This window comes from Dendrobates tinctorius, unplaced genomic scaffold (genome assembly GCF_039654945.1).
Source record: "Dendrobates tinctorius isolate UK_male_01 unplaced genomic scaffold, ASM3965494v1 ptg000192l, whole genome shotgun sequence".
Classification (NCBI taxonomy): Eukaryota; Metazoa; Chordata; class Amphibia; order Anura; family Dendrobatidae; genus Dendrobates; species Dendrobates tinctorius.
The window spans coordinates 8221262-8361835 of NW_027361859.1; the positions used below are offsets into that span (position 1 = coordinate 8221262).

Consider the following 140574-nt stretch of genomic DNA (forward strand, 5'->3'; position numbering starts at 1 on the left):
GGTATCGCCGCATTCAGAATCAATCAAGTTATAAAATTAGTTAATTTGATCGGTAAACGGCGTAGCGAAAAAAAAAGTCAAAACACCAGAACTACTTTTCTTTGGGTCATCACAACATTGCGTTAAAATGCAATAACGGGAGATCAAAAGATTGTATCTACATCAAAAAGGTATCATTAAAAACGTCAGCTTTGCACACAAAAAATAAGCCCTCACCCAACCCGAGATTACGAAAAATGGAGACACTACGGGTCTCGGAAAGTGACGCAATTTTTATAATTTTTTTCTTTTTTATCAAACTTTGTTTTTGTATTTACATGGTGAAAACAAAATCCAATCTATACATGTTTGGTATCTACAAACTCGTAATGAACCGGAGAATCATAATGGCAGTTCAGTTTTAGCATTTTGTGAACATGGTTAAAAAAATCCAAAAAAATGTTTTGCTATTGCACTTTTTTTTGCAATTTCACCACTCTTGAAATTTTTTTCCCGTTTCTAGTACACAACATGGTAATACCAATGGTGTCGTTAAATAGTATAACTCGTCCCGCAAAAAATAAGCCTTCACCTGGCCATATTGATGGAAAAATATCTCTTCCTGCAGCCGACACTGGCATGTGTACTAACATTACCTGCGGTGATATCACAATCATGTGATCATCACATGGTTCTGGTTAAATACCTGGACATGTGAGACAGTCTGTGTGGTGTCTTGGGAGAGGAAGTACTCCCACATAGCTCCAAGGAGGAGCAGAGGACATTGCCAGGTGCCTGCAGGTTGAGATATGGTGAGCACACTCCCTCCCACTCTATGAGTGCTCACATAAAACCAGCCCATGTATGCAGCTAACTTTAACTCTCCAAAGGGTATGTGCACACGCTGCGGATTCTGCTGCGTTTCCGGCTCTGCAGAAACGCAGCAGATTTTGCTGCGTTGTACAGTACCTTTATTTCCTATGGAAATTAAAAAAAGCTGTGCACATGCTGCGTTTTTTTCCGCGCGGTTTTGCTGCGGTTTACAATCCGCAGCATGTCAATTGTTTGGTGCAGAAACGCTGCGGTTTTACACCTCATCCATTATGAGGTGTAAAACCGCAGGGCAAAACCGCAGAAAAAACGCAGATAATCCGCAGATAAACCGCAGAAAAACCGCAGCACTTTGTCCTGCGGATTTCCTGCGGTTTTCTCTACAAAATCCGCAGAGACTAAAAACTACGTGTGCACATACCCAAACACTTAGTGTGCTGGAGGAAAAATATCCTGGTTTCATACCACTGACACCAACATGTGTAGTGACCCATATCTCCCCTCATATACTGTGCCAGTGACCCTGTCACAACAATCCGGAGTTAGTTCATGGCTACCAGTTATAGCTTTGCTTCTAACCTTGCTACTGGTTCTGCTTATTATTATTATTTATTATTATAGCACCATTTATTCCATGACGCTTTACATGTGAAGAGGGGTATACATAAAGTAATCTTAAACAATATAAGTCATGATGGGTACAAGAGGAGAGAGGACCCTGCCCACGAAGGCTCACAATCTACAAGGAATGGGTGAGGGTAGAGCTGGTCGTGCAGTGGCTTGGTCGATCAGTGGTTATTGCAGGTTGTAGGCTTGTCGGAAGAGGTAGGTCTTCGGGTTCCATTTGAAGGTTTCCATGGTAGACGAGAGTCTAATATATTATGGTAGAGAGTTCCAGCATAGGGGTGATGCGCGGGAGAAATTGTGTATGCGATTGTGGGAAGAGGAGATAAGAGGGGAGTAGCGAAGGAGAGCTTATGAGGATCGGAAGTTGCGTGCTGGTAAGTACCAGGAGACGAGGTCACAGATGTATGGAGGACACAGGTTGTGGATGGCTTTGTAAGCCATGGTTAGGGTTTTGAACTTGAGTCTTTGGGGAGCCAGTGCAGAGATTGACAGATGGGAGAGGCAGGGGAATAGCAGGGGGACGGGTGAATTAGTCGGGCAGCAGAGTTTAGAATAGATTGGAGGGGTGCGAGAGTGTTAGAGGGGAGGTCACAGTGCAGGAGGTTGCAGTAGTCAAGGCGGGAGATGACTAGGGTTTTTTCAGATTCTTGGTTGAGAAATGTAAGGATCCGTGAAATATTTTTTGAGTTGAAGTCATCAGGAAGTGGAAAGGGCTTGGATATGTGGTTTGAAGGAGGTATTCTGCTGTATTAGTGAATCTCCTGTTATTGACGCCTGATTGATTTCTAACTACCCTCTTGCCTAATGATTTTGCCTACGATTCTGGATCTCTGCACTACATCTCATGACACAGAGTATCAGAAACCTCCCAAAAAGCACCCTTCTACAAACTACACCCCACAAGGAATTGTTCTAGGGGCATTGTGAGATGGTAGTTTTATTTGGAGTTTAATGGGTAGTAGAGTAGAATTAGGCTACAATTAGGTGGCAGGCTAATCAGAGGAAATGGAAAAATATAATTAATAATCTCTGGAAGTATTGTATTTTTTACGCAATCCTTTACAAACATGCAAAGCTTCTCGGGGCAGGTGTCATATTGATACGTGTTCTTTTGTATTTCCCTTTTGGAACATAACTTTTTGGGGACCTTCCTCTTTTTTCTGTTTGGTGAACTTCACTGGGGAAATGTTACCCTGGTACAATATGGCTACCTTCACTTTCATAAGTACTGGCACACCTCCCTATTTCCAAAAATTGGCGACTGGATTACTGCCTCCTGAAACTGAAAGAGTATGCCAGTGTGACTTATTGATTGTGAAAGCATGTACAGTTATGTGCAAAATAATAGCAGTCTAACATCAGTAATGTATTTAACTACTGTTTTTGGCAGAATATATCATACACCGTGGGAAAAAATTAATGACCAGGTGTAGGTGAGTAATGGGCTAATTGGATATAATTTACTCATTTAATTAATAGCATCATGTAGTTCAATTAGTGAGGTCATTCATTCTGTGAAGAAACAGGTGTCAATTTTAGCCCCCTATTTAAAGAAGGAGGGTTGCAAATGTACCTGCTGGTTTTAGCCCTTGCTCAGTGAGTAAAATGAACCATAGTACTGAAGTAGAAAGAACTTTAATCAACAAGTTGATTGGAAAGAGGAAAACATAAAGCAGTGCAGACAATAATTAGCTGCTAAGCTGAAAAGATTTCCAGTACTTTAAAGGGAATCTGTCACCTATTTTTTCGACTATAAGATGCGGCCACCGCCATCAGGGGCTTATCTACAGCATTCTGTAATGCTGTAGATAAGCCCCCAATGTAACCTGAAAGAGAAGAAAAATTAGTTACATTATACTCACCCAGGGGCGGTCTGAGTCTGGTCCGGGTCCGATGGGTGTCGCGGTCCGGTCCAGCGCCTCCCATCTTCTAGTGATGATGTCCTCTTCTTTGTTTCCCGTCGCGGCTCCGGCACAGGCGCACTGCTCTGCCCTGTTGAGGGTAGAGCAGAGTACTGCAGTGGACAGGCGCCGGACCTCTCTGACCTTTCCCGGCGCCTGCGCACTGCAGTACTCTGCCCTGCCCTCAACAGGGCAGAGCAGTGCGCCTGCGCCGGAGCCGCGACGGGAAGCAAAGAAGAGGACATCATCGCTAGAAGATGGGAGGCGCCGGACAACGACACCCTCCGGACCCGGACCGCCCCTGGGTGAGTATAATATAACTCATTTTTCTTCTCTTTCAGGTTACATCAGCAACTTATCTACAGCATTACAGAATGCGGTAGATAAGCCCCTGATGGCGGTGGCCGTAGCTTATAGTCGAAAAAATAGGTGACAGATTCCCTGTTAAACTGACAAACAAAATCCGAAACACATGGTAGGAAAAGAAACGTTCCTCCATCCACATAGATCATAGAATCAGAAGAATGGCAAAGAAACATCCAATGAGCAGCCCTAGGGAGAAGGGAGATCAAAGAACATCTTCAGTCATCAGTGAGTCCTACAACCATCAGAAGCCTACATGAAGCTAAACTATTTGTAAAAACCGTCATAAAGAACCATTGCTGAAAAAAAAGACATATTGAAAAGGTTACAGTTTACCAAAGAATTCATTGACCGGCCTAAAGATAAGTGGTGTAACATTTTGTGGACAGATAACAGCAAGATGGTTCTTATTGGGTCAAAGGCCACAGACAGTTTGTGAGACGGACGACCCATAAACAGTGAGTTCAAGCCACAAAACACTGTGAAGACTGTAAAACATGAAGGTGCAAGCAGAATGGTTTGGGGATGTTTCTCATACTATGGAGTTGGCACCATGGATCACTTTGAATATATCACAATACTAGAAGATGTCATGTTGCCTTAGGCTGGGTTTGCATCGCGTTAGGTACCATCCGTTTAACGGATCCGTTACAAAGCGGCACTAACGCAATGTAACGGATCCGTTAACGCACCCATTGCCAGCCATCCTAAGTCGCATGTCAAAATCGGCATGCGTTAGCGATAATGCGTTACTTTGTGACGCACCCTCGAACGCGGTCTACCGCGTTTTTGGGTACGTTAGGTCTAATGCACAGCGAACGGACGTGTTCGCTATGCATAGACCTCTATTACAAATGCTACTATGCATTAGCGAATGTGTACAAAAAATCGTACAAAAAAATAGATTTTGGACATCAGCATTAGCACATCTGTTTAACGGATCCGTTAAACGGATGGCACTATCGCGATGTGAACCTAGCCTTATGCTGAAGAAGAAATGCCCTGTATGTAAATGGTCTATACTATATGTATCCATCTATATACAGTGCACTGTCCAGTATGTATGTATTCTATACTATGTGTATATTAATACACAGTGCATTGTTCTGTACATATAGTCATGGCCAAAAGTGTTGGCGCCCTTGAAATTGTTCCAGAAAATGAAATATTTCTCCCAGAAAATTATTGCAATTTCACTTTTTTTTTTTATTATACCCATGTTTATTTCTTTTGTGTGTATTGGAACAACACAAAAAATAACGGATGGAAATAATGAATGGATGCTCCATTTCTGGGACGGTTGCGGGCTGCTACTTTTAGACTAGGGATGGCCAATATCCATGGTCCCCTCCCAGTCTGAGAATACCAGCCCCCAGCTGTCCCCTTTAGCTTGGCTGGTTATCAAAACTGAGGAAGACCCCACGTCATTTTTTAGAATTATTTAAATAATTTAAAAAAAAAAATCGCATGGGAACCCCTCTATTTTTGATAATCAGCCAATATAAAGTTGACAGCCGGGGGCTGCAGCCTGCAGCTGTCAGCTTTGCCTGTGTTACTTATCAAAAATAGACAAAACCCCCATGTGTCTTTTTCTTTTTTAAACAGAGTGCGCCGGCAAGTCACAGCCATGCCAGTACTTGACATGGCTGTGACTGAGTCGATAGTGCCCAAACAGGAAAGCTTGGTGATTTACTGCACTGCTGCCTTTCAACAAGCTTTGTTCTGGCTTCCAAACTCGGACAGTAACACAGACTTGCAGGAGAATTCCATGTTTGGGGTCCGTGCATGGATAATAGGTGTGCGGTACGGAACCCAATCTTTACCATTCGGGTTCTCCAATATCTAACCACTAACCAAACAATACCATGAAGACCAAAGAGATCTCCAAACAAGTCAGGGACAAAGTGATTGAGAAGTACAAATCAGGGCTTGGTTATAATAAAAAAATCCCAATCCCTAGAGATTCTCCGTAGCACCATCAAATCCATTATCAACAAATGAAAAGAACATGGCACCACAACCAACCTGTCAAGAGAGGATTGCCCACCAAAACTTTGCCAAAAGAAACTGCTTAAATGTGTGGAGGAAGGTGATGTGGTTAGATGAGACCAAAATTGATATTTTTGGCCACCATGGTAAACACTATGTCTGGCACCAAACCAACACAGCTCATCATCCTAAGAAGACCATCCCCACAGTGAAACATGGTGGCAGAATTTTGCTGTGAGGATCAATTTTGGCAGCAGGGACATGTAAAATGGTCCCAGTCGAGGGGAAGATGGATGGTGCGAAATACAGGGTTATTCTTGAGCATAACCTGTTTTAGTCTGTCAGTGATTTGAGACTGGGATGGAGGATCACCTTCCAACAAGACAATGACCCACAGCATACTGCTAAAGCAACACTTGATTTAAGGGGAAATGTGTAAATATTTTGGAGTGTCTGAGTCAAAGACCAGACTTTAATGCAATTGAGAATCTGTGATCAGACTTGAAGATTGCTGTTCACCAGAGGAAACTGTCTAACTTGAAGGAGCTGGAGCAGTTTTGCCTTGAGGAATGGGCTAAAATCCTAGTGGCAAGATGTGGAAAGCTCATAGAAAGTTATCCAAAAAGACTTGCCACTGTAAAAAAAGAGGTTCCACAAAGTACTGATTTTAGGGGGGTGAATAGTTATGCACACTGAAGTTTTCAGTTATTATATCCTATTTGTTGTTTGCTTCACAAGAAAAAGAAAAAAACAAATGTACAAATGTTCACAGTCATAGACATGTTCTTTAAATGAACTGATGTAAAAGCACAAAATAAAAGTAAAATTCCAGGTTGCGAGGTAGCAGTAGCAAAACGCCAAGGGGGTGAATACTTTTGCAAGCTACCGTATACTGTATATCTATATACTGTGCACTGTCCTGTTTGTGTATATTATGTACTTACACATTTGGATATGCACACGGCTCTGCTCGGTACAGTTCATACATGCACAGCTCTGCTCCGTACACATTGTACACACACAGCTCCGCTCCATACACACATCCTTTCTTAGTACACCTCACACGGCTCCTCTCCATACGCATAGTACACTCATGGCTCCACTCCGTACACACACAGCTCTGCTTCTGTATACACATGGCTCTTCTCTGTACACCCCATACACACACGGCTCTGCTCTGTACATTTAGTACACACACGGCTCCGCTCCGTACACGTTGAATACACACGGCTCCTCTTGTACACACACCAGCTCCGTTCCATACACCTCATACACACAGCTCCGCATTGTACACATACAGCTCCACTTCGTACACGTCATACACACACAGCTACGCTCTGTACGCCTCGTACACACAGCTCCGCTCCTTACACACACGGCTCCGCTCCGTACACCTCGTACACACATGGCTCTGCTCCGTACACCTTGTACACACACGGCTCCGCTCCGTACACCTTGTACACACACGGCTCTGCTCCGTACACCTCGTACACACACACGGCTCCGCTCCGTACACCTCGTACACACACGGCTCCGCTCCGTACACCTTATACACACGGCTCTGCTCCGTACACCTCGTACACACACGGCTCCGCTCTGTACACCTCGTACACACACGGCTCTGCTCCGTACCCCTCGTACACAAACAGCTCCGCTCCGCACACCTCGTACACACACGGCTCCGCTCCGTACACCTCGTACACACATGGCTCTGCTCCGTACACCTTGTACACACACGGCTCCGCTCCGTACACCTTGTACACACACGGCTCTGCTCCGTACACCTCGTACACACACACGGCTCCTCTCCGTACACCTCGTACACACACGGCTCCGCTCCGTACACCTCATACACACGGCTCTGCTCCGTACACCTCGTACACACACGGCTCCGCTCCGTACACCTCGTACACACGGCTCCGCTCCGTACACCTCGTACACACATGGCTCTGCTCCGTACACCTCGTACACACACGGCTCTGCTCCGTACACCTCGTACACACACGGCTCTGCTCCGTACACCTCGTACACACACGGCTCCGCTCCGTACACCTCGTACACACACGGCTCCGCTCCGTACACCTCGTACACACACGGCTCCGCTCCGTACACCCCGTACACACACGGCTCCGTACACCTCGTACACACGCAGCTCTGCTCCGTACACCTCGTACACACACGGCTCTGCTCCGTACACCTCGTACACACGCGGCTCTGCTACATCCCCCCTGTAAACCCCTCCTGACCCCACACAGAAACTTCCCCTCATCCAGCACCATGACAACCAGCACAGCAGAGTCCTGCATACACTGAGGCCCCTGATCATGTGACCCCTGACTCCTCCCCTCCTGTGACCTCATCCCAGGTCCTGTGCGCACAGAGCAGCCATATATGTGGAGTGCGGCTCTGCGGGTGGAGGTAGGTGCTGGAGCTCACATAGATATAGGGTCACTTTTCCTTCTCGTCATTGTCCGGTTTTCACCATTTCCGCTCCCTGTTTTGGTTCTTTAATCTTCGGGGTCGCTCTTCTTCACCTATACATATAGATATTGGACATAGACCTGAGCGGAGATTTCCCGGGGTCAGTCTGGTGATAGCGGACTGGGCAGGCGCGGACGTCATCCGTGTGCTGCGATTTTGTTTTTTATTCATGTAGCCACTTATTTGCTCCATTCATGAGATTGGCCTCTAAATTCTCCCGACGTTGCACCTTTCTCCATCTTTTCTGTGGACCGTCAGTTGGACGTGTCATTTTCCCCATAGGACATGTGATTGCTCCTACGTGGTGTGTATACGGCCAGAATGCGGCACATCAGGATTAACCCCTTGGTGGCACTGGTTCATTTTTGGTTTATCCTTGTATCTGAAAGGCCATCAATTTTTACCTTTTTGATTTTCCGTATATTTGTATGAGGGCTTGTATTCTCCAGAACGATAATAGTATTGGTCTTTTCATATAGGCCTAAGGGACTTGTTGGGCCCCTTAGGCTCCAGGACCCGGGTGTGATTTCAACCCCTGCACATACACTGTGTTCCAAATTATTATGCAAAACATATTTCCTCATATCTTCTCTAAATTACCTATATGAATTGCAGTCATTGTTATTTTCCAGTCATCTAATATTCTAGTATAATTGCAATGTTTTTGAACAAACTGCCTATGAAAACAGAATATTTTTAAAAATAAGAAACACTCAAAATGCATGTTCCAAATTATTATACACAGCAGAGTTTTCAACCTGTTTATTTTTATTTTGAACAAAAAAATGGTCAATTGTGAAATTATAAGCATTATCAGCTTATTACAAAATGAAATCAAACAGTTTTCAAGTCAAAACTTTATTCTAGGTGATGTTACATTTGCACATAGGACCCCTTGTTGGAAAGAAGCTTCTGAACTCTCTCATCCATTGAATTTGTCAGTTTTTGGATGGTTTGTGCTTCAGTTGTTTTGCATGTGGACAGAATACCCTCCCAGAGCTGTTGCTTAGATGTGATCTGCCTCCCGCCATCATAGACACTCCTTTTGATGATGCTCCAGAGGTTCTCAATGGGGTTGAGGTCAGGGGAAGATGGTGGCCACACCATAAGTTTGTCCTCTTTTATGCCCATAGCAGCCAGAGATGCAGATGTGTTATTTGCAGCATGAGGCGGTGCATTATCATGCATGAAAATGATCTTGCTGCGGAAAGCACGGTTCTTCCTCTTGAACCATGGCAGGAAGTGCTGTTTTAGAAACTCCACATAGATTATGGAGTTCATCTTTACCCCTTCAGGGATCCTAAAGGGGCCGACAATCTCTCTCCCCATGATTCCAGCCCAAAACATTACTCCACCTCCTCCTTGTTGGCGTCTTAGCCGTGTTTTCATGGGGTGTCCATCAACCAGCCATCCTTCACTCCATCCATCTGGACCATTGAGCATTGCACGGCACTCATCGGTGAACAAAACAGTTTGGAAGTCAGTCTTCATGTATCGTTTGGCCCACTGGAGTCGTTTCTGCTTGTATGCAGTGGATAGAGGTGGTCGACAGGATGGCTTACGCACAGCTGCAAACCTCTGAAGGACCCTGCATCTTGTTGTTCGGGGGACGTTGGAGGCACCAGCAGCTTCAAAAACTTGTCTGCTGCTATGACAAGGCATTTTTGCAGCTGCTCTTTTAACCTGACGCAATTGCCTGTTGGAAAGAGTCCTCAATTTATCCTTATCAGCACGCACACGTGTGTGCTGGGAATCAGCTACATACTTCTTGATTGTGCGATGATCACGATGAAGTGTCTTGGCAATGTTGATTGTAGTCATACCTTGACCTAAATACTCCACAATTTGTTGCTTCTCAGCAGCCGACACATCCTTTTTCTTTCCCATTTTGGCAAAGAATGTAGGCTGCTTAATAATGTGGAACAGCCTTCTTAAGTAGTCTTGCCTTTATTTGGACACACCTGCCAAACTAATTTGCACAGGTATCTGCAATTGCTTTCAGTGATATAAAGAGCCCTGACACACATCACCATCAATGAGTTTAAATGACAAACAAAAAAATTCTAACCTTATCAACTCTTTTTGCATAATAATTTGGAACACACTTTATTGTAGTTATGGCTCTGACCATGTGGCGTAAATAATATGGATCACTATTAGGTTGTTTCAGGGGGTGTTTGGGGTATCTACAGTAGATAGAGGTATCACCTCTGGTGGAGGACTTGACAGCTCTCCTATCTTTGGTCCTCATCTGATGCTCAACTCTCACCTGTACCTCCAAGTAGCTGCTAGCATGCGGCAGCGGGTACACCCCGGGACACCGCCTCGGCTTTTATGTTCATGTATGAGGGCAGGGACGGACTGAGACTGAAATTCAGCCCTGGCATTTGAAATCACACAGCTCCATTGTGTCCCCACCCCGGAGCATCAGATGGAGATATGTTTATTATACTACCCTGCCAAGATTTACTACAAGACCAATATTTATAATAATGCCAATAATATTGCTATACAAGATTACATAATTATAATGTCAAAATAATAATATTGCAATATTACAAATACCAACAAACCATAACAAATATTACCAGCATATGCAGTGTAGATAATGGCATCATACTGATCATTAAAGGGGTTGAGGTTAAAGTCTATGTAACTTCAGACTTCCGAATCCTCATAGCGCATGCTTTATGTGACCGTAAATGTGCGATTTTTACACCTCCGACCACATTCTGACTGACTGTACTCAGCTTTGTTCATTTCACTTGTACTGAGCGAGGCCAGGTACGTCTAGTTAGCACGTGACCGCATGTATGCAAATCAGGAGCGTAACTAGAGTAGGTGCGAGGGTTGCAGTTGTACCTGGGCTCTGAAGGCTAGGGGAACCCAAACGTCCCTTTGGCCTATATAAAAAGACCAATGCTATTAAAGGCTTGCAATAATTGCGAGCCCCATTAAAGCTTTTGCTTTGGAGACCATGCTGTTCAACTTACGCGACTGAACATGATCACCAACTCCCAGTGCCGACACCGGAGAATCCTCGCAGAGCATTGCACTAAAATGCAACACGTTGTGTTTGGAGCAGGTCGGCGCACCGTCAAAAGGACGCATGCGGCAGCAAAAGCATACCTGCGCACGGCCTTTGTACCCAATTCTAAAGATAGGGTACGCAGGTCGCATGCACCGTCAGGCGCCCATAGGTGGAGCTGACCGGAGGGGGTGTAGCAGGGGGCGGAGCTTCATGGCAAGCGTCCGCTGCGCCTCTAAACGCTAGTGTGAAACTAGCCTAAGCGGCGCCACGTGATCTCTCCGGAAAAGCTGCTGGAAGCCAGAACCGTGGAGATGCTGCGAAGACGCTGGGACCACCGAGACGCTGGTGGGTGAGTAGGATGTCTTCTGGAAGCTGGCGGCTGTCACTATGCACTGCTATAAGAGAAATGAATATTCATTTCTCTTTAGCAGCAGGCATAGTTACAGCCGCCGACTCCTGCCTCCTGCGACCCACTGCTCCACCTCTCCCCCTCCCCCACCAGTTTTCTGGACAATTGACTCGTGTATAAGCCGAGGGGGGCATTTTCAGCACAAAAAAAAGTGCTGAAAAACTTGGCTTATACACGAATATATACGGTATGTGTATATTGTGCAGGTTCTCACCGATAACGAGTGTCATTCATTTTCCCATTTCCTTTGCATTCGGTCCAAACCACCTTGACCTCTTATTCCATCCATTACTCGTCCCTGCAAAATGTAACACACAGACATCTTCACTTTACTGATTTTCCGGGACCCTCCTCATATTCTACAACCTCTACACAAACCACAACTTGTCATGCCTTATAACAATTCCCCTGTGCCGCCTTTAATACTGCTCCCCCTTGACCTCTTATAATAATGACCCTGTACCTCCTTATAGTAAAAAAAATCCCTTGTGCTCTTTCTTATATTAATAATAATGACTCCTTGCTTCCCCATAATGATAACAGTCCCCATTTTGTGCCTCCTTATAATAATGACCCTCAGTGCCTCTTTATTGTAATAATGCTCCCAAGCAGGGGCGAACATAGAAATAACAGGCGCCCAATAGAAAAAGTCCTACCATGTCACAGTCAAAGAGCATATCTCCCAAAATTTTAAGAAATGTAGAAGGAAATGTATTGCAGCACTGGACAGTTATTTTGCCCCTACTGAAGCCCTTAAGTGGTCTCACTCACTGATACCCCTTTCATGACCCCCGTAAAGTATTATGCCCCCACAAAGTGGGATGACCCCACACAGTATGATTACCCCACACAGTAAGATTGTCACCACAACCTCCCATACAGTATGGTATCCACCACAGCCACCAATATACAGTATGAGAGGCACCACAAACCCTCACACAGTATGATGTCCACCACAGGTCCCTATATAAAGACTGATGTCCATCAAAGCCCCCTGTACAGCATGAGGATCCCAGAGCCCCCAAACTGTATGATGGTCACCACAGCCCCCAAAGTAGTATAATGCACTCCATAGACAGTATAATGTCACCCCACAGCCACCCCACACAGCATGGTGTCCACCACAACCACCCTACTTGGTAAGCTGGTCACCCCACACAGTATGATAGATCCACCATACACTGTGAAGATCCCTCGTAATCCCAGTACTGTATGATGGTCCTCCCACCGACCTCTATATAGTATGATTGTCCGCCTGACAGCCCCCCATATATTATGATGGTCCCTCCAACAGCCCCCTATATATCATGATGGTCCCCGAACACCCCCATATAGTATAATGGTACACCTCACAGCTCATAACATATTATGATAATATATGCAAAACACAAGCCGCGGAGACACCATCACATGTTTCTCAACGCAAGCAATGACTAGCCAGGTCCTTCCCCGGGAGAGATCAACCACGGGAAGGGCAGTCTCCAATGAAGGGAACTACCTATGCCAAAACATGGTATCCATCCACAGACAGCTGTTTCGGGGTATTGCCCCTCATCAGTGTGGAGTAGGAAACTGGCCAGTAGGAGCAATGCCTAGTAGAAGACTGTGAAAAATGAGGATGAATGAACTCAGGGAGATCAACATCCAACACTGCGGAGAAACCATCACATGTTTCACATGTTTCTCAACGCAGTGATTCTAGGGCAATGCCCCCACCCTTATGGGAAATATGTAAATATATGCAAAACACAAGCCGCGGAGACACCATCACATGTTTCTCAACGCAAGCAATGACTAGCTAGGTCCTTCCCTGGGAGGGAACAGCCACGGGAAGGGCAGTCTCCAATGAAGGAAACCACCTATGCCAAAACATGGTATCCATCCACAGACAGCTGTTTCGGGGTATTGCCCGAACATATTATGATGGCACAATTCACAGCCCCTATATAGTATGATGGTACCCCCAACAATCCCCCATATATTATGTTTCACCTCATAGCCCCCCTACAGTATAAAGTATTATGGTCCACATCACAGCCCCCAATATAGTATGATGGTCCATCCAACAACATCCCCCATATAGTATGATGTTGCAACAAACAGCTCCTTATATATTATGATAGTACACCTCACAGCTCCTATTTAATATGAAGGTACCCCTAACAGCCCCCCATGGTTCATGTCATAGTCCCCTATATAGCATGATGTCCACGTCACAGTCTCCCGTATCGTATGGTGGTCGACCCCACAGCTCCTTATATACTATGATGGTCCAACTCACAGAACCCTATATAGTGTGATGGTTCCCCACAACCCCTCCCCAAAAATGAAAAAAATCCCTATACTCACCTAATCCAGACATCTCATCCTCTGCAGTGTATGACTACTCTTTTATCCATTCTAGCAGGGGATGCTGGCAGCGCGATGCAGTGACTTCATTGCACTGCCGACATCATCTGTTAGTGCTGGCCTCTGGCAGGTTACAGCCAAAAAGGATGCCCACAGCCTGAAGAGGAAAGTGACGGAGCCAGCGACTTTGTGCTTCATCACAACTGTTAACAGTATTGGCTTACTGAGGATGCAGATTCTACTAACGATATAGCAGACAAGGCAGTCCACAATCAGACAGGCCCTTCTGGCATTTGCCAGAATTGTCAGATGGCCAGTTCAGCCCTGTATGAGGGCTTACGTTTTACTGGACTTGTCAAGTAAAGTTGTGAAACATACCTTGCTGGTGAGAAACATGCCTCTGGCCTGATGAAGGCACTGCTTTAATGGCGAAACTCATAGTATGTGTTTCTACAGACATAATAAGCTTGAGGGGATCTTGCGGATTGATAGGATCAAATCTGCTTTCAAATCAGCTCTTTTCAGCTCAGGAAAATGGATGTGAGCAGAGCCAGAAAAAAGCAGCTCTCATCACTGTGGCGCTTGGTGACCCCTTGTCAGAGCGAAAACGCTTAGTTCATCTTGCCAACTACTTGTTTGGCATCCAACTCCACCTCTCTATTCCTGGATTGACAGCTCTGGCTTTACACGAGTCAGAGAATGGCGGAGATGGATAGAAATCAAGTAGGTGGGTATGAGCACTGAGCTCCTGTGCTTTTCTTGAATAGTCTTGTTGTGCTGGCAGACTCCCTTTATCCCATTAATGGGAGGTTAATGCATTAACTAGAGGCATACCAGCACTTTTTGAGTTTGGATTGTCCAGCTGTCAAAGAAACCTTATCACCTGAAGGTGTGTAAGGTCTTATTCAGACGTCCAACTTTTGTGTCTGATCGCTATCCATGATTTTCGCATTTGATTTGGAACCACCATGGCAAATCCGTTTGCGCTGAGTAAAAATGAAGCGCAGTGGTACTGGGTACGAGATTTCTATTAATCCCATCCACTATTGCTGGATCTGTAAGATACTGCGTTTTTGACGCAACTAAAACACACAGAGTCAAAGGCTCATCATGGGAATGATTTTTTTAAAATTATAGAGCGTAAAAAACTCACCCATTGTGGAAATGTAGCCTTATAGTTTTTGGCTGTAAGTTCCACTCCTGGTTTATTATTAGTTTTCACAGATAATTTTTTTGGGGAAAATACTTTCAGGGCGTCTTGTTTCTTGTCTCTGGTACAGCATCTAATAGAACCTTCTAACAATACCTGCAGGCTTAGCCTTGGTTTTCTATAGAAGAAAGAAAACATGATTTTATAAAGCTGATATATAGCTGATATATAAGAAGTAATACAACATATTGGTAAATTACGTGTTATAATAGCTTTTGTGAAGCTGGGTAGTCAAGAGTGATAACTACATAAGGGACCCAAAAACAATATTTGAAAGGCAAAAACTGAAATCGGATAAAATCAAAAGGACTTGACAGTGTAAATTGCCAATAAAAAGTTAAAGTTTATTATTATTCAAAGATAAGATAACAAAAGGAACTAGATATGTATTTCCTGAAGGAAGTACAGATAGTGGTTTGAAATGGTGCCCGGGCTGCCCCTTTAAGAGAGACTTGCGTGCTGCCCCTGCAAGACTTTCAAGTCAGGATCCGTTTTAACTGTGGGTGACTCTCAGGGGCCACTTTGGCCTCAGGGTCTGATTTGGTGGGTTGGGCCCCTCAGGATCCGTTTCGGTGGCCTTGGCTCCTCAGGGCTTGAATTGGTGGCCGGGATCCCTCAGGGTTTGATTTTGTGGGTGTGTCCCCTCAGGGTCTGATTTTGTGGGTGTGGCCCATCAGCGTCCGATTTTGTGGGTGGGGCCCCTCAGTGTCCGATTTTGCGGGTGGGGCCCCTCAGGGTCTGATTTGGTGCCCCGAGCCTCTCAAGGTCCAATTTTGTGACCGGGGCCCCTCAGGGTCCGATATTGTGGCCGGGGCCCCTCAGGGTCCGATTTTGTGGCCTGGACCCCTCAGGGTCCGATTTTGTGGTTGGGGCCCCACAGGGGGGCCTCTCAGGGTCTGATTTGGTGGGCGGGGCCACTCTGGGTCTGATTTTGTGGGCGGGGCCACTCTGGGTCTGATTTTGTGGGCGGGGCCACTCTGGGTCTGATTTTGTGGGCGGAGCCCCTCAGGGTCCGATTTAGTGGGCGGGGCCACTCTGGGTCTGATTTGGAGGCCAGGGTGGCTCAGTCTCCATTTTGTAGGCCAGGGTCGATCAGCCTCCGATTTGGAGCCTGGGGTCACTCAGCTTTCGATTTGGCGCGCCGGCCCTTTAAGACTCATTTTGGTGCGCCGGCCCTTTAAGAATCACTTAGGCGCGTCGGCCGTTTAAGAGCCAGTTTGGCGCACTGGGCTTCTAAATCCACTTTGGCGCATATTCTCTCTCAGGCGCATGCGTCATGTGATGAAGCTAGATTTGCATTTGTGCTCTGGGTTTCGCTTTAAGAGCTGATATTATCTGCCAGAAACTCTGTCCTGGAGGCGTTGGTATAGTAACTGGGTGTGCCTGCGCATATCAATGAGCTTAACTGCTATTTGAATCGCCTCACGACTGCCCCAAGTTTTCCCTATGGCAAAATTTTCCAATTGAAATGCATTGAGACAGTGCATTCCAAAGACAGGAAAATGTTTTTTCAAACTCAAATTGCGGAAAAACTATAAATCTGATCGACATGAAAAACACTTAGCACACCTCTCGTGAATGCTGGCTTCGAAACGAAACCTCAACGGAGTCTGTTCGTGTAGCGGTTCAGGCTGCATTAATTGCGGAAATCAACTGAATAGTAATACTAGATGTGTATTTCCTGAAGGAAGTACAGATAGTGGTTTGAAATGGTGCCCGGGCTGCCCCTTTAAGAGAGACTTGCCTGCTGCCCCTGCAAGACTTTCAACTCAGGATCCGTTTTAACTGTGGGTGCCTCTCAGGTGCCACTTTGGCCTCAAGGTCTGATTTGGTGGGTGGGGCCCCTCAGGATCCGATTCGGTGGCCTGGGCTCCTCAGGGCTTGAATTGCTGGCCGGGATCCCTCAGGGTCCAATTTTGTGGGTGTGGCCCCTCTGGGTCCGATTTTGTGGGTGTGGCCCCTCTGGGTCCGATTTTGTGGGTGGGGCCCCTCAGGGTCCGATTTTGTGGGTGGGGCCCCTCAGGGTCCGATTTTGTGGCCGGGGCCCCTCGGTCCGATTTTGTGGCCGGGGCCACTCTTGGTCCGATTTTGTGGCCGGGGCCACTCTTGGTCCGATTTGGTGGGCGGGGCCCCTCGGTGTCCGATTTGGTGGGCGGGGCCCCTCGGGGTCCGATTTGGAGGCTGGGGTCACTCAGCCTTCGTTTTGGAGCCTCGGGTCACTCAGCTTTCGATTTGGCGTGCTGGCCCTTAAAGACTCATTTTGGTGCGCCGGCCTTTAAGAATCACTTTGGCGCATCAGCCCTTTAAGAGACAGTTTGGCGCACTGGGCTTCTAAATCCACTTTGGCGAACATTCTCTCTCAGGGGCATGCGTCATGTGATGAAGCTCGATTTGTATTTGTGCTTTGGGTTTCGCTTCAAGAGCTGATATTATCTGGCAGAAACTGTGTCCTGGTGGGGTCATGTAAAGTTCGTAGGCGCTGGCATAGTAACTGGGTCTACCTGCGCATATCAATGAGCTTAACTGCTGCAACTGGTCCTCAAATTTGAATCGCCTAACGGCTGCCCCATGTATTCCTATGGCAAAATTTTCCCATTGAAATTCATTGAGACAATGCATTCCAATGACGAGAAAAAAAAATTTCAAACGCAAATTGCGCAAAAGCTACAAATTCGATCGACAAGAAAAATACTCACTGGGCTTCTAAGTCCACTTTGGCGCACATTCTCTCTCAGGGGCATGCTTCATGTGATGAGGCTAGATTTGCATTTGTGCTGTGGGTTTCGCTTTTAGAGCTGATATGTGGCAGAAGCTCTGTCCTGGGGGCGTCATGTGATGTTCGTACGCGTTGGCATAGTAAATGGGTGTGCCTGCGCATATCAATGAGCTTAACTGCCATTTCAATTGCCTCAGGGCTCGTTTTGCCATTTCCCATTGAAAAGCATTGGAGACAAAAAAAAAAATTTTCAAACGCAAATTGCGCAAAAACTACAAATCCGATCAACACGAAAAATACTTACCACACCTCTCGTGGACGCTGGCTTCGAAACAACACCTCAACGGAGTCTGTGCGTGTAGCGGTTCGGGCCGCATTAATTGCGGAAATCAACTGAATAAAAAGAAAAAGCAGCGTTCGGATTACAACATTAATACTAGATGTGTATTTCCTGAAGGAAGTACAGATAGTGGTTTGAAATGGTGCCCGGGCTTCCCCTTTAAGAGAGACTTGCCTGCTGCCCCTGCAAGACTTTCAACTCAGGATTCGTTTTAAGTGTGGGTGCCTCTCAGGGGACACTTTTGGCCTCAGGGTCTGATTTGGTGGGTGAGGCCCCTCAGGATCTGATTCGGTGGCCTGGGCTCCTCAGGGTTTGAATTGGTGGCTGGGATCCCTCAGGGGACCAATTTGGTGGGCAGGCCACTCGGGGGCCAATTTGGTGGGCGGGGCCACTCGGGGAGATTTAGTGGGCGGGGCCACTCGGGGTGGATTTGGTGGGCGGGGCCACTCGGAAGCCGATTTGGTGGGTGGGGCCACTCGGGGTACGATTTGGTGGGTGGGGCCACTCTGGGCCCAATACGGTGGGCGGGGCCACTCGGGGCCCGATTTGATGGACGGGGCCACTCGGGGGCCGATTTGGTGGGCGGGGCCACTTGGGGGCTGATTTGGTGGGCGGGGCCACTCGGAGGCCGATTTGGTGGGCGGGGCCCCTCGGGGCCGATTTAGTGGGCGGGGCTACTCTGGGTCCGATTTGCTGGGCGGGGCCACTCTGGGTCTGATTTGGTGAGCGGAGCCCCTCTGGGTCCGATTTCTTGAGCTGGGCCACGCTGGGTCCGATTTGGAGGCCAGGGTCGATCAGCCTCCAATTTGGAGGCCGGGGTGGCTAAGCCTCCGATTTGGAGCCTGGGGTCACTCAGTTTTTCATTTGGCGCGCTGGCCCTTTAAGAATCACTTTGGCGCGTCGGCCCTTTAAGAGCTAGTTTGGCTCACTGGGCTTCTTCTAAATCAACTTTGGCGCACATTCTCTCTCAGGGGCATGCTTCATGTGATGAGGCTAGATTTGCATTTGTGCTGTGGGTTTCGCTTTAAGAGCTGATATTATGTGGCACGTTTTAAGTTGCCCATTGAAAAGCATTGAGACATGCATTCCAATGACGGGAAAAAAAATTTTCAAACGCAAATTGCGCAAAAACTACAAATCCGATCGACACGAAAAATGCTTAGCACACCTCTCATGGACGCTGGCTTCGAAACGACACCTCAACGGAGTCTGTGCGTGTAGCGGTTCGGGCCGCATTAATTGCGGAAATCAACTGAATAAAAAGAAAAAGTTAGCAGCGTTCGGATTTCAACATTAATACTAGATGTGTATTTCCTGAAGGAAGTACAGATAGTGGTTTGAAATGCTGCCCAGGCTGCCCCTTTAAGAGAGACTTGCCTGCTGCACCTGAAAGACTTTCAACTCAGGATCCGTTTTAACTGTGGGTGCCTCTCAGGGGCCACTTTGGCCTCAGGGTCAGATTTGGTGGGTGGGGCCCCTCAGGGTCTGATTTGGTGGCCGGGTCCCCTCAGGGGCTGATTTGGTGGGTGGGGCCCCTAAGGGTCCGATTTTGTGGCCGGGGCCCCTCAGGGTCTGATTTGGTGGTTGGTGCCCCTCGGGTCCAATCTTGTGGCCGGGGCCTCTCAGGTCCAATTTTGTGGGTGGGGCCCCTCAGGGTCCGATTTTGTGGCCGGGGCCCCTCAGGGTCCGATTTTGTGGCCGGGGCCCCTCAGGGTCCGATTTGGCGAGCGGGGCCCCTCAGGGTCCGATTTGGCGAGCGGGGCCCCTCAGGGTCCAATTTGGTGGGCGGGGCCCCTCGGGGTCCGATTTGGTGGGCGGGGACCCTCGGGGTCCGATTTTGTGGTTGGGGCCCCTCAGGGTCCGATTTTGCGGGTGGAGCCCCTCAGGGTCCGATTTTGCGGGTGGAGCCCCTCAGGGTCCGATTTTGCGGGTGGAGCCCCTCAGGGTCCGATTTTGTGGCCGGGGCCCCTCAGGGTCCGATTTTGTGGCCGGGGCCCCTCAGGGACCGATTTTGAGGGTGGGGCCCCTCAGGGTCCAATTTTGTGGGTGGGGCCCCTCAGGGTCCAATTTTGTGGGTGGGGCCCCTCAGGGTACGATTTTGTGGCTGGGGCCCCTCAGGGTCTGATTTTGTGGGTGAGGCCCCTCAGGGTCTGATTTTGTGGTTGGGGCCCCTCAGGGTCCGATTTTGTGGCCGGGGTCTCTCAGGGTCCGATTTTGTGGCCGGGGCCCCTCAGGGTCTGGATTTGTGGGTGGGGCCCATCAGGGTCCGATTTTGTGGGTGGGGCCCCTTAGGGTCTGATTTTGTGGCCGGGGCCCCTTAGGGTCTGATTTTGTGACTGAGGCCCCTCAGGGTCCGATTTTGTAGCCGGTGCCTCTCAGGGTCCGATTTTGTGGTTGGGGCCCCTCAGGGTCCGATTTTTGGGGCCGGGGCCCCTCAGGGTCCGATTTTGCGGGTGGGGCCCCTCAGGGTCTGATTTTGTGGGTGGGGCCCCTCAGGGTCCAATTTTGCGGGTGGGGCCCCTCAGGGTCCGATTTTGTGGCCGGGGCCCCTTAGGGTCCGATTTTGCGGGTGGGGCCCCTCAGGGTCCGATTTTGTGGCCGGGGCCCCTCAGGGTCCGATTTTGTGGCCGGGGCCCCTCAGGGTCCGATTTTGTGGCCGGGGCCCCTCAGGGTCCGATTTTGTGGCCGGGGCCCCTCAGGGTCCGATTTTGTGGCCGGGGCCCCTCAGGGTCCGATTTTGAGGGTGGGGCCCCTCGGACCGATTTTGAGGGTGGGGCCCCTCAGGGTCTAATTTGGTGGGTGGGGCCCCTCAGGGTCCGATTTTGTGGGTGGGGCCCCTCAGGGTCTGACTTTGTGGGTGGGGCCCCTCAGGGTCTGATTTTGTGGGTGGGGCCCCTCAGGGTCTGATTTTGTGGTTGGGGCCCCTCAGGGTCTGATTTTGTGGTTGGGGCCCCTCAGGGTCCGATTTTGTGGCTGGGGCCCCTCAGGGTCTGGATTTATGGGTGGGGCCCATCAGGGTCTGATTTTGTGGCTGGGGCCCCTCAGGGTCTGATTTTGTGGCTGGGGCCCCTCAGGGTCCGATTTTGTGGGTGGGGCCCCTCAGGGTCTGATTTTGTGGGTGGGGCCCCTCAGGGTCCTATTTTGTGACTGGGACCCCTCTAGGTTCGATTTTGTGGTTGGGGCCCCAGGGTCTGATTTTGTGGCCGGGCCCACTCAGGATCCGATTTTGTGGGTGGGGCCCCTTAGGGTCTGATTTTGTGGGTGGAGCCCCCTGGGTCCATTTTGGTGGGCGGGGCCACTCTGGGTCCAATTTAGTGGGCGGTGCCCCTCATCGTCCGATTTGGTGGGCGGGGCCCCTCTGGGTCCGATTTGATGGGCAGGGCCCCTCTGGGTCTGATTTGGTGGGCGGGGCCCCTCTGGGTCCGATTTGGTGGGAGGGGCCCCTCTGGGTCCGATTTGGTGGGCGGGGCCCTTCAGGGTCCGATTTGGTGGGCGGGGCTCCTCGGGGTCCGATTTGGTGGGCGGGGCCCCTCAGGGTCCGATTTGATGGGCGGGGCCCCTCTGGGTCCGATTTGGTGGGCAGGGCCACTTTGGGTCCAATTTGATGGGCGGGGCCCTTCAGGGACCGATTTGGTGGGCGGGGTCACTCTGGGTCCGATTTGGTGGGCGGGGCTTCTCAGGGTCTGATTTGGTGGGCGGGGCTCCTCAGGGTCCGATTTGGTGGACGGGGCCCTTCAGGGTCCGATTTGGTGGGCTGTGCTACTCTGGGTCTGATTTTTTGAGCGGGCCACACTGGGTCCGATTTGGAGGCCAGGGTGGCTCAGCCTCCGATTTGGAGGCCGGGGTGGTTCAGCCTACGATTTGGAGGCCGGGGTGGTTCAGCCTACGATTTGGAGGCCGGGGTCGCTCAGCTTTCGATTTGGCGCGCCGGCCCTTAAAGACTCATTTCGGTGCGCTGGCCCTTTAAGAATCACTGTGGCACGTCGGCCCTTTAAGAGCCAGGGTGGCTCACTGGGCTTCTAAATCCACTTTGTCGCACATTCTATCTCAGGGGCATGTGTCATGTGATGAAGCTAGATTTGCATTTGTGCTGTGGGTTTCACTTTAAGAGCTGATATTATGTGGCACAAGCTCTGTCCTTGGGATGTCATGTGACGTTCGTAGGCGTTGGCATAGTAACTGGGTCTGCCTGCGCATATCAATGAGCTCAACTGCCATTTCAATCGCCTCAGGGCACGTTTTGCCATTACCCATTGAAAAGCATTGGAGACAGTGCATTCCAATGACGGGAAAAAAAAATTTCAAACGCAAATTGCGCAAAAACTACAAATCCGATCGACACGAAAAATACTTAGCACACCTCTCATGGACGCTGGCTTCTAAACGACACCTCAACGGCGTCTGTGCGTGTAGCGGTTCGGGCTGTATTAATTGCGGAAATCAACTTAATAATAATAATAAGAAGAAGAAGAATAAGTTAGCAGCGTTCGGATTACAATATAGTGGTTTTTTCAAACCACTATAACTAGATGTGTATTTCCTGAAGGAAGTACAGATAGTGGTTTGAAATGGTGCCCGGGCTGCCCCTTTAAGAGAGACTTGGCTGCTGCCCCTGCAAGACTTTCAACTCAGGATCCGTTTTAAATGTGGGTGCCTCTCAGGGGCCACTTTGGCCTCAGGGTCTGATTTGGTGGGTGGGGCCCCTCAGGATCCGATTCGGTGGCCTGGGCTCCTCAGGATTTGAATTAGTGGCCGGGAATCCTCAGGGTCCAATTTTGTGGGTGGGGCCCCTCAGGGTCTGATTTTGTGGGTGTGGCCTCTCAGGGTCCGATTTTGTGGGTGTGGCCCCTCAGGGTCCGATTTTCTGGGTGTTTCCCCTCAGGGTCCGATTTTATGGGTGGGGCCCCTCAGGGTCCGATTTTGTGGGTGGGGCCCCTCATGGTCTGATTTTGTGGGTGGGGCCCCTCAGGGTACGATTTTGTGGCCGGGGTCCCTCAGGGTCCGATTTTATGGCCGGGGCCCCTCAGGGTCTGATTTTGTGGGTGGGGCCCCTCAGGGTCCGATTTTGTGGCCGGGACCCCTCAGGGTCCGATTTTGTGGCCGGGGCCCCTCAGGGTCCGATTTTGTGGCCGGGGCCCCTCAGGGTCCGATTTTGTGGCCGGGGCCCCTCAGGGCCCGATTTTGTGGCTGGGGCCCCTCAGGGTCCGATTTTGAGGGTGGGGCCCCTCAAGGTCCGATTTTGAGGGTGGGGCCCCTCAGAGTCCAATTTGGTTGGCGGGGCCTCTCAGGGTCCGATTTGGTGGGCGGGGCCCCTCAGGGTCCGATTGAGGGCGGGGCCTCTCAGGGTCCGATTTTGTGGCCGGGGCCCCTCAGGGTCCGATTTTGTGGGTGGGGCCCCTCAGGGTCCGATTTTGTGGCTGTGGCCTCTCAGGGTCCGATTTTGTTGGTTGGGCCCCTCAGGATCCGATTTTGAGGGTGGGGCCCCTCAGGGTCCGATTTTGTTGTTTGGGCCCCTCAGGATCCGATTTTGTGTTTGGGGCCCCTCAGGGTCCGATTTTGTGTTTGGGGCCCCTCAGGGTCCGATTTGGTGGGCGGGGCCCCTGAGGGTCCGATTTGGTGGGCGGGACCCCTCAGGGTCCAATTTTGTGGTTGGGGCCCCTCTGGGTTCGATTTTGTGGCCGGGGTCTCTCGGGGTCCGATTTTGTGGCCGGGGCCCCTCAGGGTCCGATTTTGTGGTTGGGGCCCCTCAGGGTCCGGTTTTGTGGTTGGGGGCCCTCAGGGTCCGATTTTGTGGGTGGGGCCCCTCAGGGTCTGATTTCGTGGTTGGGGCCCCTCAGGGTCCGATTTTGTGGCCAGCGCCCCTCAGTGTCCGTTTTCGTGGCCGGTGCCCCTCAGGGTCCGATTTCGTGGCCGGGGCCCCTCAGGGTCCGAATTTGTGGGTGTGGCCCCTCAGGGTCCGATTTTTGTGGTTGGGGCCCCTCAGGGTCTGATTTTGTGGCCGGGTCTACTCAGGGTCCGATTTTGTGGGTGGGGCCCCTTAGGGTCTGATTTTGTGGGTGGAGCCCCCTGGGTCCATTTTGGTGGGCGGGGCCACTCTGGTCCGATTTGGTGGGCGGGGTCACTCTGGGTCCGATTTGGTGGACAGAGCTCCTCAGGGTCCGAAGTGGTGGGAAGGGCCCTTCTGGGTCCGATTTGGTGGGCGAGGCCCTTCAGGGTTCGATTTGGTGGGTGGGGCCACTCTGAGTCTGATTTGGTGGGCGGGGGCCCTCAGTGTCCGATTTAATAATAATAATAATAATAATAATAATAAATTTTATTTTTATAGCGCCGACATATTCCGCAGCACTTTACATTTCAGAGGGGATTTGTACAGACAATAGACATTACAGCATAACAATCACATACAGTAGATTATAACAAATACCAAGAGGAGTGAGGGCCCTGCTCGCAAGCTTACAGTCTATGAGGAAAGAGGTAGACACGAAAGGTGGGTGGTAACAGTTGTCCTGATTGTATGGACCAGCCATAATGTTAAGTGTGTAACAGTACAGACACAGAGGGCTAATGGATGCATAAAGCATGTGGGAACATGATGCTGGGAACCTGGTTATGGTAAAACTTTTGGCTCTGCCACACAGGGATAGGTTAGGTTAATGTGTTGAGGCGATAGGCCAGTCTGAATAAATGCGTTTTCAGGACACGCTTAAAATTGTGGGGATTGGAGACTAATCGTATTGACCTGGGAAGTGCATTCCAAAGAATTGGCGCGGCACGTGTAAAGTCTTGGAGACGGGAGTGGGAGGTTCTGACTATTGAGGATACTAACCTCAGGTCATCAGCAGAACGGAGGGCGCGGGTAGGGTGGTATACTGAAACAAGGGAGGAGATGTAGGGTGGTGCTGAGCCATGGAGGGCTTTGTGGGTGAGGGTAATAAGTTTATACTGAATTCTGGAGTGGATGGGTAGCCAGTGTAATGACTGGCACAAGGTAGAGGCATCGGTGTAACGATTGGTGAGGAATATGATCCTGGCTGCAGCATTCAAGACAGATTGGAGAGGGGAGAGTTTTGTAAGAGGGAGACCAATTAGAAGAGAGTTACAATAGTCGAGACGAGAATGAATAAGAGAAACAGTAAGAGTTTTTGCAGAGTCAAAAGTAAGAAAAGGTCGAATTCTAGAAATGTTTTTGAGGTGCAGATGACAAGAGCGAGCCACTGATCGAATGTGGGGGGCAAAAGAAAGCTCGGAATCAAGTATGACCCCAAGACAGCGGGCATGTTGCTGGGGAGTAATAGTGGAACCACAGACGGAAATGGCAATGTCGGGTGTAGGTACATTAGTAGCGGGAGGAAACACTAGGAGTTCAGTCTTTGACAGGTTCAGTTTCAGATATAGTGAGGACATGATATTAGACACAGCGTTTAGACAATCGCCAGTGTTTTCTAGAAAGGCTGGCGTGATGTCAGGAGAAGAAGCGTATAATTGGGTGTCATCAGCATAGAGATGGTACTGGAAACCAAATCTACTGATTGTTTGACCAATAGGGGCAGTGTACAAGGAGAAGAGGAGGGGGCCTAGAACCGATCCTTGAGGAACCCCAACAGTAAGGGGAAGGTGAGAGGAGGAGGAACCGGCAAAAGAAACAGTAAAGGAGCGGTCGGAGAGATAGGAGGAGAACCAGGAGAGAACGGTGTCCTTGAGGCCAATGGAATGGAGCATAGTGAGGAGGAGCTGATGATCCACAGTGTCGAATGCTGCAGAGAGATCCAAGAGAATTAGCATGGAGTAATGACCATTTGATTTAGCTGTTAGCAGATCATTAGAGACTTTAGTGAGGGCAGTTTCAGTGGAGTGTAAAGAGCGGAAACCGGATTGGAGAGGGTCGAGAACAGAGTTTTCTGAGAGATAGCGGATAAGACGGGAGTGGACCAGGCGTTCCAGGAGTTTAGAGATGAAGGGAAGATTAGAGACAGGTCTATAGTTAGCGGCACAGTTTTGGTCGAGGGATGGTTTTTTAAGTAGTGGATGTATGATGGCATGCTTAAATGAGGAGGGAAAAATACCAGAAGAGAGAGAGAGGTTAAATATTTTAGTTAGGTGAGGGGTGACAGCAGGGGAAAGGGACTGGAGGAGATGTGACGGAAATGGGTCACTGGTGCAAGTAGTTGGGCGAGAAGATGCAAGGAGCCTGCTTACTTCTTCTGTGACTGGTTCAAAATCAGAGAGTGAGTTAGATGCAGTGGGGGAGGGAGGACAGTGCATGGTATGAGGGGATTTGGAGATAATTTCCTGTCGGATCTGGTCAATTTTTTCTTTGAAGTAATTGGCCAGATCGTCAGCTCGGAGCTCCGTGGTTGGGGCCTGTACTCTTGGATTGAGTAGAGAATGAAAAGTGTCAAAGAGACGTTTCGGGTTATTGGACAGTGAGATGATGAGGGTGTTGAAATAGGTTTGTTTGGAGAGGTGAAGGGCAGTGTTGTATGTTCTAAGCATAAACTTAAAATGGATGAAATCTTCGTGTAGATTGGATTTTCTCCACAGACGTTCGGCGCACCTGGAGCACCGCTGCAGGAAACGTGTTTGCACCGTGTGCCAGGGTTGTCGCCGTCTGCGTTGTGGTGTTCTATTTATAGGGGGTGCAAATTCATCCAGGGCACTTTGAAGTGTTTCATTGTAATGCTTCAATGCAGAATCAGGACATGAGAGGGAGGAGATAGGGGCCAATGAAGACTGCAAGTTCTTCAGAAGTTTCTGGGTGTTAATGGCCTGTATGTTTCTATAAGTCTGGACAGTGGGGGTGACCTGAGCAGCCTGGCAGTTCTTTATAGAGAATGAAAGAAGATTGTGGTCAGAGAGCGGGAGAGGGGAGTTTGCAAAATCATCCACTGCACAAAGCCGAGAGAAGACCAAGTCGAGGGAGTTTCCGTCTTCATGCGTTGGAGAATTAGTAAGCTGCGAAAGGCCAAATGAGGAGGTTAGAGATAAAAGGTGAGTAGCAGATGGGGAGAGGGGAAGAGCAATGGGGATGTTGAAATCTCCCATGATGAGGGTAGGGATGTCACAGGAGAGAAAATGTGGAAGCCAAGTGGCAAAATGATCCAGGAACTGATGGGAGGGGCCGGGAGGACGATACACCACCGCCACTCGCATGGAGAAGGGGGTGTAGAGTCTGACGGCATGGACCTCAAAAGAAGGGAAGACAAGTGAGGGTACTTGAGGGATAACCTGAAAGGTACATTTTGGTGATAGGAGCAGACCAACGCCTCCACCAGCTCTATTGTCTGATCTTGGGGTATGAGAGAAGTGTAGCCCCCCGTATGAAAGAGCAGCAGCAGCGGTAGTGTCTGACTGCTGGATCCAGGTTTCAGTAAGAGCCAGGAGGTTAAGAGAATTAGAAAGGAAGAAGTCATGAATGAAGGAGAGTTTGTTACACACTGAGCGAGAATTCCAAAGTGCACAATTAAGAGAGACAGATGGCATGCAGGGAATATTAATAAGATTAGAGGGGTTTCTGAGTGTAGCAGTGTGGGGGTTTGACTTTCTATAACATGGGGGACCAGGGTTGGGAGCAATGTCTCCTGCAACTAGGAGAAGGAGGATAGAAAGAGTGAGCAGATGGTTAAGTGATTTGTGAGAGCGTCTCTGGTGTTGAATGGTGGGACTGGCTGGATCTGTGCAATTTAACAATGTGAAAAGAGCATGAGTGCTATACATAGGAGAGGAAAGAAGCGAGGGGCCAATATGGATGGAGTGTGGAGAGTTAATGCCAGGGCGGTGGATGTGTGTGAATGCAGCGGCCAGGATATAAATTACACAAATGCATATGGTATATATTTGTTGTACTCCAAATGTACAGGGAGTAGATGTATATAAATGTCTTACCTGTCTCCTGCCCTGTCTAACTGCCATGTTATAACTGCCAGAAGTACTTTGAAACATGTACTTAGATTACATGTGCATAAATGCTCCCCCTAGCTAGGTCTGAATATATAGGAGGTTAAGGCTAAGTTTTTTTTTGTTTTTTTTGGCTCTCTCTCTTCTCGTTAATCAATCACACTAAATTGAGACACCAGGACCCAATAAAATGTTGTGGTCAAATAAACACATGTCCAGCACTACATGGATCATAAAGCACTTTGAAAAGTTTCTTGACCTCACAACATAAGGGGACAAGCAGAGTAAGTTGAAAAAACTATATACCAGATATAAGCTTGCAGAGTTGAAAACACAGAGATAGCATTCAGGATTAACTGCTTGCTGACATTGAATGGAGACACAGGAGTGGATTCAGAGCAGAGATTGGAAAAGCTGGTTACCAGATATAAGCTTGCAGAGTTGAAAACACATAGATAGCATATAGTCCGATTTGGTGGGCTGTGCCACTCTGGGTCCGTTTTTGGTGGGCGGGACCACTCTGGGTCCGATTTGAAGGCCAGGGTGGCTCAGCCTCCGATTTTAAGGCCAGAGTGGCTCAGCCTCCGATTTGGAGCCTGGGGTCACTCAGCTTTCGATTTGGCGTGTCGGCCCTTTAAGACTCATTTCGGTGCGGCGGCCCTTTAAGAATCACTTTGGCGCTTCGGCCCATTAAGAGCCTGTTTGGCTCACTGGGCTTCTAAATACACTTTGGCGCACATTCTCTCTCAGGGGCATGTGTCATGTGATGAAGCTAGATTTGCATTTGTGCTGTGGGTTTCGCTTTAAGAGCTGATATTATGTGGCAGAAGCTCTGTTCTGGAGATGTCATGTGACGTTCGTAGGCATTGGCATAGTAACTGGTTCTGCCTGCGCATATCAATGAGCTCAACTGCCATTTCAATCGCCTCAGGGCACGTTTTGCCATTTCCCCATTCAAATGCATTGGAGACAGTGCATTCCAATGACGGGAAAAAAAAATTTCTAACGCAAATTGCGCAAAAACTACAAATCTGATCGACACGAAAAATACTTAGCACACCTCTCATGGACGCTGGCTTCTAAACGACACCTCAACGGAGTCTGTGCGTGTAGCGGTTCGGGCTGTATTAATTGCGGAAATCAACTTAATAATAATAATAAGAAGAAGAAGAATAAGTTAGCAGCGTTCGGATTACAATATAGTGGTTTTTTCAAACCACTATAACTAGATGTGTATTTCCTGAAGGAAGTACAGATAGTGGTTTGAAATGGTGCCTGGACTGCCCCTTTAAGAGAGACTTGGCTGCTGCCCCTGCAAGACTTTCAACTCAGGATCCGTTTTAAATGTGGGTGCCTCTCAGGGGCCACTTTGGCCTCAGGGTCTGATTTGGTGGCCTGGGCTCCTCAGGATTTGAATTAGTGGCCGGGAATCCTCAGGATCCAATTTTGTGGGTGGGGCCCCTCAGGGTCTTATTTTGTGGGTGTGGCTTCAGGGTCCGATTTTGTGGGTGTGGCCCCTCAGGGTCCGATTTTGTGGGTGGGTCCCCTCAGGGTCCGATTTTATGGGTGGGGCCCCTCAGGGTCCGATTTTGTGGGTGGGGCCCCTCATGGTCTGATTTCGTGGGTGGGGCCCCTCGGGGTACGATTTTGTGGCCGGGGCCCCTCAGGGTCCGATTTTATGGCCGGGGCCCCTCAGGGTCCGATTTTATGGCCGGGGCCCCTCAGGGTCTGATTTTATGGCCGGGGCCCCTCAGGGTCTGATTTTGTGGCTGGGGCCCCTCAGGGTCCGATTTTGTTGGTTGGGCCCCTCAGGGTCCGATTTTGAGGGTGGGGCCCCTCAGGGTCCGATTTGGTGGAAGTGGCCCCTCAGGGTCTGATTTTGTGGCTGGGGCCCCTCAGGGTCCGATTTTGTTGGTTGGGCCCCTCAGGGTCCGATTTTGAGGGTGGGGCCCCTCAGGGTCCGATTTGGTGGAAGTGGCCCCTCAGGGTCCGATTTGGTGGGCGGGGCCCCTCAGGGTCCGATTTGGTGGGCGGGGTCCCTCAGGGTCCAATTTGGTGGGCGGGGCCCCTCAGGATCCGATTTGGTGGGTGGGGCCCCTCAGGGTCCGATTTGGTTGGCGGGGTCACTCTGAGTCCGATTTGGTGGGCGGGGCCACTCTGGGTCCGATTTGGAGGCCAGGGTGTCTCAGCCTCAGATTTGGACCCCAGTGTCGATCAGCCTCCGATTTGGAGGCCGGGGTGGCTCAGCCTCCGATTTGGAGGCCGGTGTGGCTCAGGCTCCGATTTGGAGGCCGGGGTGGCTCAGCCTTCGATTTGGAGGCCGGGGTGGCTCAGCCTTCGATTTGGAGGCCGGGGTGGCTCAGCCTCCGATTTGGAGCCCGGGGTGGCTCAGCCTCCGATTTGGAGCCCGGGGTGGCTCAGCCTCCTATTTGGAGCCTGGGGTCACTCAGCTTTCGATTTGGCATGTCGGCCCTTTAAGACTCATTTCGGTGCGCCGGCCCTTTAACAATCACTTTGGCGCGTCGGCCCTTTAAGAGCTAGTTTGACTCACTGGGCTTCTTCTAAATCCACTTTGGCGGACATTCTCTCTCAGGGGCATGTGTCATGTGATGAAGCTAGATTTGCATTTGTGCTGTGGGTTTCGCTTTAAGAGCTGATGTTATGTGGCAGAAGCTCTGTCCTTGGGACGTCATGTGACGTTCGTTGGCGTTGGCATAGTAACTGGGTCTGCATGCGCATATCAATGAGCTTAACTGACATTTCAATCGCCTAAGGGCACGTTTTGCCATTTCCCATTGAAAAGCATTGGAGACAGTGCATTCCAATGACGGGAAAAAAATTTTTCAAACGCAAATTGCGCAAAAACTACAAATCCGAACGACACGAAAAATACTTAGCACACCTCTCATGGACGCTGGCTTCGAAACGACACCTCAACGGAGTCTGTGTGTGTAGCGGTTCGGGCCGCATTAATTGCGGAAATCAACTGGAAAATAATAATAATAATAAGAACTAGATGTGTATTTCCTGAAGGAAGTACAGATAGTGGTTTGAAATGGTGCCCGGGCTGCCCCTTTAAGAGAGACTTGCCTGCTGCCCCTGCAAGACTTTCAACTCAGGGACGCCACCCAGGATCTGATTCCTTGGCCTGGGCTCCTCAGGGCTTGAATTGTTGATGGGGATCCCTCAGGCTCCGATTTTGTGGGTGTGGCCCCTCAGGGTCCGATTTTGTGGGAGTGGCCCCTCAGGGTCCGATTTTGTGGGTGTGGCCCCTCAGGGTCCGATTTTGTGGCCGGGGCCCCTCAGGGTCTGATTTTGTGGCCGGATCCCCTCAGGTCCGATTTTGTGGGTGGGACCCCTCAGGGTCCGATTTTGTGGCCGGGGCCCCTCAGGGTCCAATTTTGTGGGTGGGGCCTTTCAGGGCCCGATTTTGTAGCCGGGGCTCATCAGGGTCCGATTTTGTGGTTGGGGCCTTCAGGGTCCCATTTGGTGGGCGGGGCCACTCGGGGGCCGATTTGGTGGATGGTGCCACTCAGGGCCCGATATGGTGGGTGAGGCCACTCGGGGCCCAATATGGTGGGCGGGGCCACTCGGGGGCCGAAGTGGTAGGCGGGGCCACTCGGGTGCCGATTTGGTGGGCGGGGCCCCTCAGGGTCCGATTTGGTGGGCGGGGCTACTCTGGGTCCGATTTGCTGGGCGGGGCCACTTTGGGTCTGATTTGGTGAGCGGAGCCCCTCTGGGTCCGATTTCTTGAGCGGGGCCATGCTGGGTCCGATTTGGAGGCCAGGGTCGATCAGCCTCCGATTTGGAGCCTGGGGTCACTCAGTTTTCGATTTGACGCGCTGGCCCTTTAAGAATCACTTTGGCGCGTCGGCCGTTTTAGAGACAGGGTGGATCACTGGGCTTCTACATCCACTTTGGCGCACATTCTCTCTCAGGGGCATGCTTCATGTCATGAGGCTAGATTTGCATTTGTGCTGTGGGTTTCGCTTTAAGAGCTGATATTATGTGTCAGAAGATCTGTCCTGGGGGCGTCATGTGACGTTCGTAGGTGTTTGCATAGTAAATGGGTGTGCCTTCACATATCAATGAGCTTTACTGCCATTTGAATTGCCTTAGGGCACGTTTTAAGTTGCCCTTTGTAAAGCATTGAGAAATGCATTCCAATGACGGGAAAAAAAAATTTCAAACGCAAATTGCACAAAAACTACAAATCCGATCGACATGAAAATACTTAGCACACCTCTCGTGGACGCTGGCTTCGAAACAACACCTCAACGGAGTCTGTGCGTGTAGCGGTTCGGGCCGCATTAATTGCGGAAATCAACTGAATAAAAAGAAAAAGTTAGCAGCGTTCGGATTACAACATTAATACTAGATGTGTATTTCCTGAAGGAAGTACAGATAGTGGTTTGAAATGCTGCCCGGGCTGCCCCTTTAAGAGAGACTTGCCTGCTGCCCCTGCAAGACTTTCAACTCAGGATCCGTTTTAACTGTGGGTGCCTCTCAGGGGCCACTTTGTCCTCAGGGTCCGATTTTGTGGGTGGGGCCCTCAGGGCCCGATTTTGTGGGTGGGGCACCTCAGGTTCCGATTTGGTGGGTGGGGCCCCTCAGGGTCCGATTTTGTGGCCGGGGCCCCTCAGGGTCTGATTTGGTGGTTGGGGCCCCTCAGGGTCCAATCTTGTGGCCGGGGCCCCTCAGGGTCCGATTTTGTGGGTGGGGCCCCTCAGGGTCTGATTTTGTGGCCGGGGCCCCTCAGGGTCCGATTTTGTGGGTGGGGCCCCTCAGGGTTCGATTTTGTGGCCGGGGCCCCTCAGGGTCCGATTTGGTGGGTGGAGCTCCTCAGGGTCCGATTTGGTGGGTGGGGCCCCTCAGGGTCCGATTTTGTGGGTGGGGCCCCTCAGGGTCTGATTTTATGGCCGGGGCCCCTCAGGGTCCGATTTTGTGGGTGGGGCCCCTCAGGGTTCGATTTTGTGGCCGGGGCCCCTCAGGGTCCGATTTGGTGGGTGGAGCTCCTCAGGGTCCGATTTGGTGGGTGGGGCCCCTCAGGGTCCGATTTGGTGAGCGGGCCCCTCAGGGTCCGATTTGGTGAGCAGGGCCCTTCAGGGTCTGATTTTGTGGGCGGGGCCCCTCAGGGTCCAATTTGGTTGGCGGGGACCCTCGGGGTCCGATTTGGTGGGCGGGGACCCTCGGGGTCCGATTTGGTGGGCAGGGACCCTCGGAGTCCGATTTGGTGGGTGGGGCCCCTCGGGGTCCGATTTAGTGAGCGGGCCCCTCAGGGTCCGATTTTGTGGCTGGTACCTCTCAGGGTCCGATTTTGTGGGTGGGGCCCCTCAGGGTCCGATTTTGTGGGTGGGGCCCCTCAGGGTCCGATTTTGTGGGTGGGGCCCCTCAGGGTCCGATTTTGTGGCTGGGGTCCCTCAGGGTCTGATTTTGTGGGTGGGGCCCCTCAGGGTCCGATTTTGTGGTTGGGGCCCCTCAGGGTCTGATTTTGTGGTTGGGGCCCCTCGGGGTCCGATTTTGTGGCCGGGGTCTCTCAGGGTCCGATTTTGTGGCTGGGGCCCCTCATGGTCTGGATTTGTGGGTGGGGCCCCTCAGGGTCCGATTTTGTGGGTGGGGCCCCTCAGGGTCCGATTTTGTGGCTGGGGCCCCTCATGGTCTGATTTTGTGGCTGGGGCCCCTCAGGGTCCGATTTTGTGGCTGGGGTCCCTCAGGGTCTGATTTTGTGGGTGGGGCCCCTCAGGGTCCGATTTCGTGACCTGGGCCCCTTAGGGTCTGATTTTGTGACCGGGGTCTCTCAGGGTCCGATTTTGTGGTTGGGGCCCCTCAGGGTCTGATTTTGTGGGTGGGGCCCCTTAGGGTCTGATTTTGTGGGTGGAGCCCCCTGGGTCCATTTTGGTGGGCGGGGCCACTCTGGGTCCGATTTGGTGGGCGGGGCCCCTCATGGTCCGATTTGGTGGGCGGGGCCCCTCAGGGTCCGATTTGGTGAGCAGGGCCCTTCAGGGTCTGATTTGGTGGGCGGGATCTATCAGAGTCCGATTTTGTGGGCGGGGCCCCTCAGGGTCCAATTTGGTTGGCGGGGACCCTCGGGGTCCGATTTGGTGGGCGGGATCCCTCGGTGTCGCATTTGGTGGGCGGGGACCCTCGGGGTCCGATTTGGTGGGCGGGGACCCTCGGGGTCCGATTTGGTGGGTGGGGCCCCTCGGGGTCCGATTTAGTGAGTGGAGCCACTCTAGGTCTGATTTGGTGGGCGGGGCCCTCAGGGTCCAATTTGGTGGGCGGGGCCCCTCATGGTCCAATTTGGTGGGTGGGGCCCCTCAGGGTCCGATTTGGTGGGCGGGGCCACTCTGGGTCTGATTTGGTGGGCGGGGCCACTTTGGGTCCGATTTGGTGGGCGGGGCCCCTCAGGGTCCAATTTTGTGGCCGGGGCCCCTCAGGGTCCGATTTTGTGTCCGGGCCCCTCAGGGTCCGATTTTGTGTCCGGGCCCCTCAGGGTCCGATTTTGTGGGTGGGGCCCCTCAGGGTCCGATTTTGTGGGTGGGGCCCCTCAGGGTCCGATTTTGCGGGTGGGGCCCCTCAGGGTCCGATTTTGCGGGTGGGGCCCCTCAGGGTCTCATTTGGTGGGCGGGGCCCCTCAGGGTGCGATTTTGTGGGTGGGGCCCCTCAGGGTCCGATTTTGTGGGTGGGGCCCCTCAGGGTCCGATTTTGTGGCTGGGGTCCCTCAGGGTCTGATTTTGTGGGTGGGGTCCCTCAGGGTCCGATTTCGTGACCTGGGCCCCTTAGGGTATGATTTTGTGACCAGGGTCTCTCAGGGTCCGATTTTGTGGTTGGGGCCCCTCAGGGTCTGATTTTGTGGGTGGGGCCCCTTAGGGTCTGATTTTGTGGGTGGAGCCCCTGGGTCCATTTTGGTGGGCGGGGCCACTCTGGGTCCGATTTAGTGGGCGGTGCCTCTCATGGTCCGATTTGGTGGGCGGGGCCCCTCATGGTCCGATTTGGTGGGCGGGGCCCCTCATGGTCCGATTTGGTGGGCGGGGCCCCTCTGGGTCCGATTTGGTGGGCGGGGCCCTTCAGGGTCCGATTTGGTGGGCGGGGCCCCTCTGGGTCCGATTTGGTGGGCGGGGCCCCTCTGGGTCCGATTTGGTGGGCGGGGCCCCTCTGGGTCCGATTTGGTGGGCGGGGCCCCTCTGGGTCCGATTTGGTGGGCGGGGCCCCTCTGGGTCCGATTTGGTGGGCGGGGCCCTTCAGGGTCCAATTTGGTGGGCGGGGTCACTCTGGGTCCGATTTGGTGGGTGGGGCTCCTCAGGGTCTGATTTGGTGGGCGGGGCTCCTCAGGGTCCGATTTGGTGGGCGGGGCCCCTCAGGATCCGATTTGGTGGGCTGTGCTACTCTGGGTCTGATTTTTTGAGCGGGGCCACACTGGGTCCGATTTGGAGGCCAGGGTGGCTCAGCCTCCGATTTGGAGGCCAGGGTGGTTCAGCCTCCGATTTGGAGGCCGGGGTCACTCAGCTTTCGATTTGGCGCGCCGGCCCTTTAAGACTCATTTTGGTGCGCTGGCCCTGTAAGAATCACTTTGGCACGTCGGCCCTTTAAGAGCCAGGGTGGCTCACTGGGCTTCTAAATCCACTTTGGCGGACATTCTCTCTCAGGGGCATGCGTCATGTGATGAAGCTAGATTTGCATTTGTGCTATGGGTTTCGCTTTAACCCCTTCACGACCTATGACGCCTACGTAGGCGTCATGGAAAGCAGTGCCCAAACGACCTATGACGCCTACGTAGGCGTCATGCTATAAATAGCCCCCCTGCGGGTCGGGTGACCGGGGTCACTGAAAGGTCACCCGACCCGCACACAAAGGACCCTTCAGAGTTAACACCTGGGGGTGTGGCTTAGCCCCCACGTGCCTACGATCGCTCTGATTGGCTGTTAAAAGTGAAACTGCCAATCAGAGCGATTGTAATATTTCACCAATGAAAATTGGTGAAATATTACAATCCAGCCATGGCCGATGCTGAAATAGCATCGGACATGGCTGGACACCGAGACCCGACCCTCCCACACCGACTGACGGCACCGATCGGCTGCCGCCACCTTCTGACGGCACCGATCGGCAGCCGCCGTCATGATCTGCCCCCCCCCGCCTTCTCTCCGCCCCCCCAGCCCTCCGATCATCCCCTCTCACCCTCCGATCACCCCCTCACCCTCCTTTGTGCCTCCGATCTCCCGCTATCCGTCCCGGTGTCCTGCCGTCCAGCGTCATGGGCGCCGCCATCTTGCAAGATGGCGGGCGCATGCGCAGTGCGCCGAATCGAATCTGCAACGCTGCAGATTCATTCATTTATTTTGATCACTATGATAAACTTTCATAGTGATCAAAATAAATAAAAAGTAAATCACCGCCCCCTTTATCACCCCCATAGGTAGGGACAAATAATAAAATATATATATTTTTTTTTTCCATTAGGGTTAGGTCCAGGGCTAGGGTTAGGGCTAGGGTTAGGGTTAGGGTTGGACTAAGGGTTAGGGTTGGACTAGGGGTTAGGGTTGGACTAGGGGTTAGGGTTGGACTAGGGGTTAGGGTTGGACTAAGGGTTAGGGTTGGACTAAGGGTCAGGGTTGGACTAAGGGTCAGGGTTGGACTAAGGGTTAGGGTTGGACTAAGGGTTAGGGTTGGACTAAGGGTTAGGGTTGGACTAAGGGTTAGGGTTGGACTAAGGGTTAGGGTTGAATTTAGGGTTAGGGTTGAATTTAGGGTTAGGGTTGAATTTAGGGTTAGGGTTGAATTTAGGGTTAGGGTTGGAATTGGGATTAGGGTTGGGGTTGGGATTACGGTTAGGCTTGTGGTTAGGGTTAGAGTTGGGATTTCGTTAGGGGTGTGTTGGGATTAGGGTTGTGGTTAGGGTTATGATTAGGGTTGGGATTAGGGTTAGGGGTGTGTTGGCGTTAGGGTTGGAGATAGAATTGAGGGGTTTCCACTGTTTAGGCACATCAGGGGCTCTCCAAACGTGACATGGAGCCACCATTTATTCCAGCCAATTTTGCGTTCAAAAAGTCAAACGGTGCTCCCTCCATTTCGAGCCCCGACGTGTGCCCAAACAGTGGTGTACCCCCACTTATGGGGTATCAGGGTACTCAGGAAAAATTGCACAACAACTTTAGGGGTCTAATTTCTCCTGTTACCCTTGGGAAAATAAAAAAATGGGGGCTAAAATAATTATTTTTGTGGAAAAAAAAGATTTTTTATTTTCACGCTTCTGCGTTATAAACTTCTGTGAAGCACTTGGGGGTTCAACGTGCTCACCACACATCTAGATAAGTTCCTTGGGGGGTCTAGTTTCCAAAATGGGGTCACTTGTGGGGGGTTTCCACTGTTTAGGTACATCAGGGGCTCTGCAAACGTAACATGACGCCCACAGACCATTCCATCAAGTCAGCATTTCAAAACGTCACTACTTCCATTCCGAGCCCCAACGTGTCCCCGAACAGTGGTCCCCCCCCATATATGGGGTACCAGCGTACTCAGGACAAACTGGACAACAACTTTTGGGGTCCAATTTATCCTGTTACCCTTGTGAAAATAAAAAATAGTGGGCTAAAAATCACTTTTTGAGGAAAAAAAAATATTTTTTTTATTTTCACAGCTCTGCGTTATAAACTTCTGTGAAGCACTTGGGGGTTCAAAGTGCTGACCTCACATCTAGATTAGTTCCTTAGGTGATATAGTTTCCAAAATGGGGTCACTTGTGGGGGGTTTCCACTGTTTAGGTACATCAGGGGCTCTGCAAATGTAGCATGACGCCCACAGACCATTCCATCAAGTCTTCATTTCAAAGCGTCACTACTTCCCTTCCGAGCCCCAACGTGTGCCCAAACAGTGGTCCCCCCCCACTTATGGGGTACCAGCGTACTCAGGACACACTGGACAACAACTTTTGGGGTCCAATTTATCCTGTTACCCTTGTGAAAATAAAAAATAGTGGACTAAAAATAATTTTTTGAGGAAAAAAAAATATTTTTTTATTTTCACGGCTCTGCGTTATAAACTTCTGTGAAGCACTTGGGGGTTCAACGTGCTCACCACACATCTATATTAGTTTCTTGGGTGATCTAGTTTCCAAAATGGGGTCATTTGTGGGGGGTTTCCACTGTTTAGGTACATCAGGGGCTCTGCAAACATAACATGACGCCCACAGACCATTCCATCAAGTCGGCATTTCAAAACGTCACTACTTCCCTTCTGAGCCCCAACGTGTGCCCAAACAGTGGTCCCCCCCACATATGTGGTACCAGCGTACTCAGGACAAGCTGGACAACAACTTTTGGGGTCCAATTTATCCTGTTACCTTTGTGAAAATAAAAAATAACAGGCTAAAAATTTATTTTTTGAGGGAAAAAAAATATTTTTATTTTAACGGCTTTGCGTTATAAACTTCTGTGTAGCACCTGGGGGTTCAAAGTGCTCACTATGCATCTAGATAAGTTCCTTAGGGGGTCTAGTTTCCAAAATGGGGTCATTTGTGGGGGAGCTCCAAAGTTTACGCACACAGGGGCTCTGCAAACACAACATGGTGTCCGCTAACGATTGGAGCTAATTTTCCATTCAAAAAGTCAAATGACGCTCCTTCCCTTCTGAGTCATGCCGTGCGCTCAAACAGTGGTTTTCCCCCACATATGGGGTACCAGTGTACTCAGGACAAACTGGAGAACAACTTTTGGGGTCCAATTTATCCTGTTACCCTTGGGAAAATAAAAAATAGCGGGCTAAAAAATCATTCTTGAGGAAAAAAAATTATTTTTTTATTTTCACTGCTCTGCGTTATAAACTTCTGTGAAGCACTTGGGGGTTCAAAGTGCTCACCACACATCTAGATAAGTTCCTTCGGGGGTCTAGTTTCCAAAATGGGGTCACTTGTGGGGGAGCTCCAATGTTTAGGCACACAGGGGCTCTCCAAATGCGACATGGTGTCCGCTAACGATTGGAGCTAATTTTCCAATCAAAAAGTCACATGGCGCTCCTTCCCTTCCGGGCCTTGCGGTGCGCCCAAACAGTGGTTTATGACCACATATGAGATATTGATGTACTCAGGAGAAATTGCCCAACAAATTTTAGGATCCATTTTATCCTGTTGCCCATGTGAAAATGAAAAAACTGAGGCCAAATAAAATTTTTGTGAAAAAAAAAAAGTACTTTTTTTTTTTTACAGATCAATTTGTGAAGCACCTGGGGGTTCAAAGTGCATACTATGCATCTAGATAAGTTCTTTGGAGGGTCTAGTTTCCAAAATGGGCTCACTTGTGGGGGAGCTCCAATGTTTAGGCACACAGGTACTCTTAAAACAAGACATGGCAACCGCTAAACATTCAAGCATATTTTACATTCATAAAGTAAAATGGCGCTCCTTGCCTTCTGAGCCCTGCCGTGCGCCCAAACAATGGTTTATGACCACATATGAGGTATCAGTGTACTCAGGAGAAATTGCCCAACAAATTTTAGGATACATTTTATCCTGTTACCCATGTGAAAATGAAAAAACTGATGCTAAAATAAAATTTTGGTTGGAAAAATTAAAATGTCCATTTTTTCATTCCATGTTGCTTTAGTTCCTGTGAAGCACCTGAAGGGTTAATAATCTTCTTGAATATAGTTTTGAGTAGCTTGAGGGGTGCAGTTTTTAGAATGGTGACACTTTTGGGTATTTTCTGCCATATAGACCCCTCAATGTGACTTCAAATGTGAGGTGGTCCCTAAAAAAAATGGTTTTGTAAATTTTGTTGTAAAAATGAGAAATTGCTGGTCAACTTTTAACCCTTATAACTTCCTAACGAAAAAAAATGTTGTTTCCCAAATTGTGCTGATGTAAAGTAGACATGTGGGAAATGTTATTTATTAACTATTTTGTGTCACATAACTCTCTGGTTTAACAGAATAAAAATTCAAAATTTGAAAATTGCAAAATTTTCAAAATTTTTGCCAAATTTCCATTTTTTTCACAAATAAACGCAAAAATTATTGACCTAAATATACCACTATCATGAAGCCCAATATGTCACGAAAAAACAATCTCGGAATCGCTAGGATGCGTTGAAGCGTTCCTGAGTTATTACCTCATAAAGGGACATTGGTCAGAATTGCAAAAAATGGCCAGGTCATTAAGGTCAAAATAGGCTGGGTCATGAAGGGGTTAAGAGCTGATATTATGTGGCAGAAGCTCTGTCCTTGGGACGTCATGTGTCGTTCGTAGGCGTTGGCATAGTAACTGGGTCTGCCTGCGCATATCAATGAGCTCAACTGCCATTTCAATTGCCTCAGGGCACGTTTTGCCATTACCCATTGAAAAGCATTGGAGACAGTGCATTCCAATGACGGGAAAAAAAAATTTCAAACGCAAATTGCGCAAAAACTACAAATCCGATCGACACGAAAAATACTTAGCACACCTCTCGTGGACGCTGGCTTCGAAACGACACCTCAAGGGCGTCTGTGCGTGTAGCGGTTCGGGCTGTATTAATTGCGGAAATCAACTTAATAATAATAATAATAATAAGAAGAACTAGATGTGTATTTCCTGAAGGAAGTACAGATAGTGGTTTGAAATGGTGCCCAGGCTGCCCCTTTAAGAGAGACTTGCCTGATGCCCCTGCAAGACTTTCAACTCAGGATCCGTTTTAACTGTGGGTGCCTCTCAGGGGCCACTTTGGCCCCAGGGTCCGATTTTGTGCGTGGGGCCCCTCAAGGCCCGATTTTGTGGGTGGGGCCCCACAGGGTCCGATTTTGTGGCTGGGGCCCCTCAGGGTCCGATTTGGTGGCTGGGGCCCCTCAGGGTCCGATTTGGTGGGTGGGGCCCCTCAGGGTCCGATTTTGTGGCCGGGGCCCCTCAGGGTCCGATTTGGTGGGTGGGGCCCCTCAGGGTCCGATTTTGTGGCCGGGGCCCCTCAGGGTCCGATTTTGTGGCCGGAACCCCTCAGAGTCTGATTTTGTGGGTGGGCCCCTCAGGGTCCAATTTTGTGGCCAGGGCCCCTCAGGGTCCGATTTGGTGGGTGGGGCCTCTCAGGGTCCGATTTGGTGGGTGGGGCCCCTCAGGGTCCAATTTGGTGGGCAGGGCCCCTCAGGGTCCGATTTTGTGGGCTGGGCCCCTCAGGGTCCGATTTTGTGGCCGGGGCCCCTCAGGGTCCGATTTTGTGTCAGGGGCCCCTCAGGGTCCGATTTTGTGGTTGGGTCCCCTCAGGGTCCGATTTTGTGGTTGGGGCCCCTCTGGGTCCGAAGTGGTGGGAAGGGCCCTTCTGGGTCCGATTTGGTGGGCGAGGCCCTTCAGGGTTCGATTTGGTGGGCGGGGGCCCTCAGTGTCCGATTTAATAATAATAATAATAATAAATTTTATTTTTATAGCGCCGACATATTCCGCAGCACTTTACATTTCAGAGGGGATTTGTACAGACAATAGACATTACAGCATAACAATCACATACAGTAGATTATAACAAATACCAAGAGGAGTGAGGGCCCTGCTCGCAAGCTTACAGTCTATGAGGAAAGAGGTAGACACGAAAGGTGGGTGGTAACAGTTGTCCTGATTGTATGGACCAGCCATAATGTTAAGTGTGTAACAGTACAGACACAGAGGGCTAATGGATGCATAAAGCATGTGGGAACATGATGCTGGGAACCTGGTTATGGTAAAACTTTTGGCTCTGCCACACAGGGATAGGTTAGGTTAATGTGTTGAGGCGATAGGCCAGTCTGAATAAATGCGTTTTCAGGACACGCTTAAAATTGTGGGGATTGGAGACTAATCGTATTGACCTGGGAAGTGCATTCCAAAGAATTGGCGCGGCACGTGTAAAGTCTTGGAGACGGGAGTGGGAGGTTCTGACTATTGAGGATACTAACCTCAGGTCATCAGCAGAACGGAGGGCGCGGGTAGGGTGGTATACTGAAACAAGGGAGGAGATATAGGGTGGTGCTGAGCCATGGAGGGCTTTGTGGGTGAGGGTAATAAGTTTATACTGAATTCTGGAGTGGATGGGTAGCCAGTGTAATGACTGGCACAAGGTAGAGGCATCGGTGTAACGATTGGTGAGGAATATGATCCTGGCTGCAGCATTCAAGACAGATTGGAGAGGGGAGAGTTTTGTAAGAGGGAGACCAATTAGAAGAGAGTTACAATAGTCAAGACGAGAATGAATAAGAGAAACAGTAAGAGTTTTTGCAGAGTCAAAAGTAAGAAAAGGTCGAATTCTAGAAATGTTTTTGAGGTGCAGATGACAAGAGCGAGCCACTGATCGAATGTGGGGGGCAAAGGAAAGCTCGGAATCAAGTATGACCCCAAGACAGCGGGCATGTTGCTGGGGAGTAATAGTGGAACCACAGACGGAAATGGCAATGTCGGGTGTAGGTACATTAGTAGCGGGAGGAAACACTAGGAGTTCAGTCTTTGACAGGTTCAGTTTCAGATATAGTGAGGACATGATATTAGACACAGCGTTTAGACAATCGCCAGTGTTTTCTAGAAAGGCTGGCGTGATGTCAGGAGAAGAAGCGTATAATTGGGTGTCATCAGCATAGAGATGGTACTGGAAACCAAATCTACTGATTGTTTGACCAATAGGGGCAGTGTACAAGGAGAAGAGGAGGGGGCCTAGAACCGATCCTTGAGGAACCCCAACAGTAAGGGGAAGGTGAGAGGAGGAGGAACCGGCAAAAGAAACAGTAAAGGAGCGGTCGGAGAGATAGGAGGAGAACCAGGAGAGAACGGTGTCCTTGAGGCCAATGGAATGGAGCATAGTGAGGAGGAGCTGATGATCCACAGTGTCGAATGCTGCAGAGAGATCCAAGAGAATTAGCATGGAGTAATGACCATTTGATTTAGCTGTTAGCAGATCATTAGAGACTTTAGTGAGGGCAGTTTCAGTGGAGTGTAAAGAGCGGAAACCGGATTGGAGAGGGTCGAGAACAGAGTTTTCTGAGAGATAGCGGATAAGACGGGAGTGGACCAGGCGTTCCAGGAGTTTAGAGATGAAGGGAAGATTAGAGACAGGTCTATAGTTAGCGGCACAGTTTTGGTCGAGGGATGGTTTTTTAAGTAGTGGATGTATGATGGCATGCTTAAATGAGGAGGGAAAAATACCAGAAGAGAGAGAGAGGTTAAATATTTTAGTTAGGTGAGGGGTGACAGCAGGGGAAAGGGACTGGAGGAGATGTGACGGAAATGGGTCACTGGTGCAAGTAGTTGGGCGAGAAGATGCAAGGAGCCTGCTTACTTCTTCTGTGACTGGTTCAAAATCAGAGAGTGAGTTAGATGCAGTGGGGGAGGGAGGACAGTGCATGGTATGAGGGGATTTGGAGATAATTTCCTGTCGGATCTGGTCAATTTTTTCTTTGAAGTAATTGGCCAGATCGTCAGCTCGGAGCTCCGTGGTTGGGGCCTGTACTCTTGGATTGAGTAGAGAATGAAAAGTGTCAAAGAGACGTTTCGGGTTATTGGACAGTGAGATGATGAGGGTGTTGAAATAGGTTTGTTTGGAGAGGTGAAGGGCAGTGTTGTATGTTCTAAGCATAAACTTAAAATGGATGAAATCTTCGTGTAGATTGGATTTTCTCCACAGACGTTCGGCGCACCTGGAGCACCGCTGCAGGAAACGTGTTTGCACCGTGTGCCAGGGTTGTCGCCGTCTGCGTTGTGGTGTTCTATTTATAGGGGGTGCAAATTCATCCAGGGCACTTTGAAGTGTTTCATTGTAATGCTTCAATGCAGAATCAGGACATGAGAGGGAGGAGATAGGGGCCAATGAAGACTGCAAGTTCTTCAGAAGTTTCTGGGTGTTAATGGCCTGTATGTTTCTATAAGTCTGGACAGTGGGGGTGACCTGAGCAGCCTGGCAGTTCTTTATAGAGAATGAAAGAAGATTGTGGTCAGAGAGCGGGAGAGGGGAGTTTGCAAAATCATCCACTGCACAAAGCCGAGAGAAGACCAAGTCGAGGGAGTTTCCGTCTTCATGCGTTGGAGAATTAGTAAGCTGCGAAAGGCCAAATGAGGAGGTTAGAGATAAAAGGTGAGTAGCAGATGGGGAGAGGGGAAGAGCAATGGGGATGTTGAAATCTCCCATGATGAGGGTAGGGATGTCACAGGAGAGAAAATGTGGAAGCCAAGTGGCAAAATGATCCAGGAACTGATGGGAGGGGCCGGGAGGACGATACACCACCGCCACTCGCATGGAGAAGGGGGTGTAGAGTCTGACGGCATGGACCTCAAAAGAAGGGAAGACAAGTGAGGGTACTTGAGGGATAACCTGAAAGGTACATTTTGGTGATAGGAGCAGACCAACGCCTCCACCAGCTCTATTGTCTGATCTTGGGGTATGAGAGAAGTGTAGCCCCCCGTATGAAAGAGCAGCAGCAGCGGTAGTGTCTGACTGCTGGATCCAGGTTTCAGTAAGAGCCAGGAGGTTAAGAGAATTAGAAAGGAAGAAGTCATGAATGAAGGAGAGTTTGTTACACACTGAGCGAGAATTCCAAAGTGCACAATTAAGAGAGACAGATGGCATGCAGGGAATATTAATAAGATTAGAGGGGTTTCTGAGTGTAGCAGTGTGGGGGTTTGACTTTCTATAACATGGGGGACCAGGGTTGGGAGCAATGTCTCCTGCAACTAGGAGAAGGAGGATAGAAAGAGTGAGCAGATGGTTAAGTGATTTGTGAGAGCGTCTCTGGTGTTGAATGGTGGGACTGGCTGGATCTGTGCAATTTAACAATGTGAAAAGAGCATGAGTGCTATACATAGGAGAGGAAAGAAGCGAGGGGCCAATATGGATGGAGTGTGGAGAGTTAATGCCAGGGCGGTGGATGTGTGTGAATGCAGCGGCCAGGATATAAATTACACAAATGCATATGGTATATATTTGTTGTACTCCAAATGTACAGGGAGTAGATGTATATAAATGTCTTACCTGTCTCCTGCCCTGTCTAACTGCCATGTTATAACTGCCAGAAGTACTTTGAAACATGTACTTAGATTACATGTGCATAAATGCTCCCCCTAGCTAGGTCTGAATATATAGGAGGTTAAGGCTAAGTTTTTTTTTGTTTTTTTTGGCTCTCTCTCTTCTCGTTAATCAATCACACTAAATTGAGACACCAGGACCCAATAAAATGTTGTGGTCAAATAAACACATGTCCAGCACTACATGGATCATAAAGCACTTTGAAAAGTTTCTTGACCTCACAACATAAGGGGACAAGCAGAGTAAGTTGAAAAAACTATATACCAGATATAAGCTTGCAGAGTTGAAAACACAGAGATAGCATTCAGGATTAACTGCTTGCTGACATTGAATGGAGACACAGGAGTGGATTCAGAGCAGAGATTGGAAAAGCTGGTTACCAGATATAAGCTTGCAGAGTTGAAAACACATAGATAGCATTCAGGATTAACTGCTTGCTGACATTGAATGGAGACACAGGAGTGGATTCAGAGCAGAGATTGGAAAAGCTGGTTACCAGATATAAGCTTGCAGAGTTGAAAACACATAGATAGCATATAGTCCGATTTGGTGGGCTGTGCCACTCTGGGTCCGTTTTTGGTGGGCGGGACCACTCTGGGTCCGATTTGAAGGCCAGGGTGGCTCAGCCTCCGATTTTAAGGCCAGAGTGGCTCAGCCTCCGATTTGGAGCCTGGGGTCACTCAGCTTTCGATTTGGCGTGTCGGCCCTTTAAGACTCATTTCGGTGCGGCGGCCCTTTAAGAATCACTTTGGCGCTTCGGCCCATTAAGAGCCTGTTTGGCTCACTGGGCTTCTAAATACACTTTGGCGCACATTCTCTCTCAGGGGCATGTGTCATGTGATGAAGCTAGATTTGCATTTGTGCTGTGGGTTTCGCTTTAAGAGCTGATATTATGTGGCAGAAGCTCTGTTCTGGAGATGTCATGTGACGTTCGTAGGCATTGGCATAGTAACTGGTTCTGCCTGCGCATATCAATGAGCTCAACTGCCATTTCAATCGCCTCAGGGCACGTTTTGCCATTTCCCCATTCAAATGCATTGGAGACAGTGCATTCCAATGACGGGAAAAAAAATTTTCTAACGCAAATTGCGCAAAAACTACAAATCTGATCGACACGAAAAATACTTAGCACACCTCTCATGGACGCTGGCTTCTAAACGACACCTCAACGGAGTCTGTGCGTGTAGCGGTTCGGGCTGTATTAATTGCGGAAATCAACTTAATAATAATAATAATAAGAAGAAGAATAAGTTAGCAGCGTTCGGATTACAATATAGTGGTTTTTTCAAACCACTATAACTAGATGTGTATTTCCTGAAGGAAGTACAGATAGTGGTTTGAAATGGTGCCTGGACTGCCCCTTTAAGAGAGACTTGGCTGCTGCCCCTGCAAGACTTTCAACTCAGGATCCGTTTTAAATGTGGGTGCCTCTCAGGGGCCACTTTGGCCTCAGGGTCTGATTTGGTGGCCTGGGCTCCTCAGGATTTGAATTAGTGGCCGGGAATCCTCAGGATCCAATTTTGTGGGTGGGGCCCCTCAGGGTCTTATTTTGTGGGTGTGGCTTCAGGGTCCGATTTTGTGGGTGTGGCCCCTCAGGGTCCGATTTTGTGGGTGGGTCCCCTCAGGGTCCGATTTTATGGGTGGGGCCCCTCAGGGTCCGATTTTGTGGGTGGGGCCCCTCATGGTCTGATTTCGTGGGTGGGGCCCCTCGGGGTACGATTTTGTGGCCGGGGCCCCTCAGGGTCCGATTTTATGGCCGGGGCCCCTCAGGGTCCGATTTTATGGCCGGGGCCCCTCAGGGTCTGATTTTATGGCCGGGGCCCCTCAGGGTCTGATTTTGTGGCTGGGGCCCCTCAGGGTCCGATTTTGTTGGTTGGGCCCCTCAGGGTCCGATTTTGAGGGTGGGGCCCCTCAGGGTCTGATTTTGTGGGTGGGGCCCCTCAGAGTCCGATTTGGTTGGCGGGGCCCCTCAGAGTCCGATTTGGTGGGCGGGGCCCCTCAGGGTCCGATTTTGTGGGTGGGGCCCCTCAGGGTCTGATTTTGTGGGTGGGGCCCCTCAGAGTCCGATTTGGTGGACGGGGCCCTTCAGGGTCCAATTTGGTGGGCGGGGACACTGAGTCTGATTTTGTGGGTTGGGCCCCTCAGGGTCCGATTTTGTGGGTTGGGCCCCTCAGGGTCCGATTTTGTGTCCGGGGCCCCTCAGGGTCCGATTTTGTGGCCGGTGCCTCTCAGGGTCCGATTTTGTGGTTGGGGCCCCTCAGGGTCCGATTTTGTGGCCGGAGCCTCTCAGGGTCCGATTTTGTGGTTGGGGCCCCTCAGGATCTGATTTTGTGGCCGGTGCCTCTCAGGGTCCAATTTCGTGGGTGGGGCCCCTCAGGGTCCGATTTTGTGGTTGGGGCCCCTCAGGATCCGATTTTGTGGGTGGGGCCCGTCAGGGTCCGATTTTGTGGGTGGGGCCACTCTGGGTCTGATTTGGTGGGCGAGGCCACTCTGGGTCCGATTTGGTGGGCGGGGCCACTCTGGGTCCAATTTGGATGCCAGGGTTGCTCAGCCTCCTTTTTGTAGGCCAGGGTCTATCAGCCTCCGATTTGGAGCCTTGGGTCACTCAGCTTTCGATTTGGCGCGCCGGCCCTTTAAGACTCATTTTGGTGCGCTGGCTCTTTAAGAATCACTTTGGCGCGTCTGCCCTTTAAGAGCCAGGGTGGCTCACTGGGCTTCTAAATCCACTTTGGCGCACACATTCTCTCTCAGGGGCATGCGTCATGTGATGAAGCTAGATTTGCATTTGTGCTGTGGGTTTTGCTTTAAGAGCTGATATTATGTGGCAGAAGCTCTGTCCTTGGGGCGTCATGTGGTGTTCGTAGGCGTTGGCATAGTAACTGGGTGTGCCTGTGCATATCAATGAGCTCAACTGCCATTTCAATCGCCTCAGGGCCCGTTTTAAGCTTCCCATTGAAAAGCATTGGAGACAGTGCATTCCAATGACGGGAAAAAAAAATTTCAAACGCAAATTGCGCAACAACTACAAATCCGATCGACACGAAAAATACTTAGCACACCTCTCATGGACGCTGGCTTCGAAACGACACCTCAACGGAGTCTGTGCGTGTAGCGGTTCGGGCCGCATTAATTGTGGAAATCAACTGAATAATAATAATAATAAGAAGAAGAATAAGTTAGCAGCGTTCGGATTACAATATAGTGGTTTTTTCAAACCACTATAACTAGATGTGTATTTCCTGAAGGAAGTACAGATAGTGGTTTGAAATGGTGCCCGGGCTGCCCCTTTAAGATACTTGCCTGCTGCCCCTGCAAGACTTTCAAGTCAGGATCCGTTTTAACTGTGGGTGCCTCTCAGGGGCCACTTTGGCCTCAGGGTTTGATTTGGTGGCTGGGGCCCCTCAGGATCCGATTCGGTGGTCTGGGCTCCTCAGGGTCTGATTTTGTGGGTGTGGGCCCTCAGGGTCCTATTTTGTGGGTGGGGCCCCTCAGCGTCTGATTTTGTGGGTGGGGCCCCTCAGGGTCCGATTTTTTGGGTGGGGCCCCTCAGGGTCCGATTTTGTGGCCGGGGCCCCCAGGGTCCGATTTGGTGAGCGGGGCCCCTCGGGATCTGATTTGGTGGGCGAGGTCCCTCAGGATCTAATTTGGTGGGCGGGGCCCCTCAGGATCTGATTTGGTGGGTGGGGTCCCTCAGGGTCCGATTTGGTGAGCGGGGCCCCTCAGAGTTCAATTTGGTGAGCGGGGCCCCTCAGGGTCCGATTTGGTGGGCGGGATCTCTGAGTCCGATTTGGTGGGCGGGGCCCCTCAGGGTCCGATTTGGTGGGCGGGGTCCCTCAGAGTCCGATTTGGTTGGTGGGGCCCCTCAGGGTCCGATTTGGTGGGCGAGGGCGCACTTTGGCGGACATTCTCTCTCAGGGGCATGCGTCATGTGATGAAGCTAGATTTGCATTAGTGCTGTGGGTTTCGCTTTAAGAGCTGATATTATGTGGCAGAAGCTCTGTCCTGGGGGCGTCATGTGACGTTCGTAGGCGTTGGCATAGTAACTGGGTGTGCCTGTGCATATCAATGAGCTTTACTGCCATTTCAATCGCCTCAGGGCACATTTTAAGTTTCCCATTCAAATGCATTAAGACAGTGCATTCCAATGACGGGAAAAAAAATTTTCAAACGCAAATTGTGCAAAAACTACAAATCCGATCGACACGAAAAATACTTAGCACAACTCTCATGGACGCTGGCTTCGAAACGACACCTCAACGGAGTCTGTGCGTGTAGCAGTTCGGGCCGTATTAATTGCGGAAATCAACTGAATAGCAATAATAATACTAGATGTGTATTTCCTGAAGGAAGTACAGATAGTGGTTTGAAATGGTACCCGGGCTGCCCCTTTAAGAGAGACTTGCCTGCTGCCCCTGCAAGATTTTCAACTCAGGATTCGTTTTAACTGTGGGTGCCTCTCAGGGGCCACTTTGGCCTCAGGGTCTGATTTGGAGGGTGGGGCCCCTCAGGATCTGATTCAGTGGCCTGGGCTCCTCAGGGCTTGAATTGCTGTCCGGGATCCCTCAGGGTCCAATTTTGTGGGTGGGTCCCCTCAGGGTCCGATTTTGTGGGTGGGGCCCCACAGGGTCCGATTTTGTGGCCGGGGTCCCTCAGGGTCCGATTTTGTGGCCGGGGCCCCTCAGGGTCCGATTTTGTTGGTGGGGCCCCTCAGGATCCGATTTTGTGGCCGGGGTCCCTCAGGGTCCGATTTTGTGAGTGGGGCCCCTCAGGGTCCGATTTTGTGGCCGGGCCCCTCAGGGTCCGATTTTGTGGCCGGGGCCCCTCAGGGTCCGATTTTGTGGGTGGGCCCCTCAGGGTCCGATTTTGTGGTTGGGGCCCCTCAGGGTCCGATTTTGTGGCCGGGGCCCCTCAGGGTCCGATTTTGTGGGTGGGGCCCCTCAGGGTCCGATTTTGTGGCCGGGGCCCCTCAGGGTCCGATTTGGTGGGCGGGGCCCCTCGGTCTGATTTGGTGGGCGGGGTCCCTCAGGGTCCGATTTGGTGAGCGGGGCCCCTCAGGGTCCGATTTGGTGGGTGGGGACCCTCAGGGTCTGATTTGGTGGGCGGGGCCCCTCAGGGTCCGACTTGGTGGGCGGGGCCCCTCAGGGTCCGATTTGGTGGGCGGGGCCCCTCAGGGTCTGATTTGGTGAACGGGGCCCCTCAGGGTCCGATTTGGTGGAAGTGGCCCCTCAGGGTCCGATTTGGTGGGCGGGACCCCTCAGGGTCCAATTTGGTGGGCGGGGTCCCTCAGGGTCCAATTTGGTGGGCGGGGCCCCTCAGGATCCAATTTGGTGGGTGGGGCCCCTCAGGGTCCGATTTGGTTGGCGGGGTCACTCTGAGTCCGATTTGGTGGGCGGGGCCACTCTGGGTCCGATTTGGAGGCCAGGGTGTCTCAGCCTCAGATTTGGACCCCAGTGTCGATCAGCCTCCGATTTGGAGGCCGGGGTGGCTCAGCCTCCGATTTGGAGGCCGGTGTGGCTCAGGCTCCGATTTGGAGGCCGGGGTCGATCAGCCTTCGATTTGGAGGCCGGGGTCGATCAGCCTCCGATTTGGAGCCCGGGGTGGCTCAGCCTCCGATTTGGAGCCCGGGGTGGCTCAGCCTCCTATTTGGAGGCTGGGGTGGCTCAGCCTCCTATTTGGAGCCTGGGGTCACTCAGCTTTCGATTTGGCATGTCGGCCCTTTAAGACTCATTTCGGTGCGCCGGCCCTTTAACAATCACTTTGGCGCGTCGGCCCTTTAAGAGCTAGTTTGACTCACTGGGCTTCTTCTAAATCCACTTTGGCGGACATTCTCTCTCAGGGGCATGTGTCATGTGATGAAGCTAGATTTGCATTTGTGCTGTGGGTTTCGCTTTAAGAGCTGATGTTATGTGGCAGAAGCTCTGTCCTTGGGACGTCATGTGACGTTCGTTGGCGTTGGCATAGTAACTGGGTCTGCATGCGCATATCAATGAGCTTAACTGACATTTCAATCGCCTAAGGGCACGTTTTGCCATTTCCCATTGAAAAGCATTGGAGACAGTGCATTCCAATGACGGGAAAAAAAATTTTCAAACGCAAATTGCGCAAAAACTACAAATCCGAACGACACGAAAAATACTTAGCACACCTCTCATGGACGCTGGCTTCGAAACGACACCTCAACAGAGTCTGTGTGTGTAGCGGTTCGGGCCGCATTAATTGCGGAAATCAACTGGAAAATAATAATAATAAGAAGAACTAGATGTGTATTTCCTGAAGGAAGTACAGATAGTGGTTTGAAATGGTGCCCGGGCTGCCCCTTTAAGAGAGACTTGCCTGCTGCCCCTGCAAGACTTTCAACTCAGGGACGCCACCCAGGATCTGATTCCTTGGCCTGGGCTCCTCAGGGCTTGAATTGTTGATGGGGATCCCTCAGGCTCCGATTTTGTGGGTGTGGCCCCTCAGGGTCCGATTTTGTGGGTGTGGCCCCTCAGGGTCCGATTTTGTGGCCGGGGCCCCTCAGGGTCTGATTTTGTGGCCGGATCCCCTCCGGTCCGATTTTGTGGGTGGGACCCCTCAGGGTCCGATTTTGTGGCCGGGGCCCCTCAGGGTCCAATTTTGTGGGTGGGGCCTTTCAGGGCCCGATTTTGTAGCCGGGGCTCATCAGGGTCCGATTTTGTGGTTGGGGCCTTCAGGGTCCCATTTGGTGGGCGGGGCCACTCGGGGGCCGATTTGGTGGATGGTGCCACTCAGGGCCCGATATGGTGGGTGAGGCCACTCGGGGCCCAATATGGTGGGCGGGGCCACTCGGGGGCCGAAGTGGTGGGCGGGTCCACTCGGGGGCCGATTTGGTGGGCGAGGCCCCTCAGGGTCCGATTTGGTGGGCGGGGCTACTCTGGGTCCGATTTGCTGGGCGGGGCCACTTTGGGTCTGATTTGGTGAGCGGAGCCCCTCTGGGTCCGATTTCTTGAGCGGGGCCATGCTGGGTCCGATTTGGAGGCCAGGGTCGATCAGCCTCCGATTTGGAGCCTGGGGTCACTCAGTTTTCGATTTGGCGCACTGGCCCTTTAAGAATCACTTTGGCGCATCGGCCGTTTTAGAGACAGGGTGGATCACTGGGCTTCTACATCCACTTTGGCGCACATTCTCTCTCAGGGGCATGCTTCATGTCATGAGGCTAGATTTGCATTTGTGCTGTGGGTTTCGCTTTAAGAGCTGATATTATGTGTCAGAAGATCTGTCCTGGGGGCGTCATGTGACGTTCGTAGGTGTTTGCATAGTAAATGGGTGTGCCTTCACATATCAATGAGCTTTACTGCCATTTGAATTGCCTTAGGGCACGTTTTAAGTTGCCCTTTGTAAAGCATTGAGAAATGCATTCCAATGACGGGAAAAAAAAATTTCAAACGCAAATTGCACAAAAACTACAAATCCGATCGACATGAAAATACTTAGCACACCTCTCGTGGACGCTGGCTTCGAAACAACACCTCAACGGAGTCTGTGCGTGTAGCGGTTCGGGCCGCATTAATTGCGGAAATCAACTGAATAAAAAGAAAAAGTTAGCAGCGTTCGGATTACAACATTAATACTAGATGTGTATTTCCTGAAGGAAGTACAGATAGTGGTTTGAAATGCTGCCCGGGCTGCCCCTTTAAGAGAGACTTGCCTGCTGCCCCTGCAAGACTTTCAACTCAGGATCTGTTTTAACTGTGGGTGCCTCTCAGGGGCCACTTTGTCCTCAGGGTCCGATTTTGTGGGTGGGGCCCTCAGGGCCCGATTTTGTGGGTGGGGCACCTCAGGTTCCGATTTGGTGGGTGGGGCCCCTCAGGGTCCGATTTTGTGGCCGGGGCCCCTCAGGGTCTGATTTGGTGGTTGGGGCCCCTCAGGGTCCAATCTTGTGGCCGGGGCCCCTCAGGGTCCGATTTTGTGGGTGGGGCCCCTCAGGGTCTGATTTTGTGGCCGGGGCCCCTCAGGGTCCGATTTTGTGGGTGGGGCCCCTCAGGGTTCGATTTTGTGGCCGGGGCCCCTCAGGGTCCGGTTTGGTGGGTGGAGCTCCTCAGGGTCCGATTTGGTGGGTGGGGCCCCTCAGGGTCCGATTTGGTGAGCGGGCCCCTCAGGGTCCGATTTGGTGAGCAGGGCCCTTCAGGGTCTGATTTTGTGGGCGGGGCCCCTCAGGGTCCAATTTGGTTGGCGGGGACCCTCGGGGTCCGATTTGGTGGGCGGGGACCCTCGGGGTCCGATTTGGTGGGCGGGGACCCTCGGAGTCCGATTTGGTGGGCGGGGACCCTCGGGGTCCGATTTGGTGGGTGGGGCCCCTCGGGGTCCGATTTAGTGAGCGGGGCCACTCTAGGTCTGATTTGGTGGGCGGGCCACTCTGGGTCCAATTTGGTGGGCGGGGCCCCTCAGGGTCCAATTTGGTGGGCGGGGCCCCTCAGGGTCCAATTTGGTGGGTGGGGCCCCTCAGGGTCCGATTTGGTGGGCGGGGCCACTCTGGGTCTGATTTGGTGGGCGGGGCCACTTTAGGTCCGATTTGGTGGGCGGGGCCCCTCAGGGTCCAATTTTGTGGCCGGGGCCCCTCAGGGTCCGATTTTGTGTCCGGGCCCCTCAGGGTCCGATTTTGTGGCTGGTACCTCTCAGGGTCCGATTTTGTGGCCGGGGCCCCTCAGGGTCCGATTTTGTGGGTGGGGCCCCTCAGGGTCCGATTTTGTGGGTGGGGCCCCTCAGGGTCCGATTTTGTGGGTGGGGCCCCTCAGGGTCCGATTTTGTGGCTGGGGTCCCTCAGGGTCTGATTTTGTGGGTGGGGCCCCTCAGGGTCCGATTTTGTGACCGGGGCCCCTCAGGGTCTGATTTTGTGGTTGGGGCCCCTCAGGGTCCGATTTTGTGGCCGGGGTCTCTCGGGGTCCGATTTTGTGGCTGGGGCCCCTCATGGTCTGGATTTGTGGGTGGGGCCCATCAGGGTCCGATTTTGTGGGTGGGGCCCCTCAGGGTCCGATTTTGTGGCTGGGGCCCCTCATCGTCTGATTTTGTGGCTGTGGCCCCTCAGGGTCCGATTTTGTGGCTGGGGTCCCTCAGGGTCTGATTTTGTGGGTGGGGCCCCTCAGGGTCCGATTTCGTGACCTGGGCCCCTTAGGGTCTGATTTTGTGACCGGGGTCTCTCAGGGTCCGATTTTGTGGTTGGGGCCCCTCAGGGTCTGATTTTGTGGGTGGGGCCCCTTAGGGTCTGATTTTGTGGGTGGAGCCCCCTGGGTCCATTTTGGTGGGCGGGGCCACTCTGGGTCCGATTTGGTGGGCGGGGCCCCTCATGGTCCGATTTGGTGGGCGGGGCCCCTCAGGGTCCGATTTGGTGAGCAGGGCCCTTCAGGGTCTGATTTGGTGGGCGGGATCTATCAGAGTCCGATTTTGTGGGCGGGGCCCCTCAGGGTCCAATTTGGTTGGCGGGGACCCTCGGGGTCCGATTTGGTGGGCGGGATCCCTCGGTGTCAGATTTGGTGGGCGGGGACCCTCGGGGTCCGATTTGGTGGGTGGGGCCCCTCGGGGTCCGATTTAGTGAGCGGGGCCACTCTAGGTCTGATTTGGTGGGCGGGTCACTCTGGGTCCAATTTGGTGGGCGGGGTCCTCAGGGTCCAATTTGGTGGGCGGGGCCCCTCAGGGTCCAATTTGGTGGGTGGGGCCCCTCAGGGTCCGATTTGGTGGGCGGGGCCACCCTGGGTCTGATTTGGTGGGCGGGGCCACTTTGGGTCCGATTTGGTGGGCGGGGCCCCTCAGGGTCCAATTTTGTGGCCGGGGCCCCTCAGGGTCCGATTTTGTGTCCGGGCCCCTCAGGGTCCGATTTTGTGGCCGGGGCCCCTCAGGGTCCGATTTTGTGGGTGGGGCCCCTCAGGGTCCGATTTTGCGGGTGGGGCCCCTCAGGGTCCGATTTTGCGGGTGGGGCCCCTCAGGGTCTCATTTGGTGGGCGGGGCCCCTCAGGGTGCGATTTTGTGGGTGGGGCCCCTCAGGGTCCGATTTTGTGGGTGGGGCCCCTCAGGGTCCGATTTTGTGGCTGGGGTCCCTCAGGGTCTGATTTTGTGGGTGGGGTCCCTCAGGGTCCGATTTCGTGACCTGGGCCCCTTAGGGTATGATTTTGTGACAAGGGTCTCTCAGGGTCCGATTTTGTGGTTGGGGCCCCTCAGGGTCTGATTTTGTGGGTGGGGCCCCTTAGGGTCTGATTTTGTGGGTGGAGCCCCTGGGTCCATTTTGGTGGGCGGGGCCACTCTGGGTCCGATTTAGTGGGCGGTGCCTCTCATGGTCCGATTTGGTGGGCGGGGCCCCTCATGGTCCGATTTGGTGGGCGGGGCCCCTCATGGTCCGATTTGGTGGGCGGGGCCCCTCTGGGTCCGATTTGGTGGGCGAGGCCCCTCTGGGTCCGATTTGGTGGGCGGGGCCCCTCTGGGTCCGATTTGGTGGGCGGGGCCCCTCTGGGTCCGATTTGATGGGCGGGGCCCCTCTGGGTCCGATTTGGTGGGCGGGGCCCCTCTGGGTCCGATTTGGTGGGCGGGGCCCTTCAGGGTCCAATTTGGTGGGCGGGGTCACTCTGGGTCCGATTTGGTGGGTGGGGCTCCTCAGGGTCTGATTTGGTGGGCGGGGCTCCTCAGGGTCCGATTTGGTGGGCGGGGCCCCTCAGGATCCGATTTGGTGGGCTGTGCTACTCTGGGTCTGATTTTTTGAGCGGGGCCACACTGGGTCCGATTTGGAGGCCAGGGTGGCTCAGCCTCCGATTTGGAGGCCAGAGTGGTTCAGCCTCCGATTTGGAGGCCGGGGTCACTCAGCTTTCGATTTGGCGCGCCGGCCCTTTAAGACTCATTTTGGTGCGCTGGCCCTGTAAGAATCACTTTGGCACGTCGGCCCTTTAAGAGCCAGGGTGGCTCACTGGGCTTCTAAATCCACTTTGGCGGACATTCTCTCTCAGGGGCATGCGTCATGTGATGAAGCTAGATTTGCATTTGTGCTATGGGTTTCGCTTTAACCCCTTCACGACCTATGACGCCTACGTAGGCGTCATGAAAAGCAGTGCCCAAACGACCTATGACGCCTACGTAGGCGTCATGCTATAAATAGCCCCCCTGCGGGTCGGGTGACCGGGGTCACTGAAAGGTCACCCGACCCGCACACAAAGGACCCTTCAGAGTTAACACCTGGGGGTGTGGCTTAGCCCCCACGTGCCTACGATCGCTCTGATTGGCTGTTAAAAGTGAAACTGCCAATCAGAGCGATTGTAATATTTCACCAATCAAAATTGGTGAAATATTACAATCCAGCCATGGCCGATGCTGAAATAGCATCGGACATGGCTGGACACCGAGACCCGACCCTCCCACACCGACTGACGGCACCGATCGGCTGCCGCCACCTTCTGACGGCACCGATCGGCAGCCGCCGTCATGATCTGCCCCCCCCCGCCTTCTCTCCGCCCCCCCAGCCCTCCGATCATCCCCTCTCACCCTCCGATCACCCCCTCACCCTCCTTTGTGCCTCCGATCTCCCGCTATCCGTCCCGGTGTCCTGCCGTCCAGCGTCATGGGCGCCGCCATCTTGCAAGATGGCGGGCGCATGCGCAGTGCGCCGAATCGAATCTGCAACGCTGCAGATTCATTCATTTATTTTGATCACTATGATAAACTTTCATAGTGATCAAAATAAATAAAAAGTAAATCACCGCCCCCTTTATCACCCCCATAGGTAGGGACAAATAATAAAATATATATTTTTTTTTTTTCCATTAGGGTTAGGTCCAGGGCTAGGGTTAGGGCTAGGGTTAGGGTTAGGGTTGGACTAAGGGTTAGGGTTGGACTAGGGGTTAGGGTTGGACTAGGGGTTAGGGTTGGACTAGGGGTTAGGGTTGGACTAGGGGTTAGGGTTGGACTAAGGGTCAGGGTTGGACTAAGGGTCAGGGTTGGACTAAGGGTTAGGGTTGGACTAAGGGTTAGGGTTGAATTTAGGGTTAGGGTTGAATTTAGGGTTAGGGTTGGAATTGGGATTAGGGTTGGGGTTGGGATTACGGTTAGGCTTATTTGGTGGGCGGGACCACTCTGGGTCCAATTTGGTGGGCGGGGCCTCTCAGGGTCCGATTTGGTGGGCGGGGCCCCACAGGGTCCGATTTGGTGGGCGGGGCCCCTCAGGGACCGATTTGGTGGGCGGGGCCTCTCTGGGTCTGATTTGGTGGGTGGGGCCACTCTGGGTAAGATTTGGAGGCTGGGGTCGCTCAGACTCCAATTTGGAGGCCGGGGTCGTTGAACTTCCGATTTGGAGGCCGAGGTCAAAGAGCCTCCGATTTGGAGGCAGGGGTCGATGAGCTTCCGATTTGGAGGCCGGGGTCGATGAGCTTCCGATTTGGAGGCCGGGGTCGATGAGCCTCCGATTTGGAGGCCGGGGTGGCTCAGCCTCCGATTTGGAGGCCGGGGTGGCTCAGCCTCCGATTTGGAGGCCGGGGTGGCTCAGCCTCCGATTTGGAGGCCGGGGTGGATCAGCCTCCGATTTGGAGGCCGGGGTGGATCATCCTCCGATTTGGAGGCCGGGGTCGCTCAGCCTCCGATTTGGAGGCCGGGGTCGCTCAGCCTCCGATTTGGAGGCCGGGGTGGCTCAGCCTCCGATTTGGAGACCGGGGTGGCTCAGCCTCCGATTTGGAGGCCGGGGTGGCTCAGCCTCCGATTTGGAGGCCGGGGTCGATCAGCCTCCGATTTGGAGGCCGGGGTGGCTCAGCCTTCGATTTGGAGGCCGGGGTGTCTCAGCGTCCGATTTGGAGGCCGGGGTGTCTCAGCGTCCGATTTGGAGGCCGGGGTGTCTCAGCGTCCGATTTGGAGGCCGGGGTGGCTCAGCCTCCGATTTGGAGGCCGGGGTGGCTCAGCCTCCGATTTGGAGGCCGGGGTGGCTCAGCCTCCGATTTGGAGGCCGGGGTGGCTCAGTCTCCGATTTGGTGTGTCGGCCCTTTAAGACTCATTTGGGTGCGCTGGGCCTTTAACAATCACTTTGGCGCATTGGCCCTTTAAGAGCTAGTTTGGCTCACTGGGCTTCTTTTTAATCCACTTTGGCGCACACATTCTCTCTCAGGGGCATGTGTCATGTGATGAAGCTAGATTTGCATTTGTGCTGTGAGTTTCGCTTTAAGAGCTGATAATATGTGGCAGAGGCTCTGTGCTGGGGTTCAAGTGAAGTTCGTAGGCGTTGGCATAGTAACTGGGTCTGCCTGCGCATATCAATGAGCTCAACTGCCATTTCAATCGCCTCAGGGCACGTTTTGCCATTTCCTATTGAAAAGCATTGGAGACAGTGCATTCCAATGACGGGAAAAAAAATTTTCAAACGCAAATTGCGCAAAAACTACAAATCCGATCGACACGAAAAATACTTAGCACACCTCTCATGGACGCTGGCTTCGAAACGACACCTCAACGGAGTCTGTGCGTGTAGCGGTTCGGGCCGCATTAATTGCGGAAATCAACTTAATAATAATAATAAGAAGAAGAAGTTAGCAGCGTTCGGATTACAATATAGTGGTTTTTTCAAACCACTATAAAAATAGAACAAGGTTGCTGATAACCAAGCAGTGACCGCATATTGTGTTAGCCGCCCCATACTCACCGGGCCCGCGTCCGCCTCTGCTCCCATCCTGCCTTCTGCACCTCCCCATGCGGTACCACAGCCCAGAGGGTCCACTCTCGGTACTCGGCGCCTTTGCATGTGGCCAGTGAGTACTAAAAGGGATATGTATACGACCTGATCAGAACTTAAGCAGATGATGCCAATATTTGTGTTCTAAGTTCTAATCAAAGGGTATAATGTTTCTAATAATCTTTCAGGCAAGAAAGATATAATGAATGGCACTTCCATGACTACGGTAGGTGTTTTGTGTCTACACGGCGTCCTCACCGCCTCAACGCACATTTAGCTTCTTCGTCACACCTCCTGGCCCAAAACACAATTTATCCAGTTTATTATAAAAACTTAAAGAATTAACCTTATTGATTTAGTAAGGTATAATGAAGCAAGTTTTTATGTTTTCTTCTGCAAAAATGCTTTTTTTCCTATTGGTACTATTTTGGAATAATTTTTTGTTTTGTGCATGTAAGTTGTTTTTTTTTTACGATTTTTGGAGACATTCACTGTGATACAAAATTATCATGTTATTTTTCTAGGTAAGGTAATTTTATATACCACAGTACTATAGCTTATTGGCTGTAAATGCAATTGTGCTTCACTCTAATTTCTTAATTTTGAAGCTATTTAGCAATATAATCTGAATTTTTTAATAATTCCAGTGATCTATGATGACATAAGGGCATAGGTGTCTACTGTGTGACCTCTAGATATGTGATCTCCTCTACCACATAATTGCTTTATATCGGCATCTCTAGTAAAAAAAAAAATTAAAATGGTATTTTGTATATTTTGACATTGAATCATCTTCTTTCCATTTATGTTCCTACAATATAAGATACTAATTGATTTATATAATTCTCCTGGCCTATCAAGGATGGATATGGAAAGGGACAAGATGGCGGAGAGGATATTACACCTCACCCTAGAGATCCTCTTCCGGCTTACTGGAGAGGTGAGAGATTCTGATGACGTCACATTACTTCATTCTTATCTATGGGAATAACAGATGGACAGAACTGGAGAGGTGAGGATTCTGGAAAGGTCTGTAGTGAGATTTATTAATGTGTCTCTCCATAACCAGGATTACACAGTAGTGAAGAAGACCCCTAGTGAGCGCTGTCAGGACCCTGTGTCTGAGGGATGGGGAAGACCCCTGAGCCCAATCACAGGGCCTCCACCTCAACCCCTGATACATGAGGACATCAATGACCAGAAGATCCTAGAACTCACCTACAAGATGATTGAGCTGCTGACTGGAGAGGTGACACTGCTGGGAATGCTGGGACATTATACAGTAATGCTATGAAGGGATCGGGGGGCATGACGTTATCATTGTATGTGTCAGGTTCCTATAAGGTGTCAGGATGTCACCGTCTATTTCTCCATTGAGGAGTGGGAGTATTTAGAAGGACACAAAGATCTGTACAAGGACGTCATGATGGAGGTTCCCCAGCCCCTCACATCACCAGGTAATAGACAGGACTAAATACACACGGCCTATAATTATCTGTATATAAAGAATGAATTCAGTCCCTGTATGTGTTTCCTCCAGATCTATCCAGTAAGAGGACAACACCAGAGAGATGTCCCCGTCCTCTTCTTCCACAGGACTGTAAACAAGAAGATCCCAATGTTCCTCAGGATCATCAGGTAGATGGAGAGAAGGTGACATGAGATCTCCCCTATGATGTGTAGACGGCTGTGAAGGTCTTGTGCTCAGTCTTGGTTTATCCACCAGTATTATATGTTTTATACTTGTGTAATGAGAACGGTGGAGATGGCAGGATTAGAGCTGATCATAGATGTGACTTCTCCATCTGTCTGTGACTTTTACAATATTTGTTTCAGGGTGAAGATCTGACCCACACTAATACTACAGAGACATATGTGAGGGGTGATGAATGGTGTAAAGAGGAGATTCCTACAGATAACCACCCAGGTGCGTAGTAACCACTTAATGTAGAGGAGTCACAGATTTTTTTCATGGGTAATATAAGTATGTATATCTATTTCTTTCTCTTTCTTTCTCTTTTTCTTACTCTCCATTAAAATCGTAACACCAACAAGGAAAAGTTGAGAAGCTCTAGATATCACAGAATGGATAGATATGTTACTGATCTGCAAATATATATTTGGAAACAAAATTTTCAAAACATCTGGATTTATTCAGTCTGTAGTGTGAACCACATACAGAAATCCCCGAACTTACAGCGTTGGCTGCTATGAATCAAGTTATTAATGGTTGTCTGAGGAATGTTCTGCAGGGTTGAACACTCCTGGGAAAATCATCAAGATCTGCTGCTAACGGCGCCTTTTTTGCAATTGCCGACTAATTACAGTTAGGTCCATATATATTAGGACAGAGACAACATTTTTCAATTTTGGTTCTAGACATTACCACAATGAATTTTAAACAAAATAATTCAGATGCAGTTGAAGTTAAGACTTTCAGCTTTCATTTGAGGGTATCCACATTAAAATTGGATGAAGGGTTTAGTTTCAGCTCCTTAACATGTGCCACCCTGTTTTTAAAGGGACCAAAAGTAATTGGACAGATTAAATAATTGTAAATAAAATGTTCATTTCTAGTACTTGGTTGCAAACCCTTTGTTGGCAATGACTGCCTGAAGTCTTGAACTCATAGACATCACCAGACACTGTATTTCCTCCTTTTTGATGCTCTGCCAGGCCTTCACTGCGGTGGTTTTCAGTTGCTGTTTGTTTGTGGGCCTTTCTGTCTGAAGTTTAGTCTTTAACAAGTGAAATGCATGCTCAATTGGGTTGAGATCAGGTGACTGACTTGGCCATTCAAGAATATGCCACTTCTTTGCTTTAATAAACTCCTGGGTTGCTTTGGCTTTATGTTTTGGGTCATTGTCCATCTGTAGTATGAAACGACGACCAATCAGTTTGGCTGCATTTGGCTGGATCTGAGCACACAGTGTGGCTCTGGATACCTCAGAATTCATTCGGCTGCCTCTGTCCTGTGTCACATCATCAATAAACACTAGTGACCCAGTGCCACTGACAGCCATGCATGCACAAGCCATCACACTGCCTCCGCCGTGTTTTACAGATGATGTGGTATGCTTTGGATCATTAGCTGTACCACGCCTTCGCCATACTTTTCTCTTTCCATCATTCTGGTAGAGGTTGATCTTGGTTTCGTCTGTCCAAAGAATGTTCTTCCAGAACTGTGCTGGCTTTTTTAGATGTTTTTTTTAGAAAAGTCCAGTCTAGCCTTTTGATTCTTGATGCTTATGAGTGGCTTGCACCGTGCAGTGAACCCTCTGTATTTACTTTCATGCAGTCTTCTCTTTGGTAGATTTGGATATTGATACGCCTACCTCCTGGAGAGTGTTGTTCACTTGGTTGGCTGCTGTGAAGGGGTTTTTCTTCACCATGGAGATTATTCTGCGATCATCCACCACTGTTGTCTTCCGTGGGCGCCCAGGTCTTTTTGCATTGATGAGTTCACCAGTGCTTTCTTTCTTTCTCAGGATGTACCAAACTGTAGATTTTGCCACTCCTAATGTAGCAATTTCTCGGATGGGTTTTTTCTGTTTTTGCAGCTTAAGGATGGCTTGTTTCACCTGCATGGAGAGCTCCTTTGACTGCATGTTTCCTTCACAGCAAAACCTTCCAAATGCAAGCACCACACCTCAAATCAACTCCAGGCCTTTTATTTGCTTAATTGAGAATGACATAACGAAGGGATTGCCCACACCTGTCCATGAAGTAGCCTTGGAGTCAATTGTCCAATTACTTTTGGTCCCTTTAAAAACAGGGTGGCACATGTTAAGGCGCTGAAACTCCTAAACCCTTCATCCAATGTTAATGTGGATACCCTCAAATGAAAGCTGAAAGTCTGAACTTCAACTGCATCTGAATTGTTTTGTTTAAAATTCATTGTGGTAATGTCTACAACCAAAATTAGAAAAATGTTGTCTCTGTCCAAATATATCTGGACCTAACTACATCAAAGTCCAGAGATGCTGCACGCGCAACATGCATCGTGGTGTTTTCATGTTGAAAACCTTCTGCTAGAACACTGAAGAAATTCCCGGACCACTGGTTCCACAACCAATGTAACACCGAGCTGTTATTGTACACAAAATGATGACTAGAGGGGTCCAGCAACCATACATTATGCTACTGTAAGGGGGTGAAGCACACAAAGAATCGGAAGGGGGTTACCTCCTTTGCTCCGTGTCCGGAACCATATAGCTGGGCAGCAGGGTTTCCGGGGGGAAGACTTTTGGACCTGGACCTACTGCATCATGGGCCTGTCAGTAGCATTGAGGAAGGTGAAATGGTGATGGACAGGAAGCAGTTCTGGCTGAGGGCGCGACAGCAGAGCACGAGCAGGTCAGAGCAGCGTGTGCAGGAGACAGAACAGGTCGCAGCCGCACACGCGGGAGGAGAGAGAACTCCCGGTCAGAGGGATAAGACAGGAGGACGTGACATATTTACTGCTGTCTGTGAGTACGTGGATGCGGAGTCCCCATTGACTAGAGGAATATGTCCTCCTGACCTTGCAGAGACTGAGACCCGCGCACGCAGCTCCGGTGCCCGCGGTGACAGGTCAGAGCCCCTGATTCCGACAGAGAGACTTCACAAAAGACTGTGCGTTGTTCCAGTGGAGAAATTGTTAGTTTGAAAGCCGAGACTCAGAGCAGGGGAGACCCAGTCCCCCCCCCCCCCTGCCTTCCTCTTTATCCCCTGAGGTCCCGGTTACCCTCTAACAGAGACTACAGCGCTTACAGAGACTACAAGTGCCGCTGTTGATGGCGCCTACGTTGGAGAAGACGACCCTTCAAGCAAGATTTCTTCAGACTGATAAGTTGCAAGAATACTAGTTTACATGAACCGTTAAATCACTATTACTTTGCCAGTTTAACCCCCACTGTTTTTCTCCCTGCGAGGAGATTCTGACCCCTGTAAAAAAACCTCTTTAACTTTTGGTCTGTCTCTGTTCCATGGTGACATACTCAGCACCTGCACATTATTACACTACCCGACACCATAATCTCGGGTGTAGAATCGGTGTGACATTCACTTGTGAAGATGTCTTCATGGCATTGTCCACATGGTTGCATCCGATTCTAAAAAATGGTGACTTTGCAAGTGTGGGGATTTTAGCACATAACACTCATACTTGATACTGAATAAATCGAGATGTCTTGAAAATTTTGTTTCCTTCCTTTCATCATTTGCGTCTTTTGTCTATCCATTCTGTGATTTCCAGAATTCCCCGACTTTTCTTAATTAGTGCTGCAATTTCCATGTTGAGGTGTGTATGTATATGTAATACATGGGAAATATATCTATATTCCAGGGAGCGCTGGTAACAATTGATTGGGGGGGGGTATCTGGTGCCTCACCTTTTCTCATAAGGTATTAAAGGCCTTTCCTGAGGATAGGCCATCAATAGAAAAGCAGTAGCTAACCTTTTTGATACATAAAGGGAATCTCAGCAGGTTTTTGCTTTGAAATCTCACTGCAGCATGATGGAGGGGCAGAGACCCTCATTTCACCAATGTGTCACTTGGCTTACTGGGTGCAGCAGTTGTGATAGAATAACAGTTTTCATTGTTGTAGATCTAACAGTGCTTGGAATACTGAGCTTTGTGTAACTCCGCCCACATCTCTGATTGGCTGCTTTCTGTGTACATTTTGTACTGACAGAAAGCTACTAATCAGTGATGGGAGGAGGGTTGGACTAGGAGGCATGAGATGTAAGAAAATGTTCTTATCGGGAGAGTTGGAAGAGCCGGATAAAACTGCAGACAATTCTTCTCAAAGCTGAGGTTGAAGTTTATTCGGAGATACACGGCAAAACAGATACAGAATAACAGAGGAGTTGGAATATGCGGGCAAAAACAGGAATGCAGACGGGCAGAGATTCGCTAGGAAGTCTGGCGATGATAAGGCTCTGTGCCCTGGCCATGGTGAGGCACAGTGGCATGATGGCGATGGAATGGCAACAAGCAACAGTAACAAGAGCTTCTTATACATTATGAGAACAAAGAAAGCTGCATTTTGCCGCAGAGGGCGTTAACATTATAATTTTGAGGCATACATAAGGCAATCCACATAAATAGGTATTTTACGATATACTGATAAATAATATGACCCTTTCAATTTACTTTTCGTTACACGACATTAAAGACCCATATAAGTAAGGATTATGCATGGCTATTGCCTTCAACCTCATCATCGTCTCCAGTCTAGGTCCATAAATTCTTACATCCTGACATTTTAACTACTCTACACTTCGCTACCACACTATCACGTATAAGCATACTGACAATATATTTGGTGACCTATTCCCCTATTGATCCAATCTTCCTCTATGCACATCTACTGAAGTTGGTAAGAGACATGATCTCATTTTCCATCCTCCATTTAGTACATTTTATTAGCTCTTTAGTAAAAGATGAATCTTCTCTAACTTTCGACAAGATGGCTGCTAGAAACAACATGGCCGCTCAGTATATTATGGCTGACCATTCTCTTACATGAGACACCTAGTCATACAATAATAAAACACTGATTTTACTGAAATAGCAAAAGACAGCCCAGTAATTGACATATTTCTTCAATCAGGCTCTCTTCCTCTATCATGTTGCTCTCAGGTTATATAGCAAAAACCTGGTGACAGACTCCCTTTAACCAATAAATTAATAACTACAAGATAACTGATTTGAAGAAATTGTCCGCAGTGCTTTAATAAGGGTGACCACATTATTGTTTTACATCGGCATCACAACTATTAACCCCTTTCTGCCATGAGACTTACTATCCCGTCCATGTGCCCTGGGACTTAATCCCCAGGGACGGGATAGTACGTCATAGCGATCAGCGGCGCCCACGTGGTGAGCGCTGCTGATCGCGGCCGGGTGTCAGCTGATTATCACAGCTGACACCCGGCACAATGTGTCAGGGGCGGTCACGGACTGCCCCCGACACGTTAACCCCTTGTACACCACGATCAAACACGATCGCGGTGTACCGGGGGTTAAAGGGAAGCATCGGCAGGGAGGGGGCTCCCTCCGTGCTTCCCTGAGACCCCCACGGCAGCGCAATGTGCAGCGCTGCTGCGAGGGGCTCTTTCCCTACGCTGCGCTTTGCAGGCAGTGAGGAAGTCAGCTCCCTACAGGCCCCCGAAGGTCCCCGTCGCCATCTTGGATCCGGGGGCCTGTAGGGAGCTGACTTCCTCACTGCCTGCAAAGCGCAGGCATGAGGAAGTCTGCGTCTATGCCTGTGACAGATCGCTGATCTGTCACAGTGATCTGTGATGTGACAGATCAGCGATCTGTCACAGGACAGTGATGTCCCACCTGGGACAATGTAATAAATAAATTAAAAAAAAAAAAAATATTCCCCAATAAATTCATTTTTTGAAAATAAAAAAACAAAAACAATAAAAGTACACATATTTGACATCGCCGCGTCCGTAACGACCCGCCCTATAAAACTGTCCCATTAGTTAACCCCTTTAGCAAACCCCTTAAAAAATAAAAATAAAAAACGAAGCAAAAAAATAATGATTTATTATCATACCACCGAACAAAAAGTGCAATAACGCGCGATCAAAAAGACGCATATAAATATCCATGGTACCACTGAAAACGTCAGCTTGTCCCGCAAAAAACGAGCCGCTACACAGCGTCATCCGCAAAAAAATAAAAAAGTTATAGCTCGCAGAATAAAGCGATGCAAAAATAATTATTTTTTATATAAAATAGTTTTCATTGCATAAAACCGACAAAACATAAAAAAACGACCTAAATGAGGTTTCGCTGTAACCGTACTGACCGGAAGAATAAAACCGCTTTATCAATTTTACCGCACGCGGAACGGTGTAAACGCACCCCCCCCCAAAAGAAATTCATGAAACGCTGGTTTTTGTTAATTCTGCGTCCTAAAAATCGGAATAAGAAGCAATCAAAAAATGTCACGTGCCCGAAAATGATACCAATAAAAACGTCAACTCGTCCCGCAAAGAATAAGACCTCACATGACTCGGTGGGTCAAAATACGGAAAAATTATAGCTCTCAATATGTGGTGATGCAAAAACTATTTTTACAATAAAAAGCGTCTTTTAGCATGTGACAGCTGCCAAACATAAAAACCGCCATAAATAGTAAATCAAACCCCCCGTTATCACCCCCTTAGTTAGGGAAAAATAATAAAATTAAAAGAAAATGTATTTATTTCCATTTTCCCATTAGGGTTAGGGCTAGGGTTAGGGCTAGGACTAGGGTTAGGGCTGAGATTAGGGTTAGGGGTGTGTTGGGGTTAGGGTTGGAGTTAGAATTGGGGGTTTCCACTGTTTGGGCACATCAGGGGCTCTCCAAATGCAACATGGCATCTGATCTCAATTCCAGCCAATTCTGCTTTGAAAAAGTCAAATGGTGCTCCTTCCCTTCCAAGCTCTGCCATGCGCCCAAACAGTGTTTTACCCCCACATATAGGGTATCAGCATACTCAGGACAAATTGCAAAACAACTTTTGGGGTCCAATTTCTCCTGTTACCCTTAAGAAAATAAAAAATTGGGGGCAAAAATATCATTTTTGTGGAAAAAAATGTTTTTTTTTATTTCCACGCCCAGGCGTTATAAACTTCTGTGAAGCACTTGGGGGTTCAAAGTGCTTACCACACATCTAGATAAGTTCCGTGGGGGTCTAGTTTCCAAAATGGGGTCACTTGTGGGGAGTTTCAATAGTTTAGGTACATCAAGGGCTCTCCAAACGCACATGACACCCGCAGACCAATCCATCAAAGTCTGCATTCCAAAACGTCACTACTTCCCTTCCGAGCCCCGACGTGTGCCCATATAGTAGTTTTCTCCCACATATGAGGTGTCAGCGTACTCAGGACAAATTGGACAACAACTTTTGGGGTCCAATTTCTCCTGTTACCCTTGGGAAAATAAAAAAAATTGGAGACTAATTGATCATGTTTGTGGAAAAAATACGATTTTTTTTATTTTCATGCCTGGGCATTATAAACTTCTGTGAAGCCCTTGGGGGTTCAAAGTGCTCACCACACATCTAGATAAGTTCCTTGGGGGGTCTAGTTTCCAAAATGGTGTCATTTGTGGGGGGTTTCTACTGTTTTGGTACATCAGGGGCTTTCCAAACGCGACATGGTGTCCGATCTCAATTCCAGCCAAAAGCGTCAAATGGCGCTGCTTCCCTTCCGAGCTCTGCCATGCGCCCAAATAGTGGTTTACCCCCAAATGTGGGGTATCAGCGTACTCAGGACAAATTGCACAATATCTTTTAGGGTCCTGTTACCCTTGAAAAAATAAGAATTGAGGGTGAAAAGATCATTTTTGTGGAAAAAATATGATTTTTTAATTGTACGGCTGTACGTTATAAACTTCTGTGAAGCCCTTGGGGGTTCAAAGTTCTCACCACACATCTAGATAAGTTCCTTTGGGGGTCTAGTTTCCAAAATGGTGTCATTTGTGGGGGGTTTCCACTGTTTTGGTACATCAGGGGTTTTCCAATCGCAATTTTGCATTGAAAAAGTCAAACGGCGCTCCTTCCCTTCTGAGGTCTGCCATGCGCCGAAACAGTGGTCCCCCCCCCATATCAGGTATCAGTGTACTCAGGACAAATTGCAGAATAACTTTTGCAGTCCAATTTCTCCTGTTACCCTTGGTAAAATAAAAAAAATTGAACCTGAAGTATTTTTTTTGGTGAAAAAAAGTTAAATGTTCATCTTTTTTTAAATATTCAAAAAATTCCTGTGACGCACCTAAAGGGTTAATAAACTTCTTGAATGTGGTTTTGAGCACCTTAAGGGGTGCAGTTTTTAGAATGGTGTCACTTTTGGGTATTTTCTATCATATAGACCCCTCAAAGTGGCTTCAAATGTGATGTGGTCCATAAAAATAAAATGGTGTTGCAAAAATGAGAAATCGCTGGTCAATTTTTAACCCTTATAACTTCCTAACAAAAAAAATTTTGGTTCCAAAATTCAAAATTGTGCTGATGTAAAGTAAACATGTGGGAAATGTTATTTATTAAGTTTTTTGTGTGCCGTCTCTCTGTGATTTAAGGGCATAAAAATTCAAATTTGGAAAATTGCGAAATTTTCGCCAAATTTCCGTTTTTTTCACAAATAATCACAAGTTATATGATTGAAATTTTACCACTAACATGAAGTACAATATGTCACGAGAAAGCAATGTCAGAATCACCGGGATCCAAGGGACAGTGGTCAGAATTGTAAAAATTGGCCCGGTCATGAACGTGCAAACCACCCTTGGGGCTTAAGGGGTTAATTGTATTTTTTACGCGGTATCTTGTATGTTTTTGCACCATCTCATCTGGTGTCCATTTAGGTTTCTACAGTTTTACTGACCCACCAAGAATGAATAGGGATAGAGACAAGATGGCAGAGAAGATATTACACCTCACCCTAGAGATCCTCTTCCGGCTTACTGGAGAGGTGAGAGATTCTGATGACGTCACATTACATCATTCTTATCTATGGGAATAACAGATGGACAGAACTGGAGAGGTGAGTGTAAGAAAAAGTCCTACTGAGAGCTGGAAGAGTCGGGAAGAAGTTCCACAGACGATCTCTTATCAAGCTGAGGTTGAAGGTTTATTCGGAGATACACAGCAAAACAGATACAGAATAACAGAGGAGTTGGAATATGCGGGCAAAAACAGGAATTCAGACAGGCAGAGATTTGCTAGGAAGTCTGGCGATGATAAGGCTCTGTGCCCTGGCCATGGTGAGGCACAGTGGCATGATGGCGATGGAATGGCCCCGATCGACAGTAACAGGGGCTTCTTATACATTATCAGAACAAAGAAAGCTGCATTTTGCCGCAGAGGGCGTTAACATTATAATTCTAAGGCGTTTTCATGGTAATCTACAGAAACGTGGTTTAGAAAAGAGAATATAATGACATAATACGAAGATATTAATTAACATTTCTTCAAGCAACACTAAAACCCATAAGTCATTGGTATCTATGGCTACTGTCCTAAAATCTTATCATTGTCTCCAGTCTAGGTCCCTAAATTCTTACATCCTGACATTTTAACTACTCTACTCTTCGCTACCACACTATCACGTATAAGCATACTGACCATATATTTGGTAACCTGTGACCCTATTGATTGATCCAATCTTCCTCTACGCTCATCGGCTGAGGTTGCTAGGAGACATGATCTCATTTTCCATCCTCCATTTAATACATTTTATCAGCTCTTTTGTAAAAGTTGAATCTTCTCTAACTTTCAACAAAATGGCTGCTAGAGACAACATGGCCGCTCAGTATATTATGACTGACCATTCTCTTACAAGTCCCCCTCTTGTACTCTATCCAGAGTACAACATACAGTACTGTAATATTCATGGGTGAATTATTGAAAATAAGAATATGGAGGTAATTCAGCACTTTATGCACGTGTGTGTGTAAGGCAAAAGTCCCTAAAAATAGAACAAACACATAATAAAAAAAATAATTCAAATAGTCCCGAAAAAAAATAAGTTGCACAATAGTCAAGTCTTTTGGTCTATTTCTTCTCATTCTTTGTCTTCTGGATTTTCCTGATCTTCTCCCCCTCTCACACTATCAGAGTCCCACTGTATAGTGTGAAACATCTTCTCCTGATCATCCAATAGGTTCATGGTACCAGGAGTCGAATATGAAAATCTTCAGCGGACCTGGAGAAAATAGAAAAAAAAGCGGAGTATCAGTCCTTACCAGAAATCTCAGTAAAATAATTAAGAAGTCTACACTGATTGATATGAACCATTTTAACAACTTTGTAGCTTGAAATTTGAGCAAAGACTTAATCATTGTAGTTGGAATATGGCACAAGTCTATCATTAACCCGTTTGTAGTACAAGCACTCCCCCTCAATGGGCAGGGACTCAAGGGAATTGAACAGAGATGAGTCTCCATCCTTCTCCTGTGCTTTTACAAGATTTTGAAGAGAAGAATAAACAAGGGGGGGCTCTCGGGGTTTTTTTAGTAACTGCAGCGATGACTTCTTGGGGATATTTGTCCTCGCCTGTGAGTGCAGCTTCCCTGGCTGCGTGATCTACATATGCATTGCCAAGGATGTGAGGGTCAGGAATTAGCCTCTGGTGTCCTTTAATTTTGCAGAAGGACCATAATTTTGGAAATTCTTTACCCCGTTGCTCAATTTGTTTTAGAATGTCTGCATGCTGCAAGGGCTTGTTCTGAGAATCAACCATCCCCCTAAGGGCCCATACATTAAGATATAGAGTGAGTGACGACACGACATATGCGCTATCACTGAAGATATTCATCGGCTCTGGACACACGAGAATGACCTGTAGAGCTGCTTCCAACTCAGCTCTTTGAGCGGAGAAATGACCAGGGAGTTTATACTGCAGCAGCAATGGCTTAGCTGGAAACCACACAGCGAAGCCTGTGACGTAATGCCCCTCATGCCAATAGCGAACTCCGTCAATATAGGCACAGGGGATTCCCTCTTGAAAATCTGCTCGGAAGGGAGAGGGAGTAACATTAGCCTGTTCAATTTGACAATTGTGACTTTTTCCTGCATACTGCATCATCTGGGCTAAGTGATATTTCTCACCCACCTCAACTTGTAAGTCTCTAGTCTCAAAATCAATGATCCATTGGGCCATTCTCTGTGAACTAATACCTGAAGCTTTTCCCTTCAGCAAAGTTTTTAAAGTGACATGCAGGGTTTGTAGAATTAAAGGAGCAAATCCCACTATATGCTTCACTTGATTCATAGTCCAGTGCACGCCCAGTAGGTGCTTCATGCACTGAGTGATTCCTTTTTCCACGGGAGTCAGCAACCTGGAGTAATAACCTAGGGCATACAACTGACTAGACACTTCTGGGCTTTCTTTGGGCCATTTTTGTAGGAGCACAGAAGAAATAGAGATATCACCGGTGTGAGTCTGAATGTAGAAAGGCTGGGAAGGGTCAGGGTTAATCAATGCAGCAGCTGCCGTAAGGGCGTGCTTCAATCCCTCAAAAGCCTGTAAGGCGGTTCCCTCTACATTAACAGGGTCAAGGTCATTATCAACATTTTTCAATAAATCATACAGTGGTTTAGCCAAATAAGCAAAATCTTCAATGAATTCTCTGGAAAAATTAATAAGACCCAAAAATTTTCTGAGTTCAGTAATGTTAGTTGGTATGGGGACAGCCTGAATAGCTTTAACCCTATCATGCATGGGCTTCTTTCCTTCTGCTGAGACAGACACACCCAGAAATTTAACCTCTGATTTCATCAATTGTACTTTATCTAGACTCATTTTGAGTCCTGCCTCTTGTAAAGCCTGACAAACATTTTCAAGGGTTTCTCTGTGTTCACATTCATCAACAGTTTGAATCAATAAATCATCCCCATACTGTAAGACTTTGTCTCCGTAACCAAGGGATTCTAACATCTGAGCCAATGCCTGATGGAAATACACAGGAGAACTGTGAAATCCCATGGGCAACCGCGTGCGAAGCGGAGTGCAGATTCAGGTGTTAGGGGTACTGAGAAAAAGCCATTTGCAATATCCAAACAAGAAAATACCTTACAATCACTCCTCAGCTGTGACATAACTTCAGGGACAGATGCAACAAGGTGGGCTGCTGAGGGAGTGTACTTATTTACAAGTCTCAGGTCTACTACCATTCGAAAACTGCCATCTTCCCTTTTTACAGGTAGAATAGGACTGTTACATGGAGAATTACCTTTCACAACAACACCTTGTTTCTCCAATTCACTGACTGCTACCCTTATGTAAGGGATTGCGTCCTCCGGAATACGGTACTGACGCTGGAAAGGTGGCAGTTTTTCACCATCAATTTTAACCTGAGTTTGCATTAACCCACAATCAGTTTTCTTTGAGATCCACAATTCAGGGAACTTTTGCTTCAATTCATTCTTTAAAGCATCATTGTCAGTGTTTTCAACAATTTCATTAGCACCTAATCCGAAGCTAGCAATGGGTAATTTATGACTCTCCTCCTCCTCTACAGGGACAATTACAGAACAGATAGTGGCTTCTTTCTTCCGCCACAAGACTTTGTTACATAAATCAACAACAATTCCCATTGCTCCCAAAACATCAGTTCCCAAAATAGTGTACCGTAACTGTGGGTTTACCCAAAAAGCGCATCGAAGACCCCTTTGCTTCGATCCCCCTGTGTCCTGAAATCTCAGGTTTACTGGATGACGTTTTTCTGCTTGAATACAGGAGTCCTCAAATTCTACAAAAGTGTAGTCTCAGGCAGTCCAGGGGGTGACTGCAATTTGTGTCTTGTTACTAAAACTGAGGCTCCTGTATCGATGAGGATGTCTTCCCAAGACAGCCCCTCCATTCTCCCTCTGACATAAGGTCTACCGTCCTTGCCCAGGGAAAGGGGGGCAAGGAGGGTAAGGGGAACAGTGGGAGCACTCCATCAATCAGTGTTACCTGTCATGGGAAGCCCGAAAAATCCATCATCCCCATCTGGGCACGGCTTCCGTCCAACAGCTGCCACCTCCGCCCCAAAGAGATCCTTGGTCAGGGTCCGGTCCTCATGTTCCCGCAGCTCCTTAATCAGCGGAGCATAGGGACGAGGAGGAGTGACCCCTCCCTGAACAGCATGGACCTCCGGGCGCGGTTGAGTGAAAGCTATTGGGGAGGGAGCAGGAGCAGAAGGCTCCTGTGATACTGGGTTAACCATTTGAAGACCGTTGTACTGCTGATACTGCCTAGGGTCATTCACGGCTGGATACGGAGGTCTAACTCCGAAAGATGGTCTAGAGAACTCCCGGGTTTGTTGGGGGTTAAATGGTGCCCGGGGTTCTTGGGGAACAATCCCTGGCACTAAGCTGGGACAAAAACGTCTAACATGTCCCAGATGTCCACACAAATAACACAAGGGAGGACCTCTCATGGGATCCCGTGGGGGCTCTGCCGAACGGGACCTGCCCATTCTCGGCAGCTGGCCGTACCCCCCCGGAATTCCTGGCCTCCCGGAATCAGCAGATACACCCCGAGGTGAATGGTATGCAAAAACATTAGACTCATCACCCTTCACCTCGGACTGCATCGTTCTAACATTGGTTAATAAAGCCTCCACCACATCCTCAATTGATTCTGCACTTTGTAAAACTCCTGATTTAAAAACTCCTTCCAGGGGCACCTTTTTTACAAATTGTTCCATCATGGCAAATTTATCACCCTGGTCCATAGTATCTAGGGTCTTATCAAACACAACACACCAGGCTGCAACCCATTTATCTGCCTACATCCTGAGATCACTCCCCTTTTTAATTTTAAAAGAATCTAACAATGCCGGAGAGGGCTTTCTCCCCCCTAACTTTTGTGAAATCACAAACTTCATTCTTCCCTGCGGCTCTGTCAATTCACACTGAACACCCTTCGCTTGCTGGGCTTTCAGATGGGACATGAACTCAGGGGGCACAAAAGACATGAAATAACGGGAAGCATCTTCCTTAGATTTAATTTGAAATTTATCTAGCCATGATTCAAAGCCAAGGACATTACGAAATACTCCCTTACTTTCCTCCCAATTAGGCAAATTCTTAATAAATTTAAGATGGACCAGGGACATCTGACCAGGACTCTTCCTCGGGGTAGAGGCAGTGTCAGCGTTAAACTTAAAATCTACCTGCGATGAATCATCCCCTTCCTCTTCAATCAATTCTTTACTTAACTGTGCCTGCATATGTTGAAGCTGCCGGGACAATCTATCCTGTATATTGGTATATTCTCTAATCCAGTCTCCTAACAATGACTTCCATTCTGAGACTGTGTCTACATCAGCCCCGCACTTCCCCACTGCAGACTCCATCTGTGCTATAAGTGCTGTCAAAGGCTCCAACTCAACCCCCTCCTTTTGTGTTTCCTCTGCTCGTCTCAACGTCTCATTCAACTGTTCTAATCTCTCCCTATACGCTGCCCCTCCCCGGGTGATCATGTTAACATATTGCTGTGTAAGCTACCTATCAAGAGCCTGATCAAAAGTTATGACTGTCTTACACAAAGCCACTACTTGGCTATTAGCTTAACCTAGCGAATTTTTTCTATCTAGTTCCCTGTTCTCTGTGGTAAACCAACGCATACAATTTAACCACGTGGTTTCCACATTAACCCCCTCCAGCTGGGGTGTGCCAGCATATTTCTCTGCCTGCTTCCGTAACCACTCCATATTTACAGTGGTCTACAAGGACGAGTTTTACTCTGTCCTAGTATCAACAAATGCAATTTAAGCAAAGTTAGATACTCACACCTCTCTCGAATGGAAGACCTCCTGCAGGCTGGGTCGACCAGATATCAAAAGAGGTGCAGCCGTGATTCCAGCCTCACTCGTTAGCTTGCCAGGCGTCTCCCCACGCCCTTTTAAAGCTTCTTGCTACCCGGCACAACAAATTCTCACGTCCTTGTAGATAGCTTCTTCTTAGTTACTCATCTTTTTATAGTCTTTTTCTTTGTCCGTGGTTTTATTAAAAAAAATCGGGCAGGCGGTTTCAGAGCGATCACGAGAGGTTCTCCTTCAGGCTGGCTTCCTTTGACCGGTTTAACGTATGGCCATACGCGTTTTTTTATTTTTTCTTCAGTCTTCTAACCTCCAAGCCCTCATCTGCAGCTTCTTCCGGTGGTCCTTCTGGAGGCAGCTCTCCGGAGCCGCTCCTCCTGGCTGGCAATCGCCACTTGTAAGAAAAAGTCCTACTGAGAGCTGGAAGAGTCGGGAAGAAGTTCCACAGACGATCTCTTATCAAGCTGAGGTTGAAGGTTTATTCGGAGATACACAGCAAAACAGATACAGAATAACAGAGGAGTTGGAATATGCGGGCAAAAACAGGAATTCAGACAGGCAGAGATTTGCTAGGAAGTCTGGCGATGATAAGGCTCTGTGCCCTGGCCATGGTGAGGCACAGTGGCATGATGGCGATGGAATGGCCCCGATCGACAGTAACAGGGGCTTCTTATACATTATCAGAACAAAGAAAGCTGCATTTTGCCGCAGAGGGCGTTAACATTATAATTCTAAGGCGTTTTCATGGTAATCTACAGAAACGTGGTTTAGAAAAGAGAATATAATGACATAATACGAAGATATTAATTAACATTTCTTCAAGCAACACTAAAACCCATAAGTCATTGGTATCTATGGCTACTGTCCTAAAATCTTATCATTGTCTCCAGTCTAGGTCCCTAAATTCTTACATCCTGACATTTTAACTACTCTACTCTTCGCTACCACACTATCACGTATAAGCATACTGACCATATATTTGGTAACCTGTGACCCTATTGATTGATCCAATCTTCCTCTACGCACATCGGCTGAGGTTGCTAGGAGACATGATCTCATTTTCCATCCTCCATTTAATACATTTTATCAGCTCTTTTGTAAAAGTTGAATCTTCTCTAACTTTCAACAAAATGGCTGCTAGAGACAACATGGCCGCTCAGTATATTATGACTGACCATTCTCTTACAGTGAGGACTCTGGAAATGTCTGTAGTGAGATTTATTAATGTGTCTCTCCATAACCAGGATTACACAGTAGTGAAGAAGACCTCTACTGAGCGCTGTCAGGACCCTGTGTCTGAGGGATGGGGAAGACCCCTGAGCCCAATCACGGGGCCTGCACCTCAGCCCCTGATACATGAGGACATCAATAACCAGAAGATCCTAGAACTCACCTACAAGATGATTGAGCTGCTGTCTGGAGAGGTGACACTGCTGGGAATGCTGGGACATTATACAGTAACTCTTTTGAGGCAGCAAGAGGGTTGACCGTATCATTGTATGTGTCAGGTTCCTATAAGGTGTCAGGATGTCGCCGTCTATTTCTCCATGGAGGAGTGGGAGTATTTAGAAGAACACAGAGATCTGAACAAGGACGCCATGATGGAGGTTCCCCAGCCCCTCACATCTCCAGGTAATAGACAGGACTAAATACACACTGCCTATAATTGTCTGTGTGTAAAATAATTTCAGTCCCTGTATGTTTTTCCTCCAGTTTCCATATATTATTATTATTATTATTATTATTATTATTATTTATTTATATAGCACCATTGATTCCATGGTGCTGTACATGAGATGGGGTTACATACAAATTACAGATATCACTTACAGTAAGCAAACTAACAATGATAGACTGATACAGAGGGGAGATGACCCTGCCCTTTTGGGCTTACATGCTACCGGATGGTGGGGAAGGAGACAGTAGGTTGGTGGGTTGCAGCAGTTCCGGTGTTGGTTGAGGTGATATCTTCGGTAGTGGTGAGAGACAAGGAGGTCATTGCAGGCTGTAGGCTTTCTTGAAGAGGTGGGATTTCAGGTTCCGTCTGAAGGATCCAAATGTGGTTGATAGTCAGACATGTTAGGGCAAAGAATTCCAGAGGATAGGGGCAATTCGGAAGAAGTCTTGGAGGTGGTTGGGTGAGGAGTGAATAAGTGTGGAGGAGAGAAGGAGGACTTGGGAGGACCGGAGATTACGTGAAGGAAGGTATCGCGAGATTAGTTCAGAGACATATGGAGGAGACAGGTTGTAGATGGCCTTGTAGGTCAGTATTAGTAATTTGAACTGGATACGCTGAGGGAATGGGAGCCAGTGAAGAGATTTGCAGAGGGGAGAAGCGGAGGAGTAGCGAGGAGAAAGATGAATTAGTCAGGCAGCAGAGTTAAAGATGGACTGGAGAGGTGCAAGGGTGTTAGCAGGGAGGCTGCAGAAAAGGATATTGCAGTAGTCAAGGCGGGAGATGATGAGGGCATGCACAAGCATTTTAGTAGATTGAGGGTATATATATCAAACAATGCAAACACCAATATGATCATAATTGTGAAATCTTTGTCGAGGTTCCTTGCCTTCTAACTTTGAGCCATGGAGCCAGCAGAGACGTCTGTATGATGGCCTTTATTTCCACACCTGTTGCATGACATTTCAATGAACTGGAATGGGAAAAGGAAATTTCTCGAAACATCACACAAAATTGCGTTGTTTTTTTTTGTCTCCTCCTTTTAAGAGCCATAGCTTTTTTTTTTTTTTCTGTTGACATATACCTAGAAGAGCTTGTTTGCGGGCCAAGTTGTAGTTTTGAATGTATGGTGAAGTGAATAGTGTAAATGTAATAAAAAAAAGGACAACAAATTCCATGAAATGGTCAGTACTATTATGGAGATATCAAACTTGCATTGCTTTTCTATTTTTTAAGTGCTAAACTAACAATTAGAAGTTGGTAAGACCAAGAGAAAAATCTATATACCCGTATTTTGCTGATAAGAAGCTTCGGTCCATAAGACGCACCCCAAATTTTGGGTTGGAAAATATGAAAACATTTTAATAAAATGGTGGTGCATCTTATAGTTTGCATTTATGCTAGCTTATATCTGGAGGTGGGGGCATTCTCCCAAAGTCCACCACAGTGAAAGAATGGGAAGTGAGGGGACTCCAGACATTTTCTGAAAGTTTGGAGCACGCTGCAGCCTCATACTGTCGAACACCCCCTCCTCCTAGCCCATTGCCCGCAGTATCGACCCACTCCTGAAGCCGCCAGCTTCCTGTAGTAGCGGCCCTGCCTCCTGAGACCCCCACTACACCGCAGCCTCCTCACCTTCCTCCCCGGATAGCTACATTTGGATTATAAGACACACCCCCATCCACCTCCCCCCCCCCCCCAAAGTTTTGGGGAATAAGTGCGTCTTATAATCTGAAAAATGCAATATATATTTTGATTTGTGTCACCATTTTCCAAGAACCTTAACATTTTTAGGGCTTTTTTTATATGACGAGTTCATTGTTTTATTGATACTAATTTATGGTACATAACATTTCTTGATATTTTTTTATGAAACATTTTTGGGGGAGGATTTGACCGGAAAACTGCATCGCTGGGATTTTGATGGTTTTTGCTCTTTACAGATTTAGGGTTATCTCATATATTTTGATAGGTCAGACTTTTACAGATCCAGTGATTAACTTTTGTTTCATTTTTTATTGTATATTTTTTTTTGTTCACTTAGATCGTAGGTTCCCGTCCCTCACCAGTATACTGTATACTACAATTCGGCAGTATTGCAGTATATAGTAAAAATCCAAGTCACCTACAAAGCTCAGTCCATGGTTGAGCTTCGCAGGAGTACCAAGTTGGCAGCAATGGGGTCTTCCACAAGGTCAAAAGACAGCAATTGCTCCATTTCCGTGGTGCTGTCATTGATTGAAAGCAGCATGTAAATGGTTAACAGCGATCAGATCACCACTTCGGGTGCTCTTGTTAGATATAGATGCTGGCTATGTAATATAACCAGTATCAATTGCATGTGGAGAGAGAAATTACCAATTAATACTGCTGTTTTTCAAGATGCCAGTATAAGATTATAAAAGAATGAAAAATGGCTTGATATCGAGAACTTCTGAGGCTTGTCTTGGGATCTGTTAGAAGAGGGAGATCTATTTTATATCATTGTCATAGTAGTAAACAACATCTTTAACTAGACAACCCCTTCTTAACTGCTTGTGTTCCACATAACGTGAAAAAAAAAAGTATATTTATACTTTTAGAACTGGTACTGCTCCTGTAATGTCAGTTCTGAGATTCCTACGGATCGTCTACGGCGTTTACAGTTCGGCCATAATTAATAATGTCATATGACCACTGGGGACAGAAACGCTATCATTGCAGAAAAGCCACCTCTTTGGAAATAAATGTTTTTTGTTGTTGAGTGGGGTACTTCAGCAATTTCAGGGGTTTCCACAAACTTTGGTTAATTTTTCGTATGGAGCTAAGAACTTACAGGCATGTAGTTGCTAACTACAGTACTTGCCTGTTCTTCCGGGCGCCAATCTCTGCAACTCATTTCACCTCACTTCAACAGTACAGCACCTTCTCTTCCATCCTGCTCTGTCGCCGTGGATTGACTGCTGACATCATGCATGTTGCCAGTCGGCTCACCGCAGTTAGGCAGAGGGGAATGAACCATCAAATCATCGGCAGTGATATCCCAGCGACAGTGTAAAGAACAAGACATCACCAGAAGCAGAAGATTCACTGACAGGAGCAGTTTGTGACCACTCTGAGCTGGCAGAGATGTCAACTACCTGCCTGTAAGCTTTTAGCCCCATGTGAAAAAAATCACTAACGTCCCAGATAACACTTATTAGTTGTTAAATGCCTTGCAAATTGTAACATATATTTAAAAATTTATATACAATCATTTTCGGTTGATACTTTTCAAAACTAATAAAATCTGTTCTATCCTTATCAGGTAATCTTACCAGGAGCTCAGAGGGACATCATGGAACTTTACATTCTAAATCATATGATTGTGGTATCATACAATATCCATATGCAGAACATGTCATTATTGCAGATATACCTCCAGACCTTCAAAGCAAAGATCTTTCATCTGATCCTTTTAAACATGTCCTAGATTCATCACAATCTGTTAAGAAAAGTAAACGTCCCGGAAGGGGCATTATAAATCATAGAGCTTACACAGCAATCAAGCCACATTCATGCTCAAAATGTGGAAAATGTTTTCACAAGAAATCAAATCTTTTGACACATATGATAATTCACACAGTAAAAAAGCCATTTTTTTGTGAAGAATGTGGGAAATATTTTAGCCTGAAATCAGATCTTTTTAAACATCAGAGAAGTCACACAGGGGAGAAGCCATATTCATGTTCAGAATGTAGAAAATGTTTTAACCAGAAATCATGCCTTGTTCGACATCAGACAATTCACACAGGTGTAAAGCCATTTTCATGTTCAGAATGTGGGAAATGTTTTAACTGGAAATCTATTCTTATTGCACATCAAAATACTCACACAAGAGTAAAGCCATATGCATGTTCAGAATGTGAGAAATGTTATACCGCTAAATCAAATCTTGTTAGACATCTGAGAACGCACATGGAAGAAGAAAACGTGCACTCATGTTCAGTATGTGGGAAATGTTTTAACCATAAAACAAATCTTATTAAACATGAGAGAATTCACACAGGGGAGAAACCATACTCGTGTTCAGAATGTGGGAAATGTTTTAACAGGAAATCAAATCTGATTACACATCAAAATACTCACACAAGAGCAAAGCCTTATGCATGTCCAGAATGTGGAAAATGTTATACTGCTAAATCAAATCTTGTTAGACATGTGAAATCTCACAAAGAGGAAATTATTTTCTCATGTTTAGAATGTGGGAAATCTTTTAACCGTAAATCAAATCTTATCAAACATAAGAAAATTCACACAGGGGAGAAACCATTTTCTTGTGAAGACTGTGGGAAATGTTTTAGTGAGAAATCAGTTTTGTTTAGACATCAGAGAATTCACACAGGGGAGAAGCCGTTTTCATGTTCACATTGTGGAAAATGTTTTAATCAGAAACCAGATCTTGTTAGACATCAGATAATTCACACTGGTGCAACGCTGTTTTCATGTTCAGAATGTGGGATATGTTTTAATCAGAAATCAACTCTTGTTAAACATCAAAATACTCACATGGGAACAAAGCTGTGTTTATGATCAGAATGTGAAATGTAATGGTTTGAAAGATATTGAAATGTTAAGATGTGAACTGTTGATATTATTTGTATGTGGTAATTTTGTGTGAATATGTTTTGCTTTTATTATTTATTTATTGTGTCTGAAATTTGGAAAAAAATATACATTTCCAGCTTATACAGACCATGCCCTTACAACAATAATACAAGAAACATTATTTAATAATTATATGTCTACTTTAAACTTACATTATTTTTCAAATGTCTATTTTATTTTTTATTAAATAATTATTTTTTTAGGATGTTAGAAAACGTAAAAATTTAGCAGCAGGTGTTCATATTCTGAGGAGAGTTTACAAAATCTGTTCTTTTAGGGACCAGTCAACATTTGACGTGACCTTTAGCCCAAGTTCCCACAGTGTGAAAACACAGCTGATTTTTCTTTCATTTTCACTTGTGTGGCGTCATGAGGTTCATCGGGTGCTGTAGTCCGCTGGCTTAACACCGCATGGACCAGAGATCAGCCCACCAAATGCCCGCTCTCCTTTTACCGTGGGCCTAATACTACTTGGTGATTTGCCCAAGTGTTGTGAGTTCATTTTCCCCTTCACCATTGAGGTCTGATGAACTCCCTCTTCTGGTGAAGGAAGGTAGTGAGGCTGATTACCAAGCATCTGGTCAGGATGATGATGACTGGGTGACGGGAATTGCTGACTGGATATAAGGCAGCCGACGCCCTTCTGCCTTGCTGGTGATCTCTCTGAGGGATTCTATGAGACCAGTCTGATTCCTGCTCCTCAAAGGCTAAGTTTTCTGCTCTCCTTTTTGCATTAGTGTTTTGGTTTTGTTTTTCCGTGTTTTTCTGGATTTCTGCCATTCCCTGCTGGGGTGTGCTGAATTCCTTTTTGCTCTGTCTTCAGAAAATACCTGAGTACTGATATAGTCTTTTCAAGCCTAGCGTCTTCAGGGCTTTTTTCCCTATCAGCTGTTTGCTCTTGTTTTTGATAGGGTTTTGGCGGATTACAGACAGCAGCTTTTCTATCCTGTCCTATGTAGTTAGCTTGGGCCCCATCGTTTGCTCAGCCTATCTTTCCATCTGTGTGAATGTTTTTTTCATCTTGCTTCACAGTCATTATATGTTGGGGGCTGCCTATTGCTTTGGGGTCTGCTCTGGGGCAGTTTAGATTTCCCTTTCTGTCTTTAGGCTATGTAGTTCTCTGGCTGTGATCGAGGGGTCTAGGGCACCGTAGGAACCCCCCACGGCTACTGCTAGTTGTTGTTGATAGGTTCAGGGGTCTGTAATCCGATAGCTGCCAACTTCTCTGGTTTTCTGGACTTAGCTAGTACTTCTGTTTTTGCCTCCTACGGTGACTCATTCATAACAGAATCACCAGCCATACCGCAGATCCTAGGGTACTCAATAGCAGGAAAGAATTGTAAAAGAAAAAAAAAAAAAAGTGTGTATATTTTTTCCTCTATATCTCTGAGGCCGTAGGGGAATTTTTTTTTTCTCTCAATGGAGATAAAGCAATTGTCTGATCGTGTGGAGCAGCTCGCTGCGGAAGTGCCGGGAATTTCCGCCTACTTTGCTCATTCACATGCTGCTGAACCAAAGATCCCTACTCCTGATGTGTTTTTTGGGGATCGGTCTAAATTTTTGAATTTCAAAAATAATTGGAAATTATTTTTTGCCTTGAAGCCTAACTCGTCAGGGAGCTCCGCGCAGCAGGTTAAAATTGTCATCTCTTTGCTGCGTGGCGATCCCCAGGATTGGGCGTTTTCTTTGAAACCAGATGATCCTATTCTGACTAATGTGAACGCATTTTTTCAAGCCTTGGGGTTGTTGTATGACGAACCTAATGCTATTGATCAGGCTGAAAAGACCCTGTTGGCATTGAGCCAGGGTCGAGATTCTGCAGAATTGTACTGTCAAAAATTCCGAAAGTGGGCGGTCCTTACTACCTGGAATGATAATGCCTTGGCAGCTCTCTTTCGGAAGGGTTTGTCAGAAGCCGTAAAAGATACTATGGTGGGATTTCCTGTTCCCTCTAGTCTTGACGATTCTATGTCATTAGCCATTCAGGTTGATCGGCGTTTACGTGAACGCAGGACTGCACGAGAGGTGTTGCCACCTGTTGAACAAGAGTCTGAACCTATGCAATGTGATAGAGTTTTGTCCAGGGAGCAACGTCAGGAGTTCAGAAGGCGTAATAAGCTGTGTTTTTTTTTTTGTGGAGATGCCTCGCATATTATTTCTGTCTGTCCTAAACAAGAGAAACGTTTTGCACACACGTTTTCTGTGGGTGGTGTTCAACCTAAGTTTCTTCTGGCAATTACTCTGATCTGCTCCCTGTCCACATTTTCCGCCAAGGCTTTTGTGGATTCGGGAGCAGCCCTGAACCTAATGGACTTGGATTTTGCTAAACGTTGTGGATTTGCAATGACACCTCTGCAGACGCCTATCCCTTTGAGGGGGATTGATGCTACTCCTTTGGCGAAAAATAAACTGAGGTTTAGTTTTGGGCCCAGGTGGTAATGCGGGTCGCCCCAGACCATCAAGAAAATTGCAGATTTTTGGTGTTGCATAATTTGCATGATACCATTGTTCTGGGGTTTCCCTGGTTGCAAATTCATAATCCAGTTTTGGATTGGAAATCTGTGTCTGTGGTGAGTTGGGGTTGTCGGTGTGCCCTTAGTGAGGCTCCGGTTTTTTCCACCTCACCTCAGTCGCGGATTTTTATGATGTATTTAGTGAGAATGAGTCTGCGTCTTTGCCTCCTCATAGGAGTTATGACTGTGCAATTGAACTGAGCCCGGGGTGTAAATTTCCCAAGGGTCGGCTCTTCAATTTATCTGTACCAGAGCACGAGGCTATGCGATCCTATATTAAGGAGGCGTTGGAGAAGGGTCATATTAGACCATCCTCTTCACCCTTAGGTGCTGGGTTTTTTTTTTCGTGGCCAAAAAGGATGGTTCATTAAGGCCTTGTATTGATTATCGTGCCCTCAACAAAATTACTATTAAATATCAGTATCCGTTACCCCTGATTTCGGATCTATTTTCCAGAGTTAAAGGTACTTGCTGGTTTACCAAGCTTGACCTCAGGGGGGCGTATAATCTTATCCGCATTAAGCATGGGGATGAATGGAAGACGGCGTTTAATATTCCGGAGGGACATTTTGAGTACCTGGTGATGCCTTTTGGGCTCACTAATGCCCCTTCTGTCTTCCAGTGCTTCATGAACGATATTTTCCGAGACTTTGTGGATAAATTTTTGATTATCTATCTGGATGATATTTTGATCTTTTCCAAGGATTGGGATTCTCATGTGGAACATGTTCGGACTGTGTTCCGGATCTTGAGGGAGAATTCCCTGTATGTCAAAGGATCGAAATGCCTTTTTGGGGTACAGAGGATTTCTTTTTTGGGATTTATTTTGTCTCCGTCAACTATTGAAATGGACCCGGCCAAGGAACAGGCCATTTATGATTGAGTTCAGCCCACTTCTTTGAAGGCCCTCCAGAAGTTTTTGGGTTTTGCTAATTTTTATCGGAAATTTATAGCAAAATTTTCTAGTATTGCCAAGCCATTGACTGATCTGACTAAGAAGGGTGCTGATGTGTTTAATTGGTCTCCGGAGGCTGTTTCTTCCTTTCAGGAGCTGAAGCAAAGATTCATTTCTGCCCCGGTTTTGCGGCAACCTGATGTCTCACTCCCGTTCCAGGTAGAGGTGGACGCCTCTGAGATTGGTGCAGGAGCTGTTTTGTCCCAAAAGGATCCTGTAACATCTAAAATAAATCCCTGTGCTTTCTTTTCCCGAAAGTTCTCTCCATCTGAACGTAACTATGATGTGGGGAATCGGGAACTGTTAGCCATGAAATGGGCATCTGAGGAGTGGAGACATTGGTTGGAGGGAGCTAAACATCAAGTCGTGGTCCTCACTGACTACAAGAATTTGATTTACCTGGAGTCGGCCAAACGCTTGAACCCTAGACAGGCTAGGTGGGCCTTGTTTTTTACACGTCTTGATTTTGTGGTCTCTTTTCTTCCTGGCACTAAGAATGTCAAGGCTGACGCTCTCTCTAGGAGCTTTGCTGATTCTCCTGTGGTGACCAAGCCTGCTACCATCTTAGGCGAAGGGGTAGTTCTTTCTGCCATCTCACCCGATTTGAGACGTGCTCTGGAAGAGTTCCAGGAGGACAAACCTGAGCGATGTCCCAGTGGGAAGTTGCATGTTCCTGACCAGTGGAAGAAGAGAGTGATGTCTGAAGTTCATTGCTCTGCATTGGCTGGTCATCCAGGTATTTTTGGTACTAGAGATCTGGTGAGTCGGTCTTTTTGGTGGCCCGCCTTGTCTCGTGATGTCAGGAATTTTGTGCAGCCCTGTGGGACTTGCTCCCGGTCTAAAACTTGTTCTCGCTCTAGTGGGTTGTTGATGCCTTTGCCGGTCCCCAGGAGGCCATGGACCCATATTTCAATGGATTTTATCTCTGATATGCCTGTCTCTCAGAGAATGACTGTTATTTGGGTGATTTGTGATAGGTTCTCTAAGATGGTTAATCTTGTACCACTCCCTAAGTTGCTATCTTCCTCTGAGTTGGTGCCCCTGTTTTTGCAACAGGTGGTTCGCTTGCACGGGATTCCTGAGAACATTGTATCTGACAGAGTAGTTCAGTTTGTGTCTAGATTTTGGAGGACTTTCTGTTCCAAGCTGGGAATTCAGTTGTCCTTCTCCTCTGCTTTTCACCCTCAGACCAATGGGTAGACGGAGAGAACAAACCAGACCTTGGAGTCGTATTTGAGATGTTTTATTTCCGCTGATCAGGATGATTGGGTTTCATTTTTGCCCTTGGCCGAATTTGCTTTAAATAATAGAGCTAGTTCTGCCACTTTGATGTCACCTTTTTTTTGAAACTTTGGGTTTCATCCTCGATTTTCTTCAGGGCAGGTAGAGCCTTTTGCCTGTCCAGGTGTTGACACTGTGGTGGAGAGAATGCACCAGATCTGGGACCAAGTGGTGGATAAGTTATCTCTCTCCCAGGAAAAGGCCCAGCGGTTTTCCAACCGACATAGGACCATTGGTCCCCAGTTTAAGGTTGCTGATATGGTTTGGTTATCATCAAAAAATATCGCTATGAAGGTGTGTCTTGCAAAATTTTCTCCCAAATTAGGTTATTTACCTTAACTTACGTAGCGCTCACTGACATCCCAGCCAGGCAAAGATTATTGACAATCTTTTATTTTAGCAAGCAATCATTTTGTTTTACATAGCACATGAATAGTCTCAAGATTTAAGGAAAATGACAGTTATGACATGAAAGATTTCAGCATCAATAATAATTACCGAGTTATTGTAGCATCACCCTTCGCATCGGGGGACCTCGATCAGCGGGAAGGGGTTTTCCTCGGTCAGCATCACAGACTAAGTGCGTCCACTTGAATCGTCTGGAAAGTCCCTACCCGCTGAGGAGGTCAGTACTTTTTATAATATTAATTGGAATGATCACGCACTGACATGCGCAGTGAATCAGGTTTCACCTTGATCACGCGCTGTCATGCGCAGTAACTTGTTTTTTTCACATTCCTCCTTTATCTCAGTTGGTTTGGTTCTCACATTCCTCCCTTCCAACTCCCACAACAATGCCTGAGCAGGTGGTTGCTTTTCACATTCCTGAGTGTGTGCTCTCCTCATGGTAGGAAAAGTTCAGATTCCGGTCACAATCCATAGTATCCAAATGGATGTTTCAATGTACTGCAATCACTACCTTATTGACTGGATGCCTATCTATACCAGTCTCTCACTCATGCATATCCCATTTGTATCACAATCGGTCCTTGATTGCAGTCTTTTAAACACCATCTTTATAGGACACCATGAGCACTTGTGGTTTCTTGCAACACATTTTGTAAGCTATATAGCAATTCCATATGGATAATAGAATCACTACAATAGCCATCACCAATACGGGATGAATCAGCCAATTCAATAATTTGGTAGCTGAGGGCGAATACCCTAGAAAAATATCATACCAATGATGAGAGGTAGCATCAGCAATAATCGATCCCATTTTTACAATCTTATCTGCTATAATAGTGGTGCTTATCACATGCATTTGTATAGTTCTATTTAATTGAGTAATCATATATTTTCCTTCTTCTGATTGTTCAATTATATGTTTCAATTTCGTCAAATTTACCTCCCAATTATTGATTTCTAAATTTAAGGTATCTGAAACATTTTTCATTTGTAAAAGAAAAGTATCCATTTGTAATGCCTGCTTCCAAGGACGCCAAATAGTAGGCATCCATCTACCTTGTATAGTCAAAGCATCTTGGATATCTTTTCCGGCATTATGCATTTTATTTGCCAAAGTTTCAATATCAAATGAGTTCAAAGTCCCAGTCACAGCCCCGACTCCTCCCAATACTGTATCATATCATGCCCTTTTACCCCTATAATGGCATGCAGGAGTAGGTGGGAAGATTATTTTGGCTGCAACAACAGTCTTCTGCGATTGAGTTCCTGTTTTTACACATGATGTGGGAATCTTCTTCATCTGTCCTGGATCAGCCTTAGTCTGTGACATCAGATACACCCGGAGTATCCTTCTCCATGATACACATGATAAACTAGGTATCCCACAGCATAGTCCTGTTCCGTTATAGGTTCCCGTGTGATTATTACAAGGCGGATATTTCTGTCCTGTCATCGCTACCATCTGACGATTGGTGGCATTACCACAAAATATAATCATAGTTTTGTTTAAAGTAAAAGTGAACTCAGTTTTATTCTCCCCTTTTGAACTATAATTATCCCATATCGACTGATCAAAGGTTAATTGTTCAGTCGTCCAACAAATAATATGATCTTCAGCTTGAATATTCAAAGTGTCATTACTATCAGCTAAGTATATAGTAGACTTAGTCCCATTATAATACCATGGTCGGGGATATTTTGCAGTTATGGTGAGATTAACGTCAAAAATCACTTGAGTGGTGAGTTTTCCCCAACCTCCACATCCGGCATTTTCATTCGGGGTGGTTCGGTTGTATTCCTTCCAATCTCCTGGCCTCGGAACGTACTCCTTCCTGAATTTTGTAGTCAGACAGATTCCAGGAGTCCAGGCACCGATGCTGTCCAAACACGCGAGCCCAAGGATTCCACTTAACCATATTTGAAGATTTGGAATCTATAAAATCAATAATCAACATTATTCTCTCAAATAACATTTTTCTTGTGGGATATATTCCCATTTTTCCACTCCTGGCCTCATAATTAACAGGGTATGGTCTTTGCCTATTGCTATCACTTCAGCCTCTGAAGGCGGTCCTTGGGTATTTTGAACCCAGATTTTGGCTCCCACATTAGTGATGTTAGAAGAGCCAAAACCTTTTGAGCCTCTGATCGTTAATTCTGAAGGGGCTGTTCCCTCTTGCACATCTGACAAATTTATTGGAATCAAAAGCATTTGCGCAATTCGCTGTCCTTTCTCCAAAATTAGAGGCTCATTCCCCAAATTTATCATTAATACTTTGATTTCTCCTTGATAATCTGCATCTATGACTCCTCCCACCACCATGGCCCCCTTTAATGCCAAACTAGACCTAGTGGCTATCTGTCCATAGTGGTCCTTTGGAATCTGACACCCCAATCCTGTAGCTATTGGTTTTACTTTCCCCTGTGGGATCACAACAGTTTCCAATGCACTCAAATCCAAACCTGCTGAATGTGGAGTTGCTCGTTCCGGTATTCGTGCTTCTTGATCAGTTTTCCACCATATGACGGACCTTATCAGGTGTGCCTCATGTATGGTGAGATTGGGTGTAAGCATCCTCATGAGAGGAGTCATAGAGTCTGTGATAGGCCTGTTGTTAATTATCTGTAAAGCCTCACTCAAATTGTCTCTCCATTGTCCATACTGTGTATCAGATTGATTAAGTTTTCTCAATGTGGATTTTAATAATCCATTCATTCTTTCCACCAAACCTGCTGCTTGTGGATAGTAAGGTATATGATATACCCATTGTATATTGTTGTCCTGAGTATATTTTTTAATGGCATCTCCAGTGAAATGAGATCCATTATCAGTTTGAATTTGTAAGGGGACCCCATAATACTGTGTTATTATCTCTAAGGTCCGCTCTGTGCTCCATTGGGTGGCTGCTTTACACGGAAAGCCCACCATCAGTCCTGAATATGTATCTACCGCAGTACAGACATACTTACACCCCCTACTCTCTGACAAAGGGCCGATGAAATCCATTTGCCATATCTGAGCAGGTAACTGGCCTCTGCCTATGTGTCCCATTACGGTGTGTGGTACCTCTCGTTTTTGTGAATGTTGACATATTGGGCAATGTTGTATAGTTTGTTTTATTATGTCAAGTGTCAGAGGCACACCTCTCTCCTGGGCCCACCTGTAAGTGGCTTTTTCTCCAAGATGTCCGCTTTTCTGATGAGCCCAAACGGCTGTACCTTGCAGCCATGCTTCTTTTTCTCCAGCACCAATCTCAGTGGTATTTTGTCGAATAGCAGCTGCTTTATCTGCTTCAGAGTTAAACAAACGTTCAAGTGAGTCAATTGGCATATGAGCATCAACATGAAAGACAGTGGTAGGTGTCTCTTGCACCATTTCCTCCAAATATTGCCACACTTCCCTACCCCAAATTTCTTTACCATGAATCATCCAATTATGCTTTTTCCATCCCCTCATCCATGTTGCTAAACCATTTGCCACTGACCATGAGTCAGTGAAAACATGACTGTCTCCTTTTTTCAAAAGCTATTGCTAGGAAAACAGCATATAGTTCAGCATATTGACTACTTTTTCCCTCTCCTTCCATTTGGAGATGCTTTTCCAACTTTGGATTATAAGCAACACTTTTCCATAGCCTCTTCCCTCCTACATACCTAGCTGAACCATCAGTAAACCAAGCATGCTCTTGCTGGTCTGCAGTTAGATCCTCATAGGTTTTTCCCCATTTTACAGGGGATTCCTCCATCATAGATGCTTTTTCAAGTGGGTTGACTATGTCATCCCTAATTTCTGCAACTTTCTCATGGAGGGTGGCGGTCCCGCCTTCCCCTTTTTTTGCTCTTTCAGAAATGTACCATTTCCATTTCATTATACTTTGTTCCTATGCATATCCTACCCTATTGGTTTTAGGGTTAGGCAATACCCATTGCATTATAGGTATGGCTGGTCTTAATAAGACTTCATGTCCTAAAGTTAGCTGTTCTGTTTCTTCCAATGCCCAATAACAAGCTAGCAATTGTTGTTCTAATGGAGTATACTTTTCTCCAGCATCAGGGAGTTTTCGATTCCAAAATCCTAAGGGGACTCTTTTTTCCCCCTTGTTTTTGCCATAATGACCAATTTGCATACATATTTTGTACTGATACATGCAATTCTACACTCCCCGCTGCCATTGGCCATAAATCTACAGCTTGCTGTATGGCCTCTTTCACCATCTCAAAAGCAGTTTGTTGTTCTTCCCCCCAATGGAATTCATATTTCTTCCCCTTAACTTTATACAAAGGGGACAGCATCTGTCCTAAATGAGGTATATGCTGTCTCCAAAATCCAAATAGCCCAATATAAGATTGAGTCTCTTGCTTAGACTTGGGAGTAGGGAAATTAATAATCTTCTGTTTTATTTTTGGTAAAATTTCCCTATGTCCTTTATTCCATTGTATTCCAAGAAATTTTACAACTTGAGCCGGTCCTTGGACCTTTGCTTCATTTATTTCCCATCCTTTGCTCCTCATATGCACCAAAAGTTTTTCCAATTGTGATTTCACTGCCTGCTCCTCATTTCCTTGTATCATTATATCATCAATATAATGTGAAATTTGCATATCTGAGGGCAAGGAGAACTGATCTAGATGTTCTGCCACCGTCCGGTGACAAATAGTAGGGCTATGAAGCCATCCTTGAGGCAATCTGGTCATTGTATACTGTCGACCTAACCAGGTAAAAGCAAATTGATCCTGCGCCTTTTCCTCTATTGGAATTGTAAAGAAGGCATTAGCCAAATCAATCACTGCATACCAAGTTCTATTATGACTCTGTATATTTTCTATCATAGTGATAGTATCTGGCACTGCAGCTGTTAATGGAGGGGTACATTTGTTCAGTTCCCTGTAATCCACTGTCATACGCCAGGAGCCATCACTCTTGTTAACTGGCCAGACTGGATTATTCCATGCAGTAGTAGTGGTACGCATGACTCCTGCGTCCACCAGATTTTTAATTGTTTCAGTAATCTCTTTGTGTCCCCCTGGTATTAGATACTGTTTCATTGCCACCATTTTGGTAGCAGGAGGGATATGTACAGGGGGCATTTTTACTTTTCCTACCGTTACAGGTCTCATTTGTATTTCTGCCCTTTTTACTCCAAAGGAGAATTTGCCAGCCGATAAATTTAAAGTCATTCCTTTTAAAACATCAATTCCCAATATATATTCCGGAATGGGTACTACTAAAACACGGTAATTTCTTATCGGTAGATTTCCTATTTTCAAAGCAACTTGTGTTTGTACTCCGGTGATTACCTGTCCTCCTAGTCCAGCAATTTTAATTTTTGGACCTCTGAATTTTGTGGGAATACCTTTTTTCCTTATTAATTTTTCCTCTTCTCTTGCAATATTTATTTTGAGCAACTATGATAGCAGCTTTCTCTGCTACACTCTGGTAATGTTCCAACTTATCTTTGAGCAGACGGGTATTGCAATCCAGCACCACTTTCTGCCCTCCTAGCTCTGCAACTTTTTGTTCCAATTGAGAGCACTTCCTCTGCATTTGTTGATTCCGCTCATGCATCGCGCGATATGCACTGAGCAGAATCCAAGTTCATCGCCCAAGCGACACAACATCACCCGCCTTGGCGGGGACACCCATGAGTACATTAACAACATCATGGGTTAACTGCATCACCTGCCTTTGCAGGGAAAACCTCGAGTAACTAAACAACATCGAGGGGTTATCTGCATCACCTGCCTTTGCAGGGATCCCCATGAGTAAACCAACAACATCATGGGTTAACTGCATCACCTGACTTTGCAGGGAAAACAAATCCACATACGCCGTCCTAAAAACTCTACATCACACCTGAGTACTTTAACAACATCAGTGGGTTCACTACCTTTAAGCTTACTAGACCACTGTTCCGCCAGTCCAGAACTGCTCAACTCATGTGCCAATACATTATACGGTGCCTCAGTCCAACCGGGCACATCCACTACAGCCTCCTGCTTTTCCTTTCGTTTCTTAAACATATTGAAAAAGATCCTGCCGACTACGCCGATTTATGTCTTGCTAAATTTTCTCCCAAATTAGGTTATTTACCTTAACTTGCGTAGCGCTCACTGACATCCCAGCCAGGCAAAGATTATTGACAATCTTTTATTTTAGCAAGCAATCATTTTGTTTTACATAGCACATGAATAGTCTCAAGATTTAAGGAAAATGACAGTTATGACATGAAAGATTTCAGCATCAATAATAATTACCGAGTTATTGTAGCATCACCCTTCGCATCGGGGGACCTCGATCAGCGGGAAGGGGTTTTCCTCGGTCAGCGTCACAGACTAAGTGCGTCCACTTGAATCGTCTGGAAAGTCCCTACCCGCTGAGGAGGTCAGTACTTTTTATAATATTAATTGGAATGATCACGCACTGACATGCGCAGTGAATCAGGTTTCACATTGATCACGCGCTGTCATGCGCAGTAACTTGTTTTTTTCACATTCCTCCTTTATCTCAGTTGGTTTGGTTCTCACATTCCTCCCTTCCAACTCCCACAACAATGCCTGAGCAGGTGGTTGCTTTTCACATTCCTGAGTGTGTGCTCTCCTCATGGTAGGAAAAGTTCAGATTCCGGTCACAATCCATAGTATCCAAATGGATGTTTCAATGTACTGCAATCACTACCTTATTGACTGGATTAAACATGGATGTGGAAACCACAAAAACACGACCAAAAGATCCTTTATCTTAATATAAATGTTTCTTTATTAGAAAGGACATAAAGGACAAGAAGGCAGACATGTGCAAAATGCAATCAAAGTGCAAGTAGTGCCTGAAGACCGCCTGGACCAACACCAGACACAGAGGAAAGGTAGAGAGATATACAAATCTAATATACAAGAGGCATATAGTGTGTTGAGGGCAGATAGAGGCCAAAATTTAAAGTATATCACAGAATTGCCCAGGAAACCTATATCACCTCAAAAGAGGCGCCAAATATAAGTAAGTATCCATGATTATGTGTATATATAGGGGGAATCACTACCTATATCCTGTGAAGTACACAACTAACCTCCTATCCACTATTACCGTGGGCCCCCATGTAGACTGAGCCGAGAAGGAAATCCTTCTCATACAAGGCTAAACTGTTACACATCCATAGGGGAGGAAACCACCCCCAACATACCTCAATGCAGTCCTCAAATGCCCAGGTGGTCCAGGGGTCACCCCAACGCGCGTTTCGGAGCCGATTGCTCCTTCCTCAGGGGGCATATTGACTGGATGCCTATCTATACCAGTCTCTCACTCATGCATATCCCATTTCTATCACAATGTGGCTTCTCCTAAGTTTAAGCCTAGATTTATTGGACCTTACAAGATTTTGGAGATTATTAATCCGGTCTCTTTTCGGTTGGCTCTTCCTGTCACATTTAAAATCCATAATGTGTTTCATAAGTCCTTGATGAAGAGGTTTGTTGAACCAGTAGTTCCTGGGGTGGCACCTCCGGACCCTGTATTGGTTGAAGGTAACATGGAATATGAGGTAGAGAAGATACTGGATTCCCGTCTGGCTAGACGGAGACTCCAGTATTTGGTTAAGTGGAAGGGTTATGGTCAGGAGGATAATTCCTGGGTCTCTGCCTCTGATATTCATGCCAAAAGATTGGTGCGTGCCTTTCATCGGGCTCGCCCTGGTGGCATGGATGAGGGTTCGGTGACCCCTCCTCAAGGGGGATGTACTGTTGTGAGTTCATTTTCCCCTTCACCATTGAGGTCTGATGAACTCCCTCTTCTGGTGAAGGAAGGTAGTCAGGCTGATTACCAAGCATCTGGGCAGGATGATGATGACTGGGTGACGGGAATTGCTGACTGGATATAAGGCAGCCGACGCCCTTCTGCCTTGCTGGTGATCTCTCTGAGGGATTCTATGAGACCAGTCTGATTCCTGCTCCTCAAAAGCTAAGTTTTCTGCTCTCCTTTTTGCATTAGTGTTTTGTTTTTGTTTTTCCGTGTTTTTCTGGATTTCTGCCATTCCCTGCTGGGGTGTGCTGAATTCCTTTTTGCTCTGTCTTCACAAAAAATACCTGAGTACTGATATAGTCTTTTGAAGCCTAGCGTCTTCAGGGCTTTTTTCCCTATCAGCTGTTGGCTCTTGTTTTTGATAGGGTTTTGGCGGATTACAGACAGCAGCTTTTCTATCCTGTCCTATGTAGTTAGCTTGGGCCCCATCGTTTGCTCAGCCTATCTTTCCATCTGTGTGAATGTTTTTTTCATCTTGCTTCACAGTCATTATATGTTGGGGGCTGCCTATTGCTATGGGGTCTGCTCTGGGGCAGTTTAGATTTCCCTTTCTGTCTTTAGGCTATGTAGTTCTCCGGCTGTGATCGAGGGGTCTAGGGCACCGTAGGAACCCCCTACGGCTACTGCTAGTTGTTGTTGATAGGTTCAGGGGTCTGTAATCCGATAGCTGCCAACTTCTCTGGTTTTCTGGACTTAGCTAGTACTTCTGTTTTTGCCTCCTACGGTGACTCATTCATAACACCCAGGTGTATTCAGCGACAGAACCTTCCTCAGACAACCATTAATAACCTCATTTATAGCAGCTGAGGCTGGAAGTGCTGGGATTTCTGCGCATGGCGCTCATACAGGATACTGAATAAATCAAGATGTTTTGAAAATGTTGTTTCCAGTTTTTCATCACTTACATATTATTATCATGTCTATCCATCATGGGATTTCCAGAACTCCACGACTTTTCTTTCTTATTGTTGCAGTTTCAATCTTGAGGTGTTCTCATTTTATTTTTTTTGCTTTCAACTAATCTTCAAGAACTGACATCATTTACAGCTCATGAGGCAAGAACTGACAGGTCTGAATTTACAGCTCATGCTGCACGAGGCACTGGTACTAAATGGATTATTTGTAGTTATACAGTGGATACGGAAAGTATTAAGACCCCTTTACATTTTTCATTCTTTGCTTCATTGCAGCCATTTGGTAAATTCAAAAAAGTTCATTTTTTTTCTCATTAATGTAAACTTTGAACCCCATCTTGGCTGAAAAGACAAATGTAGAAATTTTTGCAAATTTATTCAAGAAAAACTGAAATATCACATGGTCATAAGTAGAGTTGAGCGAAACGGGTCGGTCATATTCAAAGGTCGGCGACTTTCGCTGAAGTCGGGTTTTATGAAGCGAAACCCGACCATAACGTGAGGTCGGCCACGAGGTCGGCGACCAGAGCGCCAAAGTTGCGTTGCAAAAGATGCTTCCAGCGCCCTTTTTCAGCCAATGATGGAGGACGCATACTGTGGGCAACGCGATGACATAGGCATCGGTCATCACCATCTTTGAGAAGGGCATGCAAGTGATTGGCTGGTTTTGTGTGGCGTCACAGGGGCTATAAAAGGGCGTGAACGCCGACCGCCATCTTACTTATGCCAATCTTAGCATAGGGAGAGCTACTGCTGATTCTGTAGGGAGAGCGTTAGGCAGGGAAAAAAAAACAAAAAGACTGCTTCTGCTGTTAGCGATTTCCACTTACAACACAACACTTTGTGTGCAGTGACAGGGGGGGCTCTATTTTTGTGCATCAGCTCTGTTGGTTATTAGGCTGCCTTATAAGGCTCCCTGATAGCTGCATTGCTGTTTGCACACTCCTGTGCAAACTGCTTTTTTAAAAGCAAAAATACTTTTCTTCCTCTTTTCTGCAAAGTTACCAAGCGTTCATTTTTCCACCCTTTTGTGTGTGCACTGTGCAGCAGTCCTGCTTATTAGGCTGCCTGCGTCCATACTTGGACTGAGAGCATCATTGTCAGCGTCCTCAAATCTCTAGTGAGGTCTAAATTCTCACCAATCCTATAGACACCCTCCACCTTGTCATACACCATCCAATTTCAGCCTGTTACATTGAGGTGTAATCTCTACTGGGCCTGAGACAATAGTTCTGCATCCTCAAATCTCTAGTGAGATTCAAATTCTCACCAATCCTATAGACACCCTCCACCTTGTCAAACACCATCCAATTTCAGCCTGTTAGATTGAGGTGTAGTCTCTCCTGGTCCTGAGACAATAGTTCTGCATCCTCAAATCTATAGTGAGATTCAAATTCTCACCAATCCTATGGACACCCTCCACCTTGTCATACACCATCCAATTTCAGCCTGTTACATTGAGGTGTAATCTCTCCTGGTCCTGAGACAATAGTTCTGCGTCCTCAAATCTCTAGTGAGATTCAAATTCTCACCAATCCTATAGACACCCTCCACCTTGTCATACACCATCCAATTTCAGCCTGTTACATTGAGGTGTAATCTCTCCTGGTCCTGAGACAATAGTTCTGCGTCCTCAAATCTCTAGTGAGATTCAAATTCTCACCAATCCTATAGACACCCTCCACCTTGTCATACACCATTCAATTTCAGCCTGTTACATTGAGGTGTAATCTCTCCTGTGCCTGAGACAATAGTTCAGCGTCCTCAAATCTTTAGTGAGATTCAAATTCTCACCAATACTATAGACACCCTCCACCTTGTCATACACCATCCAATTTCAGCCTGTTACATTGAGGTGTAATCTCTACTGGGCCTGAGACAATAGTTCAGCATCCTTAAATCTATAGTAACAGTTATTAAGGTTGAAGGGAGACTTTAAGTCCATCTAGTTCAACCCATATCCTATCCTAACTTGCCCTAACATGTTGATCCAGAGGAAGGCAAAAAAAACCCATGTGGCAAACAGTAAGCTTCACATTGGGGAAAACAATTCCTTCCCGACTCCACATACGGCAATCAGACTAGCTCTCTGGATCAACGCAATATTAAGGAAACTAGTGTATATACCCTGTAATATTATACTTTTCAAGAAAGGCATCCAGTCCCTTCTTAAATTTTAGTAGGGAATCACTCATTACAACATCATATGGCAGAGTTCCATAGTCTCACTGCTCTTACAGTAAAGAATCCGCGTCTGTGAGTATGCTTAAACCTTCTTTCCTCCAGACGTAGAGGATGCCCCCTTGTCCCCATCACAGGTCTAAGAGTAAAAAGATCATTAGAAAGGTCTTGGTATTGTCCCCGCATATATTTATACATTGTAATAAAATCACCCCTAAGCCTTCGATTCTACAAACTAAATAACCCCAAGTGTAATAACCTGTCTTGGTATTGCAGACCCCCTAGTTCCCTAATAACCTTGGTCGCTCTTCTCTGCACCCGCTCCAGTTCAGCTATGTCTTTCTTATACACCGGAGACCAGAACTGTACACAGTATTCTAAGTGTGGTCGCACTAGTGACTTATATAGAGGTAAAATTATGTTCTCCTCATGAGCATCTATGCCTCTTTTAATGCATCCCATTATTTTATTTGCCTTTGCAGCAGCTGCCTGACACTGGCCGCTAAATGTGAGTTTGTCGTCCACCCATATACCCAGGTCTTTTTCAGTGACAGTTTTGCCCAGTGTTTTACAATTAAGCACATAATTATACATCTTGTTCGTTCTACCCAAGTGCATGACTTTACATTTATCCCCATTAAAGCTCATTTGCCATTTATCAGCCCAAGCTTCTAGTTTACATAAATCCTCCTGTAATATAAAATTGTCCTCCTCTGTATTGATTACCCTGCAGAGTTTAGTGTCATCTGCAAATATTGAAATTCTACTCTCTATGCCCCCTACAAGGTCATTAATAAATATGTTAAAAAGAAGCGGGCCCAAAACTGACCCCTGTGGTACCCCACTGCTAACCGTGACCCAGTCCGAGTGTGCTCCATTAATGACCACCCTTTGTTTCCTATCCCTGAGCCAGCTCTTAACCCACCTACACATATTTTCCCCTATCCCCATTGTTCTCATTTTATGTATCAACCTTTTGTGTGGCACCGTATCAAAAGCTTTTGAAAAGTCCATGTACACCACGTCCACTGCATTCAAATTCTCACCAATAGTAGATACACCTTCTACCTTGTTTTACAGTACCATATAGATGGTGGTATTTTGGGTACATTTTCACAAAAATGAGGAAGTATGGTGGAAGACGCCATGGAAGTGGGCGGGGTGTTGTGAGTTCATTTTCCCCTTCATTACTGACGCCCGAGGAACTCCCTCTTCTGGTGAAGAAAGGTAGTGAGCCTGATTGTCAAACACCTGAGGCTGATGATTGTGACTGGCTGAGTGGAGTTACGGACTGGATATAATGCTGCCGACGCCCTTCTGCCCTGCGGGTGATTTCTCTGTGGGATCCTTGGAGACCAGTCTGAATTCCTGCTCCTCCAAAGCTAAGTTTGCTGCTCGGCCTTTTGCTTTTGTGCTTTGACTTTGTTTTTGCTTTTTCTGGATTTCTGCCATTCCCTGCTGTGCTGAATTCATTTAGCTCTGTCTTCTGAAAGTACCTGAGTGCTGATTCAGTTTTTGAAGCCTAGCTGCTTCAGGGCCTTTTTCATATCAGCTGGTTGGCTTATGTCTTTGATAGGGTTTTGGCAGATTGCAGACAGCAGCCTTCCTGTCCTTTCCTATCTAGGTAGTTTTGGGGCCCCGTCTTTGCTCAGTCTATCTTTCTGTCTGTGTTAGTATTTTCATCTTGCTTCACCGTCATTATATGTTGGGGGCTGCCTATTGCTTTGGGGTCTGCTCTGGGGCAGTTTAGATTTCCCCTTTCTTTCTTTAGGCCTATGTATTTCTCCGGCTGTGATCGAGGGGTCTAGGGCATCATAGGAACCCCCCACGGCTACTGCTAGTTGTGTTGATAGGTTCAGGGGTCTGCAATCTGATAGTTGCCAACTTCTCTGGTTTTCTGGACTTAGCTTGTATTTCTGCTTTTGCCTCCTACGGTGACTCATTCATAACAGAATCACCCGCCATACCGCAGATTCTAGGGTACTCAATAGCAGGAAAGAATTGTAAAAAAAAAAAAGAGTATATTTTTTCCTCTATATCTCTGAGGCCGTAGGGGGAATTTTTTTTTTCTCTCAATGGAGATAAAGCAATTGTCTGATCGTGTGGAGCAGCTCGCTGCGGAAGTGCAGGGAATTTCCGCCTACCTTGCTCATTCACATGCTGCTGAACCAAAGATTCCTACACCTGATGTATTTTTTGGGGATCGGTCTAAATTTTTGAATTTCAAAAATAATTGTAAATTATTTTTTGCCTTGAAGCTTAACTCGTCAGGGAGCTCCGCGCAGCAGGTTAAAATTGTCATCTCTTTGCAGCGTGGCGATCCCCAGGATTGGGCGTTTTCTTTGAAACCAGATGATCCTATTCTGACTAATGTGAACGCATTCTTTCAAGCTTTGGGGTTGTTGTATGATGAACCTAATGCCATTGATCAGGCTGAAAAGACCCTGCTGGCATTGAGCCAGGGTCGTGATTCTGCAGAATTGTACTGTCAAAAATTCCGAAAGTGGGCAGTACTTACTACCTGGAATGATAATGCCTTGGCTGCCCTCTTTCGGAAGGGGTTGTCAGAAGCCGTAAAAGATACTATGGTGGGATTTCCTGTTCCCTCTGGTCTTGACAATTCTATGTCATTAGCCATTGAGGTTGATCGGCGTTTGCGCGAACGCAAAGCTGCACGAGAGGTGTTGCCACCTGTTGAACAAATGTCTGAACCTATGCAATGTGATAGTTTTGTCCAGAGAGCAGCGTCAGGAGTTCAGAAGGCGTAATAAGTTGTGTTTTTTCTGTGGAGATGCCTCGCATATTATTTCTGTCTGTCCCAAACGAGAGAAACGCTTTGCACACACGTTTTCTGTTGGGGGTGTTCAACCTAAGTTTCTTCTGGCTATTACTCTGATCTGCTCCCTGGGCGTATAATCTTATTCGCATTAAGCATGGGGATGAATGGAAGACGGCGTTTAATACTCCGGAGGGACATTTTGAGTACCTGGTGATGCCTTTTGGGCTCACTAATGCCCCTTCTGTCTTCCAGTGCTTCATGAACGATATTTTCCGAGATTTTGTCGATAATTTTTTGATTATCTATCTGGATGATATTTTGATCTTCTCCAAGGATTGGGATTCTCATGTGGAACATATTCGGACTGTGTTCCGGATCTTGAGGGAGAATTCCCTGTATGTCAAGGGATCTAAATGCCTTTTTGGAGTACAGAGGATTTCTTTTTTGGGATTTATTTTGTCCCCGTCAACTATTGAAATGGACCCGGCCAAGGTACAGGCCATTCACGATTGGGTTCAGCCCACTTCTTTGAAGGCCCTCCAGAAGTTTTTGGGTTTTGCTAATTTTTATCGGAAATTTATAGCAAAATTTTCTAGTATTGCCAAGCCATTGACTGATTTGACTAAAAAGGGTGCTGATGTGTTGAATTGGTCTCCAGAGGCTGTTTCTTCCTTTCAGGAGTTGAAGCGAAGATTCACCTCCGCCCCGGTTTTGCGGCAACCTGATGTCTCACTTCCATTCCAGGTAGAGGTGGATGCTTCTGAGATTGGTGCAGGAGCTGTTTTGTCCCAAAAGGATCCTGTAACATCTAAAATGAATCCCTGTGCTTTCTTTTCCCGAAAGTTCTCTCCATCTGAACGTAACTATGATGTGGGGAATAGGGAACTGTTGGCCATGAAATGGGCATTTGAGGAGTGGAGACATTGGTTGGAGGGAGCTAAGCATCAAGTCGTGGTCCTCACTGACCACAAGAATTTGATTTACCTAGAGTCGGCTAAGCGCTTGAACCCTAGACAGGCTAGGTGGGCCTTGTTTTTTACACGTTTTGATTTTGTGGTTTCTTTTCTTCCTGGAACAAAGAATGTCAAGGCAGACGCCATCTCTAGGAGCTTCCATGCTGATTCTCCTGTGGTGACCGAGCCTGCTACCATCTTAGGCAAAGGGGTAGTTCTTTCTGCCATCTCGCCCGATTTGAGACGTGCTCTGGAAGAGTTCCAGGAGGACAAACCAGAGCTTTGTCCCAGTGGAAAGTTGTATGTTCCTGACCAGTGGAAGAAGAGAGTGATGTCTGAAGTTCATTGCTCTGCTTTGGCTGGTCATCCAGGTATTTTTGGTACTAGAGATCTGGTGAGTCGGTTTTTTTGGTGGCCCTCCTTGTCTCTTGATGTCAGGAATTTTGTGCAGTCCTGTGGGTCGTGCTCCCGGTCTAAATCGTGTTCTCACTCTAGTGGGTTGTTGATGCCTTTGCCTGGCCCCAAGAGGCCATGGACCCATATTTCAATGGATTTCATCTCTGATATGCCTGTCTCTCAGAGGATGACTGTTATTTGGGTGATTTGTGATAGGTTCTCTAAGATGGTTCATCTTGTACCACTCCCTAAGTTGCCGTCTTCCTCTTAGTTGGTGCCCCTGTTTTTACAACAGGTGGTTCGTTTGCACGGGATTCCTGAGAACATTGTATCTGACAGAGGAGTGCAGTTTGTGTCTAGATTTTGGAGAACTTTCTGTTCCAGGCTGGGAATTCAGTTGTCCTTCTCCTCTGCTTTTCACCCACAGACCAATGGGCAGACAGAGAGAACAAACCAGACCTTGGAGTCATATTTGAGATGTTTTATTTCTGCTGATCAGGATGATTGGGTTTCATTTTTGCCCTTTGCCGAATTTGCTTTGAATAATAGAGCTAGTTCTGCCACTTTGATGTCACCTTTTTTTTGTAACTTTGGGTTTCATCCTCGATTTTCTTCAGGGCAGGTGGAGCCCTCTGCCTGCCCAGGTGTTGACACTGTGGTGGAGAGAATGCACCAGATCTGGGACCAAGTGGTGGCTAAGTTATTTACATAGGACATAGGACCATTGGTCCCCAGTTTAAGGTTGGTGATATGGTGTGGTTATCATCAAAAAATATTGCTATGAAGGTGGCTTCTCCTAAGTTTAAGCCTAGATTTATTGGACCTTACAAGATTGTGGAGATTATTAATCCGGTCTCTTTTCGTTTGGCTCTTCCTGTCACATTTAAAATCCATAATCTGTTCCACAAATCTTTGTTGAAGAGGTTTGTTGAACCTGTTGTTCCGGGGGTGGCACCTCCAGACCCTGTATTGGTTGAAGGTAACATGGAGTATGAGGTAGAGAAAGTGCTGGATTCCCGTCTGGCTAGACGGAGACTCCAGTATTTGGTTAAGTGGAAGGGTTATGGTCAGGAGGATAATTCCTGGGTCTCCGCCTCTGATATTCATGCCAAACGATTGGTGCGTGCCTGTCATCGGGCTCACCCTGATCGCCCTGGTGGCATAGTTGAGGGTTCGGTGACCCCTCCTCAAGGGGGAGGTACTGTTGTGAGTTCATTTTCCCCTTCATTACTGAGGCCCGAGGAACTCCCTCTTCTAGTGAAGAAAGGTAGTGAGCCTGATTGTCAAACACCTGAGGCTGATGATTGTGACTGGCTTAGTGGAGTTACGGACTGGATATAATGCTGCCGACGCCCTTCTGCCCTGCGGGTGATTTCTCTGTGGGATCCTTGGAGACCAGTCTGAATTCCTGCTCCTCCAAAGCTAAGTTTGCTGCTCGGCCTTTTGCTTTTGTGCTTTGACTTTGTTTTTGCTTTGTTTTTCTGGATTTCTGCCATTCCCTGCTGGGGTGTGCTGAATTCATTTAGCTCTGTCTTCTGAAAGTACCTGAGTGCTGATTCAGTTTTTGAAGCCTAGCTGCTTCAGGGCCTTTTTCATATCAGCTGGTTGGCTTATGTCTTTGATAGGGTTTTGGCAGATTGCAGACAGCAGCCTTCCTGTCCTTTCCTATCTAGGTAGTTTTGGGGCCCCGTCTTTGCTCAGTCTATCTTTCTGTCTGTGTTAGTATTTTCATCTTGCTTCACCGTCATTATATGTTGGGGGCTGCCTATTGCTTTGGGGTCTGCTCTGGGGCAGTTTAGATTTCCCCTTTCTTTCTTTAGGCCTATGTATTTCTCCGGCTGTGATCGAGGGGTCTAGGGCATCGTAGGAACCCCCCACGGCTACTGCTAGTTGTGTTGATAGGTTCAGGGGTCTGCAATCTGATAGTTGCCAACTTCTCTGGTTTTCTGGACTTAGCTTGTATTTCTGCTTTTGCCTCCTACGGTGACTCATTCATAACAGCGGGGGTTTCCAGCTGGTCCCGATGGTGGTGGTGTTGCATCTGTTGGTAGTGTCAAAAGCACAATAGCACCTAAGGCAGGAGGGGTTGAGCCTTCATCGTCTGGCTCCACAAGGCCTCAAAGGCTCTCTTTTCTGGGAGTAGGCAAACCTCTTTTAAAGCCGGAGCTTCAGGAACAAGTTTTGGCTTACATTGCTGACACAGCCTCCAGCTCTCTCGCCTCCTCTTCTGAAGTTTCAAAAAATAAAAGCACTGAGTCGTCATTGGAGGCTCCTGGTCAGGAACAACACCTTTCCTTGTGTCCTTCACCCCTACCAAACGTGAAGGATGTGGCAGGCCACACTACCGATTACTCCATGGAGCTCTTTTCACATACCATGCCTGGGTTAGCAAGTCAAATCGTGAATTCCCCAGTCCAAGATGAATCTGACATGGAGTGCACTGATGCACAGTCACTGCTATATTTTTCTGCTGGTACATTCACTCAGCACTACATTGTCCTCGCAGTGTACTGAGGCAGAATCAGACCCTGATGAAACTCAGGTGCCCCTTCCCGCATACTATTCCACCTTACACGGTGACACAGAGGAAGGTCCACATGAAATTGAAGAGGAGGTGATGGATGACCCAGTTGTTGACCCAAATTGGCATCCATTGGGGGAAGAGCGTGCCGCTGCCAATAGCTCAGAAGAGGAGGAGGATGATCCGCAGCAGGCAACGACATTGCAACAGCTGTTATCTGGCAGGACCGTGGCAGTCCAAAAACGTGTTACAAAAACCAAAAGAGTTGCAGGACAGCTTGGCCAGACAGTCAAATTAGCACAGCGTGCAAGGTCTAAAAATGTCTTCCATAGTAGAATGAGTGCAATGTGGCACTTTTTTGAACAAAATCCTAATGATCAGGCAAAAGTTATTTGTAAGAAGTGCGCAAAGACCTTTAGCCGAGGGAAAAATCTGAGAAATTTGAATACCAGTTGCATGCTTAGACATTTAACCACCTTGCACTTGCAAGCGTGGACAAACTACCAAACCTCACGCACCACATGTGCACCTGCTCCGAATGAAGGTAGTCAGCAACGCTACATCGCTTCCCCCACTGTAAGCCCACCGGTTAGCACACCACCAGCAGCAAATGTCGATGTGTCGTCGCGAGGGCAAAGCAGTCATGGAATCACAATGTTATTGCTACGAAAGACTGAATCTAGGCCATCAGCAACAACACCATCACCAACCCTCTCTCAGTCCACCGCTAGTTCCACCATATGCAGCTCTCAAGTCCAGCTCACCCTACCAGAGACTCTGAGTAGGACAAGAAAGTACTCATCCTCTCATCCGTGTACACAGGCTTTGAACACCCACATTGCCAAACTAGTCTCGTTAGAGATGATGCCCTACCAGTTGGTTGAAAGCAAAGCTTTCCGCGAGCTCATGGCCTACACAGTACCATGCTATGACCTACCCAGTCGGCACTTCTTTTCGCGAAAATCCATCCCAGCCCTCCACGTGCATGTGAAAGACCGCATTGTCCATGCACTCAAGCAATCAGTGAGTGGAAAGGTGCACCTCACAACAGATGCATGGTCCAGTAGGCATGGCCAGGGCCGTTACGTGTCCATCACTGCGCACTGGGTTAAAGTGGTGAATGTAGGGTCCACAGGGGACAGCGGCAGTGGGACAGTGCTGCCTAACCCACGGTATAGGAAACAGTTGGCTGTAGGCATTCGACCCTTCAACTCCTCCTCCTCCAGAAGCGAAAGCTCGTCCACAGAGCGTAGTCGCATGAGCACTCCATCCGCAGCTGCCAGTGTTGCACACGAGGTGTCCCACTATCGAACAGCTAGTGGTAAGCGACAGCAGGCTGTGTTGAAGATGATGTGTTTGGGCGACAACAGACACACTGCGGAGGTACTGGCCGACTACTTGCAGCGACAAACTGAGTCATGGCTGGGCAGTCTACATCTCGAGGCAGGCAAGGTAGTTAATGATAACGGCTGGAATTTTGTGGCAGCCATAGCCCTTTCAAAACTCAAGACACATACCTTGCCTGGCTCACACCTTGAACCTGGTGGTGCAGTGCTTCCTCAATAATTATCCGGAGTTAACACCCCTGCTCCATAAGGTGCGAAGACTGTGCTCGCACATCCGCCGGTCGCCTGTACACTCCAGTCATTGCTCCACCTTCCCAAGCACCGCCTAATTATCGACGTTCCAACAAGGTGGAACTCCACCCTGCACATGGTTCAGAGGCTGTGTGAACAGAGGCAGGCTGTAATTCATTTGTGGGAGGATGCACGGGCAGGCAGTTTGCAGGCAGACATGGTGTGCAGTGGTCGAAGCTGAAAGACCTCTGTAAAGTCCTTCAGTGTTTTGAGGAATGCACACAGCTGGTAAGCGCAGATGACGCCATCATAAGCATGAGCATACCACTTATGCGTCTGCTCATGCAAACTTTGACGCACATTAAGGAGCAGGCGTCTGCAGCCGAGGAGGAAGAGGAGGGAAGCCTTGATGACAGTCAGCCATTGTCAGCTCAGGGAAGTCTCGTGGACGAGGTGGAGGAAGAGGAGGAGGATGCTTCTCAAGGGGCAAGAAAAAATGTTGGCGTGGCAAGATCAGGTACAGGGTTTGTGTGTGACTGGAGGGATGTGGATTTGCCAGAAAGTGCTCCTCCACCCAGCACTCGCAGTGCATCATTGATACCTGGAACATTGGCCCACATGTCTGATTATGCCTTGCAGATCCTAAAAAGGGACCCCCGCATTGCCAAAATGATGAACGATGATGACTACTAGTTGGCCAGCATCCTGGATCCATGCTATAAAGGCAAATTCCAAAACATCATGCCACAGGAGAACCTAGGGCTAATATCAGCTAACAAACAAGCAACTCTGGTAAACTGTTTGTTTGAGGCATTCCCAGCACACAGCGGCGGAGATGTTTTTCCAACGAGCCGTAGGGGGCAACATGGAAGAGGTGTTCATGGTGCACACAGCTGAAGTGGCGTTGGACACAGGGGTTTCATGACCATGTTGTGGAATGATTTTTCAAGTACCGCTCACACGACTGGTAATACTGCATCGATCGAAAGTGACAGGAGACAGCAGTTGTCAACTATGGTAACAAACTACTCCCATATCGATGTTCTCCCTCACCGGTCATTCCCCTTTGACTATTGGTCCAGTAAACTTGACACATGGCCTGAATTGGCACAATATGTCTTACAGGAGCTCGCTTACCCTGCTGCTAGTGTGTTATCTGAACGAGTCTTCAGTGCTGCTGGATCAATCCAGACAGAAGAAAGGACCCGTCTGTCGACCCAAAATGTTGATGATCTAACCTTCATTAAAATGAACCTTGCATGGGTTTCAAAGGATTTTGTCCCACCCTCCGCTGCTGACACGTAGGTTGCCAGAAAAATGGCTTGCTTTTGTCCTCCTCTTCCGCGGACTTCTCCAATTACTCCATTTGCAGCTGCTGAATGTCCAACATCAACATATGCCATTTTTTCCACCTCCCTAACTGGGCTGCCTCCCCCCACAGGGCCGGGGTGACCACATGGCGCACGCACCCGTATGAGTGCCGTTGCCCTGGACAGGTAGGTGGGCACACTCTTTGGCAACGGCTCTGGCACAAGGTCCCTCATAGTAGAATCAAGTGTCAAACGAAGCCAGGGAAATAACATAATGGGTATCCCGAAAGCGACAACACCTATAAAATACTTGGGAATAAATTTGGGAAAATCGCCGAAACAGATATATGATCTAAATTATAAACCAATTATCGATAAAATAGAGAAAACTAGAAAGATGGGGGAATTTACCCCTTTCACTAGTAGGACGATGCCACCTAATCAAAATGACAAGTTTTGCAAGACTATTGTACCCATTGCAGACTATTCCAATGCTGATTCGGCATGAGGATGTTCTAAGACTGAATAAGGCCTTTTCTAAGTTCATATGGAGAGGGAGAAGGGCGAGACTTGCTTTGAGAACTTTAATGCGTTCAAAAGAGGGAGGGGGGTAGGATTTCCAAACATTAGAGGCTACAATCTCTCATGCTTAATGAGAAATGTAATTGATTGGGTTAAAAAGATGGGGCGTTATACCGATTATACGCTAGAATCGGAATTTTGTAGTCCATGGGACCTGACGGCATTGCTTCACACACCATTATCACATATTCCGCCAGATATTAAACACTCGGTAATCTGTAAGGACACTATTGCCACATGGAAGGCAGTAAGGAAAAAACTGAAAATGTCATGGAAGGTATCAAAACATCTTAATCCCTGGGCGTTCCCAGCTTTTAAATTAGGTAGAGAAAATAAATTATATACGGCATAGATACAAAAAGGTATACAGACGTTAGATGACTTAATACACGTTCAGGACTGTCGTTGGTTGACGGGACCAGAGGTGATAGACAAGTATAAATTGCCACGATTCCATCTGATGCTCTATAGTCAATTAAAACACTATGTATTAGATAATCTACAGGACGTGTGGAGGGAAATCGACTCTGAGGTGTGGGGGGATATGGTTGCCAGGGAATCGGGGATGTATTAATCTCCTCAATATATGGGGAACTGAGGGACACACTGCGTCCATCAGGAACAGACAGAGTCTTTCACAAATGGGAAAAACACATACAAGATGGAGATCTTGATCATAAAATACTGCAAGGTTGGGAACTGGTAAGGAAACATATTATCAATTAGCAGTGGAGAGACAGCCAATTCAGGATAATGCACAAAATAATATGCGGATTCAATATACAGCCAACTCCACAAAAACCTGACAGGCAAACGAGTTGCCCTAAATGTAGCACACCTAAAACAGACATGGAACATGGAATATGGTCATGCCCTAAAACACAAGAACTCTGGGGAAAGACTCAAGACATGTATTTTAAGATGTGTGGGATTTGGGTGGATATCGATCCATTGAGCTGGCTGTTTCACTATACGACAGGCAAAACAAGAGGTGGAAAATTGCATGATTTGTTTCACACCGTGACACTGGTAACAAAACGTTTAATTTTGCAAAATTGGCTTGCCAAAACACTTCCAGGGATGAAGGAGATAGGGGCAGGGCTGCTTTCTGTCTTGTATTTGGAAAAAAAAAGAGGCAGAAAGACAGAAAGATAAAATGACGGAAAAGTTTTTCAAAAAGTGGAGAGTGTTCATGGAATCGTTTCTGTCCACTGGAGAAATACAGGAGATAATGGTGTCTTTTATTAACTCAGATTGGTACATGATAGAAGATTTAAGTGGTAATTTGGGTAAACTTAAATGTGTCATTTAGTAAATATATCAGAAAGGATAGATACAGAAATTGGCTGGTCAGAGTATAGCCACTTTGAGCGAGGAGATTTGTGGACATATGGGGTTAAGTTATTGTTGTTTGCGCAATATTGTTTTTGATTGACCTAATCTTATATATATGCTTAGATTGTATAAAGTGTCCTTTATCCTATGGCACTGTATACATTGGTCAATATGCTGTATTTGTCAAAAATCCAATTAAAAAGATGTTTAAAAGCAAAAATTAAAAAAAAAATAATATGACTGCCACTAATACTACATGGTTATCTACGAAAGGATTTTTTAAATGTGCAGGCAACAAATACGGTGCGTGCAAATACGCAATAAAAATGCAATGCATTAATGACATTTTATTAAAACATTTATTAATTGCAAAAAAAAAAAGAATCAAGTGTCTTTGATGGTGGGGGTGCACACCCGGCGTACTACGAGGGGCCCTGTGCCAGTACCGCCGCCCACGAGTGGGCCCCCCCTGCTTGCTCTGGGCACCAGCACTTGCAATACTTACCTCTCCCTGCTCCACCACTATGTAGTCTGGCCTGTTAAATACTTCACTGGGACTGCCAATACAAATTTGGTGAAATGATAGATGATGGTTAAGACGTAGCTATGCCCTGTCCTGCTGGACTCTATCTTCAGATGATCAATGGCTTCCATTTGTTATGGACGTCGACTCACAATGAGATGCAGTGGTGGTTTATCATCAGCTTTCACGGTTTTCCGACTCACAGACGTGTGACATTCCTGCCCACATTTCTAAATGTGTCCTCTCATGCCAGTCCAATAGAATCGCCTACGGCCTGTGGCTTGTGTCTTTTGCACTCCAAAGTTACCTGACAGATCATGATGGGCAGTGAGGACAATGTCTATATCTGTCCCTGTGATCACAATTTGATGGAGATGAGTAACGGTGATCGGTTCCACGGTACTGCGATACAGCAAACCTTTCTTCACAAGAACTGTTTTCGCTGTCTCCACAGACAAAGTAATTGAGGGTCAGCATCGCCTCTGAGAATTCTCCCGGGAGTTTTTACCGTGATTAGTAATTCCAAAATTTCTGCAATCAGTCGACTTTCCGTCTGTACTTGTATCCATCTCGTTTCCTCTTGCGGAGAGTCTGGACTGTCTTACTAAGACTGAAATATATATGAAGATTGAAAAATACCCCAACAGTGTATACTGGTGTATGCTTCGAATACATAACCCTTTTTCTACTTTTTAGATTCTTGTCTAATCCATACCGAGGCTGTGAGTGTCTTTGTCGGACTCCGGAAATATACACGCAGATTTTTAATGTTTAAACTATGCTATGTATACCTGCTATCCAGTGATACTGTACCCTTTCTCAACTTTCTACAATCACGTCGAATCCATACTGGGCCTGAGACCATCTGAGTCTGCCTCCTGATATATAGACATAGGTTTTTAATGTTTAAACTATGCTATATATACCTGTTATCCGGTGATACTGTACCCTTTCTCAACTTTGTACAATCATGTCAAATCCATACTGGGCCTGAGACCCTCTGACTCTGCCTCCTGATATATAGTCATAGGTTTTTCAGGTGTACACTATGCTACATATATACCTGTTATCCGGTGATACTGTACCCTTTCTCAACTTTCTACAATCATGTCGAATCCATACTGGGCCTGAGAACGTCTGAGTCTGCCTCCTGATTAGAGATGAGGGGTGTTCGAGTCGACCTGTTCGCCAAGTTAAAATTCCAGCTGTTTTAGGCGGTGTTCGAGCCATTCGTCGAACTCGAATACTTTGCTTAAAATTCGGCTGTTCGAGGTTCCGTTCGAGAACGGTTCGTTCACCAAAAGCGTAGCTTCATTTTCACAATAATGGTTTTCAATGTTATTAGACTGTTTCATGGCATAGTAGCGGTGTGCGGTAGCAAGCGGTGTAGTACACCTGTCAAGGAGCTACACCGTGTGTGTTTCTAATTATTTTTTACCGCATCTTGTCCAGAAAATCCTTTTGGGCCTTGTAGCACTGTCTGCTACTCAGCAGAGGAGCCCACCAGTGAACCAAGCTATGCCGCCTGTTTATGTAAGAACTGCGTGCTACTCAGCATAGGAGCCCAGCTGTTAAACAAGCTACAGCACCTGTGGTTTGGACACTTAATTTTTTCATTTTTTCTGGAATGCCGGTTAGGCCTAATTCCGGAATTCCGGTTGACCTGCACTTACTGGGAAATCCTTGTTCGCGGGGAAGAATTGTTATCCCAGATCCCCATCACTAACGGGGTTCAGCGGGTTATCTGCACCTGTAAGCGACACACGCTGGACCTTTCAGTGTAGCGCACATGCAACCCCGGACATGTAAGGGCATGACAGACCTGTTATTGATCAATCTCGTGTGCAAGAGCCTCGCGTGTCCCTCTAGTAAGCTTGACGCGTACCGCGGGGGCATGCCGGAGTCTCGTTCGTTAACGGAATTAAGCTGACAAATTGCTAGCACAACTAAAAACGGACATCCACCACCACCCACAGAATCAACAAAGCTTGCAATCTGTCAATCTTTTCTGTAGCTGGCATGGTTGAGGTTTCCCGGGTGGAGTCGAATTAAGCCACAGGCTCCACTCCTGGTGGTGCCCTTCTGGACATTCCTTTAAGGTTCAGCTTTGCAACCATACTGCCCCTGGAAACCAAACACTTTGCCTTCATGGATGCTGTTCGGAGGTTCGTGGGAATAACGCCGCCCGATCAGCAGTTGGCCTAATTTATGTTGGGAAGTCCGACGGTATATGATCTTCTTCGAATTCAGATTTTTACTGTTTTTTGGTATTTTACATTTTTATTCCAGCCTTTCTTGACTTCATAAGGGCATGACATGCCTATATCTGTGTCTCCTCCTCCTCCTTTTACTCCTCCACCTCTTTTCTATATGTAGTTGCCCTTTTCCATATGTTATTTTTGTATTCTGAGCATTTTGTCTGCTTTGGGACACATTTTAAGGTGTTTTGTAATTGTTTTCTATGTGTTTGTATGTGTTTGTGTTTGCCTGCCATTGTTTTCAATGGTGTTCGACGTTGTTCGTCAAACATTCAACAAACATTCGACGAACTTGCCTCGTGTTCGACGAACCAAAACGAACTGGAACACTAGCGGGGTGGCTCAACACTACTCCTGAATATATAGACGTACATTTTCAATGTTTAAACTATGCTATATATACCTGGTATCTGGTGATACTGTACCTTTTCTGCCAGGAAGTCCTCCTCCACCCACCACTCCATCCACCCACCACTCTAAGTGTATCATTGACACCTGGGGACTGTCAATCAGGACAAAAAGATGATTCTGAAAAGCACAAAGTCACCTGCGATGATTACAAAAAATATTTTTTGTAGACCTGTGGGTAACCCTACGTCATTGTTTTTGGGGGGCTCCCCCATTTTAATAGCCAGTATTAATTCTAAGTATACAGCTGTGAGCTGATATTAATAGCCTGGGAAGCACCATGTGTATTAGCCCCTTCCCAAGCTATAAACATCTGCCCCCAGCCGTCGGCTTTCCCTCTGCTGGTTAAGAAAATTATGCGGGAACCCACGCCATTTTTTTTCCAGAAAAATTATCTTTTAATAATTAAATACATGTACAGTAAGCTGCAAACACACTGTACTAGTTTTATTTGTCACAGACAGCTCCTGCTGTGATTTTACTATACGCAGCACATGAATTGCCGGTGTTTCAAAGGAGATCAGTGTATAAAAATCGTACAGTACTCGCATGGTCCGAGTGATGTGCGATTTTTTTGCTGCACCCATTGACTTGCTTTGGCAAGTCTCCTCTGAGATACGCGTACACTCGCAGCCTTCTGCTATTTTACACACACCCTGAATTCGCCTGAGGACAAAAACACTGATCTGAGCTGCCGCATAGAATAACACCCGGCTGAGTGCTATGCAAAGTTTTGAGAAAAGTCTTAGTAAAAATCTGTACCTTATCAATATGTATATATTGACATTCCCGAAGTTAATAGTTTCCCTATTATATGTTAGCGTAAAATTAACCCCTTTCTGCCATTAGACGTACTATCCCATCCATATGCCCTGGAACTTAATTCCCATGGATGGGATAGTACATCATAGGTGATCAGCCGTGCTCACAGGGGAGCGCAGTCGATCTTGGCCAGGTGTCAGATGATTTTCACAGCTGACACCCAGCACTAAGTACCAGGAGCGGTCACAGACTGCTCCCGGCACTTTAACCCCCAGAACACTGCGATCAAACAAGATTGCAGCTTTCTGGAGCCGGCAGAGGGGCATGACGACATCAGGGTCTCCAGAGCTGAGAAACTTCCTGTCATGCACAGTGCATGTCAGGAAGTCTCTCAGGTTAGTGTATAGAAACTGCAGCGCTGACAGCTTCTATAGCCTGCAGATCTGCATGCTATAGAAGCAATCAGCCCGCACAAAATGAGTGTCCCATAGTAGGACAAATGAAAAACTTAGAATTAAATTTAAAAAAATGTAAATAATTGTAAAAATAGATAAAATAAATCTATATTTATTCGATCACTAAATAAATATTTGAATGAAAAAAAAATTTAAACAATAAAAGTACACATATTTGGTATCGCCACGTCCGTAACCACCCGACTTATAAAACTACCACTAGTTAACCCCTTTTGTGAACACCTTAAAAAAGGCAAAAAACAATGCTTTATCATCATACCACCGAACAAAAAGTGTAATAAGACGTGATCAAAAAGACGGATATAAAGAAACATGGTACCACTGAAAAGGTCATCTTGTCCTTCAAAAAATGAGCCGCCACACAGTGTCATCAGTGAAAAAATTAAAAAGTTATAGCTGTCAGTGATGCAAAAACAATTATTTTTTCCATAAAAGTTTTTATTATATTAAAGCGCCAAAACATAAAAAAAGATATAAATGAGGGATTGCTGTAATCGTACTGACCTGAAGTTAAAATTTGGGGGTTTCCACTGTTTAGGTACATCAGGGGCTCTCCAAATGCGACATGGAGTCTGATCTCAATTCCAGCCAATTCTGCATTGAAAAAGTCAAACGGTGCTCCTTCCCTTCCAAGCTCTACCATGCACCGAAACAGTAGTTTTCTCCCACATATGGGGTATCAGTCTACTCAGGACAAATTGCATAACAACTTTTGTGGTAAAATTTCTACTGTTACTCTTGGGAAAATTAAAAATTGGGGGCAAAAAGATCATTTTTGTGAAAAAAATATGATTTTTTATTTTTATGTTTCTACGTTATAAACTTCTGTGAAGCACTTTGGGGTTCAAAGTGCTCACCTCACATCTAGACAAGTTCCTTAGGGGGTCTACTTTTTAGTAAGGGGTTTCCAGTGTTTAGGCACATCAGGGGCTCTCCAAACGCGACATGGCATCCGATCTCAATTCCAGCCAATTTTGCATTGAAAAGTCAAACAGTGCTCCTTCCCTTCCGAGCTCTGCCATGCGCCCAAACAGTGGTTTACCTGCATATATGGGGTATCAGCGTACTCCGGGCAAATTGTACAACTTTTGGGTTCAATTTCTCCTGTTACCCTTGGTGTTGTGAGTTCATTTTCCCCTTTGTCACTGAGGTCTGGTGAACTCCCTATTCTGGTAAAGGAAGGTAATGAGCCTGATTATCAGGCACCTGAGTCTAATGATGATGACTGGCTGAGTGGAGTCACGGACTGGATATAAGGCTGCCGACACCCTTCTGCCCTGCGGGTGATTTCTCTGTGGACTTCTAGGAAACCAGTCTAATTCCTGCTCCTCTAAAGCTAAGTTTTCTGCTTTGCCTTTTTGCATTTGTGTTTTGTTTTTGTTTGCCTTGCTTTTCTGGATTCTGCCATTACCTGCTGGGGTGAGCTGATTCTTCTTTTGCCTGTTGCTCTGCCTTCAGAATATTCCTGAGTGCTGACATAGTCTTTTTGAAGCCTAGCATCTTCAGGGCCTTTTTCACTGTCAGTCTTTTGGCTCTTATTTTCATAGGGTTTTTCACGGATTGCAGACAGCAGCCTTCCTGTCCTTTCCTACCTAGTTAGCTTGGGCCCCGTCTTTGCTCAGTCTATCTTTCTGTCTGTGTTGTGTTCTTTCTTCTTGCTTCACCGTCATTATATGTGGGGGGCTGCCTTTTGCTTTGGGGTCTGCTCTGGGGCAGTTTAGATTTCCCTTTCTGTCTTTAGGCTATTTAATTCTCCGGCTGTGATTGAGGGGTCTAGGGCATCATAGGAACCCCCCACGGCTACTGCTAGTTGTGTTGATAGGTTCAGGGGTCTGCAATCCGATAGCTGCCAACCTCTCTGGTTTTCTGGCCTTAGCTAGCATTTCTGTTTTTGCCTCCTACGGTGACTCAATCATAACACCTTGGTAAAATAAAACAAACTGAATCTGAAGTAAATTGTGAAAAAAATGTTAAATGTTCATTTTTTTAAAAACATTCCAAAAAATCATGTGAAGCACATGAAGGGTTAATAAACTTCTTGAATGTGGTTTTGAGCATCTTGAGGGGTGCAGTTTTTAGAATGGTGTCACTTTTGGGTATTTTCTATCATATTGACCCCTCAAAGTGACTTCATATGTGATGTGGTCCCTAAAAAAAAGTAATGGTGTAAAAATGAGAAATCGCTGGTCAACTTATAACTTCCTAACAAAAAAATGATGTAAAGTAAACGTGGGAAATGTTATTTATTAACTATTTTGTGTGTCATATCTCTGTGATTTATGGGCATGAAAATTCAAAGTTGGAAAATTGCAAAATTTTCAAAATTTTCACAAATAAACACAAGTCATATCAATGAAATTTTACCACTAACATGAAGTACAATATGTCACGAGAAAACAATGTCAGAATCACCGGGATCCATGGAAGCGTTTCAGAGTTATTACCTCATAAAGGGACAGTGGTCAGAATTGTAAAAATTGGCCCGGTCATTAACATGCAAACCACCCTTGGGGGTAAAGGGGTTAAGAATGTAGTCATTAAGATTTATCTCTTTCACAAAATCATGGAATCTTCCTTACCTTTACATTTACCGATGACTCCGCTCCGTACACCTCGTACACACACGGCTCCGCTCCGTACACCTCGTACACACATGGCTCCGCTCCGTACACCTCGTACACACACGGCTCCGCTCCGTACACCTCGTACACACGCGGCTCCGCTCCGTACACCTCGTACACACACGGCTCCGCTCCGTACACCTCGTACACACACGGCTCCGCTCCGTACACCTCGTACACACGCGGCTCCGCTCCGTACACCTCGTACACACGCGGCTCCGCTCCGTACACCTCGTACACACACGGCTCCGCTCCGTACACCTCGTACACGCACGGCTCTGCTCCGTACACCTCGTACACCGTACACCTCGTACACACGCGGCTCCGCTCCGTACACCTCGTACACACACGGCTCCTCTCCGTACACCTCGTACACACACGGCTCCTCTCCGTACACCTCGTACACACGCGGCTCCGCTCCGTACACCTCGTACACACACGGCTCCGCTCCGTACACCTCGTACACACACGGCTCTGCTCCGTACACCCTGTAAACCCCTCCTGACCCCACACAGAAACTTCCCCTCATCCAGCACCATGACAACCAGCACAGCAGAGTCCTGCATACACTGAGGCCCCTGATCATGTGACCCCTGACTCCTCCCCTCCTGTGACCTCATCCCAGGTCCTGTGCGCACAGAGCAGCCATATATGTGGAGCGCGGCTCTGCGGGTGGAGGTAGGTGCTGGAGATTCCTCATTGTTGGGACTTGTCAGCCATGTTATTGACCCCTTCAGCCCCGGTATCTGTGTGGCCACCCTACAGGGGCCAGCTCTTCTTCCTGTCCCTGTGATGTAGCTGTCTGCCGTGTCCTCTGTACGGTATAATAGAAGCCTGTTGGGGACATATAATGTTAGGAGACAGACCTTATCTTACTCCTTGTTGCTGTGTCTGTATGTTGTTATGTGTTTTGCTTCATTAATCATTTATTTACTACAATGCTTGTGGCGCAGCCTTGTTACTCCCTTGGCTGCCATGACAGCCCATTTGGATGTGTTGTTGCCCAGTGGGTCGATGGGTGCGCCGCCCTCCTTCTGCCTAATGTCCGAACAGGTTAACCAACAGAGATCGGAGTTCTGATCACGGCTGTGACATTGGACTCCCATTAAGATTTATGGTGCTCAGTTTGACAATCTATTATTTCCAGTGATTGTAGCGGAGGAGACGCTGGTCCTGGGTGTTCACTGTGAATAATGTTTATTTTCTGTGCGTAAACCTATTCAGCATCGTGATGATGTAAGGATAAAATGGCCGTGAAAAGCTAGCAGCCCTAAGCCGTGCAAGGACACTTCGCTTAAAGGGAATCTGACACCATTGTTTTCCCATATAACCTACAGTCATGGCCCAGTGTGTTGGCACCCTTGAAATTGTTCCAGAAAATGAAGTATTTCTCCCAGAAAATTATTCCAGTTACACATATGTATAACAAAATGTGTATTTCCTTTGTGTGTATTGGAGCAACACAGAAAAAAAGGCCAATTGGACATAATTTTACACAAAACACCTAAAATGGGTCAGATAAAATTGTTGGCACCTTTCCAAAAACTTTTTTTTTTCATGCATGTGATGCTTGTTCAAACTCACTTGTGGCAAGTAACAGGTGTGGGCAGTAAGAAAACCACACCTGAAACCAGATAAAAAGGAAAAAAGTTGTCTGAATCTTTGCATTGTGTGTCTGTGCGTGCCACACTAAGCATGGAGAACAGAAAGAGGAGAGAACTGTGAAGACTTGAGAACCAATAATGTTGAACAATATCAATAATCTCAAAGCTACAAGTCCATCTCCAGAGATCTTGATGTTCCCTTGTCCATGGTGCGAAACATAATCAAGAAGTTTACAACCCATGTAGCTGTAGCTAATTTCCATTGAAATTGTGGATGACAGAGAAAAATTGATTAAAGGTTGCAACGGAGGATAATCTGGATGGTGGATAAGTAGCCCAAATCAAGTTCCAAAGAAATTCAAGCTGTCCTGCAGGCTCAGGGTGCATTAGTGTCTGAGCAAACTATCCGTCAACATTTGAATGAAATAAAACCCTGTGGCAGAAGACCCAGGAGCACCCTGACACAGTCATAAAAAAACTAGACGGAAGTATGTCAAAATACTTGTGAGTAAGCCAAAATCCTTCTGGTGAAGTGGGACCAAGATAGAGCTTTTTGGTAAAGCACATCATTCTACGGTTTACCGAAAGCAGAATGAGGTCTACAAAGAAAACACACTACTTACAGTTAAATAGTAAACTAAAATTGCTGTGCAGTGGAATCACTGGCTTTTCAATGGGGCACAGTGAAGTGAGCCTGCGTAGGTTTCTGATTCCAACTTCACAGGCACTAGACTTGGAGCACTGTGTGGATGATATAGAGACATCATCCACTTACATGCAGATAGAAGAGGAGGCATTTGAAGTGACTGGGTCGGTGCTGATCACAATCTGGAGACACTCATCGGACCAGACTGTACAAAACACTTTCTTTGAGGTATGCCGGGGCATGTCTGAGAATACAAGGGGGTTGCAGCGCCCCGTTCACATCCCATCGTAAAAGTGATTGGCATAGTTTATAAGCAAAAAAACTGTTGACATGTTCCCATTAAACCACTCGGCATAGAACTTTGTTTAAACCTTTCTTAGGCCACATGCCCACCTTCATTATTTGGTCAGTATTTTACCTCAGTATTTATAAGCCAAAACCATGAGTGGAACAATCAGAGGAAAAGTATCATAGAAACACGTCACCACTTCTGTATTTTTCACCTACTCCTGGATTGGCTTACAAATGCTGATGTAGAATATTGACCAAATACTGAAGGTGGGATGGTGGGGATGTGGCCTTAACCACAGTACAGTGATCTGAAATTACAACAGGGTCCTTTTAGGTTATGTACATGCAGTGACTGTCAAGTAAGTAGTGATAGGTTGTTCCCGACCCTTCCGGCAGAAAGAGCCAGCTAACTTCAGTGATCAATGGGAGCCCGCACCCCATTGAAGCCGCTTGCAGTGCCTAGCTCTCATTGGGTGTAAAATCAGCATGTTCAGATGCCAAGGAGAATGAAAGCCCACCCACCTGCCCCCGGAAATGGCTGTAGGTGGGCAGAGTTTGGACATCATCAGATTGCGGGAGAACACATTAAATAGAGATCCATTTGGAATCCAAGAGAACCTTCTCTTTTTGGTGAGATGAGCCAAATGATCTTGCTCTCCAAAAAAAGATGCTGACTAGCCATCACTATTGAGAGGCCAACTGGTAAAGCCTCCTTCACACATCGTGTCTCCGTTACGTGTGGTGACAGTTTCACACGTACCGGAGACACTGACACTAGAGTTGAGCGATACCGTCCGATACTTCAAAGTATCGGATCGGAATGGATCGGCCGATCTTTAAAAAAAAGTATCGGTATCGCCGATTCCGATACCGGAAGTCCCATTCAAGTCTATGGGACTTCCGGTATCGGAATAAGAAAAATCCTGTTTTTCCCTTGTACAGCCTCTCTGGGGTCTGTACGGGCCTTGGCTGTGCCGGCCTGCCAGGGGGTCTGTGCAGGCTCCGGTGGTCTGTGCCGGCCTGCCGGGGGGGCTGTGCCGGCCTGCCGGGGGGGCTGTGCAGGCTCCGGTGGGCTGTGCCGGCCTGCCAGGGGGCTGTGCCGGCCTGCCGGGGGGGCTGTGCAGGCTCCGGTGGGCTGTGCCGGCCTGCCAGGGGGCTGTGCCGGCCTGCCGGGGGGCTGTGCAGGCTCCGGGGGGATGTGCCGGCCTGCCGGGGGGCTGTGCAGGCTTCGGGGGTCTGTGCAGGCATCGTCCGATGGGACTACAAGTCCCATCGGGCGATGCCTGCTACCATGACAGTGATTGACACATTAGCCAATGATGGGACAGTAGTAGTCCCATCATCCGGCTAATGTGTTGAATGTAAAAAAAAAAAAATTACATGCTACATACATACAACATGCATACTACATACATGCTACATTCATACTACATACTACATACATGCTACATCCATACTACATATATACTACATGCAACATACATACTACATACATACTACATGCAACATACATACATATATACTACATGCATGCAACATGCATACTACATATATGCTACATACATACTACATACATACTACATATATGCTACATACATACTACATGCTACATACATACTACATATATACTACATGCATGCTACATACATACTACATGCTACATACATACTACATACATACTACATACATACTACATGCTACATACATACTACATATATACTACATGCATGCTACATACATACTACATACATACTACATGCATGCTACATACATGCTACATACATACTACATATATACTACATGCATGCTACATACATACTACATGCTACATACATACTACATATATACTACATGCATGCTACATACATACTACATGCTACATACATACTACATATATACTACATGCATGCTACATACATACTACATGCTACATACATGCTACATACATACTACATACATACTACATGCTACATACATACCACATATATACTACATACATACTACATACAATACATTCATACAATACATACATAGACATACAGTACATATAACATAGAGTAACATATTTACCAATACTTGTCACATTGTTCCCCGAAGCCATTGTCTTTTACGGAATAAATATTAACATAACAAACCACAAAAATACTCACCCACGATCCGAAGCAGTCCACGAGTGTGTCCCACGACGATCTTGGGTAGAGAACTGCAGCATCAGCTGTTGCTGCCGTTCTCTACGGGCTGCAGGAATCCAATGACGGAAGGTAGGTATCCTTCCGCACTGTATTCCTCCGCCACTTAAAAAAAAAAAAAAGTCCCTAGTCTCACTTTATGCCATTGCTGTGTGGGAAATTCCACAGTCCACACAGCCCCCCGGCAGGCCGGCACAGCCCCCCGGCAGGCCGGCAGAGACCCCCGGAAGGCCCGAAATGACGGCGCATCATGATGCGCGCACACACCGCGCATCATGATGACGTCAGGCTGTCAATCAACTTTGAACTTCCGATTCCGATGCCGACTTCCGATATTGAAAAAATATCGGAAGTCGGTATCGGAATTCCGATACAGCAAGTATCGGCCGATACCCGATACTTGCGGTATCGGAATGCTCAACACTGACACACATAGACCCGTTCAAATGAATGGATCTGTGCACGTCAGTTTGTTTCCACGGACTGTGTGTCCTTGGGCAAAGCACGCTGACATGTCCGTTTTTTACTTTCAGCACGGGCAGCAAAATGTCTCGCACACGGAGAATACACATTGGCACAGGGGAAGAAGCGCTACAGTAAGCGCTGTTCCCCGGCGGCGGGTGCTGAAGATGGCTTTCATCATTTTCTCCTGCTCTGCCGGTGATCAACGCGAGCAGGGAAGCATGATGAGCATTATATTAAAGTCAGAACGATGACAGCATGTGGGGTTTTTTGGGACTATTACTCCCATCAACCTACACCTGCTGCCGCTAAGAACAGTGTCAGCAGGAGTGGATGATGGGGGTATTCCTCACCCGCCGCCTGCACTAGAAGTAAATAAATGAAAGAAAATCTGACGTGGGTTTCCCCTATTTTTGCTAACAAGCCAGGTAAAACTCACAGCTGAGGCCTGCAACTCTCAGCTTCAGCAAGGTTGGTTATCAAAAATAGAGGGGTCCCCATGCTGTTTTTTTAAATTATTTAAATAATTTTTTAAAAAAACAGCGTGGGGTCCCCCTATTTTTGACAACCAGCCTTGCTAAAGCTCACACCTGGGGGCTGGTATTCTCAGGCTGGTAAAGGGGCCATTGATATAGGCCCCCCAGCCTAAAAATAGCAGTCCACAGCTGCCCAGAAAAGGCACATCTATTAGATGCGCCAATTCTGGCGCTTTGCCCGATTCTTCCCACTTACCTGTAGTGGTGGCAAGTGGGGTGATACTTGGGAGGAGTTGATGTCACCTTTGTATTGTCAGGTCACGACATCAAGCCCCGAGGTTAATAATGGAGAATCGTCAATAAGACGCCCCCATTACTAACCCGATAGTCACATTTTAAGAAAACACGGACACCCAGAATAAAGTCCTTTTAGTTGAAAAAAATGACAGACTCCTTTAACAATCTCAATGAATCCTTACTTATGACTTCGCCTAATTCCACTGAAGCCCTCGATCTCCTGTAATTACACTAAAATAAAAAAACAACAATATACCATATCTGTCGGTCGTTCTGTCCCAATCCGTAATCCATGTCTGAGGGAGAATTAGGTTTGAACCTGGATGGTGCCAAGATGCGACCATCCAGGCTGTGAACCACTGGTGAATGAGTTGCTGCGAGCACAGCATCATTGACCAGCAGTGATATCATCAAGGTTCCCAGCCAGGCTTAACTGCAGTGACCTCAGGACTATGGAAAAAAGTCAGTGTTGAGGTCACCACTGTTCAAGCTCAGTGTCTTCACAGCAGATCACCGTGAGAGGTTCACGGGACCGCATCAATGAATAGTAGGTAAAATTGTACACCAGTAACAAACATAATGCCATTGATTGCGGTAGCATGAATCTCGCATTAGAGGGCTCTTAATCACATCTCAATCTGTGGTGTCGCTCAAGCTGCCCCAACGTGAGGTTATATCTTTGAATGAATTTGTAGCACTGTCACTTTATATATACACAAGCAAGGAGGTGAAAAGAGGCAGGTGATGTCAACTCTTCTGATACCTGCTGGGACATATGGACAGTCAGAAAGTGTTGTAAACCTGTCCCATTCTAATGAACTCTAATCTCCAGCTCTACAATATTGGCTATAGCATTGACACTAGTATGTTGGTGATGTGAATATTGTTATATAAGGCTTGTGGCACGATTCTGCTACTCTTGGTGTTTCTTTGGGACGCTGTGAGTTACAGCTCAGCTGCCCTAGCATGGGCATGTTGGGCTGTCAGTATTGTGTTTGTGTATCCTCCAGGTGTTTTACTTTCCAGATAATTGCCAGGCTACATAACTGGCTGGCAATGTCGGATCATTGCCAATTATAGCTTCAGCTCAGTAGTGTGCTCTGTATTTTGATATACTGATCTTTTGCTACCAGACCTTGGATTTGCTTTCTGACTACCCATTTGTATAACCCCTTTTGCCTTTGACGTATTTTGACGTTAGTTACCAAACCCCGGACTTTGTCCCTGACTATCTGTTTATCTGTTTTTGACTTACCCTTTCTCACCTGGATTTTGACCTTGGACCTCTTGATCACTGTGCCTCACATCTAGTGTGTGAATTGTGACTAGCATCATAGCGTGACAATACTTATTCATAGGATTCTTTATGATGTTACATTGGCCATTGTCTTCCTATTCAGGTTTTTACAATATAGGATCCTGTCAGTGGAGATCTTCTATATAAGGGAATTTTCCTGATTGACCCATCCAAGGATGGATAGGGACCGGGACAAAATGGCGGAGAGGATATTACACCTCACTCTAGAGCTCCTTTTCCGGCTTACTGGAGAGGTGAGAGATTCTGATGACTTCACATTACATCATTCTTATCTATGGGCATAACAGATGGACAGAACTGGAGAGGTGAGGACCCTGGAAATGTCTGTAGTGAGATTTATTAATGTGTCTCTCCATAACCAGGATTACACAGTAATGAAGACCTCTAGTGAGCGCTGTCAGGACCCTGTGTCTAAGGAATGGGGAAGACCCCTGAGCCCAATCACTGTGCCTCCACCTCACCCCCTGATACATGAGGACGTCAATGCCCAGAAGATCCTAGAACTCATCTATAAGATGATTGAGCTGCTGACTGGAGAGGTGACACTGCTAGGAATGCTGGGACATTATACAGTAATCGTATGAAGAGATTGGGAGGATGACCCTATCATTGTATGTGTTAGGTTTCTGTAAGATGTCAGGATGTCGCTGTCTATTTCTCCATGGAGGAGTGGGAGTATTTAGAAGGACATAAAGATCTGTACAAGGACGTCATGATGGAGGTTCCCCAGCCCCTCACATCACCAGGTAATAGACAGGACTAAATACACACGGTCTATAATTATCTGTATGTAAAGAATGAATTCAGGCCCTGTATGTGTTTCCTCCAGTTCTATCCAGTAAGATGACAACACCAGAGAGATGTCCCCGTCCTCTTCTTTCACTGGACTGTAAACAAGAAGATCCTATTGTTCTTCAGGATCATCAGGTAGATGGAGAGAAGGTGTCATGAGACCTCTTCTATGATGTGTAGACGGCTGTGAAGGTCTTGTGCTCAGTCTTGTTTTATCCACCAGTATTATATGTTTCATACTTGTGTAATGAGAACGGTGGAGATGGCAGGATTAGAGCTGATCATAGATGTGACTTCTCCATCTGTCTGTGACTTTTACAATGTTTGTTTCAGGATGAAGATCTGACCCACATTAATACTATAGAGACATATGTGAGAGGTGATGAGCCGTGTAAAGAGGAGATTTCTACAGATTACCGCCCAGGTGATTAGTAACCAGTAAATGCAGATAAGCCACAGATTTTTCTTATGCGCATATACTTGTGTGCTATGTCTTGACTAATTCTTAACCAGTAAATAAAAAGATAACACAAAATTATTTGGACAGGAGGGTAGGGGCTTTTCAGCTCTTTACATGAAGAGGAGAATACCACCAGAATGAATGGTTTTTATACCTGAGTTTTCCCTTTCTCCCTCCTCTCACACCAATCAGGATTTTCTTCCCCACCCCCATCGGTCAGTATGTAGACATAAATTCTTTGCACCCATATGTCCTGTCTGATCTGACTCTTTGTCATTTCGTCTTCTACAGGGTCTCCCGCTTAGGTCACTCAGCCCTGAGCTAACTGAGGCATCACTGCTTCTACCTCTTCCATCAGGCCACCTTCTCTTATCTCTCTGCTGGCCATTTCTCCCATGGTCTATATTGCCTGGAGAGCAGTCCTTCCCTCTGCCCCTATGTCCTCTATCAGCCACAGCTTGATGACTTCCAGTCTTAAGCGAACCTCTTCGCCTTTCTATACCGTGAGTTGAAGGTGGCGGCCATCTTCTTCCCATTTCCTGCAGCTCTCTGTTGATTTGCTCCCTCTCAAGTCTTAGGTGCTCTACTTCCTTTAGGTACGCCACGCGATACTCCAGGAGCATCTGGATGTTCCTACGGCTCTCCATGGATCCCACAATGAGGAATGGAACCATGCCATCTTCACCCACGTCCTGGGCTTCGTCATCAGCCGGAATCCTCACTCACATCACACCGGACTTATTCACTATCTCCTGCATCACTTTCCGAAGTCTTCTAATGACTTTCCTCACCAGACCTCTGGCACTTGAATGATGTCTTCTGCAATGCCCCGCTGACTTTGAACTTTCCTCAACAGGATCATCTGCTTCATGCAGAGACATTTTAGATGCATATCCCTCAGGACAGCCACCCGCTTCACTGTGACTTCCCTAGTTGACAGTATGACCAACTGTATCGTCTCTGGTGCCCAGTTCAGACTACATGCTTCTATTGCCTTTCTAAAGGCCTCATACACATCCTTACTGGCACATGCTTCTCGCATGTCTTCGGGTACCTCTATTATGCACTTGAAAACTGAAGTCTCACCTTCTTGAACATACTGTTTGACTTCCTCGTCCTGAGCGTCAGCGTAGTTTTCCAAGACATAAGCATCCCTTGTATGGCCATCGGCGTGGCACTTCCCCTGCTGGATTTCTTCCTCGGTGGAGGCCCCTTCTTTGGCCAGCCTCTCCAGCTCACTCTCCTTCATTGCGATCAGATTGGGAAAGCGCAACAGTTCGAATTCCCGGTCATCCGTGGATCTCTGGAGCTGGGCATTAGTCTCCTTCTCTATCTTGAGCTCTCTGAGAACTTTATCTCGCTCCTCTGCCAGGCAGCGACGCTCATCCTCTCTCTGGAGAAGCTCCTGCTGATGCTTCTCTTGGGCCTCCATATCTTTCACTATGGCCTTGTTCATAGTTTGACACTCTGACAGGTGACCTCTGAGCTCACAGACTTCCTTCTCTAGCTCATCCACTCTGTGTTCAGCTGCTTGTCTTAGGACCCTTTCTCGTTCAATATGCTCTTTTACAGTCTCTTTAAACAGCTCTATCTCATGGTCCTGCTCTCTTTTGGCCAGCACGTGTCGCACCATCAGTTCTTTAATCAGATTTGCAGATAGGCTCTCTTGCCCACCCATACTCTGCCTCTTCAGAGCTCCACCTGTTCCTGCATCCGCCTCTATGGTCTCTGCAGGTGTACTACAGGTCTGTTTTAATTCCAGCCCATCACCCAATCCCTCTGTGCTGGGGTTTGTCAGAGATTAAGTGACCTCCTTACTACACACTCTTTCCCTTGCGTTCGAGTCACAGTGTGAATTGGAGTCACCCCCACTCACTCTGTCATACTGTAACAGCAAGTCCCCACTCAAACAAGTGTCGGACCCCTTTTCTGGAGGTACCCCGTTTCCCACGGTCACACGTTTGGTCACACCAGCTAAGTCACTGAGTTGGTCAGACCCACACTTTCTCCCGGTCAGCCAGAACTCTGGACTATCGACCTTAGGTGGTGCCACCTCCTCCTTTGAGCCACCCCACACTTCATCAACTTCCCAAGCATCTTCAAACAACACAAAGTCCTGGTCCCTCTCAAAGCAGTACAATAAGTTCGGTGTTATACCGCCATCTTGGCACTCAACAATTTTGGACATATCCATGATCACTTTGTCCACTGTATAGTCCACAGTGACCCCATGGATGCAATGAAGCTTGACCTTTTATGGAGAGTGGACACAGGGAGGTCTGTCCACTCTCTGACTCCCACACACTCACTGCCCAATGCTAAACACACCTCCATTACATTACTTGTAACCACACCCACAGGTGAGGTATGGATCATGGGCTGGTCACATGGTCATGACCTCACTGCAGGTCCTGAAACTCACAACCACACACACAGGGAAAAAGGGGTACAGTTAGCACCCTTACCCAGAGGTGAGGTAATAAGGGTAGCCAGACCCTCCCATCTCTCATAGGTACCCGCAACCCGGACCCAGGTGCACTATACAACATATTAGTGCTCGTGTGCACTAAAGACAAAATACTCTGGGTTGCATCCCAGGGAGCATCCTTCCCTGTGACATATACCTCCTATTAACCACGCGACCACCAGTCACACCACATATTCCCCCCCTCTGTTCAAACCTGTGGAGTTGAACACTTGTCCTAAACCGAGGGCCTCGAGACAGGGCACCAATATCACCTTGCCCTACCCGTCAAGAGGGCCTTCCCAATAGGTTTCGAGCGCCAGCTCCTGAGACATAGTCTGTCACTGTCACCATATCCCTGTCTGTGAACAATGTGCTATCAGACTTTGTCGCCTCATGTTTCACTGTCAGAAATCTATTTTGACTTTTTTCTCGGTCAGATAGAAACTGAGAGGAGTTCCCACCAGAGTCACTTGACTCTTTGAGTCCAGCCGTCCAGAGACTCCTTCACGGTATAACATCACGGTGCGGCCTGTCGTCGTACGGAAAGTCTATGCCGAACTCTGAATAAGTCAGACACAAACACCGCTGTTCCCCAGACATGTCCACTGAGGTAACCGGTGCTGCCCCTTTTGAAAGCCCCGTCGCTTTTTGGGCCACTATCCCCTTTTGGGACTCCGCCTCCCTCTGGGACTCCACCCCTTTTTGGGCCACCACCTCAGATTGGGTCACCGTCCCATTTCGGGACTCCAGCCCTTTTTTAGGTGCACGCCGTGGATTCCCCATGTCCCTCTACAGGCCCCTCAGTTCGCACGGACCCTTATTTCTCTTTGGGGCTGGTACTGGCCCTTTAAGAGGTTGCCCGCTCTGGACCTCTGATGTCCTTATGGCACCTCACCAGCTCCTGATGTAGCCACTAACCGCCAGCACCTCCGGCTGCCACTCACAAGCCGCTGCTGCTGCCACTGCAGCTCCTGCTGCTGCAGAACCTCTTGCTGCAACTTGCAACTGCAGCTCCCGCTGCTGCAAGTCCCTGCACGGCTCCGCACCGCAGACTTCGTGGACCCACCCGATCCACAGCAAGCTTCGCAACCCCGCTGAGTTACAGACAGATCCTTGTCACCTTTGTGGCCTAGCCGACCCACAGCAAGCTGACTTGGAGAAAAAAAAAAAGTTCTTTGTGACCCCACCGTGCCACAGCAATCACTTCCACGCGTGCTTAGTGGACAGTTGCCCCTAGCAACCAAGTTTGTAGACCTCGTCCGTTGCCCCTAGCAACAAGGCTACAAAACTGCACCTAGCAGTCTCCACCAATTGTGACGTAGCAATCACTAACGGGTTGGGGTGTACTCGCTTGGCAGCGATATAACATGCACACAGGTCTATGTGGTTTATTTTATGCATAAACCATGAAAGCGTGAACAAAGGCAAGCAGTCTTACATCAGACAGATGAATCCTCAATGTTCATTTCAGAGCTTCGCTCTCAGACATGTGGGCCACGGGCTGTGCCATGTCCAGCACGCACGCTCTATAGCCTAAACACAGTTCTTTCTGACCCCGGTCAGCACAACACGGATTCCTGTCCGTTACCTGTTGGTGTCAGCCACACAGGTTCCCGCATGCTTCTTATCCTCAGAGGTATCCCACAAATATTTCTCACTGACCCCGGTCAGTTTCACTCACGGTTTCAGTCCGTCCACTTTAGGGGGTATCTCACATACCGCTCTGTAGTGTCCCGCTTGGACACAGGGAGGTCTGTCCACTCTCACAGACTCCCACACACTTGTAACCACACCCACAGGTGAGGTATGGATCATGGACTGGTCACATGAACATGACCTCACTGCAGGTCCTGAAACTCACAACCCCACACACAGGGGAAAAAGGGGTACAGTTAGCACCCTCACCCAGAGGTGAGGTAATATGGTAGCCAGACCCTCCCATCTCTCATAGGTACCCGCAACCCGGACCCAGGTGCACTAAACTACATATTAGTGCTCATGTGCACTAAAGACAAAATACTCCGGGTTGCATCGCCGGGAGCATCCCTTTGACATATACCTCCCATTAACCACGCGACCACCAGTCACACCACAATACATTAAACCCTTACTATTGCTGCCTTACTTTGCAGCTCCTAGGTGAATTCCACTTGCTTATATATATATTTTTCTCTGGTTGGACCTAATTGTCCTAGCTAACGATTTATTGCATTTATCTACTTAATTACATTCTTTTACAGCCTCCAATGACTACCGGTCAAGTTGCAATACCTGCCAGCATTCGTGGACCATCTATTGCTTTTATTAACCATTATTTCATTTTCCAGCATTTGTTCCAGCTCGTATTCTTACTACCGGGCTAATTGCAATAATTGTCACAGATGCTAGACTTTATTTACGTTTCTTGCTTACCCTTTGTTGAGTACTATAAGTATTTTTTTTTCTTCCTATCCTTGGTTTTTTCAGCGTGAGTCCTTTATAATCTTTTCCATTTTTCTTGATTTACCTTGTGGTTGATATCTGGATTCGCAGCAGTTATTAACCCACACATACCAACGCCACTTTATTCTATAGCTTTTATTATTAGACTCATGTAAAATGACTGTGAAAAAAAATGGAAACAATATTTTCAAAATATCTTGATTTATTCAGTATGGAATACGAGCGCCATTTGCAGAAATCCCATCACTTACATTCTCAGTTGCTATCACTGAGTTTATTAATGGTCATCTGAGTAATGTTCTGCTGCGCTGAACGCACTTGGGCAAATCAACAAGATCTGCTGCTGGCAGCTCCCTTTCCCGCTGCCAACCAATGACATCCCAGATGTGGTCGATGGGAGACAACTCTGGAGACACTACAGGCCATGGTGGCACATTTAGGCCACACAGACTGCTCACAGTAGCACGAACAACATGGGCTTGACATAGTCGTGTTGAAAAACAGCCGTTTTTAGATATCTTTTAATAATTTTCTAGTAATATAATTTAAAAATAATTAAATCTGTTCTGTTCTTGGCAGGTAACTGTACCAAGAGCTCAGAGGGACATCAGATATCCCTAAATTGTAAATCACATGATTGTGGTAGCACACAAGATGCATATGAAGAGCCTGCGATTTTTCCAGATATACTTCCATGCCTTGGCAGCCAAGATCTATCGTCTGATCCTTTTGAACACATCCAATCTTCTGATTCATCACAAACTGTTAAGAAAAATAAATATCACAAAAAAAGTGTCAGAAAACCAACAGGTCACACTGGGAAAAATACATTTTTATGTTCAAAATGTGGAAAATGTTTTCACCAGATATCAAATCTTATGATTCATATGAAATCTCACACAGGGGAAAAGCCATTTTATTGTGAAGAATGTGGAAAATATTTTAACCAGAAATCAGATCTCTTTAGGCATCAGAGAATTCACACAGGGGAGAAGCCATATTCATGTTCAGAATGTACGAAATGTTTTAACCAGAAATCATGTCTTCTTAGACATCAAAGAATTCACTCTTCTGTAAAGCCATATTCATGTTCAGAATGTGGAAAATGTTTTAACAGAAAATCAAATCTTATTACACATCACAATACTCACACAAGAACAAAGCCACATTCATGTTCAGAATGTGGAAAATGTTATGCTGATAAATCAAATCTTGTTAGACATCTGAGAACTCACAGAGAAGAAAATGTGTTCTCGTGCTCAGAATGTGGAAAATGTTTTAACAGGAAATCAAATCTTATTACACATCACAATACTCACACAAGATTAAAGTCCTTTACATGTACAGAATGTGGGAAATGTTATACTGATAAATCAAATCTTGTTAAACATCTGAGAAAACATACAGAAGAAAGTATGTTGTCATGCTTAGAATGTGGGAAAAGTTTTTACCAGAAAGCAGCTCTTATTAAACATAGGAAAAGTCACACAGGGCAGAAGCCTTTTCCTTGTGAAGAATGTGGGAAATACTTTAGCGACAAATCAGTTCTTTTTAGACATCAGAGAATTCACACAGGGGAGAAGCCGTATTCGTGTTCAGAATGTGGAAAATGTTTTAATCAGAAATCAAATCTTGCTAAACATCAACATACTCACACAAGAGCCAAGCTATAAATATGATTAAAATGTGAAATGTTAAAACAAATCTTGTTAGACATCAGAGTAAAGCCATTTTAATGTTTAGAAAGTGGGAAACTTTATAGCGATACTTGGAAAATTTTACCTCTAAAATTTTTCATGTCCTGGGTTACGTAGGCAGCACACAAAAGGTTTAAGATACTTCATCTACCCAAATAGAAGAGACATATTTATTAGCAGAAAACAACCTAATTACAACTACCTTTTACGTATCCATAAATACCCTACAAGGACAAAAGAAAGGTGTAAAATATGCCGCTGTGAAAAAAATGTATTTGGATGGGTTAATACGAACTCCAGGAAATGAAAATTTCAGGTAAATTTTGCATTTCCTGATCGTCCTTTGGCAAGTATATAGAAAGGACTTGGAAAGCAATATGGATTTAGAAATTGACGTTTAGCAGTTCATACTAGCAGTATTTTGGTAAATACTGAATCCTCTGAAGATGCGTTTTTGAGCCTGCCATGTTTCACGAAGGTAAATGAAGAAGACCATGTGGTTGTTGAACAAAATTTGTTAAATGGGAACACAACATTTTTTTAGCCCAAAATGTAGCCATAGATTTTGTTGAATGTGCACGAACATTCATGGGGGAGTCTAGGCCTTCTAGCAAACAGTTTTCTATTATTTGTTTCAGCCATCGAGAGAGAAAGAGAGAGCTGCTTTACTGGCTTTGCTACCTTTGTTTGACTTTTGAAACAGCAGAAAAATCACTTCTGAAAATTTTCAAAAAAGACACTTTTATTCAGATATTTGCGAAAGGATCTTTTAACGTCCAGTAGGTGTAAATTGCTTTCAGGATTAGAAAGTTGGTCTGAAGGAATAACTGGCAAGCAAATTTCCTGGTTTAGTTTGAACATAGAGGATACCTTTGGTAGGAAGCCAGGCATTGTCCACAGTTCCACACAGGCAAGAAATTTAGGTAGGCTTCTTTGCAGGAGATTGCTGAAGTGACCGTTAACTAGAAAAAGGTTTTGTATGAAAAGAGCTTAAAATCTGCATCCTGAAGTGGCTCAAATGGTAAGCAAGAAATATATTTCAAGACTTTGGACCAATCAAAGGAAGTGGCTGGAGTATAATTTGCAGGTCTCGGCTTCTTTACTGCTCTGAAGAATATGGACACAACGAGATTTGTTTTAGACGAGCGTTGCTGGCCGTTGGGTGAATTCTCAAGATTTAGGAGTTTTTGGTGTCCAACCTGAAGAAATTGTAAAATGGTGGGGACGTCTTCTGGACACATTGTTATTATGGCACCAGGGTAGTCATGTGTGAATGAGTTGTAATTGGGTTAATTGTTTACGGCTAATGAAATAGATCCCTTCTATCCAGACAGATGAAGCACTGTATGTTAACCCTTTTGTGTGCTGTTGAAGGACAATCAGGAAATCCTATTATCTAATCACTACCAAACATAGTCAGTTCTCATCTTGTGGAGACAGCCCTTTTTACAAACCTGCCATATGTCATTTTATGTGATAATTACTCTGGAATGTTTCTACATATGTCAACTGTGAAATTATATTTCATGGCAAATTGTACTTTGTTAGTGTTACATTTAGGTGAATATGATTTGTGTGCATGTAAAAAAAAAAAAAAGAATTTGACATTTGAAAAAATCAAACTTTCAATATCTGTGGACCTCCACAGGTCGTCGTATAACACAAAATAGTTAATAAATACCATATACCTTACAACTACTTTTATGTCTGCATTACCTTTCAAGTGTGTCCTTTTTCTTTTTTTCATGAAGTCAGAAAATGCTATAATTTAGCAGCAACTTTTTTCATAGTTTTCAAGAAAATTGAAAAATGATTTTTTTAGGGACCAATCCACTTTTGAATCTCCGTATGTGCTGCCTGTTAATAAACGCACCTCCTCAAAGTATTGCGTTTTGGAAATTTGTTAGCCATTCAGTCTGCCAGTCTGGCCTATAGATTGTGAAAGCAGTCAAATATTATACAGTGCATTGTTCTGTACAATGTACACAGCCAGCTTTTTGTACCATGTTTTCCATGCGGCACTGTATGGCTATAGGACCCGATCTGAAGGATAACACCCTGTGAATTTAATATCCAGGATATATTCTAGTTTTTGGGTCATTTTGGTACGTTGCCAATGGTAAATAAACCCTAACTAAATTTAGCCATTAAATTAATATACTTGTGTGCTTGTTAAAATCACAACGTTTGTATCGGTCGCAATAGGTTTCTATTAGTCCTAAGGTAGTAGCCTGGAGATCCCTTTAAGCTCACCTTTATTGGTTCATTGATGGAATAATGTTGCTTTTTATTGAGTAAATGGTCCTTCAACTGAGATTTCAAATTCACAGCTATCTTGTTATTAGTAGCTAATTCAATTAGATCCAGTCAATAATATGGTATCTACTGATATTCCAGTTCTTATTATTGGGTTCTTGCTGTCCTAACCTCCTTTTATGAGTCTTATTATATTCTCATCTCAAGATTAAATATCCCCTATTGGAGTTTCCTAATCTAATTATTCCCCTCTGTCTCAATGAACTAACATGGCACCATTACTTGTATATTCCCCCCAAAACCTTTTTAAGTTCTCCCGCATAGTATGGTGATCCAGTCAGTCCGGTTCAATGGGCGTAGTTTTTGGCCTCTCCATCCCAACCTCCCGACTGCTTCTCGCCATCCTCCTTCTTTAATGGACGTGGATTTCACCTTGTATCATCTGCTTTGCCAGGCGAAATCTTGCTCTTGTGCACAGAAATCACTGCTCACGCCTGCACACTATTCGTTGCCCTGATGCGGGCAGGGCCAAAAACATAAGTGCGCGTACGCCTTCAGTAGATCAAAGCATAGTGTGCAGGTGTGAGCTGTGATATCAGTTAATGAAGGTAGACCGCGAACGGCAGCCATGGGGGAGGGATGGAGAGACCCGAAACCACGCCCATCAGAGCGGACCGACCGGATTACCATACAGCATGAGAGAACGTAAAATGGTTTTTTTTTGGGGGGGGGTATACAGAGGGAGCCAGGTGGTTATGTAAGCATTTGTGGAATGCAGCACTGGCGCTGATTAAGGTGATCTTTTTAGTTATATGACAAAACTGTTTCCCTTCAGTAGCCTGCTTCAGCTTGCATGTGTGATCAATGCGCACTGAGCGATCTGTGATACATTGCATTCCGAATTATTATGCAAATGCTATTTTTCTCTTGATTTTCCTAAATGGTCAGTATAATGTTCAAATCATCAACTGTTAATGTATTAATAAAATTTTATTAGACAAACTTCCCAATTGCAATATGTTTTTCTAAAGTAAAAAATACTCAAAAACCTTGCAGGCTTAAGAGGTCACGTTTATTGAAATCAAAACTATCTTAATAGGCCACATTACACGTTAACAAGACCCTTCTTTGATAACGGCTTCACAGTTCTTGCATCCATTGAACTTATGAGTTTTTCAAGACTTTTCTTTGTCAGAATAGGAATGGCATGTTTCTTTTTGTACCATAAAGGAAAGTGGTGAGTCAGATACTATATATTTTCCAGAGGTCATTTTCACACCTTCAAGGACCCTCACACAAAGCAACTGAGGAAGGAAAGGACTAATATAGAAAGTTTTTTTTTGTCCTGTTGAAGAGGTACTGCGCAACCTTGAAACGCGTTGACCCTGGAAACCTGTTTTATGAATACATTTTTATCTGTTGGAAACCATTGTGGATTCATTAGCAGCAGCACAGAAGAGACATCTACTTCCCAATCGTTTCATATTATAGAAAGATAACGCACAAATACCCAACTGGTTCCTGTACAGAATAGAAAAATTGCTAGCCGCACAATGAAAAACACCTTGGTCCTGGCTCCCTAAAAGGCCATCGATGGGTTTCTTGTACTTTCTGAGGAACCAGAGGGGAGGCAGCAAACAAATCCTGCAAAGGAAAAGGAGAGTGTGCATGGAGACACCAGGACCCAGGGTAAGAAACTAAACACGTTCACACAGGATGGACAGAGGAAAATACAGAGAACCAAAAAAATAAATGGACTAAGTGAAAACCTCCCAGATCCCAAACATGGAAGAAAAGAAAAGTTGCTGGGGAGGAAAACTCACAAACCGACTGCAGGAAAGCAACTGAGATTACTAAGGCAAGATAATCTCTGACTAAGGAGCTGGAACCTCAAACACCTGTCAATCTTGAAGTATAGCCAGAAAAGATGGCAGGTGCATGATGAGTATAAATAGCCCATTCCACCCAAGATGAGATAGGACAGAACAATATGTGAAAGACATCTGAATAGAAGCAAAAAGAGGAAAGAAAGTCAAAGACTGGAAAATATCAGAAGTTGGATAGAGACCACGCAGGCAGTGGCTTATCAGAGAGGGAAACGGAACATGCAGCAAGATGTCACTGGATTGAGTCCTGAAACTGAGCCATGACAGTACTTCTACAAGTTGCCACCGCCTCCATCCTCTGATGTTGCTGATGGAACCATGAAGTAACTGAACCATTTGTAAGGATAATATATTCAGATATGTGTATAGAAAAAACATTTTAAAAAGATCTCGGTAATTTCATTGAGACCATGAGGTTTCATAGTCTGCTCAAAAAAATGAAGAGAACACTTAAACAACAGAATATAACTCCAAGTAAATCAAACTTCTGTGAAATCAAACTGTCCACTTAAGGTACTGTCACACTTAGCGATGCACCAGCGATCCCGACCAGCGATGTGACGCAGTCAGGATCGCTGGTGCATCGCTAAGTGGTCGTTGGTGAGCTGCCACACAGGCAGATCTCACCAGCAGGGGTCGGGGGTCGCTACTTACCTGTCAGACGAGGCGATTCTGACGTCCTCCGGCCCGCGTCCACGCGTCACTCGTCGGCGCCACAGGAAGCTGACAACGACAAACGGTCCAGGACATTCTCGTGCGATCAGCGATAATCAGCGGGGGAGCCAGTTGGAGGTAAGTATCAGACATAGCGATATCGCTGCTACGTCACAAAAACCAGTGACGTTACAGCGATGTTGCTAGCGATATCGCTTAGTGTGACAGGCCCTTTAGGAAGGAACACTGACAATCAATTTCACATGCTGTTGTGCAAATGAAAAAGACAACAGATGGAAATTATTGGCAATTATCAAGACACACTCAATAAAGGAGTGATTCTGCAGGTGGGGACCACAGACCACATCTCAGTACCAATGCTTTCTGGCTGATGTTTTGGTCACGTTTGAATGTTGGTTGTGCTTTCACACTCATGGAAGCATGAGACGGACTCTACAATCCACACAAGTGGCTCAGGTAGTACAGCTCATCCAGGATGGCACATCAATGCGAGCTGTGGCAAGAAGGTTTGCTGTGTCTGTGAGCATAGTGTCCAGAGGCTGGAGGAGCTACCAGGAGACAGGCCAGTATACCAGGAGACCACCGTGCGGCCACCCTACACCATTACTGATCCACTGCCAATCCGGTCATGCTGAAGGATGTTGCAGGCAGCAGATCGCTCTCCATGGCGTTATTCAGAACACCTACTAGGAAAGATGGCTCTTTGCTTGCTATACTTCAAGGTTGACCTACTAGTAATATAGGTGTTCTGCAGAATGTTAAATTGGGTTGCTTAGAAATTAAAGGGGTTCATCTATGAACAAATGTTCATTTTAATCAATAGATCTGGGGTCGCTAGTGGTAAAAGCAAACTAGGCTTTTTATAATGTTTTTTTCTATACACTATATCTATATATACTAACAAATGCTTCAAATGATTTAATGTTACTTCACTGCACTTTTTCATCCCATAAGGGTAATTTAATCCTTCTAGTGTCTTGAGATCACATGCTTTTATGTAAATGTTACTGCAGGTGGGTTAGGTTTTTGTGGGTTTAGGCATAACTGTGGTGCACGGGTATATGCATTATATGCACCCCCTAGAGTAAGTTACACACTCATAATAATGACTAATTTTAATCTATTTATTCATTCAGTATTAATTTTGCCTAATTTTAATCTAACATTCATTTAACATATTTTTACCACTTATTTTTTTTGTAAAAATATCTCATCAATTGAGAAACAAAAAAAATAATTTTGAAGTGACTCAAAAGAAATCATAAAATAATAAATTTATTCATTATTTCATTAAAACAACTTTTTTTTAAAAAAAAATTTTTTAGCAGGAAAAGGGACTGAAAAAAATAGAAGTCTTAGGAGTTCTCAGATGACTCTTTGAATAACACAGTAATAAAATTAATATACTGTACATCCATATTGTAATAGAATCAACAATTGTGAACATCAAAGTGCAAGTGTGCTATAGTCATTAACTGAAAAATATCTCATAAATGAGAAAGTGCTTAGTGCTATTTATATGTCTCATATCAGAGAGATTCTAAAAAAAAGATTGTACTACAAATAGGTTGAAATATCAAATCAATCACAAGTGAAATTCAATAGGGAGCAGCTCAACAGAAGGCACTATAAACCTCACAATATATACACTCACTGGCCACTTTATTAGGTACACCTGTCCAACTGTGTGTTAAGACTTAATTTCTAATCAGCCAATCACATGGCGGCAACTCAGTGCATTTAGGCATGTAGACATGGTCAAGACAATCTCCTGCAGTTCAAACCGAGCATCAGTATGGGGAAGAAAGGTGATTTGAGTGCCTTTGAACGTGGCATGATTGTTGGTGCCAGAAGGGCTGGTCTGAGAATTTCAGAAACTGCTGATCTACTGGGATTTTCACGCACAACCATCTCTAGGGTTTACAGAGAATGGTCCGAAAAAGAAAAAAAATCCAGTGAGCGGCAGTTCTGTGGCCGGAAATGCCATGTTGATGCCAGAGGTCAGAGGAGAATGGGCAGACTGGTTCGAGCTGATAGAAAGGCAACAGTGACTCAAATTGCCACCCGTTACAACCAAGGTAGGCAGAAGAGCATCTCTGAACGCACAGTGCGTCGAACTTTGAGGCAGATGGGCTACAGAAGCAGAAGACCACACTGGGTACCACTCCTCTCAGCTAAGAACAGGAAACTGAGGCTACAATTTGCACAAGCTCATCGAAATTGGACAGTAGAAGATTGGAAAAACGTTGCCTGGTCTGATGAGTCTCGATTTCTGCTGCGATATTCGGATGGTAGGGTCAGAATTTGGCGTAAACAACATGAAAGCATGGATCCATCCTGCCTTGTATCAACGGTTCAGGCTGGTGGTGGTGGTGTCATGGTGTGGGGAATTTTTTCTGGGCACTCTTTGGGCCCCTTGGTACCAATTGAGCATCGTTGCAACGCCACAGCCTACCTGAGTATTGTTGCTGACCATGTCCATCCTTTTATGACCACAATGTACCCAACATCTGATGGCTACTTTCAGCAGGATAATGCGCCATGTCATAAAGCTCGAATCATCTCAGATTGGTTTCTTGAACATGACAATGAGTTTACTGTACTCAAATGGCCTCCTCAGTCACCAGATCTCAATCCAATAGAGCATCTTTGGGATGTGGTGGAACGGGAGATTCGCATCAGGGATGTGCAGCCGACAAATCTGCGCCAACTGTGTGATGCCATCATGTCAATATGGTCCAAAATCTCTGAGGAATGCTTCCAGCACCTTGTTGAATCTCTGCCACGAAGAATTGAGGCAGTTCTGAAGGCAAAAGGGGGTCCAACCCCTTACTAGCATGGTGTACCTAATAAAGTGGCCAGTGAGTGTATATCTCAATCCCCTATCACTGTTGGATTGGCCTTAGTGTTAATCCATTGATTATACTATTGCCGCCATTACCACGAGTGGGATTTTGAACACAAATAGTATGTAGTTATTTTAAAGGACATAACGTGTCATATAGACACTTTACCTTCGCGTCTAGATGAAAAATGAGGTGCCGCTGTCAGGAGACTCACAACCTCCTTGCCCCGACGCGCGTGTTTCTCCCAGCTTCTTCGGGGGGCATGTCATTTAGCATATGCATATATGGCCATTTGTTCCATGAGTCTCTTTAAGTATTATGTTTTACTTCCTAGTAAATTTAGATATTAATACAGATTTGTTTTTTACCTCTCCTTCCAACTCTTAATTTCGTATTTCTCAAATACTCCTGATTATATATTTTGTTATTCTAATTAGCTATTTGACACAGACAAATTTGTATTAATTACTTTCTCATTTTAAATATTCTATTTTTTCTTGTAATCTTTAGCTTGTTTTTTTTAACCTTCTTTTCTATAATCGAGCTTGTAGATTCACATATCTTTAGTGATGAGCAAACATGCTCAGATAAGGTGTTTTCTGAGCATGCTCATGTGCTAATAGAGTATCTTAGGGTATACTATGCTCGAGTCTCCGCAGCAGCATGTCTTGTGGCTGTTCGACACCTGCAATACATGCAGGGATTGCCTAACCCTGTCAAGGTTGTCCCCAACTCTGCCAACTGAGTTATGCAGTGCTATACTATCTATTATGTTGTGATGGTTTATTACTGTGAGGGGGTCACTTTGTGGGATTCTCTGGATATCTGAAAGAAAGACTTTAAGCACTGGCACTTTACTTATCTCTGCATATCCATTATACACATTCCATTGCTGTTAGTATTGCTACATGTGTGTTTTTTCTGTACCTGAATTCCTTATCATATGGAGCTCTTTTATTATGTGACCCGTCTTTATGTACTTCATTGTCTATATTATTAACTTTTCAGAATAAAACTATTTTTTATTATTTTCCTTGGTGGATGTCTTTACTCCATGTGTTTTTGTAAACAAAGTGCTATACTATCTGCCCATAATCCGGAAATCGTCAAGATACAGTATCACCAATGCTTTTTCTTTTCATAGGAGAGTTGTCATTACTACTATAATCTCCGTAAAGCCTTGAGGGTCCACTGAAAACTGAAGGTAAAGACCCAAACTGTAAACCTGATTTCTCATTTTATGCTGAGAACTATCCTCAGGAATTTTGGCTTTTCATGTTAATTGGAACATGATAGTACACATCCTTTTAACTCCTAGACTACCATATAGAGATCTGAAACCAGATGTTTAAATAGCCGATCATATAGATTCCATTTTAAATTAACTCTCGAGAATCTCTACAGGCCCTTCAAGTTGTAGGACTGGGATAGATCTTTACTCAAGTTTTGAATAGGGCATCTGGAGAGCTCTGCACATGAGCAGGCTAGGTATTCACCTTGGTCATACTGCTGTAGAGCTGAGCAGACTGGATGTGTCTTGGAGCTAAACAGAGAAACAGGCCAGACCTCCTGAGCCACGCCTGTAAGTATTAATGGTGGCTATGGACAAATGCTGCTTTGTTTGATCAAGCAGGGGTTAGCTCAGCTGTATATGTGTAGTCAGTGGCTGTCCTGTTTAGTTAGAGGGTGGAAAAGGCTAGAATTGTGGGGGATATTTATGACATCTGTGCAACCTCTCGAAAGCAATAAAACTGCACTTGTTTGGACCAGACCCACATTTGCTGTATATACGCTACCTAATGTCTTCTACCTTTGAGAGTGAAAAACTAGCAAAGATCTCTTATCGTCACCTGCCTTTCCCAAGAT

The 140574-nt window shown here is 46.7% G+C and overlaps 2 protein-coding genes across 6 annotated transcripts; both read left to right on the plus strand.

The window, feature by feature from the left end:
* Positions 1 to 733: 733 nt before the first annotated feature.
* On the plus strand, positions 734 to 81507 carry LOC141055794 (uncharacterized). Of its 4 annotated transcripts, none has more exons than XM_073552506.1 (10): positions 734 to 791; positions 59621 to 59699; positions 59829 to 60008; positions 60093 to 60216; positions 60300 to 60397; positions 60596 to 60686; positions 69110 to 69216; positions 76300 to 76479; positions 76564 to 76687; positions 80017 to 81507. In XM_073552506.1, exons 2-10 carry the CDS (start codon positions 59622 to 59624, stop codon positions 81279 to 81281), a joined length of 2247 nt encoding a protein of 748 aa, XP_073408607.1. In that variant the 5' UTR covers positions 734 to 791; position 59621; the 3' UTR covers positions 81282 to 81507. The 4 variants fall into 4 exon arrangements, with proteins under 4 accessions (XP_073408607.1, XP_073408606.1, XP_073408604.1 ...); XM_073552505.1 differs by lacking the exon at positions 734 to 791 and adding an exon at positions 8142 to 8271; XM_073552503.1 differs by lacking the exon at positions 734 to 791 and adding an exon at positions 8351 to 8475.
* A 34848-nt stretch (positions 81508 to 116355) lies between these two features.
* LOC141055811 (uncharacterized) lies at positions 116356 to 134303 on the plus strand. Of its 2 annotated transcripts, none has more exons than XM_073552524.1 (7): positions 116356 to 116582; positions 123270 to 123420; positions 123550 to 123726; positions 123810 to 123933; positions 124017 to 124114; positions 124313 to 124403; positions 129928 to 134303. In XM_073552524.1, the coding sequence occupies exons 2-7, from the start codon at positions 123343 to 123345 to the stop codon at positions 131019 to 131021; spliced, it is 1662 nt and encodes a 553-aa protein (XP_073408625.1). In that variant the 5' UTR covers positions 116356 to 116582; positions 123270 to 123342; the 3' UTR covers positions 131022 to 134303. The 2 variants fall into 2 exon arrangements, with proteins under 2 accessions (XP_073408625.1, XP_073408626.1); XM_073552525.1 differs by lacking the exon at positions 116356 to 116582 and adding an exon at positions 116665 to 116720.
* Positions 134304 to 140574: the final 6271 nt, after the last annotated feature.

Excerpts from the sequence above, each read along its gene's own strand:
- LOC141055811 (XM_073552524.1), top strand. The coding sequence starts at position 123,343 with ATGGATAGGGACCGGGACAAAATGGCGGAGAGGATATTACACCTCACT. Across the intron at positions 123,934-124,016 it reads CCAGCCCCTCACATCACCAG|TTCTATCCAGTAAGATGACA; the intron begins GTAATAGACAGG and ends TGTTTCCTCCAG. Across the intron at positions 124,115-124,312 it reads TTGTTCTTCAGGATCATCAG|GATGAAGATCTGACCCACAT; the intron begins GTAGATGGAGAG and ends TGTTTGTTTCAG.
- LOC141055794 (XM_073552503.1), top strand. The coding sequence starts at position 8,366 with ATGAGATTGGCCTCTAAATTCTCCCGACGTTGCACCTTTCTCCATCTT. Across the intron at positions 59,700-59,828 it reads TCTTCCGGCTTACTGGAGAG|GATTACACAGTAGTGAAGAA; the intron begins GTGAGAGATTCT and ends CTCCATAACCAG. Across the intron at positions 69,217-76,299 it reads TCTTCCGGCTTACTGGAGAG|GATTACACAGTAGTGAAGAA; the intron begins GTGAGAGATTCT and ends CTCCATAACCAG.